The sequence below is a fragment of the Equus asinus genome, chromosome 28 (assembly GCF_041296235.1).
Source record: "Equus asinus isolate D_3611 breed Donkey chromosome 28, EquAss-T2T_v2, whole genome shotgun sequence".
Taxonomy (NCBI): domain Eukaryota; kingdom Metazoa; phylum Chordata; class Mammalia; order Perissodactyla; family Equidae; genus Equus; species Equus asinus.
Genome location: NC_091817.1, coordinates 24,719,205 through 24,857,623, shown reverse-complemented (window position 1 = coordinate 24,857,623; position 138,419 = coordinate 24,719,205). Strand labels below are relative to the sequence as shown.

Here is a 138,419-nt window from a genome sequence, read left to right as displayed (position 1 = left end):
CTGGCTGGCCCAGGAGTTCTGCAAAATCTGCAGAATGGGCTTGAACTCTGCACCAGCCGTGTTCAGAACCACAGGCAGTGGGCCCCGGGAACTCCACCGCATTACAAGGTCCCCAGGTGGCTGGGATACAGCTGGTCTGTGGGACGATGTTTAGAGCCTTCTGCGAGGGCACTGGGACCTGGGTCTCTGACATCTAACCGTCCTATGGGCTGGGCCAACGGAGATGTTTTCCTGAAGAGTCTGAGGGGTTCGTTGATGGTGAAGCCTCCAGCCCTGGGCTCTGGGACCCCCATCTCGCTCCCAACCGCAGCTCCTGGCACGGCCGCGGGAGACACTCGGCTTTTCTTCCAGTCTTTTTTCCTATCCATAATTTTTTGGAGTTTATGTTTAACAGAGTTGTGGAAAGTTCCGAAAAGTTAAAGAAGCAGGAAAAAAATCTGAAGCTCACCCCTAGTCCATGGTCCATTGTAGCACATGGTGGAGTCACATCTTACATAGTAGGGGAGGGCTAGGGTTAGGGGTTCATATCAGAAAATAAGGCAGAAATCAGGTATAATAACAAAATTCACCCTTGAAAACTCTTAAGGAGGTCCACGTGGAGAGGTACGTATTAGCTAGGGAGGCTGAGCCGCTGTAACAAATAGACCCCAAAGATTCAGTGGCTTGGGAACAGAAGATGTCTCATACGTCATGATCATGTCACTAGTTGCATGTTTTAGGTCAGTAGAAGGCTCTGCTCCATTCAATCATTTAGCGACCCAGCTGACAGCGCCTCTGCTACCTTCATGTGGCTTCCAAAATCCCACTGGTCACCAGTGGAAAGGGAAAATGCCAGGCCAGTCTTCAATAAAGAGGCTCAGGGTTACCTGTGTCATGTCCACTCACAGTCCACTGGTGAGAGCTCGCATGGCCACACCTGGGGAATGTTGTCCCAGAGACCACTCCCCACAGGAGAGAACCGATGTGGGTGAGCAGCTCGTGTCTCCACCACACCCGGGAGCCATCTCTCATTAGGACCCCCACACTGGTGGTCTCCAGCCCAGCTTCCTCGACTGAGCACAGGAGGAGTAGCTGGCTGGAGTTTGAGGGCCTTGATGTAAGAAAAAAAAATAGATCCATAAATGCTAGTATTGCACTCAGCTCAGCGAGATGATCACAGTGAGGCCACTTGGGGGAGAGCCGTTCACACAGTGGGTCTCAACTCCACAAGGGCCCTAGCCCCACGCTGAGTGGGGTGTCAGGCAGACTCTCACCCATTCTCTCTATCTGTCTGCCTGTCTCTCTTGTTGTGAGTGCATGCAGTTTAAATTCCTATGAGTTAAAAGGATATATAATGTATCCTCATGGTTTTTCCACCAGTTATTTCCTCAGCCTGAGAAAGCAGCTGCGTCCACTCTCTGATCTGTCCCACTTACCTCACGTGAACCCCAAACTGGGCCTAACGGCCTGGAACTGGGTTCCAAGAGTTTCTCCGTGAATGACAAGTGGGATCGAAGTTTTTTCGGAACTGCCCGTCTGAATCAGAGCCTCCGGGGCTCATTCTCTAAAAGCTGCGCCAGAGGCCCCGGGCGTGGTTCCCAGCCCAAACTGTCTCCTGGGAGACAGTGAGTTAGGGTTGATGTTTCTGACCTCAGGGGGAAACAGGGGGCCTTACCTCCTTCGGGCTGGGTGGGATGCAGACCCTGTTAGCTCTTGCCAGGGGCACAGAGGTCCCGTCCACGCAGTCTGCTCAGCTTTGGGCGGTGTGTCCTCAGTGACCAGGACCGCGCGGCCTCCACGGCCAGCCAGAACAGCGCCATCATCAACGACCGGCTGCAGGAGCTGGTGAAGCTTTTCAAGGAGCGGACAGAGAAGGTGAAGGAGAAGCTCATCGACCCCGACGTCACCTCCGATGAGGAGAGCCCCAAGCCCTGTGAGTCCAGAGCTGGGCATGGTCCACCCAGTGGGGGGGTGGGGCCCTAATGCCCCCTGTCACGTCATGGTGGGAGTGACCCCAAGGAAATGGTCGGGGTGCACGACGGCAGCCAGATCCCCACTGTCTGGCTTCTGGGTCCCATACGTACAGGACCCTGGGGAGGGAAGAAGGTCAAAGTTCTGACCAGTGATCCCATTGTACTTGGCTCCCCCGCCCACAGGGCAAGTCCCCTCATAGACCCTTCTGCCCCTTTCCCATGGGCTGGCAGGTGGTCACTATGGGACGGGACGTGTCTCATGGTCGTACACTCAGATGGTGTCCATAGTCCACTCTGGGAATAGACAGTCTTATTTTTCAGAGGCCCCAGTTGCAACATTCTTATGGGGCTACCTGTAAGGTTTCTGCTTTCAAGGTCCCAGGAGGAAATAAGAACCGTGGTCTTACCAGGGAGGTTTTCTAGGTCTTTCCAAAGGAGGCCTATGCCTTCGAACTCTTGGTGCTGACAATGGACCTAGCAGAGCCTGACTTCACAAGCCTAAAGCTAGAAACTAGCATATTGAACCTATGGGAGCCAGTCCCTAGGTCACGAGCAACATCGCCATAGGCGTACAGGAAGGCCGTGTCCCCATTCCACGTCTTGTTTTAGAGATAAAGGAGCTGAGATTTCTGCTCTGAAAATGTAGAGCAATGTTTTCCTGATTCCTGGCCCTGGGTGATGGAAGTCCTGGGTGTGAAATGCTCCCATCCCGGCAGAGGGAACCAAAGGGGTCCAAACAGACACACAAGCAGATGCTCAAGTTGGAAACATCCAACTGGCCCAGAAACTCCTCGTTTGGGGCAGCTCCTGAGAAGCAGTTCTAGACCGGTAGCTGGTAATAGTTTCTGGGCAGGCACCCAGGTCGCTGTTCACGACGGAGCTGTGGGGTTTGTTCCGGGAGAGCACCGGGGTTTCCGCACACAGGGCTCCCAGCAGGTTGCGGGACGGCGCCAAGGTCCCCCTCAGTTCGGGTTCCAGCGTCTGCCGTTTGCAGCCTTCTCTCTGCCTCCTCCACCTGAGCCTCAGGGCTGGGTCAGATGCTCACCACCTTCATCCCACAGCCCCAGCCAAGAAAGCCCCAGAGCCGGCCCCAGAAGCGAAGCCGGCAGAGGCGGGGCCGGTGGAGGAGGAGCATTATTGTGACATGCTCTGCTGCAAGTTCAAACGCCGCCCCTGGAAGAAGTACCAGTTTCCCCAGAGCATCGACCCGCTGACCAGTGAGTGCCGGGTGGGCAGAGGGCATCGCCACCGTGTCCTATGAGAGGGCAGGAGAGGGAGACGGGGGGAGGGAGTGCAAGAGGTAGGCTGGGAGGCCACGGATGTCCAAGGTTTGTGACCCAAAAGTAACAAACAATTCCCTGGAATAGGAACATAAGATCACACCCATCTCACAGACAGGGAAACTAAGGCACAGAGAAGTTAGCTGGCCTAAAGACACAACGAGTGATGGCAGACCCAGGCCTCCTGACTCCTGGCCCAGTCTGTTTTCTGCTCTGCTCTTACGGGCCCCTTCCTGGAGCTGCTGCTCTGAGCAGAAAAGGGAAGAAGTTCCTCCAACCTCCAAAGTGAACTCCTCTGGCTTCCCTTTTAGCCCATGTTATATTCCTCGGGAATAACAACCTTCCACATGTGCACGGCGCTTGACAGTTTACGAAACACCTCCCTGCCCTTCTTATCTGACCTCTCCTTGTGACTTCTCTGAGGGGGGCACGGCAGGTGCCGCGGGGACTCTCCCAAGGTCACACGAGAAGTCATTTGGGGGGCAGGACTCCAGCCCTTGTGTCCGCTGGTCCTCTAAAATGACAAGTCACCTATGGTATCCATCCATCCATCCACCTGTCCATGTATCCATCTGTCTGTCCTCTATGCATTGTTTACTATTGTGTATTTACTAAGGCAGAAAAGACGTTTTTGGAAAAATTCAACAAGAAAGAGAGCAAAAGTGTTTCCTAGTTAGTTGTCTATTATCTAATAACACCGCCATATCCCCTCCTCAGAATACTCTGATTTATTAGAGCCTAGGGGTGACTTATTTTTAAATCAAAGATAGTTTTACGGTCCCCCATGCCCCAGCCCCAAGTTACAGAAGGGCCACATACAGCGTTCGTAGGAAAGTGCAGGCAGACAGGTGGAAAGAAGGAAGCCCCACTCTGACCCCACGGTGAGGAGCCCGCTCCGCTGATGTTCCAGCACATTCCCGCCCCTCCCTCCCTTCCCACAGACCTGATATACATCCTGTGGCTGTTCCTCGTGGTGCTGGCCTGGAACTGGAACTGCTGGCTGATTCCCGTGCGCTGGGCCTTCCCCTACCAGACGCCAGACAACATCCACCTCTGGCTGCTGATGGATTACCTGTGCGACCTCATCTACTTCCTGGACATCACCATGTTCCAGATGCGCCTGCAGTTTGTCAGAGGAGGGGACATCATTGTGAGTCACAGGCAGGAGGAGGGGTGGCCGGGGGGCAGATCCTACAGCCCAAGCCTTCAGGGGACCGACCCCTGATGCTGTGATAGACAGCAAGATAAATGAGCAAGGAAATCTCCGGAACGTCTGCCTGTGCTTGTTCAATAACACGGTACCCTTGATGTATTCAAATTATCCACACAAAGTATTGCTCAGGAGCGAAATGGCTCCGGGGTCACCTGATGGAATTAGAGACGGAGAAGCGGTCCGGAGAAGGGCCTTTAGTGAGGGTGCACCTGGTTCAACCCGTGGTCGACCACAACTAGCTGTATCGCCTCTCTGAGCCTCAGTTTCCTCATCTGTACAATGGGGATAGTAATTCTTCCCATCTCGGAGTCTTGCCGTGAGGATGGATTGAGGTGATGTCTGCAGGGTGCTCAGCACAGGTAACTGCTGGCAACTGACATATCCTGGGGGTCCTGCAAAGAGCCCACTACACTTACCAGAGAGGAAGCTGAAGCCCTGACTGTGACTTGGCTGAAGCAGGAGACGCAGTCTTCGTCTCCTTGTGCAGGTCACTTACCACCCCGCCCCCCGCCGCCCCTCCGCTCCGCCGCCCCTGCCCCTGCCCGGCAGAGCCTGCTCTCCTGTGTACCGACAAGCGGAGGTTGTGCCTCTGAAACAATTTAGAGCAAAAAGCATTCCCTGGGCCACCTCTTTCCTGGCCCGCTCAGAGCAGTAACCAGCTCCTCAGTAAATGAGGTTGCAAATAAGCTCAACATCCTGCTTTCCGTCCAAGAAATCAGACTCTAGCTGCAAGACCTTGGACCACGCCCTCCCCGCTGGGGGCTGGACCTCCCCACCTGTAGCCCCGCCCCCAGGCTTCACCGAAGCCCGGCTGGTCCACTCGGGGCGTCCGTGGGGCTGTTACTCTGATAGGAAGGCGGAAGTTCTGCGAGATTTTCCATCGCTGCTCCCACGGGCTCAGGCACTCAGCTCTCGGGCCATTTCACGGTCATGACTTTATTTTCCTCCAGACGGACAAAAAGGAGATGCGCGACAACTACCTGAAATCCCGCCGCTTTAAGGTGGGTGCAGCGGGGACAGCCTTCCGCGGGGGCTCGGGAGGTGGGGGCTCTGGGGCGGGGTGATGCGGCCCCGCCAGGACCGCGCAGGCCGGGTGGCCAATCAGAGGCTTGCTGGCTGGAGGCCTTCCGCCCCCAGTTCTAGGCGCTCCTGGGGCGTTCTATTGAAGGGGGAGACCCCCCGCCCCGTCGCTGCGCCATCCCAGCCCCGCGATGACTAAGTTTTCCTCTCTCCGCTGTCCCGCCGGATTCCAGATGGACGTGCTCTGCCTCCTGCCCTTGGACTTTCTCTACTTGAAATTCGGGGTGAATCCCCTCCTGCGCTTGCCCCGCTGCTTGAAGGTGAGACAGTGGGCTCCTCCTACGCCGCCTTCGGTTCCTCCCTGCTCTGCACCAGCACTGGCCCCCTAATGGCTGCCCCGAGCAGCCCTGGGGAGTGGGAGGTGTCGGGGAGTGGTGGCCCGGGGCGACATAGGAAGTTGCTTACGCTGGCTAGGGGTCCTGTGGTGCTGTGTGTTAGATATTGTTCCGGAGGCTTTACAAGTGCTTACTCCTCAATCCCATGCAGTGAGCGTTGTTAGTACCAGCATTTTACAAATGAGAAGTCTGAGGCAAAGAGGTTAAGTAACTTGCCCAAGGTCACACAGGTAGGAAGGAGTGGAGTCCAGATTTGAACCCAGGCAGTCTGTCTCCACTGTCTGAGCTTTCAGTAACTATAGAGACTTTCGAGAGAGGGACTTCTGCTTTATGATGGTCTGCATCCAAAAGATGGGGAAACCGAGACTTGGAAAGCTTGGGTGACTTGCCCAAGGTCACAGGAGCCAGGAAGTGCCCGGGAGGGATTTGAATGTGCAGCCCCGACACCTGTTTTATCGTTGGTTGTTGCTCACTGTCATTACAGCCCTTCCTCCTGCCACTAGGGCAGAGCTGGTGTCCCAGCAAGGGTGACCCAGTGTGGAGTGGAGACGTGGTCACTGTTTGTTAATGTGACCGGCGTGGACAACCAGTCGGAGCACTTGGGATACCCCAAATCAATTTTTCTGGCCGACCCATTAAATTCCTCTCTCTCCTTCCATGATGGCTGATGCCTCTCCCCTAAAACGGTAATGAGGGAATTTACAAAAGAGGCCAACGCAGTAAGCTTAATAACCCGGAGACACGGGGAGGAGAAAGACAGGAAGAGCGCAAGTACCCCAGGAAAGAAAGCACAGCTTGCTGGAATTGAGCACGGAAGCTGCTTCTGAGCTTCCTGGCTGCCAAGGGGAAGGGGGAAACTGGAAGTGGCACCAGTCTTGGCTGATGCGGGCCAGCCTCCTGGGGCTGCAGAGGTTGCTTTAGAGCCCAGCGTCGGAGTGAGTAAGGTTGGATCCACAGGCCGAGTCTCACTCCCAGTGCAGAGGTGGGATCCACATCTCGGTTCACGTGGTGGTAATGAGCGTGCGTCACGCAGGCGCCTAATGGTTAGCACGAAATTCTTTGAGCTCAAAGTGAGGGATCCGAGCCCACGGTCCTTCTGTGTCCTGTGCCAACTCTGGACGGAAATTAGAATGAACACCGGGGCGATCGCTGGCGTGTCTCTTAGGAAATCTTCATCCATTCATTTTCGAATATCGAACAACACGTGTGAAGAGATTTAAAGGTGGAGTAGCATAATGAAAAGAGCTTGTGGTTCTCAGTCCAGTCTGGTTTGAATCTCTGTCACTTACCAGCTGTGTGCTTTGGGCAGATTACTCAACTTCTCTGAGTGGCAGTTTCCTCTCTGTAGAAGGAGAACAATAATACGGGCCTCATGTGTGGATGGGGGTAAGGCAACGTGTGCAAATTGCGGGCATCAGAGGTGCTTGGTAAAGAGGAGTTATTGTTATACTTTTATGATTATAAATAAGCCTTTGGGGGATACAAGTTAGGGCTGTGAGGGATGCTGTTTCTTTATAAAACTGTTTATTTTATAAGTAAACGTTGAAAACAGGGTCTTTTAACCTGGGACCCACATAGCCCTAACGTTTCATGATAGGATTCAGAAGGTCCAGGAGGCCCTGAAATGACGCAAACATGAGAAGATGATTATACTATGGAATTCCTATGGAAGAGGGGCCCTGGTTTTCAAATGAGATCCATAAATGGAGTTTCTGCCTCCCCCCCACGAGGGCTAGGGCCCTCTGATTGTAAATGCTCCTCCTCCAGCTGCTCGCACAGGGGGGCTCAGAAAACCGGGGCCGCAGAAAGAGCCCTGGGTCCTGGCGCCCGTGGGGAGGGGCCGGGCAGGCGAGGGCGGCGGCCACCCCCAGACAGCAGGCCGCCCTGACACGTGCTCTTCCTCCCAGTACATGGCCTTCTTCGAGTTTAACAACCGCCTGGAAGCTATCCTCAGCAAAGCCTACGTTTACAGGTGAGACCGCCTCTCTCTCTCACACACACACGCACACACACGCACACGCACGAGGCAGGACGTTTGCGGCCAGGCATGCTCTACCCACATCGCTTCTCCTTTCCAGCTACCCTGGCCCCGCTGGCCCCCTCGCCACCGGAAGCCTGACCTCTTCCTGGCCCTTCTCCGAAGGGATGTTTGCTTTTTAGAGAACCAGGAATGTCCCATTTCCCCCAATTGTGAGGAGGGCACGAGTAGGTTGACACGCACGGCTCCCCCGCATTTCCAGGGAGGCTGGCCTCATTTTGGCCTCAGCTCAGGGAACTGACCCCCTCAGCTGCTCAGACATAGGGGGAATGGATGTATGGACCATCAAACGGACATCCGAGGATGGGGTGCAAGACCAACCAGGCCACTTGTGGGGACAGGCTCCTCTCCACATCTTTCACGGAGTGGCCCTTCTCTGCATGCGTCTGTCCCTTCTCTGCCCCTCTCGGCTCCTCCACTCCCTCGGAACTGTCCCTGCAGGTAGCTTTGTGCCACTGCCAGCCCCTAGTCTTGGCAACTTTCCATTCAACGCCACCATTCCTGACTGGCACAGTCTCAAAGAGCATCCGGTGGGCCCTGTCCAGCCACTGGCTGGTTCCCATCAGCGAGGTGTCCCTCCAGCCGGGCAGAGCCATGTGGCTCCAACAGGGGGACCTCTGAAGTCGGCATCCAGGGAGTGAGATCTGGCCCGCTGCCTGCAGTCCTGACCCCTGGGGGAGATGTCACAGCTGCCCGTTCTGCTGCTGTGCTCACGGCTTCCTTCTCCTGCAGGGTTATCAGGACCACGGCCTACCTGCTCTACAGTCTGCACTTGAACTCGTGTCTGTATTACTGGGCATCCGCCTATCAGGGCATCGGCTCCACGCACTGGGTTTACGATGGCGTGGGAAACAGGTGAGCTACAGTCCTCCTCCTGGGGCCGCAATTCACGGGACAAAGGCTCCAAGAAAGGAGGCCACCTCGCTCCCCAGGAGCCACTGGCGTGGTAAAGTTCCAGGACCAAGTCTCCAGGTCCTGTCTAAGCTGACACTTCCTGAGCACCTGCCACACGCCAGACAGAGGGGGCGCAGACATGAACAGGACCTCCTAGAAAGACCCTTTCAGCATCCTGAAGTCTAGGAGAGTTGGCCAGTTCACCTCACATGTGCGTCCACTGCTCTACCCCACGGGCACAGCCGAGTGGGAGGGAGGCTGGAGGATACTTCTCCACACAGCTCCCCGGGCATCACCAGCCCGCGAGGGAGGAGCTGGCGCACAGGTGAAACCTACTTGCTGATCCAGGGAGCTGCCCTTCTTTGTGGGGCATGCTCAAGTGATGATGATGATGGCAGTGATGATAATAATAATAATAGCAGTGAGCATTGGAGGACACTTATTATGGACCAGTCCTGTTCTGAGCACCTAACATAGTAACTCGCTTAACCCTCCCAACAGTGACACGAGATGGGTGCTGTCATCACCCCCATTTTACAGATGAGGCAACAGATGGGAAGTGACTCCCAAGGTCACAGGGTTCATAAGTTAGAAAGCTGGCATTTGAACCCAGGCAGCGTCGCTACAGGTTAACGCTCTGCATGGTGCTGTAGAGGGGTGGCGGAGGTGGCAGGAGATGGCCACTTCTGAAAAGTTAAGTTTGATCTTGACCTTGGTAGGTGGAGAGAAGGGGCAGAGGATCCGGGGGGCAGGGAACGGCGTGAATAAAGGGGCGGAGTTGCAAGATAGTGGAGTCCAGGAGCTGTGAGCAGCCCTATGACCGGAGGGGGCAGGTGTGTGGAAGGATCCGGAAAGGCAGGCGGGGCCGGGTCCCCGAGCAGCCTCCCCATCTGAGAAGCTGGAAGCTCGCCTTCTAGAGCTGCGCTGTCTGATGCCGTGGCCACCAGCCAGGCGGGCTGCCGAGGACTCGCCATGCGAGTGCCACCGAGACATGCAGGAGGTGCGAGACACATGTGGGACTCGGAAGATGTGACAAAACGTGCAAACCATCTTACTATTGACTTTAAAAATACTGGTTACACGTTGAAATGACATGAATTTTGATATTTTGGGTTAACTAAAATACATCATTGAAATTAATTTCACCTGTTCCTTTTCACTTTTCAAAAATGTATCTGCTACGAAACTTGAAGGTACACACGTGGGTCCATCGTGCCATTACTGGACAGCGCTGCTCTAGATGCCGAGGACCAGCCAGGGTTTCTCGTCTGCTGCTCCTTGTCTGATTATGAGAGAAAGATCAGGAACATACTCCCCTCTCCTATGTTACTTTGATTCTAAGATGCAGTCAATTATATGACACATTATTGAGTCAACACAGCTTTTTAGAAAAAAAAGAAATGTTGCCCTAAATGTACATATGGATTGTAAGATAATCTCAATTTTAGAAATGTGGAAAAATATGTCACCAACAAGGAAATAGAATAATATAATATTGTGCATATTTTCCCATCATTAAATTTTGAAAACCACAATGTTGATACCCACCATACAGATACTCCACCGTTTATCTAGCCATTTTCTTATCATTGGCCACTTAAGATGCTTCCAGGTTTTCGCTGTGACACATGATGCTGTAGTGAACATCTGCATATATGAACCTTGTCCTCTCTCCCCATAAGAAATTCCTAAAGGGGCATGGCAAGGCCAAGGGTATGAACATTTTTTTTTTAAACTTCTTTTTTGGTGAGGAAGATTGGCCCTGAGCTCACACCGGTTGCCAATCTTCCTCTTCCCCCCCCCCGCCCCCAAAGCCCCAGCATATAGTCGTATATCCTTGTTGCAAGTCATTCTGGCTCTGCTATATGTGACACTGCCACAGTGTGGCTTGATGAGTGGTGTATAGGTCTGTGCCCAGGATCCAAACCGGCAAACCCTGGGCCGCCGAAGTGGAGCACACAAACTTAACCACTTGGCCACGGGCCCAGCCCCTGAACATTTTTAAAGTTTTAAAAAATTAGCATTATTTTCATGAATGGAGTATTTTCTTGGAGCAGTTTTAGGTTCACAGAGCAGTCCACTGGGCAGTGCAGAGAGGTCCTGGAAGCCGCCTCCCCTGTGAGCTCGCTGCGTCTCGGGAGCTGCCCCATTCACCCTCTCACCCCCTGCCTGTCAAAGCCGTTTAGGCCAGAGGATGACAGGGTGCAGGGGGGTCTCAAAAGGTGACTCTCATGATGATGGCTGATGGGAGGATGGACTGGGGAGGACAGGCAGGAAGCAGGCGAAGCGGTCGGAGGGATGCCGGTCTGTCTGTTAGAACAACAGAGAGGCCAAGACAAAAGGTTTTTGGGATCAGGGGGCGGGAGGGCTGCGCGGGAAGAAGACAGGAAGCACATGGGGTCAAGATCAGGGTTGAGCCTGGAGATTCAGGGCGCAGGCTTTAGCGACAGGAGGCCAGGGTGTGAGTCCTGGAGCTGCCACCTGCTTGCCGTGGACAGGTGACTTCTGTCCTCTGGGCATGTGTCCTGATCTGCAGATGGTTCTGATGATGGGCCCCCCGCAGCGTGAAGAGGGAAGCCATGAGGATTAGGTCTGAGTCACTGGTCCAGTGCCAGGCCATAGCAGGTGACGTGGGGGAAGAGTCCAGGGGGTCAGTTAGTCACCTCAGGGGGGCCCTGCCTCGCCCTGGGAGGTGCCCAGCAGTGACGCAAAGTGTTCTCGGTCTAGCTGTCAACACCTCCACCTCCTCTGAGCAGTTGCTTCCAGGCTGCCCTGGAACGGGCGGTCGCTCGTGTCCAAGGTGGCCTTTTTGTAGTGTGGTTGTTCATCCACAATGTGCCCTTCTCAGTATGATGCCCCATCCTCGGCCACAGCGGCCATGACTGTCGCCTTCTGCAATGGGCCTGTGGCCTGAGGGTGGCCACCCCTGTATAGAGATGTCCAGAGGACAGGCAGCCTGGGTGGGCAGGAGGTGAACCCTGACATCCATCGTGGGGTGCAGCGTGTCGGGCCGGGGTCCGGCACCTGCCTCACCACTGGCGCTGCTCCCTGTTCCCCTCGGCTGAGCCCGTGTGCAGCCCTGCTCCTGAGCCCATGGCTAGATCATTCCTTCCTTCCTTCCTTCATCCCCTCCCGAGGGGGCAGAGAGGACTCAAAGCCCCTTCTAAGCAAAGGGACAAACAGAAGCTAGTCTTGCTCTGTGACCTCGGGTAAGGCCTTTACCCTTGCTGAGACTCGATTTCCCCATCTGCACCATGGGGGTGGTGTCACATTTGGATTTCTTGTGATAAAAAATACACACGTGTGTAACACATCCAGCCCGTGCCTGGACTGGAGTCAGTGACCCACTTCCTAGCTAAGGCCATTCTTATGGGGAAGCCGCCATACCAGAAAAGGGGCTCCTAAGCGGGGTCCAGAGATTGAAGGGAGGCAGAAGCCCCCCCCCTAGAAATTGGAGCTAACTTTTGAGAACATGTTGGTTTTCCTAAGGACAAGGTTCCTAGCTTTCCTCAAAGGGGTTTGTACCCCAAGAAGCTAAGAAGCCACATCCCGGGGCCGGGCCTGGCGCCCCCATCGTGGGCGGGCCTGGGAAGGAATGGAGAGCCGGGAAGGGAGAGGACCCTCAGAGCCCTCGCCTCTCAGCGGGGGAGGGGCACACTTTCTTGGCAGCACATTTTTTTTCCAAATGAAGTCTATGGAGAACCCCAATATATGGAAAAGTCACGAGGAGCGAAGCAGGTTTCCTCTAGAAGTCCAGCATCGCGGATAATAGCTTTCTAAGTAGTGGCCGTTTGTGGAGTGCCTGCCATGGGCCAGCGCTTGAGAACCCCAGTTCCTACACATCTGGGTCCCTCATCCTGCTCTGCTTCTGCCCAGCCTGGCCATGCAGGGGTCCCCTAGAGCCAGTGGCACGGAAGACACAAAGACTTAGGGAGGCGCCAAGATGCGCCATGCCAATGGAAGAGTCCTCCAACCAGGAAGGGCTGGGGGAAAGCCGGAGGTGTGGGGACCTTGCTCAGGTCTTCCATCTGTTGGTAGCCCAGCAGCCCCCACACCCAGCTCCCAGGCTGCACCCAGCTCAGTCCCACTAAAGGCTGCTTCGAGCGCCCTCTCGTGGCCAGGACCAGTATGGCGGGGGTCTGACCCAGCAGGCCTGCGCCGTGCTGAGAGTTCTGTGCACCAGGTGGTATGAGCTGCAGGCCGGCCAGAGCCCTGCCCAAGGCCTTGCAGCGGGTCAGAGGCAGAGCCCCCCAACAACCTCTATGCCCCCACCCACCGCTCATTGTATGTTCACCTGTCTGTCCCCACTAGACAGTGAGCTTCTTGAGGACAAAGGCGAGTCTGTTGCACTGCAGGCACGTGGCAGGCGCCAGTGACATTCACCGAGAGCCCACCATGTGCCAGGTGCTCTTCTAGCACCTCATGTCCTCCTCGTGCCCACTCTGTGAAGGACGTTCCGCTGCCATGCCCATCTTAGGCGAGGGAGGCTGAGGTCACGCAGCTAGAAAGTGGCAGAGCTGCGTGTGAGCCTAGGCGGTCCCCCAGCTCCACAGCCCAGGCTCTAACTGTGATGCTGCATAACTGGCAGGTGCACGGAGCCCGGGGAGGACCAGGTTAGGGTCATCCTCAGACCGGATGATTGCCAACAGGGTGATGTTCTCAATTTCAGAGCTGAGCAGGGACCCTGGAAGCGTGGGTGTATCAGGACACTGATGTGGTTTCTGTGTCCACAAACCCCTGGCAGGAGGACAGGAAGGCCAAGGACAGCTGGCTGGGATTGCCCCGTCTCGCACCCCTGCCGACCTCGCCCTTCACTGACCCTGGGAGGGCACAGCCTGAGGGTGTGGACAGGCTATGAGGGACTCTACCTGCTTTGTGACAATGAGACTAGCTCAGGGCATTTCCTATGCCTTTTACCACACAGCAGGACTGCATCCCCCATCCATCCCTTCCTGTGTCCAGGGGTTACCGAGGGCGGTGACAGCTTAGAGAAGCTGATGATGCCCTAGGTTCTAGTCTCGGCTCTGGAACTTGCCAGCTGGTGGCCATGGGTGTTCCTTTTCCCTTTGGGGGCCTCAGTGTTACTATCTGGAAAATGGGTGGGTGTGGGGGAGGGTCAGAAAAGGTAGTCTTCAAGATATCTTCCAACTTGATGTTGCTCTTGCTTTCCATGAACCAGCATGGCAGGAGAGCAAAGGAAAGCGTGTGGAAATGGGAAGAATGTTGAGGGAAATGGAGGAAACCCAGGCATCAGGAGTCAGAAAGTCGGATTTCGAGCAGTCTCCTGAAGCCTCAGTCTCCACATCTGTAAATGGGGACGATGACATGTCCTTCCAGGGCTGGGGCAGAGCCGTGACCAGGCCAGATAGACCTGCGAACGTGCTCTGCGGCCTGCAGAGTGCTCTGCGGCAGTGGGAGGCTGTTTTTGTTGCACTTAGGGACTGTAAATGGTTTTCGTTTTTGCACAATGCACATCTGTCAGAGCCGGGCCACCCAGGGACGGCAGGGTGGGGCCTGTGAGGACTTGGGTCCCCTTTCTCTTCCCTCCCTAGTTACATTCGCTGTTACTACTGGGCTGTGAAGACTCTCATCACCATCGGCGGGCTCCCCGACCCCAAGACGCTCTTTGAAATCGTCTTCCAGCTGCTGAACTATTTCACGGGCGTCTTCGCTTTCTCCGTGATGATCGGACAGGTGGCTGGGTCTTTAGTCTGGTTACCCCTCAACCTGCCTGCAGGGCCCACTGTCTCCCACTGCTGCCAGGAGGGTCCCCATCTGTGCCCATTCCTTTCGGACTAAGCCCAGGAAAGAGCACTGGACCTCAAGTCAGGAGCCTGGAGCTCTGGGACCCGCTGGGTGAAGGCGGTGGTGGAGGTCCCTCTCTTAGGTCATTTGCCATTTGAACTGTCAGTCCCCTTGGGATGTTTGGGAGAGCTGGGCTGAATGGCTTTCTGCAAAGGCTGAGGGTGTGGGCTACTCCCATGGAGAGAAACCCCTGGGGGTTGCTAATGTGCTGGGGGCGCAGCTCACATTACAGTCAGTGCAGGAGGTGACCATCAGTGGTCCTAGGTGTTACATTTGAGGGGCCCTACCCCGAGGAGCAGCACACTGGGTTCACATATCCTCCAGCGTGAGGTCAAAGTGGCCTCTGGCACCGAGGGGCCACCTTGTGCCAGAATCAGCCCGGCTCCTGTGTGGCCCCAGGGACCTGAGGCCACCAAGAGGCCAGCAGCCTCACTCCTCCCATCTGACGTCCTCGCTGGAGGCAGGACGTCCCCTATCAGCAAAACCCCTGCGTGTGGACATGGATCTCTCCGCTAATCTCCCCCACCCCCGGGAGCGCGCCCCCCTGGTCTGTGTAGAGCAGATGTAAAGCCCATTGCATGGCCCTACTCTGACCCAGCGGCTTCCTTGCCCTTGTCCCAGATGAGAGACGTGGTGGGGGCCGCCACCGCGGGGCAGACCTACTACCGCAGCTGCATGGACAGCACGGTGAAGTACATGAACTTCTACAAGATCCCCAGGTCCGTGCAGAACCGGGTCAAGACCTGGTACGAGTACACCTGGCACTCCCAAGGCATGCTGGGTAAGACCCGCCCCCTGCCACCAGCTCCCCCTCGACTGCTGTCGGCCCGCGCCCTGCCTTCCTGCCCTCGGCCTGTGTCCCTGAGGCCCTCAGCTCCGGGGCCTCTCTTGGCTGCGGTCCCAACCTCTAAGTGAGAGGGGCCTGGGGAGGCTTGTGAGGTGCCCCAAGCTGGCCCATTGGAGACCCCTGAAGACTCGAGGGGCTTGTCTTCTAGACGCTCCGCCCACCTCACGATGCATCCCCATCAGAGATGGAGGTACTGTTGAAATCGACAGAGAAGGAGACACACTCTTTCTGTCTCTGTCTCTCTCTCTTTCCATGTATATACATATATCTATATTTTTTGGTAAATTTTTGATGTTATGCTTTGCTTCTGAAATTACTCAGCTCTAACCACGTGTTTAATTCACCGTTGTTTCTGCCTCCTCGTCAGTGGCGGTGTGCTCAGTGATTCTCGCAATGTGGGAGAATCTACCCATAAATTGTTTCCACATGTAGTGAGGTTTTCATGGATTCTAAATGGAACCCTTAATGAAATTAGAATGTGCTAATTGCATGTTAATTAATTTTAATTTTTTTCCAGCTTCTTTTTTACCTTTGGGAGCTGGTCATTTTGTTTTCAGAGCTTACATGTCGTTTTGGGGGTCTCTGAAAACCCTGTAGGCCCCTGGCACTGTGGCTAGAGCCCCCGACCTCCTTCAGCCAAACAAAAGGGCCCCACGGGGTCCCCTGTGGTCTCGAGGAAGGCACGCTTCAGCCCCGAGGTCTCCTGGGCTGGGGTGTTGGCAAGTCTGTGGACGATGAGTGTAGAATTTTCGTTATTATCTGTTGCTAGTGCACAGGGCTCTACAGTTTACAAGGCAGGGTCACATCCATGATCTCATTCCATTCTGGTGACAGCTTTGTGACATCTGTGTCGCTGCCCCCTTTCACGGGGGCACACACTGAGGACCAGAGAGGGCCCTGACCTACCCAGACGCACCCAGAGCTCGAGCCCATAAGTGACTGTGGTGCGGTGGGAGGGGCAGGGGGCTGGTCAGGCGGTGCTTTCCTGTGTCCAGTCCCTGCGCTCACTCCGTGCCAGGCTCTCTGCTGGGCACCACAGACCCCATGGTGGCAAAACAACCTTGTCCCCTGCTCTCCTGGGACATGTTCTGGAGCCCAACTGCTTGGCTGGAGTCCTGATTCTGTCCCCCTGGGCTGTGTGGCCGTGGGCAAGTCACTGCCCTCTGGAGCCTCCCTTTGCTTGTTTGTAAAGTGGGGATTACAGTGGTGGGCACCTCCCGGGCTGCTGGGGGCACTTAATAAAATCATCTTCACCAAACACTCTGTGAAAATAGTGTTCAGATACTTTAGTTCTTGCTAATGTTCATATAGTCTGAGTAGGGGAGACAGATGGCTAACAAACAATTGCAATAAAGGGTGTGAGAAGTGTGACAGCACGGGGACTGCTAACATAATAACTGGGTGGGGGGATCTCAAGGGAAGGCTTCCTGGAGGAGGTGGCTTTAGTTCCAGGTTCTGAAGGATGAATAAGAGTTAGCCAGGGAAGCACATGAGGGTGTTCTTGGCAGAGGGAAAGGCACCCACAAAGGCGGGAGAGGGCATTCTCCCCATCCAGAGGTGTTCTGGTGGTGGGGCGGTGGTGTGCCCGGGCCAGCCAGTGCAGTGTAGACTTGGCCCTGTGTGGGTCGGGGAGGGACCTGGCTGTGCCCCTGACCCGTGCCAGGGTCTCGTTTGTAGACGAGTCAGAGCTGATGGTGCAGCTTCCAGACAAGATGCGGCTGGACCTCGCCATTGACGTGAACTACGACATCGTCAGCAAGGTGGCGCTCTTCCAGGTAAGGCCCGCCCAGCGCCCTGGCCCTCAGGCTCTGGGACACCCCAAGCCCGCGCCTTACTCTCAACCGGGCTCCTCTCCCCGCCCTTCCGGGACAGGGCTGTGACCGACAGATGATCTTTGACATGCTGAAGAGGCTTCGATCTGTCGTCTACCTGCCGAACGACTACGTGTGCAAGAAGGTGAGTGCCCAGGCAGCGGCAGCGCCCTCTGAGACCCACAGCCCCCGCCGTCAGAGTGGGCCGGGAGGGGGACGTGCGGGCCCAGGGAGAGCGAGCTGCCCTGGAGGAGAGGAGCGGCCGCAGCTCTGTGCTCTGGCCAGCTGACCCCAGGCGCCCGGGGTGCTGGGCACGAGGGGGCTTTGTCCAGCTCCAGGCCCTGAGCTCAGAGCGGCCTCAGGCCTCAGCGTGGGACCACAGCGGGCCAGGACGAGCACCCCACTTTACAGAGGAGGGAAGAGAGGAGCCTGAAGAGAGGCAGGCCTTGACTGTGTCGCTGGGACTGCTTCCAGGGCCTTGGGCTTCCGACCAGGAGAGCGGGGTGGTGGCGGGGATGGGTCAGAGGTTGCAAACTGATGGCCCTTGTGTAGGAGCCAGCCCACAGATGTTTTGTAGAGGTTGTTTTTGAGGGTTTTTTTTTTTTTTTTGCCTAATCTAAAAAAATAGAAAAAAGGTGAATTAGTCCCCAACCTTCAAAAATTAGAAAGTTTCACATAGAAATCCAGATTTCTGCCTGAAAACAGAAAGTCTTCTAACACTGAGCCCCACTTTCCCAAATAGTGAGACTCAGCTGGAGTGGAGAGGGGGCTGCCCCTGAAGGGGGACGTCGTGCTCTCTCTGCATGCCACAGGCCCCGCCACTCCCCACTGCCCCATACCAGGCTCCCTTCACTCCTGTGCGTCACCCCCATGGTCCTGGAAAACACTTGGGTTTGAATGGCAGGGCTGGTCAGTGTCTAGGGCCCTCTCTGCTCTCACTCTTTGGGATTCAAGGGGAGACCAAGGGTGCTTGGTGAGTGAGTAGCGGGGTAGGGAAACAGGAAGCAGATTTCAGTCCTCTCGTTATAGAGCTGTTAGTAAGGCTAGATATGTAAGAGGGTCAAAATATTGCCCAAGCAAACCCCATAAGATTCAGGAACCCCCAGCCCAAGAGGCTCCTGTCTCCAAGTTCTTTGCTTCAGCGAAGTTTCTAGAAGCAGTGAGCTGCAGGGAGAAGGGGAAAGTGTGTTGCAGATGGCTGAGAGTTTAAAGCAGCAGCCTGAGAGGCCAAGAGAGGTTTGGGAGCAATAGAGTGATTTATCTGACATTGGAGCCACTTCCTGGCTATGCAGCCTTGGGCAAGTGGCTTGTCCTGAGTCTGGCTCTTCTCATGGGTAAAGTAAGGATAGCAATAGTGCCTCCCTCGCAGGGTGGTTGTGAGAATTGAATAAGATGTGCATACGGAGTTTGGCACTGTGCCTAGCACAGAGCAGGTGCCATTGATGCTGCTGCCATCCTTGTGGGTGCCGTACAGCTTGCTTCAGAAGAGGAAACGAGGATCAGGTGGTGGGGAGTTTGCAGTTGGAAGCTGAAGGGAGCCCTTGGTGAGCGTGTGTGCATGGCGCCCTCTGCCCTCTGGCTTTGCTCTGCAACACTTTTGCTGAGAGCCACCTCCTCCCCCCCCTCCCCCCCCCCACCCGCTGCTCCCAGGCTGGTTAGTGAGGGAGGGTGAGCTCTGGGTGAGGTCCCAGTCAAACTGGATGCAGAAACAGGGAAACGGAGCTTTCCTCCCTCTTGTTAAGAAGGTCATGCAGGTGTAAGACGGCCAGGAGATGTTTGTCAATGGATCAGAAGTGTCCTTGGTCTCTCTCCCTTTAAACCTGCCTGGTGCGACCGACAGGCAGCGAGCAGGCAGGGGCCTGGAGGGCGTGAGCCGGGGAGGTGCCTGGCACCCTGGATATTTTGATTGCAAGCCATTCGTTCACTCACTCACTCACTCACTGGGTTTAATTTGGGATCAGGACCACTGTATCAGTTTGCTGCCACACACGGGGCTGCGGAAACAGCAGGAACGGATTGTCTGACAGCTCTGGAGCTGGAAGTCCAAGGTCTGGGTCCCAGCGGGGTGGGTTCCTTCTGAGGCTGCGAGGGAAGGGTCTGCCCCAGCCTCTCTCCTTGGCCTGGAGATGGCCATCTTCTCCCCGAGCCTCTTCGCATCGCCTTCCCTCTATGCCCGTCTCTGTGTCCAAATGTCCCTTTTATAAGGATACCAGTCAGATTCAGGGCCCGCCAACTCCAGGGTGACCTCATCTTAACTCATTACATCTGCAATGACCCTATTTCCAAATGAGGTCACCTTCTGAGGAACGGGGTGCGGGGGGTAGGATGTCACAGATGGATTTGGGGGGCACAGTTCAACCTGTAGCAACCGTGAACTCTGGAGCCAGCCTGTCAGGGTTCAGACCTGGCTCTGCCTCGCCTGGATTCACGACCTTGGGCGAAGGGATCTCCTCCGAGGGCTGCTGGGGATTAAGCAGGCTTAGCCCCGCAAAGCCCTTGCCACGGCGCCTGGCGCAAAGAGATGTTACGTAAGCGCTAGCCGTTATTGTTGTTCCTACTTCAGTCAGCACGTGCTTTCTGAGCTCCTGATGTGACATGTGCTCTGCCTGGATATCGGTTTGTTGAATGAACCACTGTTAGACTCTCCAGGCCTCTGGGCCCTCCATCGTGTGGATAGCGGGAGAATTTGCGGAATACCGTGACTCCTGTGCCTCCTAGCTTAGGTAGCTCTTTCCTTCCCATCACATCTCTAACTCCCCACCTGTCAGTGAGGCGGGCTCCCCACAGATGACGAGACTGAGGCCCGACCAGGGATGTGACTGCCTGCAAACCACACACCAAGTCGGTGGCAGGTCTGGACCCCAGCCCAGGTTCCTCCGAGCTGCCCCACCAGCCTCGAGGCCCAGCCCTGCTGCTTCTCTAGTCCCCTTTGGCGATGGCCGAGGGACTCACCCCTTCTCTGTTTCAGGGCGAGATAGGCCGCGAGATGTACATCATCCAGGCGGGGCAGGTGCAGGTCTTGGGGGGCCCGGACGGGAAGTCTGTGCTGGTGACACTGAGAGCTGGATCTGTGTTTGGAGAAATAAGGTGAGAGGGGAGCTGGGCTGAACCAGGGGACCTGGGCAGAGGCTGGGGAGGCAGGGGGGATGGGCAGTGGCGGTACCACGTCCTCAAGGGCCCTTTGGTGGGTCGGAGGACTCCACTGTGGATGCAGCCCCAGCACCTGCTGACAACGCAGGGTGGTCCCCGGCTCTTGCCTGCGTGAGGCCATCGCTGTGCTGCGTGCGGCGGGGGGGGAATGAAGATTTTAGTGTGGTCAAGACTGCAGCCTCTGAAGGGTCTCACGTCGCTCCCTTCTCCGCCCAAGCTTGCTGGCTGTCGGGGGCGGGAATCGGCGCACAGCCAACGTGGTGGCCCACGGGTTCACCAACCTCTTCATTCTGGACAAGAAGGACCTGAATGAGATCTTGGTGCATTACCCCGAGTCTCAGAAGTTGCTCCGGAAGAAAGCCAGGTACATGTTTTTTAATTAAAAATATCTGAGTGTACTTCAGTGTGCATTTCCTGAGGAGTGGGGCTTTCTCTTACGTAAACGTAGTACCTTTATCAAAATCAGGAAATTCGATATTCAAGCAAGACTGTTATCTCATCCTTAATCCATATTCAGCTTTTGCTAATGGTCCCCAAAGTGTCTTTTATAGCTTTGCTTTTCTTCTTTTCCATTCCTGGATCCAGTCTAGGAGCACCCATTGCTCTATGTTGCCACGTATCTTTTGTCTCCTTGCATCTGGGATCAACGTTCCACAGCCTTTTTCTATCTTTAAGAACTTTGACTTCTTTAAAGAGGACAGGCCAGTTACTTTGAAGAATGTCCCTCAATTTAGGTTTATCTGATGTTTTCTTGTGACAACATTCAGGTTCTGCATTTGGGGCAGGAATTACTCAGAAGTGACATTGTGCCCTTCTCAGTGCAGCATATCGAGAGGCAACGCGATGCTGGTTTCTCCCAATATTGGTGATTTTTCCTTTGATCCCTTGGTTAAAGTTTCTGTACTCTGAAGTTACTATTTCTCTCTTTGTAATTAATAAGTAATTAGTGGGGAGTCACTCTGAGACTGTATAGACCTCCTGTGATCCTCCTCAAACTTTCGCTCGGTACTTTTAGCATCCACTGAAGGTTCCTCACGATGATTGACAGCACGGTTGCACGATGGTAATCTTCTAACTCCATCACGCCTTCTGCATTTATTAGCCAACATTCTACTGCAAGGAAGAGCTTTCTCTTCTCTCCCATTTAACTGTCTAATCATTTGTCTCTTTATAACTGTATGGATTTACTTTATTCCATGAATATCCTGTGACAATCATTATTTTGATGCTCAAATTCTTCCAGATCTGGCCAGGGGCACCTCTGCAGCCTGGCTCTAGTCACCCTTTGTGAGGCCCCCCTCCTTCTTTAGCACGTCGTTGTTCACAGGCAGAGTGAGATGCCCTGAGCTCGTCTTGGCCCTTCCCTGCTGCATCCCTGGAAATGGCCATTTCTCCAAGGAGCCTTGATTCTTGTTAGAGGGGAATGGTTTTTAGAAATCAGGATCTGAGTACCAAGTGTACTCATTGCTTCTGGAGTGCTGCTAGAGCTGGGAAATACACCCACATCCACACCTGTATGGAGAAATGCAAATATATACACACACACACACCATCAATGTCTGTTTTTCTGTCTGTGTCTATCTATATCTGCATCTATATCTATATCTATCTATCTAATTTCAACCCAGTACCACAGAGTGCATTCTGATCTTCTCCTTTTCCACATTTATAAATTCCTTGTCCAACACAGGGAAGTGTGGCTCCCTTTATCCTCATTGCATTTGTGGATGGTTTGGTCCTCCTCCAGAGAGATGGCAGCATCCGGATCAGCACCCCGTGCTCCCGGAGACAAGGCAGCCTCCTGTGCAGGGCCTTTCTCGCTTTCTGTGGCCTGAGCGCACACGGCGACAGCATCATGTTCAGTTACCTGGATGAGCTCTTTCTCCTCCCTTTCTGGTGGGCGTTTGGTTCGTTTGCGATACTGCTGGGTTCATGTGTTTCAGTCTGCGTTGTTCCATTTTCACGTCCCCCCACCCGATCCTCGCTGATTGCTGTTGTTCTGAATATCTAGAACATTAACAAGGCACCAAAAGTCGAAATGCTATGAGACAGTGGACTCAGAGAACGCCCCAGCTCCCCCCACCTGTCGCCACCCACCCCTATCCGGACCCATGCTTGCTAGTTTCTGCTTTTCTCTTCTTGTGTTTCCTTTTGCAAAAATAGGCAGATCCGTGAATATTTTCTTATTTCCCTTTCTGTCTTACACAAAAGCGAGCATGCTGTTCATTCTCTTTTTCACTTTGCTTTTTTCACATGACACATCCTGAGAAACGTTCCCCATCGGTCATAGGCAGCTTCCTCCTTTGGGCAGCTGCAGAGCGGTTCTGTGAATGGGTGTTTGGGCCAGTTCCAATATTTTGCAATTGCAAACAGTGCTGCAGTGAATAACCTTGTGCATCTGTATTTTGTATCACTGGGGAGTAGGTAATTTTTTAGAAAAGCAGTTGCTTTTAAACCCTTAAGATCAGGTTTTAAATTAGGCGATGGAGGCAGCGTGGTGTCGTAGAAAAACCGCAATAGGCTTGGGAGGCTGGTAAGGCTCAAACCCCATCCATGTGCGGTACTGGCTGTGTGACCTTGGAAAAGTTACTTAACTTTTCTGGTCTCAGTTTTCTCCGCTCTACAATAAGGGTAGTCAGCCCCTACTTTGATGTTAAGAAGATTATATAAAATAGCATTTGTGAATGTCTCCAGCAGGGTGCCAGGGGTATGGGAGAACTCAATAAATGCTGATAATAATTGCTCCTCTTTAGCCATTAAATTCTCTCTATAATTTTTCCGTTGGATAAAGCCTTTTGAATCCACATATCTGATTTTTCTCCCTTGCCTTTTATCACACATTCTTATTTTCCACTTCATTCTATGAAATGACACCATAAATAAGCTGCACAGAGAGTGGTCCTGATAAAGGAACAAACCCACTAGCAGCATTCACACAGCACGATTATTTATTGAGTACGTAGTTCTAGGCCCTGGGGACGCAGCAGGGACCAAACAAAGCCTACATTCTAGTCGGGGAGACTGATGACGGAGACACGAGTGATTGTGTGATGTGTCAGCCGGGGATAAGGGCCGTGAGGCAGCACAGAGCCGCAGGAGGAGGCAGAGGTGATGGAGGGAGCTGTCTGAGATAAGTTGGTTGGGAAGAGCCATTCTGAGGAGGTGGCGTTTCAACTGAGACCGGCACAGAGTGAAGGAACGAGCTGGGGGACTGCCCACAGGGAAAAGCATTCCAGGCAGAGGAAACAGCATGTGCAAAGGCCCAGAGGAAGCACAGGCTCAGTGTGTGTGCAGACCAGCAAGAAAATGAGTGCAGCTTGAGATGGGACAGGAGAAGTCAGGAGGATGAAATTGGGTGGGGCCTTGGAGGTGAAGCCTCACAAGGGCTTTGGCTTTTAGTCCGAGGGAGACAGGAGCTATGCAGGGTTTTACACAGAGGGGTGACTTGAGGTGACTTAGGTTTTTACAGGTTCCCTTTGGCAGCTCCCAGGTGAGTGGATATAGTGTTTACATCAGAGCGTCATACACACAAGGCCCTGGGGTCCCCTGGGGAAGGAAGCTGCCTGTAACTCATCTTACCCAGCTGCTCCCAGAGAAGCTACCGGGCCCTTCCAAGGGTCTAAAGTTTTCCCACAAAATCTGCCTACTTCCCCCTGCTTCCCTAAGGGCCCAGAGACTACAGTCAATCCTCATTATTCACGGATTCTTTATTGGCAGTTCGCCTGCTCCCTGAAATTTATCCCAAACCGCCAAATCGATATTCAGGGGCTTTCACAGTCGTTCGCAGACGTGCTCAGAGAAGCAAAGCTTGGAGTCACCGGGGTGGCCGCCCAGCTGCAGCTGAGCGGGCGACGCTCCGCCTTCTTGTTTCAGCGCACACCGCCGACAAGCGTCTTGCTGCGGTCTGTGATGCTCCACGTGTCTGTGAGTTTTCTCGGTGACTTTGCTATTTAACACGGCCCCCAGGGTTGTGCTGACGTGCCGTCCTGTGTTTGGAAGGCAAGAAGGCTGGGATGCGCCTCGTCGGGGTGTGAGTTATGGAGCTGTTGGCCCCGAGTTCATTGCTAATGAACCCACATGTATTAAACAAGACGTCTTTCAACAGAAACCCCGAGACAAGGTCCTGTGCTGATCAGTGGGTGAGAATGGTGTGCAGACAGGCTCGCCGAAACCTCAGCCTGTGTCTCTTCCAGAAGCGATGGTTCAGTAGTCGCTGATTCAGGGTTCGCAGGGACTTTATAAAACTTAACTATCGCGAAGAATGAGAATGGACTGTTTACGTCTGAGGACTGGCCCCGGGTCCCCTCGCCCTCCCTTCCTCCCCCTGCCAGAGGAGCGCTGCCCGGGTAGGCCGTGCTCTGGCTGTCACCCCGTTCCTCTGGCTGGGTTAGGTGAGAGCTGGGCACATCAGCCAGGACCCTGCAGGGGCCTTGCTCCTGTCTGTGCCGTGTGAGGTCGTTGAGGAGGGAGGAGGGGCTGACGGCCTGGGACTGGGGGTCCCGGCACGATTCATTCAGAGGGGCTGGCTTTCTGGAGAGGCAAGCTGGAGGAGAAGGGCAGAGGATTGTGGGTGAGCCCTGCCCAGCAATGGAGAGATGGGGTCTGAGAACCACAGCGTCTGGGGACGTCTGAGTGTGGGAGCCACGTGTGGGACTCTGTTGAAGCTCCCGCTTTACAGAGGGGAGACCTGAGGCCCCCAAGAAGTGAAGGACCCGGCTCTTTGGCTTAGCCACGCCAAGAAACGGGGCATGCCGCTTTCTCCAGGAGTGAATGCTTCAGCCTAATTATAGCGAGACACACGTCATCTGAAAATGAGGATAAATTCCCTTAATCTGGAAATGTCCCAGAAGCCAGCTCAGTGTTCCAGAGCAGAGACGGCCGTTAGCAATCAGCCACGGTCTTAGAGACAGTCTTTGTGCGTCATTTTAGTACCATGCTGAGCCTTCTTGCAGACTGTCGTGCCGTGAATTATGGACTCAAATGACACCGGTGACAGTGCCGGGCGTGTAAGAGGCCTGTGATGAATTATCGTGTTTGTGTTCTCCTGGGGGAGCCTCACCTAGAAAATGCAGGTCTTGGGCAATTAATATCAATATGCACAATTTAAACCCATTGCCTCCAATTAGATAAGCAGCCTGTAATGGCCTCATTTTTAAACAAACAAGTTTTGCTGGAACTCTGATGAATGAATTTGCCAATGAGTAGTCTAGACCCGCTAGATTGCGGGCGAAATTCATTTGTTCTTGAGCCAAACCACTCATCACGTACTTGTAGCATGAAAAATTCCTTATAAAGGGCTGGGGCGCTGTTTGATGGAAAATTTTCTCCTTATTTAGAGAAGCAGGGTGGTAGGTGGCGTTTAGACCTGAGTTGTAATTCTGCCTCTGCTACTTTCTAGCAACCTTGGGCGTGTCGCTCCCTCCATTCTGAGCCTCAGTTTCCCCAACTCTCATAGGCAAAATAATCACAGCCCTTTCTGAGTCACAGGAGCACTGTCAGCATCCAAGAAGATAAGGACTATGATGTTGCTTTGTAATCATTAAGTTCTGGGGCACTGGGGTCAGAGGCATGGGTTTGAATTCCGGCTCTGCCACTTCCTTGCTGTGTGGCCTTGGAAAAGTTACTCACCCCCTCTGGACTTCCATATCATCACTTGAAATGAAGGAGAATAATAGGACCTACCTGTGAGGATGACTGTGAGACTTAAATGAAAGAGGATGAGTTCTCTATGGCTGTATAACAACAGGACCGCAAATTCAGTAGCATAAAACCGCACACATCTATTATCTCAGAGTTTATGTGGGACAGAGGTCTGGGGACGGCTCGGGTGGGTCCGCTGCAAGGCTGTAATCATGGTGTGGGCCCGAGCTCGGTCTCATCTGAGGTCTTCACTGGGGGGATGTGCTTCCAAGGCCGCGTGGTTGTTGGCCGAAGCCAGTTCCTTGTGTTGTAGGACTGGGGCCTCGGTTCCCAGCTAGCTGTTGGCCGGTGGCTGCCCTCACATTCTTCCCACCTGGGCCTCCCCCAGCACGGCTGCGTGCTTCATCAAAGCCAGCAAGGGACAGATCCCCTTCCGAGACAGAGATCACAATCCTATGTGACACAGTCACCAAAGTGCTACTCCTTTGCTGTCTTCTCTTGGTTGAAAGCAAATCACGTCCCACTCACCCTCAAGGGGGGGGTCACACAGAGGCATGAACACGGGATCTGGGGATCACAGAGGTCGCCACAGAATGCCTGCCTGTAAAAGACAGCACAGGGCGGGACACATGTAGACCCTCAGTAAGTGGTGACAATGGCGATGGTGATGATGGTGAAATGGCAGTGAAGCTCAAGGAGAAGGAGAAGCAAAAAGCTTTGGGTACTTTCTCATCTGGGATCCTATTTCTGACTCCTTATGTTAAAGCATCCTTCCTTATTTCCTGTGTGACCTCAGAAAAGATACTCACCCCCTCTGAGCCTCCCTTTCCTCATCTGTAAGGTGCAGACAGGAAGACCCACATCATTACGGTTGTTCTGATCATTCAGTGAGATGCTATGCATGAAGCGCTTGGTCTGTGCGTGGCTCAGAAAAGGCACTTGAAAACACTTAGCGTAAACAGACACCAGGGCCCAAGTTCAGCTGAAAGGCCCCTACACACACGAGTCGTTCTCTCCCAGAGCGTGCTTGTGACGTGGGCGGCCACTGCTTTCTTTCAGGCGCATGCTGAGGAATAACAACAAGCCCAAGGAGCAGAAGAGCGTGCTCATCCTCCCTCCCCGGGCGGGCACCCCCAAGCTGTTCACTGCCGCCCTGGCTGCAGCGGGGAAGCTGGGCGCCAAGGGGGCTAAAGGCGGCAAGCTGGCCCACCTCCGGGCTCGACTCAAAGAGCTGGCTGCGCTGGAGGCTGCTGCGAGACAGCAGCAGCTTCTGGAGCAGGTAACACGGCTGGGAGCCCAGCCCCGTCCATGTCAACCGTGTGCCAAGGAGAAGGCCTGTGTACCTAGGGGCCTCAGAGAATGGACCCTGTGTTTAATTTTAGGGAAGTTTTCCCCCTTCTTTGTATCAATCAGGATTCATTTCGTTGCATGCGACAGAACTGCAAGCGACGGTGCAGGCTCAAATTAGCTTGAGAAATCAGGGAATTTCTTGGGTCAAGTAACTAAAAAGTTCAGGCAAGTCTGGATCCAAAAGCTGAGATGATGCCAACGGGATGAGTTTTGTCATCCTGTCATCTCTGCGTTCCTCGGGGATGGCTCCATTCCCAGGCTGGCCCCCGAGAGCTCTGGGATCACGTCTTCCCGCTTAGCAACCCCAACAGAAGGAAAGTACCTGTTTCCCGGTAATTACAGCAAAAGTCCCAGGGTCACTGTCATTGGACGGAATTGGGTCACATGTCCACTCCTGACCCATTCACTGTGGCTCACACACCCATCCCTGGACTGAGAGTGGCCGGGGGGTCCCCACAGGGAAGTCCTGGTGCCACTGCAGAGGTAGGAGCAGTGGGTGTGGGCAGGGGATGTCCCAGACAGCAGTCATGTTCTCATATTTAATACTGTGTCCGTGACAATTCAGAAGATCTGAAAGAAAAAACCCTGCCGACAGGCACAGTGCTGACTGCCTCCACCCCCATAAATCTAGAGGGAATTTTAAAATTAGTTCTGGGACTTTTTTCTGTGACTAATGCCAAGAATGCCAATTAGAATGATTGCACTAATTATGGCTGTTCACGACTATCCTTTAGGGAGGCTCCGGGGGGGGGGGGGGCGTGGGGGGGGGTGGCACAGGAGCTCAGAGGAGGGAGGGGACAGCAGTCTCCGTGACCGAATTCCAAGGAGTCCAGTGAACTCAGTCTCAATCCAGGCTGGTGTCAGAGTCCAGGGGATCTGTCCAGAGGTAGTTTGACAACAGGACTCTGGGGAGTGACATCAAAGCCACCTAGAGTTTCAGGACATTCTCCAGAGACAGCCAGCCATGGCCCCAGATTGAGAATAGACGTGACTGCCCGGCTCACAAACTGGCAGGAGCAGGGTGGAGCTGCAAGTTGGGGCCTTGAGCAGCGGCTGTGTGGGGCTGAGTGGACGCGAGCTCCAGGAGTGTCCTCAGGACAGGGCAAGGCTGCCTCTGAACAGGGGCGTGTTGCTCCTGAGTGTTAGCTCTTCCCTCAGGCAGCCTGGAGATGTGAATTAAATTCGCAGGAGTGTTCTAATAAAGGGCATTTCCCCTGCAATTCAGCACAAGCAGGACAGAACGGCAGAGTGAAAGGAGCTCTTCAATAGCAGTCCAGACCCTGGGTCCAGACCCCGGGTCTAAATCCCGGCTCTGTCATCACCCGCTCTGTGACCTGGGAGGCTCCTCCAGCTTTCTGAGACCCAGATTACTCATGGTCGCCACACGGGGTTGTCCACCATGGGAACCTTTTATAAAAGCATTTGGGACATGGAGAAGCACTTGACCACCCTCCCCATGGTTCTTCTAGTCCTGTCTACAGCTGGGTGCTTCAGGAAGTCCCACAATGGGCCCCGTCTGGGCATCCTGTCCTGAGACTGTGCATGCTTTGACCCACCTATTGCGCCCTCCCGTCCACCCTATACTCTGACACGTGCTTCCAGGACAGGATGCCCAGATGGGGCCCATTGTGGGACTTTCTGAAGCCCCATGGTGTCAGGGGGTATCTGTTCCTCAGAAGCACGCCAGCTGCTCTCACTTAAACTCACCACCCCCAGCTCAAGTGGGTCCTGGATAGCTGAGGACCACCCAGATCTCCTCCTCGGGGGGCTGCTCCCTCCCCAGTTTCCTTCTGTGCAGGGATGGGGTCAGACAGGGCACGAGTATCCACAAAGGCTCACGTTTTCCCCCAATTCCCTACTGACACACAGACTGTGAGTGAGTCTGAAGTGGGTCCTGCAGCAAGCCAGCCTCTGACACTGGGTGTAGGGGAAGAAAGTAGGAATTTTATTGCAAAGCGCTGAGCAAGGAGAACAGCAGCTAAGGAACTCCGGAAAAGCTACAAGCAAGGGTTTTTATCTGGGGTTTTAGGTGGGGGAGGGCGAGCATGTGGCCTTGGGAGCTGACGTTCTAAGAGTCCTGTGCGCAGGCGCGACTGTCTTTCATGTTTGCTCATGGGTCGCGTGTGCAAATTCAAGGGAGTTCTATGTGTTGCATGCGGTGGATTTTTAGTGTATGACAACTAAAGTTTACCATTGGTCATTTTAGCGTCACTGCTCCTGGGTGAGGCTTAGTTGGGGGGGGGGGGTGGCTGTCAGCAAGCTCCTCTCTTATCAGCGGTCCTCCAGCTGTCCTGCAAGGGGAGCTCAGAAACTTCGGTTACTTTGTTTCCCGCGTTAACCTTGTGGCTACAAGGCACGGTTTCACCCTAATCCGGGGAAATTTTAACTCCTTCGTCCTGGGTTTCAAGATCACGACCAGCGTCCCCGGGGAACCTGCAGGCTGGAGGCTGGAGTCACCCACCAAGTCCCCAAACACAGGGGCTCTCTCGGCCTAACGCCGGTGGTACCCAGCCATTCTTCCCCGGGGTCTCAATCTTTGAGCCCTTCCAGAAAGGAGGCCAGGCCACAGCTGCTCCTGCCCTCATCAGTCTTAACCTTGTCCGCATAGAGTTTTTCTCCTTCCCCCAGGAGCACTGAGCCCCGAACCCCGGTCCCCGGGGCAGCCGCGCAGCCTCGCAGGGGTGGTGGTGGCGGCCCTGCGGGTCACGGCCTCTCCTCCCTCAACAGCTCAGGGGCGGGGCCCTGCCCTGGAACTGGCCGCTTCCCTCTCGCTTCCAGCCCTGCAAATCCACGGACATAAAACATCCCCAAGACCTTTCCCCTAAATCCAGCCGGGCCTTTTAATCCTTAAACGTGCCCATAATACTTTGTTTCTACCGAACAACCCTGATGCGGCTCCGCCCCGACCCTGTAGGTTTCCCACCCTGCGCGCCCCACCGTCCTCCTCCTTGCGGGTGGAGAAGGCGTGACGGGGACCCGCCCAAGCCCCTCCAGGACCCTCTGGACGCTCTCTCCCTCACGAGTCACTCTTTCCGGATTCCAGGCCAAGAGCTCTGGAGACGCCGCGGGAGAGGCGGGCTGGGCCGCCCAGGTGCAGCCCGCGGCCCCGGCGGAGGCCGCCCCGGACCAGCCCTCCGCCCGGGAGCCCGCGGCCCCCGACCAGCCCGCCGCCCCGGAGCCCGCGGCCCCCGACCAGCCCGCCGCCCCGGAGCCCGCGGCCCCGCGCTCTCCGCCGCCCGCCTCCCCTGCGAGGCCCGAGGGGGGCGAAGAGGGGGCGGCCGGGCCCGAGGAGCCCTCGGTGCGGATCCGCATGAGCCCGGGCCCGGACCCCGGCGAGCAGAGCCTGTCGGTGGAGATGCCCGAGAAGAAGGAGGCGGAATGAGGCGGCGGCTCCCGCAGGTGCTCCCCCCGCCCCCGCCCCGCGCGCCCCACTCCCCGGGCCGGAACCCCGGTCCGCCATAGGGACCTCAGTTGCCCTCAGTTAACGTCCCGGCCCACATTCCCTCCCGGACATCAGCTTCTTGCAGGGCTGATCTTGAAACCAACAAATTTCAGAGTGTGTGTGTCCCCAAGCTCCCACTGTCACTTGAGAACCCTGCCTCTCCCCGACTGTTATTATTTTTAAGAACAAAACTATTCTCTATTTTGAAAGTTCATCGGCAGGGGATAGAATGGGGCCCCACCACCTGGAAAGCCTCCCTGTGGGGCGTAAAGTGTCATTGAATGTTTGGGTTTTTCCCTTAGGGATTTGGCTCCCACATTTGAAGGATAGAAAACATTTCGGCGGAAAGGAGGGCAGATGTGCTGTTCGTGTGACTGCCTGGAGATGACGGCGCACCGGACCCATGTGTGATGCTGTTTTTTCTTTGCGGGGCGGTCACATAGGCGACGTGATGCTGCTCAGATAGTTAGTGCTTATCTTCCCCAGACTATTCAGCTGGGAGTGATGCCATTGTCTCAGAACAGATAAATGGAAGTGGGCTCCGTGGCCAGGAGCCGGGAGCGTTTCTGAGCATCTCCTCAGCCGGTCACCCAGTTCTGCTCAGCAGGAATTCATCTGTTACTCCCTTTTGACACTCTTGCTATAGAGATGATGTAGCAACTTCGATTAATCCTAGAATCACAGCTGACACCACTGAAGTTCCCGAGATTTCTGCAGATCTTCATGTTACTTTTATGATTAAAAAAAGAAAAAAGGAAAAAGAGTCATTCAGTCCATGAATATTTATGGAGAGGATTTTATTTGCCCGCTGAATGGCTCTTGGGGGAGCTGGCGCTGAAAAACAAAAACTAGTATTGGGCCATTTGTTTCCGCCAGCAACCGTGAGCACAAAAAGCCTGGAATTCCAATAGGTACTGTCCATTTTATATAAAATTACAGGAACCTGGTCAACCTCTGACGGGCCCTTGCGGGCTTGCAAATGAGTGTTTTTATCCATGGAACTAAAAGCAGAACCTTCATTTCCCCTGTGAAAAAATAAAACAATCTGGGAGTTCCCAGGCGGGTCTAAGCATTTCCAAACCCCAGAGTAACAAAGGGATTCATCTGGTCGATGACATATCACGTGACCTGAGTAATCATCACACTGGATATGATGATGAGCGACATCATTATTTTAGCCTTGTAAAAAACTTTTATTGATTTTCATGGGTAATAACACATTTACGTGTGTACAGAAGGATGCCCAGTAAAAATTCTGCCTCCTGCCCCTGGTCCCCAACATGCCTGGTGCCCTTCCTGGAAGCAATCACCATTATCAGTTTCTTGTGTATCCTTCAGAGATATTTTTTTTAAAGATTTTTTAATTTTATTTTATTCCTTTTTCTCCCCAAAGCCCCCCGGTACATAGTTGTATATTCCTCATAGTGGGTCCTCCTAGTTGTGGCATGTGGGACGCTGCCTCAGCATGGTTTGATGAGCAGCGCCATGTCCGCGCCCAGGATTCGAACCAAGGAAACACAGGGCCGCCTGCAGCGGAGTGCGCGAACTTAACCACTCGGCCACGGGGCCAGCCCACTTCAGAGATATTTTTAAGCTCACACAAGTAAATAGGTAAACTCATTCTTGTTTCCTTCCTTTTTTTTACACAACTGGGAATGTACTAGAGCTGCTGTTACTTTTCACTTGCTTTATTCTGGGGATTGCTCTTTATTAGCACATTAAGGGCCTGCTTATTTTTGCATGACTGCAATCTAGTCCGTGGTATGAATGTACCATAACATTTAACCATTCTCCCATTAGTGGGCATGTGCATTGTTTCCAATCTTATGCGGTTGAAAATAATGCTGTAGGGGCAGGCTCCGTGGCCGAGTGAGTGGTTAAGTTCGTGTGCTCCCATTTGGCGGCCCAGGGTTTTGCTGGTTCGGATCCTGGGTGTGGACATGGCACCGCTCATCAGGCCATGCTGAGGCGGTGTCCCACATGCCACAACTAAAAAATATACAACTATGTACTGGGGGGCTTTGGGGAGAAAAAGGAAAAATAAAATCTTAAAAAAAAAGATAATGCTATAATAAAAAGTCTTGTACAGGCATAATTTCACTGGTAAACACTGATTTTAAGTAGGGAAGTTCTGGGGGTTTGGCTGATTTTTTTCTTTACCATCCCTGTTTATCATTCCCGTATTTCCACTACAAATTCCAAGATCTGAGCATAGAGAATGCTTCCATCTTTAGCAGGTATTTCAGATATATCGGTGAAGTAAATGAATTGCCCTTCAGTAGATGGCAAAATGGTTCAAGGACAGTTTCACTGTGAGACCCTATTTTATAAGGTATCTTTTTTATATGAATGTACTGATTCTTTAAATATCAATCCTGGACTGGACACTGCTTATTATATAAAGTGACAGATTCTTGGGGTTCCCAAGAATGGTCCTGGAAAGAAAATTGATTTTGAAATGAAATGAGATTGGCAGTGTCTTAATTTCACTGAGAAATCTCAGAAAACTTGACACTTCCACAAAATTTGGATATTAGAGTAATTGAATTTGAGGCTGGCATGATTCTCCAAATAGAATTGGACTGGTTGATCGCCAAGGTGTAGATTTTACCGCTCAGGAATACGGTCAGTCTGCATCGGAAAGAGGATCTTTAATTTATGGGTGTTGAATCTCTACTAACTTAAAATGTCTCACCTTTTCCTGCATTTTGGTAGAAAATGAATAGCAAGTTATTTTTTTAATTACATAAATATTTTAAGGAAAATGAAAACCAAGAAGCTATTTCAAACTTCATTATCAAAATGTATTCAGCTACCTGGAATGTTTTCATGTGTTTTCTTAATAAACACGAACGCTGCATTTACAGTCTGGCATACATCCTATTACAATGCACTTTAATTAAAGTATTTAGACAAATGTTCCTGGCTTGTGGATTCATTTCAGAAACTGACCAAGTATGACAAACACTTTTGTGAGAAAAACTAAGTTTATTTCCTGGCTTCTGCTCGCTAGCTGGGCTCCTATTGACATCCTTGGGGCTATGACTGATCCTGCACTCCTGTTGCTGGAGTGATATCCCTGTGGCATACCTTCTCAAACCTCCGTGGCCCCTAGGATTCTAAGCCCCTCAAAAACAGCCCCTTTCAGGGGCCGGCCCCATGGCCGAGTGGTTAAGTGCGTGCGCTCCACTTCGGCGGCCCAGGGTTTTGCTGGTTTGGATCCTGGGCGTGGATATGGCACTGCTCATCAGGCCATGCTGAGGCAGCGTCTCACATGCCACAACTAGAAGGACCTAAACTAGAATATACAACTATGTACTGGGGGGCTTTGGGGAGGAGGAGAAAAAAAAAAGAGGAAGATTGGCAACAGGTGTTAGATGCCAATCTTTAAAAAAAGAAAAAAAAGGAAAAAAACCCTAGCCCCTTTATGTCTGGTCCCACAAGCCAAGTGCTTCCAGTATCCCCAACCCCAGTAGACTTGTTCAATGATGCAGAGTGCTGACATACACGGGCTCTGGATTCAGACTGCCTAGCTTCCAATCTCAGCTTGACCACATACCACATGACCATGTAGCATGGATGCCCTCGGTCCTCTCTGAGTCCCGACGACCTCATCTGTAAGATGGAGATAATACATTGCACTGCACAGGGCCACTGTGATGGTCAAATAGTACTGGCATTGCCAAGTTTGAACAGGCAGGAGGAGTAAAGCCAACTCGTTATCCCCCGACTCTTCTACAGGCGGAGTAGAGTGGAAGCCCCCTGAGAACTCGGTCTTCTCTGAGTTCTGCCTCCGCCCAGAGCTATATGCACAGGAGTGGTGTGATCACCTCTGTCCTTGCTCTAAAACTGAGACTTTGTCCAAAGGCCTGGACACATGTTAGTTACAACCATATAAATCACAGCTTTCCTACCATCCGTGAACATAGTTAATCCACTTTCATACAAAAACAGACCCTAAAACACCCAACCCAGGCTTCCTCTCCTGGGAGGGTCGCTCCATCTGGGCTGGGCCCAGGTCAGCTTCATGGGTGTGACCCCTGTGCCGTCACCCATGGCCCTGTGCTTGATTATGCGCTGTCACCACCTTCAAATTCTTAATAATTTTTGGACAAGGGCTCTCGCACTTTCGTTTGCACTGGGCCCCACGGTTTACGTAGCGTATCCTGGCTGGGTTGCAATACCACCTGATACCCGAAGAGGCCAGTGGGAGAGGGAGGGGGAGATGCGTCTTTTTGCTCTCAGCTTCCATCTCCCTTCTTGCAGCCACAGCATCCTGCTCCCTTTTGGAAGAGTACCTTTCAACCATGCAGCGTGACTCAAACATGGTGACCAAGTCAGGCCCATTGGCCCTCTGTCCTGCGAATCTGGATCTTGAGAGCTATTACCCCTCTTCCTTGCTAACAGCACCCTGTTTTGTTACATGCCCAGCTCCAGGGGATGAAGCCCTGGCGTGAGCCATCCCCCCTCTTCTGATCCCTTATGTCAGACACTCACTGTCCCAGCCTTCCTTGTGGCCTGGGGTGGCCATCGACCCAGTTCTAACCAATGAATTAGAAAGGGAAGGAGGACAGGCGGCCCCCTTAGTAAGAGGAAACCCCCCTTTGGCCGCTGTCCCTCTTTCTTCCTGCTTGCCACACTGGTGGGAGAATATATCTGGAGCTGCCACAGCCATCTTGCAACCGAAGAGCCAAAGAATCAGAGCTGCAGACTGTGACGTGCCTGAGATGCTAAACCAACCCCGAAACCACTACTCTCCAGAGTACTTGTTACACGAGATAGTGAAATACCTTCCTTAGCTGGGCCATCTCAGCCCCGATCTCTGTGACCTGCAGCTGGAAACATCCTGAGAGATGATCAACGAGATGGAGAGGGAGGGAAAGAAAGTGGGAACAGATGCAGCACCTCCCACGCGTTCCCAGCGCTCAGCTTCTTATTCCTACAGGGGTTCCTGTCCCTCCTGGCCTGGCCTTCAGCTTTTCCCTGATTACACGGGCTACCTGTGTGTTTTGAATAAATTCACCTTTAGCTTAAGTTGGTCAGCGTTGGTTTCTGTCACTCACAGTGAGAGAAACCTCACCGATGCCGACAAAAGTGCTTCTGGGAGTTTCCTGCTTATTTAAAATTCAAGATCTAGGCCACCCGTTCGGGGCGTCTAGAACAGGCACTGGTGGTTTCTAAACACAAACATCAGGAAGAGACACTCCGAGACGGGAGTAGAGGAGAGAGGAGGCTGTTCCGGCCAAGATCAAGTTCAGATACTTCTCTGTGGAGGGAAAGCGATGGAGAGAGTGCTGTGGCCCATAAGGAGAACGTGGGCTCATTTCCCACGGGCTCTTCCCAGCTCCCTCCCCGTCCTGAAGAGGGACGCAGCAGCAAGGACCCCGGGACAGACCCCTCCTCATTCACATTCCTGTAGACTGAGCTCTCGCTCACCTCTGTCTTTTGCGATGAAGCGCTGAGAACACAGCGGGTTGTGCTTTGTGGCCGTCAGAGAGCTGTCCCTGCTCAAGCAGTCTCTGCAGTCTCGTCCGCCACGCTGCTGAGAGGTGATCAAGAAGGGAATTATCAGACCAAATGAGAGACGAGGACATGGGAACATCAGGTAAACGGATTTATCCTCAGGGGATCAGCACCCTGGCTGGAGACAGAGACAGCCAAGAGAGAGAAAGCCCTGAGGCGCCCTCCCGCCCCAGCCGCGGGCCTGTGGGCAACCTTGGCTGTGGAACTTCCATTCATTCGATACTTTTTAAAAAAATGCTTTCTGTGTGCCAAGCCCTGTTCTGGTTGCTTTCCAGGCCTCAGGAGTCCCATTGCTAAGCTGGGAGGAATAAAGCAATCCTCCAGGGCTGTCGTGAGAAGATTCCGTGGGTAACCCTATTGTCTTAGCCTGCTAGGACATCCATAACGAAATCCCACAGACGAGTCGGCTGCTACAGCAGAAGTTCATTTTCTCGCTGTTCTGGAGGCGGAAGTCCAAGATCAAGGGTTCCATCTCCGGCGAGGCCTCTCTTGCTGGTTTGCAGATGGCTACCTTCTCCCTATGTCCTTACAAGGCCTTTCTTCTGTGTCTGCGGAGGGAGAGCGAGCACTCTCTTAGAAGGTGACTGAGCGTATTGGATCAGGGCCATGCTTATGCCCTCGTTTGACCTTAATTATTTTCTCAGAGGCCTTATCTCCCAGTGCGGCCCCTCTGGAGGCTTGGGCTTCACTATGTGCGTCTGGCGGGACACAGTCAGCCCACAGCACGTAAGCTATGGATGTCAGCATTTCCTGGATTCAGGATCTGGGCACAAGCTCCTCCAAGACTCCTTCAGACATGAAGAGAAAGAAGGCCTAAGTGCCCTTTTATTTTATTATTTCACTGAGCATGAGGTGTTGGGGTCTATGAGGGGTCTTCACCGGTCACCATGGGAGAGTGTCAGCTCTAGCAACAGGGTACCTGGTTAAATTTGAATTTTAGATAAACAGTGAAGGGAGGAAGATTTTTTAGCACAAATAGAGCCCTTGTAATATCTGGGACATGCTTAGGCTGAAACATTATTTGTTATTTATCCAAAATTCAGATTTAGCTGGATGTCCTGAATTTTATCTAGTGACTCCCCTGGGCAAGGACCAACATGGCCGGCACTGTTCAACAGGACTTCAGCCTCCATTGCTGCCCTTGGCCCTGAAAAGGCCCTGGAAAGGCAGGACTAGGCTTTTAGCTGGATGCCTGGCTTCCCCTCTTCTCCAGAGCTCATCATGATTGGTGGAGGAGGAGGGAAAGGACCTGCCCCAGTCTGGTAACCTTTTGTTAGGGATTTTTTTTGTGTGTGTGTGTGAGGAAGATTGGCCCTGAGTTAGCATCTGTTGCCTATCTTCCTTTTTTTGCCTGAGGAAGACTGTCACTGAGTTAACGTCTGGGCCCAACTTCCTCTATTTTATATGTGGGACATGGCCTCAGCATGGCTTGGTGAGCAGTATGTAGGTCCTTGCCCAGGATCTAAACCCACAAACTCTGGGCTGCCAAAGCAGAGCGCACGAACTTAACCATTAGGCCACTGGGCTGGCCCCAGTGTTTGGTTTTTAATATTCATCATTATTAATTTTATCCTGAATGCACACGTGTGATGTTCTGGATCAGAGACAGATTTCTTACTGATTATATTAAAGTAAATAATAAGTCCATGGCCTCTGCCTCCAGGTCCCCCAGGCCTGACCCCTGGCCAGGGACTGAATGTCCTACGTAAGCAGCTGGACACGTCACAGGCGAAGAGCTAGGAAAAATTATGTTTCTTTGCTTATGAAGAGGAAAGAGGTAACTATTGCCCTCCCTTCCTGCAAGAATCTTCCTGGAAACTCAATGGGCCGGAAACCTAACTCCAACCCTTCGTTATGTCAATCTCTCGCCAGCAGATGCATAGCCCCCAGTCTCTCTGCTTTTATGTCTGGTAGAGTCTCCAAGTTCTGGGACTTCATCCCATTTGTTCGTTTGTTTGATGTAAATACCTGGGGAGACAGCCCTGGAGTCTTCCAGCACCTTGGAGTTTGACCTAGGGACCGGAGCCCAGCTGGAGCCATTTGGCCTTCTCCCCAGATAAGAGGAACTTTATCATCCTTTCAGAGGAGAGCAATTAACCAGACAAATGGCTGCAGATCTAATTATCACCATGTGCGCAGGGTCTCAGGAGGCCGGGGCTTCCCCCGGAGCCCTGGGAAATTCAGGGAAGTTTTATTTCCTACAGTCAGTCTCTATAAAAACATGCATATAGACTGTGGTGATCAACCCCGCCTCTCACATTTCCAGATTTCTGAAACCAAAAGCGTTTTGCTCCTTAAAGAAAGGGAAAAAAGAGCTTGAAGTGTTTCCAGAAAGATCTGAATGAATAATTCCGATAATACTGAAAACTTCTGTATGTAAGCCTAAAGTAAGTAAATGATTTTAAAATCAGATTGACCTGAATTCCACAGAGAGTCACATATTCGATGACTCTTGGCAAATTTGTAATGAACAGCACCCACCAGGAAAGACAATGAGCCACAAAAGTTTGTACCAAAAAATAAGGCTTTGGCTTCTATTGAAACCTGAATTTACTAGAAAGGATAGGCCTGAGGATGTCGGTAGGTCCTCGTTTTAATTGCCCCTTAGGAACATTACATGATGACCGTGGAGAAATTTTTGAAGACTAGAAAAGGAGATTAGAAATTTGGCATGATTCAGATTTGAATTATTCATTGCAGGCTGGGGTAATTCTTCCAGAGATGAGTAATGCCCCCCGAAGACAACAGACTGAAACAAAGAGTAACGCTTGTTGAATCAGAGTTTCTCAGATTCGCTTAGAAGGAAATCAAAGGGCACCCACCCACTTTTGGCAGCAGGGCCCTAACAAGATCTGCATGAGATGGCTAACATGAAGGAAAATAAGACTGTGTCTCTTAATTTGTCAGCAAATGACATGACGTTGAATGGCCCAACTAACAGACAGCACTCAAAGCTATGTATGCTTGGTGATTTGGAGCTGTTCTATGAGCAATTTCTTTTTTGATGTTTGTAGAATGTCTAGCAGAAGAGACAGCTGCAGTCGAGGGTCGCTTAACGACGGGCACCCGTTCTGAGAAATGCATCGTTAGGAGATTTTGATGTTGTGCAAACATCATAGCGTGCACTTACACAAACCTAGACGGCATAGCCTACTCCACACCTAGGCCACATGGTACTAATCTTATGGGACCATGCAGTCTGTAGCTGACAGAAACGTCGTTGTGCAACTTTTGACTACTCTTTAAAACATAACAAAATAAGAAAGTGGTCAACTATAGAGACTTTACACATTTCTTCAATGTTTTCTTTCATCATGAACTTTGGTTTCTGCTGAAACCTTGCTTAAGTCCCTTTAGATCCCATGTATTAGTAAGCTGCCTATTTGCGGTATCTTCAATGAGCTTTCTTACGTCGTATTCAATTGAGTGATTACTCACGCTTAGCAGAGAACTGCTGTCCTCCTCACCAGTGGAACATTTGTGAATGACGTCCCCACCGCCCCCACCGTGTCATCGGTTCTTTCTTGGGTTTTTGATCTTTAATCTTGATGTTGCTTGGATTTGGTATTTATGTGACCTAGACGTCCCCTCTTCATCTTGGCGTTTCTGTCCTCGTTTGGCGTGGCCTGGCTGATCCAGCCTCTACCAGGCCTGGACACGCCACCCTGCGCTTCCTTGCCACTGGGCACTGCATCTAGCTCTCTTGGCTCTAGGCTTCCATTCCCTTTCCTATTATGTTATGACAGTTTAGATCTTTGTGTTTATGGAAATTGTGTACGCACGTGTTGGCACTCCAGTTCTTGCTTCCTTGGAGGCCCACATTTTATATATACCCCACCAGGCATTGAAAGAAGAGTTTTTTGGTTTTCTTCTTTGTTTGGGCCCCAGCATGGTGTTTGGGACTTTCTTTTATTCATGTCGTGGAATATATTTTTTGAGGTAGGCCACTGTTTTTTAGCTTTGGGACCACTCGTCTTCATACTCCCCTTGAAATTTATTCTACCCAAATGGTTACGTAAGTTTCCAAGAATATTGTCTATCCAGAAGCTTGGACTAGCCCCTAACTCTGCTCACTTACAATCTGAGAGTTCTGATTCTTCAGTGAAATGGAATCTGACAACATACAAGCACACGCAAGATCAAGCATCGAGGCATACAGCCTTAACTTTCGACTGCTTCTGTGTCTTTGACTAAAGCAAAATATTTTCATTTAAGGGCTTTATGTTTTTCCCTGTCCAACACTCTACTCTTGCAAGGCTTTATCCCCAGGTTGAATCTAGACAAACAATTAATGTTGTTTATATTGATCCATACATTGATTTAAATGGTTCGGTAGCTGTTCAGCTCACAGGAGTGAAAAAATAGAAAAAAAACCTTCCATCGTATGAAGCACATTATTTGAACAAAATAAATTCTTTTGATTCAATTAAATAATTCAATTATCTACTTTAATGTAACTTTCCTTGTTATTAACAAAACCCAAAATGAAATACGAGGTCCGTCTGGAGGGTGCACAAAGCTCGTACGACCAGAGCGCTTGGACAGCCAGGATAAGAAGTGACATTTTTCAGCGGAGTCTTTGTTGTAAGATATCAGCTCATCGAGTTGACAGGTCCATTAATCAAGGGACACTTACATCCAGCAAGCTGAAAAGACAGGCTTGAATCGCTGAGTATTCATTACAGGAAAAATAAGTCTTATGAAAACCTCTAAGCAAGGCACACTTACCAACAAAAAAGAGGTGATGACGCTGACATCCGTGGATATGGATACAGAATCTCCAAATGCAATTTCGGGACACACACACAAAAAATGGGGCAGTTTGGAGAATGAGAACACATTTACATTTCAACGGGTGCCGATTCGGAGGGTAATTTTTCACAATAACCTCATATATTTTAAATCACCATGAAATTAATTGCTGGTGTTTTCCTTGTTCAGATTTTATTGCGAAGCTGATGACTTTGCACTGGGCTAATGGACCTTCTCCCGAAATGCTTTGGTTACTGATTTAGACATGATTAGAATTTAAAATTTTTGTCTGTTTAAAGTCTGTTTTCCAACTCTGCACGTTTGAAACTCTTTTTGAATTTTTCAGACAAAATTGAGCTGATCCAAGTAGAACATATCATCCTTTATGTAACTGTACGAGTCATAAAAGAGATACATCTGGGGAGCTCACAGGTCGAGGCACATACTTAAGGGCAGCTGAAATATAAAAACCAGGCGCAGACCTGCCCCATGAGCCCGTCACCTATAACCGGCTACCTTCTTTTATGCTGTTAATGCCTGAAACGCCTGTGCCCAGCGAGTCATCTGCTTCCTCCACGGCTGGCTCAAACCCACCCCTCAGATTCTGAACCCCGTCGTAAAAAGGCCAACATGTTTCCTCCTGCAGTTTCTGCCTTTTTCAACCATTCTTAGATTATAAATTTCCCAAGAAAGAAATAATCTGGAGATGACATTGGCCGTCCCAGTCTCCCCTTTGTCTCTCTGTGCATGTTCATTCTCATCAATACAAGTGGCCTTCTTTCTGGTTTGGCGAATATGGTCACTGCAGTGGGAAGGTCCAGGTTCAGTGTCATTCTCTGTGTGTTTCCGGGATCATGCAATAATAATGGCTGTACACGTAATGTATTGGCCAATAAATAGTGACCCAGATTCTATCAGATCCCAATGAGGTATGATGTACAAGAACAGGTTTATAAAGCCATGTGCTCTGCAGACAGGTTATTATTATTTGCAAATATAATTATGCAGATAATGGGATCTCTCTTTAGAGATGGTTGAAATGTAGGACTGATTCATCTTACTCCCCACTCAAAGGCCCTTATTTACTTGAGTAATATAAAGTGCCTATAAAGGACCTGCCCTTTTAAATAAGTTTGCTTTTCCCAGGAAGTGGTCTCGGGGGCAAGGCCCTGGGGACAGATTACAGCAAAGCCTCAGAGTCATTTTCTTTCAGTGATTCAATTAAAAAAATTTTTTTTTGTCTATTTGTTCTGTTGGTTGGTTGATTCTTGTTTTTGGCAACTATAAAGTAATTTAGGAAACAAACATCAGGTTGGTCAAGTGTTCAGGTCAGTAAGTTTTAATGGAACTTACATGCACATTAATTAGACACCACTGTTTTGTTCTTGCTTTGCAGCTTCTCTTAGAATTGTCCCCAATATTTTCTATAATGTGAACCAGCCATGTTTGGGTTTTTAACATTTCTTGTCACACTCTGCTGAAGGTAAAAAAAAAAAAAAAAAAAGTTTGAAAAATACTCTTAATTAAATACTCAATTTGTGTTTTTATTGGCTCATTAGAATTCTACGCCATAGGTTCTTCAAAAGTACATTTCCTCCCAAGGAAAAGATTTAACAAATAGAAGAAGCAGTAAATTGATAAAAGAACGAGAGGACCATATAATACACAAGAATCGTTTTGCTGCCCTTTCCACGTTTCCGGCACCCTAATTGGCTGCTCCGTACACCTTTTGAGGTTCCTTAGTTGCTCCATCACCAGGATACAGGACTCGGAGTTCCCGAGATTAGGAAGCTGGCGTTTGACCCCATTGCTTGCTGCCCCGTAGCATCGTTAAGCTTGGGGTTTCCTTCCCGCGTCCCCTCTGCCCCCGCCCGCCTGTCCCCTGCCGCCGCGCCCGTTACCACTAGATGGCGCTGACGCTCAGGTCCCAGCGGCCGGAGGCTCAGAAAACGCGTGTTCGGAGCCAAGCGGCTGTAATTCCAGGACTGGGAGATCCCGTCCAAGCGCATCCGGGCAGCTCTTCTGTTTTACAGATGTGGAAACAGAAACTCGGTGAAAATGAGTAATGTGTCAGAGTCCCATGGACCTCTCCCTTCTGCTACTGCTGCTTCTTTTTTTAAGCTTTTATTAATAGCTCCCGGCGTGACCTCATCCCCCGAGAAGCAGCCCGGGAAGGAAGAGCTCTGAGGGCTGCGGTCAGAGTCGCTTTGCGAAAGAGCGCTCGCGGCTGCAGAAGACCATTCATTCATTCATTCATTCGTCCCCAAAGCAGCTACTGAATACTTTTTGCTTTGCACAGTGCTGGGCACTGGGAATTAACTAAACAAGCAAGGCTAGGGTTCTGGGAACTCACATTCTCTTAGGAAATACAGAAACGAAAAAAAATCTCACCCTAAGTCAAAGAGGCTATAATAGAGGTGATTACAGGACACTCTGGTCACTTAGAGGAATTTGCAATCAGCTGCATGAGGGATTTAAAGGGAAGATTTCCGTGAGCGAACATAAGAGGCTGAAGGACACGTGGGGCCTTGAGAAATGCGAGGAAGGGCCTTCTATGGGGGGGGGGGGGGCATGATGGAGAGCAGCTGTGGGCCTCTGAGGCCCTAAGGTCCCCGGGGCCGGGGCCGTTGGCCATCCTGGAAGGATGGAGAGGCCTGTGAAGGCCTCCTCTGCGGTGCTGCGCTCAGGAGTCTGCCCTTTATCCTAAGGCCCTGGGACAGCTCAGGAAGAAGACGGCTCAGAGAATGGTGTGGACAGCCTCGCCTTTCAGCAAACGCTCCCTGCCCGCTGCCTGGAGGCCCAGAGTCAAAGACCTCAGAGCTGGAGGCTGGTGTCGGGGAGCAGTGCGAGGTCGGGGTGGGGGGGGACACCGCAGACCGATGGAAGGCGCGAGAGGGCCAGACTTCAGGAGCGGAACCGCGTATTTCTCTTTGAAAAACAGTGGTTGGGATTGTACCCGATATCCTTAGGGTTGTTACAAGCCTGGTGTTTGAGTGATTGATAAAGCATTGAGGAGATGGTTTGAATTAAATGCACATATTACTTGGACATATTTAAAATTATTTTTAAAGTGCAATTTAGTGGCACTCCAAGTTGAGGGACAGAAAATCCTCCTGTAGAACAACCCCACCTGACTTAAAGGGTCATGACCCCCCGGCCCCCACGCCCCCAGCACTGACTGATCAGGATGAGGAGGAAACAGACCTCTCCTTGCCACCTCCCCCATCCTCCTCCTCTTCTGGATCATGTCAGTCACGTTGTCCTTTTAATTGTGCGCATTCTGTGTCCACCAGAACCCTTTTCTTCTGGCTGCCACTGTTGATGATGGCTGACGACACGTTTTCTCCCTCCTGGACCCATGGTCACCCAGACCAGCCTGCGGTGGCCTGCTTGGTGCCGAGCTGTGCCTTCCCTTGCAGCTGGATGGGCGCACCTTTTCCGGCTGTTGAGGGGCTGCTCTGAGTAAGCCCCAAGCTGCCACCTTGTCCTGGAGGGACTCGTCTTTTTAAGAATTTCCCAGTCCAGAACCATCCTGTTTTCCTTTTGTTCCCATTCCAGCACTGATATATTAATTATTACTAGTAATGTCACTTGGCACCCAAAATTAAAAGTTATGTGGACCAAATCGTATTTCAAATGGGGGGTGGGGATGAATGGAAGGAGACACAGCAAAGTCCTGGGGACCCTTAAAATGTTTTAAGCACACAATAATTTCTTTGGTTTGCATAGATTTCCAAGTTTGGGGTTTTCTTTAAGAGGTAATAAAAGCTCCCATTTACTGGGAGGTTACCACGTACTAGCATTTTAGTGTTTCGTCTCTAATCCTCCAGGATCCTCGCCTGCACATCCTCCCCGGTGCCAGCAGGCCATGGGGGCTCAAGGCAGGTCTGCAGAGAGTGCTGGCTCTCCCCATCCCAAATGAGGACCTGCAGCTCAGTTCTGTGTGTTACTGACGAGCTTGGTTTAGATAGGTAAGCTCAGGGAGGCCTCGCTGAGAAGACGACCCTGGAGCTGGAGGATGGGAGGGAGACCCCACGCAAGCAACAGCAGGGCTCCCAGGCACGGGCAGCCCAGCGTGAGCCCACCCTGCCAGGATTTGCGCCCAGAAGCTCTCTGAGGGTCTAAACACATCCCTGACCAGTCTCCTACTCCCGGAGCCGGAGAACATTCTACCTGCAGGGAAAGGTTATTCTGATCGCACAGCGCCCTCTGCCCTCCGGCCCCTCAGGACCCCGGTGAACACTGTGTCACGAGCATCTGCTGGGAAAGTGCCAGCTGCACTGTCCACAGTCCTTCCTGCCGCCTGCAGTGTTTCCTTGAGAACTTCCAGGCCGGTCGTCTGCCCTGGTCAACCTCATTCGATTTATGAGATCAACAAAGCATGATCGAGGTGCGATGCGATAGAATTAGAGGGGAGGATGCTGAGTTAGAAGATTGAGAACGGTGATGAATGAAAACACGTCAGTTAATTTCATTCGAATGTCCAGTTTGATTCCTAGATTGTACTCTGTCCTTTTGTAATTTCCTTGGTATGGGAAGAGACCTTCACCTGCCACCCTTGTTTTTATTTTTTCACTTTTGTAGGTCAAGCGTTTTGAAATGAAACCGAGAGTTCAGAGTTTTTGGTTTATCTACACGTGCTCTCCCAATGTGACTGTCCTCTTACTTCAGGGTGTGGGAGGAGAACTGTGTGAGGGAAATCTCTAAGGCCAACGTAGACAACATAATCTCAGGGTCTACGGCAGCTCAGTAGGAGTGGGTGAGCCCCCCCGCCTTGGGGTTTCTGAAGGCCTGGTGAAAACAGCTATAATTAGTATCTCTTTAAGTAACACCCTTTTTCCTCCTAACTGAAGTCGCCGTTTTAACTGCTCTAACCAAATTTTGGGGAAGGAAGGGTGAGGAGCACAGCCTTGGGGTCTGTGGCAGCTCAGTGGGAATGGAGGAGCCCCCTGCGGGGTTTCAGAATATTGGCAGCCAGGGTGATGCCCAGCCTTGGCCGGAGATGGGACGCCTCGCTTCTGGGGAAATTGACTAGCTCAAGAGAAAGGCATTAAAACAGGCAGGGGAGGCACTCCTGTGAGAGGTCCTGGTTCCTACTCCGTCACCCTGAGGGAGCCCTCCGCTCACGAGCTCTGCCCACACACACGGTTTCCAATTGACCTTGTGGTGCCCCATCCTCAAATATGAACGGAGAGTCAAGAATAATCTAACAGGCAGTCTCTAACTGAAAGAAAGACCAAAACAAAACAAACAGGAAAAGAGAAGGAAAGCACAGACCATCCGAGCAGCAGAAGAGAGAGAAAAAAACAAACCCCACAATTAACAGTCCCTGGGAGAGGAGATGCAATTGCATTCTTGAAATGTAGTTAATCAGCGAATATTCAAAAATAAGAAAAATCTCTGGGGAATTAAAAATATGACGGGGAAAATCGGTAGGTGTGTTGGGAGACAAAGCTGAGGAAATTTCTCAGGAGCTGGAACAAAAAGAGAGAGATGAAAAATAGAAAAGACAGGAAGAATCTAATCAGGAATCCCAAACATGGACCCAAAGGAATTCCAGAAAGAACCAGGAAAATGGAGGGAAGGAAACTATCAAAGAAATGGCACAGGAAATTTCCCACCACTGAAGCACGTGAATTTCAGACTGAAAGTGAGCTGCTGAGAGCCGGGCGCTGGGGAGCACTTGCTCTTTAAGTAGCGCCTGTGTCAGCTATGGCCAGGCATTTCCACAGTGTGTTTTACTCAGAGATTTCCGCCACTAAGTGAAGGAGGAAAAGAAGTTTCTCTCTCCTTTAATAAAGTTTCCCCTTTTAAAAAATTTCCCGTTATGAACACGAGCGAACCGCTGGAAATCCTTTGCATCTGAGCGTCGTGCCGTGAAGAACATGGAGCCCCTCCACTCGACATCTTCTGTTCTAGAAGCCTCGAGCTTGTATCCTTCCCTTCATGAAACAAAGGGCACTAACTGAAGTCTAAAGACTGTCCTGCCTTTCAGATTCTTGGAGAAGCACCGCCATGTACCCACGGAGCACTTTGAAAAGTGCTTTCGAATAATTTCCTCAGTAACGACAAAGTAAATGCCTTCACGGATACGCACACACGGCAGTTTATCTCAATTGATGTGGTGTGTGTAAGTTTGCATTGTCATTATCTAAAAGGTAATTTATCTCAATTAAACTGGTTTGTAAGGAATGAATTGATGTGTGGAAACTGGGTTTCATTGCTGTGTCTATTTGCAACTTACCCTTTCTCCTGATCACTAATTATCAATGAACCGTTATGGCAGTTGCCTTGCATTAGTTAACGGGGTTTTTGTCTCCAACAATAAGACCCAATTTCAGGCTAATGGAGCTACAGGTATAAACCTCCAAAGCTTGTTGCTAACCTCTCTGCTAATCCCTTATACCATCTGCTCACTCAGTACCATTGTCCACTGCTTGTTACAAAGCACAGAAGAAGTGGGTTACTTATCATGACATCCAAGGGGAGCCCACTTTTAGGATACTAGGATTAATGTTTCATGGAGGGGAAAAAAAGAGAGACGAAATTAAACCATCGTAGAAATTCTCTCACAAAGCTTCATTTTATGTGACTATTTCTGCCTTGAAAACAAGACAAAATTTAAGGTCGCTGCCTCAGGGCATCTAAATTCTTTAGATTTATTTCTCTGATAGAATTTGTGCAACCTTGAAAAAAATCCGCTAAACCGCCGCAATTTTTCTTTAAGTGCCTGAAGATCCACAAGCATGAAGTTTTAAGACACAATCAATTTCTTTGCTAAAAACACTATGGAGTCGTTCTTAGGGTTTCTGTTGAGTGAGAGGGGTGCATCAGTGGTCTGTATGCGAAAATGAAAATGAGGTTCATAAGGCATCTTAACCCTGGGGCTGAATTCCAGCTCTCTGTGTGGTCCTCATTCAGGCAGCAAAATCACTCCTTGCTCACTTCCAGCTTCAAGCTAAAGAGAACAATGACTCAATACCAGTGTTTGTGGGTATCCTCCCCAAGGGCATCATAATAACAAGTGAACACCCGTGGGGACTAAACGAGCTTATAGCTGTAGTAAATGCCCCCCAAATGTATGGCAGTTTCAAGGCAGTAGATATAAAATAATGACAAGAACAAAACTTTGGCTTCCAATATATTTTTAAATTAACAAAGATGCTACAACAATAATTTTTTAGAGTATTTTAAAATTGTTGTGCAAAGAACTCTTCTAGCATCTGGTTAATCTAGAAGTATATACTCTTGAATGATAAGATGAAGGCAAAGACTCAATCTTCTCTTATACACCCGCATCACTCATCTCCTCTGCTCATAACAGAAAATTATACAGCCCTGTGTGTCTGACACACACAGAGTCTATTTGGAATCACAGAGGAAAGCAAACTTCCTTTTATTGGTCATTTCTTTGTTTTACTCACAAAAGAGTTACCTCAGGTCATAGTCAAGCTCATGAAATTCATACAAGTAGAAGGTTTCACAGAACCCAATACCCGAGTGTTGCTTGGGAAGGAAATTGGACCTGGCAGAATGGAACGAATGTGGACCACTGGCGCAGCTTTGAACCAGCCATGGGAGTGACATGTCTAATCTGCTTTTCTCGTTAACACGCAGATGGAGAGGGAGCAAGGGGAGGGAGGATGGGCTGCCTGGGACCAGATGCATTAAAGAGTCGGGGCCCGGATGGCTTTGACAAGAATCTGCACCTGGTTGGGCTGACGGGTGCCATCCTCTCTTGGCCTGAGCGGCTAGGTTTCCCAGGAGGTCATTGCGTTCCAGATCTGCAGCGAGCCCACTTCGAGCAGGATTGCTCTCTACTGTTCGCTTTCTTCAGCAATCAGTATTTTCATTTAGAAAGCTGAGTGCCTGGACGGCCCCTGGAGGCGGCTGGGAGGTAGGGAGAGGTGCGTCCGACAGCTCTGTTTCTCCCAGCCTGATTTTGGGTCTGGAGCCAGGAGCCCCACAGTGCTCTCGGGGCAGCTGAGGACCCAGTGGGTGGGGGTCCTCCACCACCCAGCCCCACCCAGGAACAGGGGTGGGACCCTCCCTCTACCCGGCCACCGGCCCCTAGAGGTCAAGGACCTCCCGTCTCTGTTGGGGTAGGGGTGGGCATAAGCTTGTAAGTGGCTATGGGGGAGTGGGGGGCACCTATATGGTCTCCAGCCTCTCCCCCATCTCATATCCCTGGAGGGCAGGAAGGTCCAGGACATTTCTTCTGTTCTCTTTCTCATCTTTGTTGCACAGAAATTCTGTGCCTCCCAGGGCCTCCCCTTCCCTTTGCGAGTCTTTCCTGAAGCCGTTCCCCGAGCCAGGCTCTGCACAGCTGCCTGAGATCCACTCGCCAACAAAGCAGACGTAGATCTCCACCTCTAGGGCTTCCTCCCCTCACGGAGGAGAATCAATAATGAACTATAGGCACAACAAACAAATGCATCATTTAGCACATCAGAGGTGCTAAGTGCTATGAAGGAAAAACAGAAACCAGGGCAGGGTGAGGGGCACCAGCAGAGATGGGGGTGGGGGCGGAAGATGAGGGGCAAGGAATGAGTCATTTTCAGTAAGGCAGCAGGGGAGCCTCCTTGAGGAAAAGACATCTGAGCAGGAGTGAAGGCAGGGAGGGAGGGAGCCATGGGGATATCTGAGGAAGAGCATCCGGATAGAGGAAGCAGCCAGTGCAACGACCCTGAGGTGCCTGGTGGATTTCAGGAGCAGGGGGGAGGAGTAGGAGGAGTGGGCGGTGCAGAGCAGAGAGGCCTCCAGGCCGCTGCAGGACCTGAGCTTTTACTCAAAGCCATGATGGAAGCCAGCGACTGCATTCAGCAGGCAAGTGACATGATCCAACTTTGATTTTTTCTCTTGAGCTACAATTGATATATAACATACTAGTTTCAGGTGTACAATGTATTGATTCAATATTTATATTTATTGCAAAATGATCACTACAATAAATCTAGTTAACATCCATCACCACCCTTAGTTACCAATGTTTTTCTTGTGATGAGAACTGTTAAGATCTATTCTCTTAGGAACTTCAAATATGCAATACAGTATTGTTATCTGTGGTCACCATGCTGTCCATCACATCCCCCAGGACTCACTTATTTTATAACCGGAAGTTCGTGCCCATTTGACTCTGATTTTAAGAGGATCGCTCTGGCTGCTGAGTTGAGAAATGATGGTAGTGGGTCAAGGGCTGGAGCTGGGAGGCCAGCTGACCCTATTGCAGGCGTCCAGGCAGAGTCGGTGGGAGCCGCGGAGGCGGGCAGATTCTGGACAATATCTGAAGGTCGAGTGGACAGGAGTTGTAACTGATAGGATGTGGGTGTGAGAGAGAGGAAGAGACCAAGATGCCCGCAGTTTCCACTGGAGTCAGGAAGGACGCAGCTGTTATTAGCTGCGATGGAAAGGCTGAGAGGGGAAGGAGGATTTTCGGGGGGATGAAAATCAAGGTTCAATTTGGGACCTTGAATGCCAGGAGCCTAATTTACTTTATTTTCCCTCCCCTGCTATAACAATTCTAATTCTTCTCAAGACTGTGTGGACCACAGAGGAGACACGCCAGCTAGAAAGCTCAGAGGACATTTCAAGACCCTTGCTTGTGACCTGAGTCATCCCCTGGAAGCTGAAGGACAGCCTTTAATTGCTGGACTAACAACTGAATGCCTGCCTTGTTCAAAACCAAAGCCACTGCTGGTCTGGCTAGGAATTGGTGAACCAAGCAGAAAATTCCAGGGCACAGGCGATCGCAGGCTCCAGTTGGAAGATTTTGCTCCCACAGTCTGACAGCACGAGCTGGGCCACGGCTGTCATGTTTGTGGTCCCAGCCCTGATGCGGCTGAGCTGGAGCAGCTGGGCCCTGTGGAGGGGACGGAGGGGAGAGTGGGAGAGAGATCCCAGCACAGGCCAGGAGGAGGCCCCTGGCTGTCACGGCTGGCACTGGCCTGGCCCTGGCACCTCCAACGGAGCTGTTCTTGCCAAACTCCAAGCTCCCTCCCCAGGAAGCATCCTGGTCTCAGAGACAACGGACCGTGACTTACAGGTAAGGAGCAGAGGCACCACTACCAGACCTTGCCGAGGGGTTTAAATTGCCTTTAGATAGAGCAAAGAACCTTCTCCAGGATGGAGCGTGGGTGTTTTCCTTGATTGTGTGAACGTGTCTGAAGGTTGCCATATTTCGGCATTTCCAATATCTTCCATCCTCTCAGGAGCTCCTGCTAACTGATCTAAACCAGACAGTACCAGCTTTTTCCAGTGATGAAGATCTCCGTAGCCAGGGCTGAGTTCGGCTTCCAGCTCCATCGCTTCCTGGCCATGGGAGCTGGAGCAAGTCATTTGATCGCTCCATGCCTCAGTTTCCTCACTTGTAAAGGGGGAGGTGATAACACACAGTAATGAGGTCATGCCTATAAAGTAGCCCGGGGCCTTGTTGGCAGTAGCGCTCAGTGAATGGTGGTTTACGTTGACATTCTGACTCTGCTGTGGTTGGAGCTCTGTCCAGTAGTCCAGAACCAACCAGAAATCTTTTTATCTGAAACTTCCCAATTTGTCTGTGAGATAATCTGTCTTTGAAATCCTTTCCTACGCAGTTCCTCGCACACACTAGGCGCTCCCTGATATTGATTTAGAGGAATCTGAATACAATCGTGTGGCCTGTGCTAGGATCCTGCCTCTGCCCCACACTGGCTGTGTGATTTTGGGCAAATCACAAAACATGGCCTACAGCTCAGCTTTTGGACCTATTAAAATGAGAATAACGGACCATCTCTCACTGGGTCATGAGGATGAAAAGAGATAGCAAATGCCCGGGAATTGAGTAAATGCCCACGTTGTTAGTATTGTTGAACTGTTTCATTGAATTGAGTGATGAAATGGAATTATTGAATTATTATTGGATTGTTCTTCTTGCTATCGTTGTTGTTCTTATTGTTGATAAAATGGCAGAGCCTGAGAGGGGCGTTGATTGGTTTCTGAGTGATTCCAGACTTGCAGCCCTGGACCGCATTAATTATTTACAAGTTCCTTATCTGGCTCGATTTGACTGATTGATTTCTTCACTCAATAAATATGTATTGAATGTGTGCCCTGTACCAGGCCCCATTCCAGGCTGTGAACAGGCCAACACCTTCTTTCTCTGGAACTTGCATTCCCGGTAGGGGAGGCAGACAGAAAACAAGATAATTTCACACGGCGGTAAGAGCCGTGATGAGAACACAGAAAAAAGGCGGGTGATGGGAGGCTGGGGGCGGTCAGGGAAAGCCTCTCTGAGAATAGGCAGGAGCCAGTCTTGAGAAAAGGAGAATGGGGAATGGGGGGCAGGGGGGTCAACCTAAACAAAGAAGTAAACAGGCAAGCTCGAATTACCAGAAGTTGAGTTTCTTTGGGAATAGCAGAGGAATTGCCCTTTGGGAAATGCTTGCTGTAGGCAGCCACAGGTGAGTCTGTCGAGGGTTTGGGGTGGGCCGTATTTATGGGCAAGGAGCACAAAGAGGGAGAAGTCCAGCCAGAGTCCAAGCAGTAAGTCCATCGGCTTCGGGATGGGGAGAGATCCTTGGTGGATGTTCATTGGTTAGGTACGAGTCTGGGCGTTTTGGAAGTCAGGCATTTGTATGAAATCAGTCACAATTCTCAGGTTCTGGTCTTCTGAGGGCGCATGCGTGGGATTCTCCATTTTATATCCTCCAGTTCCTTTTTCGATTGAAATCCTTTCGTAGAGGTGTGTGTCTGCGGAGGGGTGAATGGGATGGCCCAGACAGGGGAACACCCAGAGCAAAGACCCTGAGATGGGAAAGAGCCTGGCGTGGTGACAGACCCCCAGAGAGGCCCGTGTGGCTGGAGACCAGAGGGCAAAGTGCCTTAGAGGGGCTGACGGGACAGATCCTGTGGGACCTGACGGGACGGTAGGGAATCTGGGTTTCATTTTCATGTGATGGGCAGTCACTGGAGGGTTGTGACTCTTCTCCCAGGTATTGTATGACTCATACTCCACGTCCTACAGGTCTCAAATGCCCCTTTCAGTGGGGTCTTCCCTGGCCACCCTACCTACAATTGCAGGCCCCTATTTAAAGGGATGACATGAATTCGGTCCCTCTCACCGCCCTCCATGTCCTCCTTCCCTGAGTTATCTTCCCCCCCAGCTCTTCTTATCTTCTAACACAGTCTACATTTCACTCTTTAATTTTGTTGATTGTCCTTTCCCAGGGGAGAATGCAAGGTCCTGCAAGGTCTAGAAAGTGCTGGCCCAGAGTAAGTGGGCAAATATTTGTTGAATGCAAAACTGAATAAAGTGACATGTTGTAGGTCACGCTTTCACAAGGACTTTCTGGCTGCCCGTGGGGGAGGGACTGTGGGACATAGGGAGCCTGGTGAGGTGGCCTCCGAGGCTCTCTGGTGTTACCAGAGCAGGCTGGTTTTGCCTGCCGCACAGTATGCCAATCACTGAGACCGTGAGTTTGCAGCAGAGAAAGGCAGCCAAGCGAGGAGACAGGAAAACAAGCCTCAATCTGCCTCCCTGAAAATGGGGACTAGGGATATTTATGGAATAGGGGGGCCGGGTGGTCTGAAGTGGGAATAGATGATTGGAGGTGAGGAGAAGTGAGGTAGCAGATGATCTGCGCAAGCATAGTCAAGCTTCACGGCTCTTCCTAGCACGCATGTTCACAAAATGGCGGCCTTAGCATGACGTGAGGGTGGAGTTTTCAGCCCCTTGATGTCAAAGGGTCACCTATCAGGCGTTCACGCAGGCCCACTTGATGAGTCAGTGGTCTTAACTGGCCTGAACTGGAGAAGGAGTCAGCCACAACAGGAGGTGCTCACGTATCGTGGGATTTGAGATTCAGGAAAAAAAATCCAAACCTAGATCTGAGTCCACTCTCAATTCCTGAAAAACAACTTAAGCGCCCGTTGCCATGGTGAGCCAAGCGTCAGAGCTGTTATCTGTAAGGTGGGTTTCAGTGATGTGTTATCTAACTAATTTTGCAGACAACTCACTGAGCATAGTTAAAGTGAGTCGCCTCCGGTTCACAGGACAAGAGGGGTGGGAGGCGGTCCAGTTTGACATCGTCTCACACGTAGGGCCCGCTGGCCTTGCTGACGGCTGGAGTGTGGGTTTGAGGAGTGAGAGGACTCGCTCTGTGTTTTGGACATGAGCAACTGCGATCATTTGCTGAGACTGGGGGGGATGAGGTCGGGAGGGGCCGGGCCAGCTGGAGGAGTCAACTTGAGGGGTCTAGGCGACAGCTAAGAATGGCGGCGTTGTCAACAGAAAAAGATGGTGATGAAAAGGAAAGTGCTTAAAATAGTGGAGAAACTGTCAGTTTGACAAATAGGAGTTGCTCACGTATCATGGAATTTGAAATTCAGAAAAAAAAAAATCCAAAACCTGAATCTGAGTAAATTGGGATAAATGTGCGACACTTTGATTACATTCAAGTACAAAGCATCAAATAATAATGTTAGCCAAAATGCCTGCACTTTGAAGTCACAGGAAGTGCTTTAAAATAAATTTCAATGGAATTTTAAATAAAATGAAGAGAATGACAATGGAGGAGGTCTCCAATTTATAGGATTATTTTTTTCCTTTCAGTTAAAGAGATAATTACAAATAATCTTTAATATTTTGGGAGAGGGATACCACCCCAAATAAGGGGTATTTCCCAGAATGCCATTCTCGGTTTTTAGAAAGAGGACCTCTGAGTTTTGCCTCCGAAGGGCACTATGCAGGCCTCCCCCACATTTCCCAGAGGCCATTTCAACCCAGTTGCCTTCCACCAAGACCTTCAGGCATCTGCACATGGCAGTGCGTTTTGTTTGGTTTTCACACCCACAGACGTGACAGATCTTTCTATGATGAGATTTGTGGTAACTCTAAGACACAGGAGTGGTTCTGGAAGCAAAGATGACAATGCAAAACCTGGGAAGATGTGGATTAAGCAAAGCTACGCTACAGTCTATCCTTGACGGGCTTCTTGAAAGCATTTGGTTTTTGGAGAATGGAAGCTGCCGCACCATAGGAATTTCAGCCCGTCCTTTCCTCACGGGAAAGTCACAAAAGCGATATTTTCCGCCTAAAGATTTTCCTGCCCCCACGAAAATGGTTTGCTGACAGCTCATATTTTCCCACGCGGAGCTGTGCGTTCTGAATGCAGTCCGCTACACTTGGTAACAGATGCGCAGGAAGCCTCGCCTTTGAGAGAAATCGCTGTGACGAGCCGGGCAGGGTTGTAACCAGGTGGCTGTGTCGGGAACTCCCGGGTTGTGTTTGTTATTCCATGTGCGTCGAGGCTGTGAGCACCCAGCCAGGGCTGCCCGGAGGACTGCTGTGCAGCTCACAGGGCGCATGAATTGTGAATCTCAGAGTCTGCTTGCAAGGAGGTTTGTAGCTAAAACATCAGCTGCTCTTGCAGGTAAATCCGAGTTTAATTCCATCTCCCATTGCTGAGCTTGGGGATGCTGCCCCCCCCCCCCATTTCTCTGTTCTTTGTTCTCTGGCGGCAGATTTGCTGGCAATGCGCGGTTTGGTGCAGAAATGACTGCTCCTTGAAAAGGTAAAAGATGGCCCTGCTCTGTGGATGGACTGAAGCTGTGCTGTCCTGCCTCCTCATCTCATTTTTTCCCCCAACCTCTGCTGCTTGACTCTGGTTCAGCAAGCCGGCGTGGAAGAGCCACCAGGGGTTAGGGGACCTGGGTCTGAGCTGGGCTCACCATGGCCACTCTGCGTGACCCTCGCCTGAGCCTCAGCTTCCCAACCATGCAATGAGGAAGTTCAGGAATATCATCGCCTCCATCTCCTGACACGGCAGCAATGCTCTCCCTGGTGTGGATGCTCGGAGACACAGGGCTCTCTGTGCGCTGTCAAAGATCCCAGTTTCAAGGGCCTTATCTGGGGGCCACACCAGCCCCTCAATTATGAACACTGATGGCAGAAAATGGGCGCACCCTCATCCTCGCACATCCCCGGGGACGCATGTCTGCCCACACCTGCCCTGAACAAATGCCGGGGAAATGAAAATGTCAATTACATGGTTGCCATGGCAACCCGATCTCCTGTTTGCCGCTACAGCTTCAGTGTTGCCATCATTATTTTCCTACTGAGTTGATTGAATTCGTCAGTTATTGCCTCCTTCCCCAACTCTGTCACCCTTTCAAAACACACACGCACACACACACGCTGGTTTGTAAAGACTAACGGAGCCAATGATGCGTCTTTAGTGGGCTGAGGTGAAAGCCAGGAGAATGCTTTTGGAGCAAGAGGGTGCACTTTTGTGTTCTTTCTGTGCCTTTTGCAGGTAGTTCAATGAGATACAGGGAATTTTCAGCTTGAGATTAGAAAGACTCTGCCAGTAATTCCCTTCTTGACCTTGCATGAGCTCTCCAACTTCTTGAGCCAGAGGTTTAAGCTCTTTATCAAGAGAAGATAATGCTCTTAGCCCCACCAGGGGAGTCGGATAAAGACCGACAAGAAAATGCCCACAATCTTTGCATTCCCTGAGGAGGAGTGACCTGCGCACGGTCGTGGCTGGGTTTCCTTCTGGAGTCTGGTGTGGCTTGGGTGAGGAGCAAGAGCATGGAGACAGGAGCCTGGGTTGCAATGGAGTTTTATTAGCTACGAAACTTTGAGTTGTTCCCAAACCAGGTTCATTTTGCCTGCAGCGCAATTATGCCAATCCCAGAGATGACGAATTTGCAGCAGAGAGAGGGTTTGTTCACAAGGCAGTCAAGCGAGGAGACGGGAGAACCAGTCTCACATCCACCTCCCTGAGAAATAGGATTAGGGCTATTTATGGGATAAAGGGGCAGGGTGGTCTGAGTGTGGGAATAGGTGACTGGAAGTGAGACGAAGTGAGGTGACGGATGATCTTCGCAAGCGTAGTCAAGCTTCATGGCTTTTCATAGGATGCAGGTTCACAAAATGGTAGCATTGGCACAATCTAAGGGTGGAGTTCTTAGCTCCTGACGTCAGGAGGTCACTTATCGGTCATCCTCGTGGGCCCAGTTGATGAGTTAGTGGTCTCAGCTGGCCTGAACTGAACAAGGGGTCCACTCTCAGTCCTGAAAAGCTTGAGCACCTGTTACCTTGGTGACCCAAGCGTCAGAGCTCTTATCTCTAGGGTGGGCTTCAGTAACGCATTGTCTAACTGCTTTTGCAAACAGGCAACTAACTGATTATAGTTAAAGCAAGTTAGCCCCCGTGTCAGAGTTAGTCCCTTAATCCCTCTGTTAGTCTATGAAACGGGGCTGACAGAGCAGTGCGACCTCGTCAGGCTGTTCTGATCATTTAATGAAGCACCATAGAAAATGCTGGCCTGTAGTAAGGACCCAATAGGTGATAGTTCTTATTATATCATGTTGGTCACTTCGAGAGAGCCACAAAGGAAAATTGGACTGTCCGATTGTCACAGCTGGAAGGTACCTGCTTTAACTTTCCGTACACATCTTTGCCGCTTTTTGGAGTGTGTTCTAGCTTCATCTTTCAGAGCAGGCTAGGATGCCATAAACATTCATTTTTCTTCCCTGTTGATAAATGAACTGATTTGATTTTGATTTTATTAATTTTTTTTTTTGAGGAAGATTAGCTCTGAGCTAACATCTGCTGCCAACCCTCCTCTTTTTGCTGAGGAAGAGTGGCCCTGAGCTAACATCCGTGCCCATCTTCCTCTATTTCATACGTGGGACGCCTGCCACAGCACGGCTTGACAAGTGTGCCTAGGTCTGCGCCCAGGATCCAAACCAGCGAACCCCGGGGGGCCGAAGCAGAACATGCGAACTTAACTGCTCACCACAGGGTTAGCCCCTGTTTTGTTTTTAAAAGAAGTCTTTTTTCTGTTGCCAAAACCATCCGATGATGAAATCACCTATGACTGAGGTTGAAGGGCCTCGGGGGAAGAGGCAGCATTTCTCCCGTGACTTTGTGCCTGGAACACAAGAGGGACTCCTCCTCTGTTCCTACTCCCAGGGCGGAGGGGCCCTGCAGGGGTCCGCTCAGTCTGGGCAAAGAGGACAGCTAAAGAAGGAGGCTTTTTTTTGCTTGCTTTTTTTAACCTCCTGAGCTTTGCCATCAGAGTTAGGTCTCTCCCTGTTTCCTCCGTCTGCTTCCCGGGGGAAGAACCCTGGGCGGCAGTGACGGCAAAGGCCTGAGCCCTGCTAATAAGTCACTATTTCTGCAGAGCGGGGCACGGTGGAGAGACGCCAGAGTGTAGCCCCCGTTCTAGAGGGCGTCTAAAGGTGTTTCTATTTCACAGAGATTTCAGAATGTTAGCACTTTAAAAAAAAAAATCAAAACAATTTTACTGAATAACAAAGGAATTGTATAATGTGTATAACCTTTGCAATATATACATTTTTTAGTGTTTAAAAAATGTCAGGGAGCACAGTTTGCTCAGGGATACACTGATGTTTCCTGGGCCCAGAAAAGTTGAGACAGGAGGGCTCCACTAAAAAACAGCACCGAGATGATTTTAACAGACGGAAAACTTCAGCAATTTTTTATCAATTTATTTGATAATGTGTTCCCAACCTACTATACATGAATTACTGTAAAAGTAAAATGGAGGGGGCTGGCCCGGTGGCGAAGCACTGCTCATCAAGCCATGCTGTGGCAGGCGTCCCACATATAAAGTAGAGGAAGATGGGCACGGATGTTAGCTCAGGGCCTGTCTTCCTCAAATAAATGAACAAGTAAATAACATAAATAAAAGTAAAATGGGAAAAACACTTTCCTAAACGTCGAATATCATTAAACTAAGTATATGCAGTGGGGATGACACCACTTTAACAATTGCTACTAATGCTCTCTAGTTCTGTCCCCAAGCTTCCTTGGAGAGGAGTGGCCATCAATTCTTCTTCAATAATTTGGGGGCCCCTGCTCCTCCCAGATACCACCAGAATGGGGAACTCACCCAGAGGCTGAGGTAGAGGCTCTGTACTTCGATGTCCTGGTCTCTGATGGTGAAACCATGGGGGTTCCGGCCTCTGGGTCCTGGGGGGGTCCACGGGGGCTGCTTTCAGCAGAGTGTGCCTGGGGTGAGGGGCCTGGGCTCCTCTTTGAGGTCCAGCTCTGCCTGGCGGTGCACAGCCCTGCTGGCCTGTGTTGGGCTTGTCCCCATTGGAGGGAATTCCCTAGGGTGCTCGAACCTGCCTCCCCAGAGAGCTATGGCTAAACCGTCTATGTTGAGGAATTCGGGGAGGTGGTCCTGATGGAGTTGATGCAGAGGCCGAGGGCCCCCAAGCTTCCTTTCGACGCCGTCAGTATTCCTGCTGCCGCCACCTCTTGCATAAGACAGGAAGGACGAACCGCCGTCCACTCCCTCATCCCGGGCCCCTGGGCTTATCTTTTTATAACAGAAAAGAAGAGCCACTCCAAGATGATCCAGCAAAAATCCGTCTTATAAATACTTTCCCATAAGCAGAAGCAGGTGAATCGTAAGACGGGGAGTCAGGGGAAAGGGTGACAGGAGAGGACCGGCTTTATCCAGAGACTTCTGTTTTTAAAAGGAAAGCCGACTACCGCAATTAGCTGTAATTTTAAAATCTTCATGGCAAGACAGCACCAAAGGGTCTTGCCACCTGCCTGAAAAGGATGTGTGTGTGAGGAGGGGGACTGGGTATGCTGGGGGAAAAGATGAACCTTTCGGTAAATGATCCTGCCACAAATGTTTACATTTAATTCGTTTTGTACCCCATCTCACCCTTCCCCCCCAAAAAATGAAATCATGAGGATCTAGTTTATCGTAGTGCTGGTTCCCTGAAACCCAAGCTCTGGAGCGCAAACTGCTCAGGGCGCCTGGTCTACCTGGTGAAGGGCAGCCCCGGCGTCAGTGGGACCAGAGGAAACCCTAGGTCCTCGTTCTCGCCAACAGCGTCGGCACCACCCACGAGTTTGTCAGAGATGCAGAATCGCAAGCCCCAATGAGTCTTAAGCTGCATTTTAACAACATGCCAGGTGATTCGTGTGCACCGTGCAGTCTGAGAAGCCCTGAGCCAGGGGTGCACGAAGTAGGGAAGGGGGGCTGGGGGTGCCCGCTGCCAAGCGCTCTGGGAATACGAGGAACTCTTTGTTGGGTTAGCGGGGTCCGGCCTCCGTGGTGTGAGCAGATGTGGCTCTAACTACAGCACTGAGCCTCAGTGTCAGACAGGCTCACCTGCTGGGCGAGAGCGCTGCGCACCTGGAAGGAGCCCTGCTCATTACTCAGGCCTCTGTTCCAATTTCACGATTTCTGCCTGAGGTTGTGTAATCCCGGGTTTGCAAGGCTCAAGTCTGGCGTAAGTCACAGCTCGTGAATTTCTGACTCCAGCGACGCCTTAATTGGAGGCGACGCTCCCTTTCCTTAGTAAAGTCACGACCTCCTGTCTAAATTGTCCCCTCAAAGCCTTGGAGGGAAAAGGAGGCTGACCTCACAGTGCAGCCTCAGTTATGGTGGCTTTAGTGGCTTCTCCAAATGAATATTCTAAGTTTTACTAGTTGCAACTGCTTTCCAATTCAGAAAACATTTTATTTCCACCCATTCTCATTACAACCATATTGGGGCAGAGAGAGGGTTGCCATTATTCCCACTTTCCAGAAGGGAAAACAGAGTCAGAGAGGTAAAGTAACTTTCTCAAGGTCACACAGCAAACTAAGTGGCAGACTGGGGACCAGAGCCCAGGTCTGAATGACTCTAAAGCCAGGGCTGCCTGTCCACCGGGGCTACACCTGGACTTTCGAAGACAGAATTTGCATGGTGGGTTGAGGCCATCCATTGTTTCTTTCAGGTGGGGAAGAAAAGCCGGACAGTCCTTTCGGATGATCTTTGTCATTCCTCTCCTGCTTCCTCCAGCGCAGGGCAGGCCTTGGTCCTCACCCTCTCCCTCTGAAAGACTCGGCCCCTGAAACGTGGCTCCTCTGCTCCAGCGGCTTCTTGGAAGGCTAGGAGTTGAGCCCGGGCAGCCTGCCCACCAGGGACTGTGGCCAGCGGGGCAAGTGTCCACGGCCCAGTGGCTGCTCTGTTTGTCACTCTCCCAGGGACAGGTGCACAGCCAGCTCCCGCCATTGCCCCGGTGCTCCTTTGACTGCCCTGCACTTCCGAGGGGAACAGCTCTGGGTTCAGGTCCTGCTTGCTCAGGGTGGCATGATGACTTTCATGAGCCCTACACGCTTTTGCCTTTGTGGGCCCTTTTCTCCATTAAAAAGAAAGATCCAAAGCCATGTTTTACTGCTGCATTGGTGTGGAGATGAATATATTCATGTTATATATTAAACATTTTCTTCTCCCTGAAAATGTATTATTTTCCTTCTGATTTTAAGTGAAATGAAAACATTTTCACTTCACTTTGTGTCCCTCAAAGTCCTGTAGATCCTGGACACGGCGCCCCTACTAGATAAGTTGGCCTTGTGCTTACTGAGTTTGTGGCGACCTTGAGCAAGTTGTTTCACTTTCCCGAGCCTCGGTTTTCTCATCTGTCAAATGGGCGCAGCGACAGCGTCTGCTTTAATCCACAGCAAGGGGCTCGCGTAGAGGCAGGCCATGGCGCCTGGCATCGCTCGTGCTCAGTGGAGGCGCTGCTGTCACAGCCCTTTGCTGGGGAGCGAGTGGCCTGCTGTAGGGGTCCAGTGCCTGCCCTGGGGTATCGACAGGCCCCTGAGGGTGCGGGTTTACGCTGTCGGCCTGCGGCCCGCTCCTGCATCACAAGCATCAGCGCTGGGCGAGTCCGGGGAGCCTGCCCTCCGCCCGGCCCGTGAAGAGACTGGATCCATCGGGGAAGAGCCGGGATGAGAACCCAGGCTCAGACCCCAGCCCAGAGCCCCGGGCCCACCCCAGCTGTCTCTTCAGGGGTGCCCCTCGGGGAGACAATTACAAGCAGATCTCCTTGGTGAGGACATGGCAAGTCTTTGCTACAAAACTCCCTCCTGCTGCCACATTGCCTCCTTGGCCTTTCCGCTGCCAGTTCCACGTCCTCGTGGCCACGTCTGCACTGGGCTGTCGTGGGCAGTGCCCGGCGAGGGCCTGGCCTTTCAAGGTGGCACAGCCTGGGCTGGGTCCCCGCTCTACCCCCGAGTTGCTGGGCAGCTGGCTCCCGTCGGCTTTCTCACCGGGGGGAAAGGACCTAAGCACACCTCTGACGTCACGGAGCAATTGCAAAGGTGACATGATGACACGGGTGAAGCTCTTGCTCAGTGACAGGCACACGGGGGGCTCCATCACGGAGTGAAGGCAACGAGGAGCACGAGGATCAGACAGCTGCTTCCTCCTCCGTTCTCCTTCAGGAAGCTTCTCAGGAAAAGCCCTGAGGGGCCCACAGGCAAAGCTGGGCTGCCTGGGCTGCAAATCTGGATGGAATAATCCTAGAATTTACCTCAAGGGGTTGTTCGGAGGAGTAAATAGTGAACACAGCTGAAACGCTCACCTTGCTACCGGCTATCCAGCGAGTGCTCAGTAGACGTCAGGTGTTTTTTCCTCAGGACACAAGCCATAGATAGCAAAGTGGCTTTAGCTTTCAGGATGGAACCTTCTAGAACTTATATGGGGCTCCGGAAGTGGGAGTTCTCAGTTCCTTCCTCTCCACCTGCTGCAAGGCTGCAGCTCAGGGAGCCCAGGGAACTTTCTGTCTGTCCGTGACCTTGGGGTTGCTAAGACCCAAGCGGATGACTTCTCCTGAGCCTTAGAAAACGGCCGTGTTACCAGGGAGGCTGTGGGCCTGAACCTCCCCATGAGGCGTCCTACAGGCAGCATGAGGCTCTGGAGAGAGTTTGGGCTCCAGGATCAGAGGGAAAGGGGGAAGGAAGCGAAGGGAGAGCAGGTGTCCAGAGTCTCCGCTGTGCCAGGCATGGGGCCCTGACTCTGCTCCAGGTTTGTGCAAACAGCCCTGCCGGGAGCTCGGGCCGCCAGGCCCCTTTGCCCTCTGGCTTCAGCTCCTGCCATGCCTTCTCTGTGGGCAGTGCCCTTGGACTTCGAGCCAGCTGGACACCAAGATGGGGCCTGTGACCACAGCCCAGGGGAAGCTCCTGCCTCCACGGGCACTGAAGTCAGACCCAGAGCCGCTGACCCCAGGCTCCCACCAGCCACAGGCTGCCGGCAGCTCGGATTCCTTCTGGCTTTCCTCCTGTGGGACCCTTTAGTCTGATGGGGACCCCGAAGGAGAGACGATGGAGGCTGTGCTCCCTGTATCCTGCTTCCCCGAAGACTTCTGTTACCCCGAGTCCTTATTGGCTGCGGCATAAAATATTAACACTGACTGAGTGTCAGCGCTGGGGCCTTCCTGGCGGGGTCTGGTTTCACGGCCCCAGGAGGCGGCAGCTGCAGGCCCCAGGGCCCTGGCGCCTCGGCGGGCACACCACGGCGAGCAGCAGCCTGGCCCACACTCCTGCTCAGCAGCCACGATCTGGGGATCTGAGGTCAAGGAACATGACGCCTGTGGGAGGTAGGTACCCGGATGCACAGAGCTGATAAAGAGTCTGACTTCTGGAATCTGAACTGGACTCTGCTGGCCGTCTCTGTGACCGTCAGCAGAACAGCTGGTTGCTTCCTGTGTAATGACTGAATCAAAACACACACACAGATACACACGCGCACACACACACGCACGCACATGGGAGGGACGGCTGGCTACGATCTGCTTACACACGTTCTTTCCTCCCGTACCGACTTCTGAATGTGGGCTCTGTGAGCCTGCCTCCAGAACTGAATGCCAAACAATCGCACAGGTTTTTTCTGGAGACGGGGTTCTAATTTTTCATTAGACTCTCAAAGGGGTCATGGATTCCTACTCCAAATTTAAGCACGATAATGCTAACAATTTCCCTCTAGGAAAACCTACGCCTACCCGTCAGCGAGAGCAAAGATCTAGGTACAAGGCCACTCCCGGAAGCATTGTTTGTGGTTGCAAAAGACTCGAAATAACTCAATCATTCATCAACAGAGACTGGTGAAATCGGTGGGTCCCCTCACCCTTCGGAAGGCACAGGACCGCGGGGGGCGGGGCTGGGCGTGTGGCGTGGAGGGCACGCAGTCAGAACAGTATGTGCATCCAGCCAGCGACGTTGGGGGACGGGACGTTCTCCACCGTGAGCTTGTGTCTGGGGGTTATCTCCAGGAGGATTCGCCAGCCACTGGGGGAAACGGCTGTCTCAGAGGAGGTGGGTGGGAGGACGGAGGTCAGGGGGAGGGGAGACGTGATTGGCACCAGAGTTTGTATGGTTTGAACTTGTGTGGTGTAAAAACAGTCAAACAAGAAAACAGCCCCACGGGCAACATGCGGCCTTGGCTTTCAAAAGAACCTAAGCAGAGAGAGGCCTGGGGCCGGCCAGCTGAGGCCGACCGAGGGGCGGCTAATTCGGGTGGGCAGCTGCCACTCCTGTAAATCAAGAAGGTGGCTGAGGTCAAGCCTGACTCAGAGGGAATGAAGTGGAGTGGCGTCCTCACGCGCGGTGTTTAACAGCCGGCCGCGTGCAAGCTCTTATCCTCGCCACGATCACGACGTCTGGGCTTTCATGGATGGAGCTCAAAGCTCGCGGGCAAACCCCGTTTACCCTCCTCACAGCCCTTCAGGCTGGGGGCTGTAACACAGACGTTTGGCATCCGTCGGGGAGGGACAGAAGGGAGGAACTGAACAGTGACGCAGGAGGACTGACAGTGCCCCGCCTCACTCAGGAGGGAAGTCCCCAGGAGGTCATCCGGGTGGCAGTGCAGTCTGGGATTTCCCACAGGCCAGCCCTGGCAGCCGTCGACCCACCAGACAGGCTGGGCTGGGGTGAGCTGGGCTGCGGGCCACATTCCTTGGCCATGAAGCGCCCTGTTGACTGGCCAGAGCCCCAGCTGCTGACATCCATCCATCTTCACCCGCTGGGCTATGGTCTCGGTGAGAGCTGAGTCGGCTGCAGATGCAGGTTAACTATTTGCCTGAGGCCGGTGAGGGCCTGGTCAGAAGTGCCAAGGGGTGGGGCTGGCACGCCCTCTGCTTCATTCCTCTCGCGGGGCCGCAGGAGTGGTCCAGACAAAGGGTCACCTGCCCGCTTTGAGATCTTGTTCTCGGAAGTGGACACTTTATTTTGCCCGTGAGTCTCTGGCCTGGCTCCTGTTGTGGGGGATGAGATGTCAGCTTGCGTTCTGCCCGCTCACAGGAACCCTGCCCTTGGCCGCAGACGCAGCCTCAGGGTCCCTGCTGGGGGAGGGACCTGGGTCCTCACGGGACACCCAGAGGTGCACCACGCTCCCACAGCACCATCCACAAGGGGCGCTTGTGGGCAGGGTGACCACCACCCCATGCCCAGCACTGAGGACTCTCCCAGGACATGAGACTCTCAGGGCTAAAACTGGGACACTCTGGGGCAAACCTGCACAGCTGGTCACCCTCCCTGGAAGCCTGCCACCAGGGGGACATGCTATCCCCGGGCAGAGGGACATGCCAGGACTCTAAATCCCTTCAAGGGCAAGGACTCCGCATTTCTTTTTTTTTTGTTCCTTTCACAATTACAGACTTTACAGAAAAGTTGCAAGAATAATACAAAGAATCCCCAGATACCCTCCCCCTAGGTCCCCCAAGAGTGCCAGGTCTCGTTAGTCCCCATCTGCAACAGTTCCTGAGCTTTTCTTTGGATTTCATGTCATTGACATTGTTGAACAGGACAGGCTGCTTATTTTGTAGAATGAAGGACCCTCCAGTAGTGCCTGGCATACCACTGGCCCTAATAAGTGCTACCATGTATTGAGCACCGACTGTGTACCAGGCTCTCCCCGTACGTTATCTCGTTCGTCTCTTCGACACCCTCTGACGGACAGGTGATATGATTACCCCATTTTGCACACGAGGCAGCAGGCTCAGCGAGGTCAAGGGGCTGGCCTGAGGTTGTTCAGCCAGGAAGAAGTAGGCTCGGAATTCAACCCCTGAGCCCACACTCCTAACCACTGGGCCGTGTGTCCCGGGGGAGTTTTCTCGTGTTTTATTTGCAGGTGTTGTTTCTTTTAACTTCTGGAACTCTGAGGTCAGCAAATTGTTGTCAAGGTCCCCAGCCATCCCCACAGCCTATAGAGATAAGAAGGCTACCTTTGTACTTTCCCCAGGCCCGCAAACGAGGGCGCAATTATCCTCAGAGGCTTGGAGAGACGGTGAGCGGCGAGCAAACGGCTGTAGAAGATTGTGGGGAAAGTTCACCTTTGAGTCTAAAAACCGCTACCTCCCACTTGGAGTCCCTGTTGTGGGTTGGAGCAGGATGTGGACTTAGGAATCCTCCCTGGTTTGGTCTCTGTGGCTGTGGCTGTCACTGAAGCCACAAAGGGTCACCCGGCTCTCCTGCCTGCCTCTGCCCCTGCCCAGAGCCACAGAGTGAGGCAGAGCATCCTCTCAGAGGGTCTGGTCACCCTCCTCCAGGAAGTCCTCCTGGCTCGAGGCTTTGAAGCCCCGGCAGCCCCCACCTCCTTTACCCTGTCCCCATGCCTGCCTCTGCCCTCTCCGGAACAGCTCCCTCACTCATTGCACATAGTAGGTGTTCGATACCCATGAATGAAGGAAAGAAAGGGCACAGGATGCCTTGGGCCTACCTTTCGCTGTCACCCTGACAAGTAACCTTTAAGCTCTTACTTGCGTCTCCATAGTCTCTTCCACCTGCTGGTGGGCCACGAGGTCTCGTCTGACTGCTCTTGAGAAAGCAGCCTCCTTTCTGCCCGTTTCTGCCCTCGTCTGTGGCCAGGTGGCCCCTCGTGCCGCCCGCGCCCCTCTCCTCTCCCAGGACACCCCAGCAGCCTCCACTCGGCCGTGCCCTCTCACCACATCATGACTGCTGGCCCAGCCTGCTCCGCGTCTTTCTCTGGGTGACCCACGTGTGACTCCATATTTCTATTGAATTCGTTCATTTAGTCATTCAACAGATACCGTCCGAGTACCTACTGCGTGCGAGGTACCGTGCTAGGGGCTGGGGTCTGCAGGGAACAAGTCAAAGTCCTGCCTTCGTGGGAGAAAGATGATTAAGGAGCAAACAATAAATAAATGGGGCCATGGCAGGTTGCTGCAAGTGCCAGGAAGGAAAGAAACAGGGGGACTGCCCATAGAAGAAGTGGGGGGCACCGAGGCTGGACTGGTGGCCAGGGAAGGCCACTCCAAGGAGGCGACAGCTGAGCTGCGATCTAAGGATGAGGAGCCAGAAGGCACAGAGTTTGGGGAATGGCGTTCCAGGCAGAGGGAACAGCAAGTACAAAGGCCCAGTGGCATGTTTGGGAACAAGAAGGAAGCCTGTGTGGCTGGAGCTGGGCTGAGATGGGGCAGGTCATCGGGGCCAGCCCTGCAAGGCCGTGCTGACCGTGGGAACAGTCGGATTGTGTCGTAAGCTCCCTGGGAAGCCACTGGGCTTCTGGAGTCGGAAGGTGGTGTTGTCTCCTTTACATTTTGGGAGCCCTCCGGCTGCGGTGGAGGGTCAGACTGGAGGCCCCCCGGCTCCCGCCCTCCTGCCTGTGCCAAGTCGTGTTCTCCCCTTGGCTCACATGGCTCCCGAGGGCACGGGCTTGCCCCAGTCTCCTGGTCCTCAGGTCTGTCCTCCTTCTCTCAAATCCCCCGGTGACCCTCTCATGGTCCATGGTGTTCCCGCCACAGCAGCCACTCTCGCGGCCTCCGCCCTCCCTGCAGAGACCAAGACTGGGGCCCTGGACTCAGGCAGACCTGGGACCAAGCCCTGGCTTGGACACTCGCCAGCAGAGTGACCGTCCTCTGAGCCCCAGTTTCTTCCTCTGGAAAAGTCAGGGCACCAATAGCACCTGCATCGTGGGGCGCCTGTGTGGATTAAGAGAAAATGCTGGACCGTGCCCGGCACAGGCCACACTGGGCTGAGTCTGCAGCTCGCCCCTTCTTGGCCAGGAGCCGCTGGGGGAACGGGCCCACCGCATCGCTGGCTGCCGCCCGGGCCCCGTAGCTCAGCTGAGCTGTGAGGGCTCCGTGGATTCTGGCCCTTGTTTTCTCTGCTTCGCAGCTGCTCAAACAGCTGGCCTTGCTGCCGGCCGAGAACAGTCGGGGACGAGGGGCTGAAACCTGAGGAGGAGAATTTAAGCCACAGATTTACCATACCTTTTATGAGCTTGGCAGTGTGGCTGAAGTGGGTGTTATCAGTAAACACGGCAAGGCCATTGAGCGTGCTGGGCGTGTTGCCTCCACTGACTTGGCAAAGCCTGAGAATGTTCCCCTTAGACCCCCGTTTGGAGTCTACATAGTAGAGTGTGCTGGACCTGGGGTCAAAAGCCCTGCCACTCAGCTGTGTGACCTTCACAGTGCCTGTTTCCTGTGTAAACCGCAAGCTGGGCCCCTTGAGGTTGTGGTGGCCAGAAGAAAATGTGATGATGGCCAAGAGAAGCTTTGCAAATGTTGAACCGCTGGGCCCCTGTGAGGAGATGGCAATGAGGATGATGTCTAGGACAACGTAGTGTGGGTTCCAGAATCAGAGAGAATGGGTTCCGGTCCAAGCTGTGTGACCTCAGGCAAGTTGTTAACCTCTCCAAGCCTCAGTTTTGTTATCTGTAAGATGAGGCTAAGAGTAGTATCAGGGTTTCGGGGGGATTACATGTGATACACTGGGTTGGCTAGTGTCTCCCACAAAATCATGTTCATTTGGAACCTGTGAATGTAATCTTACTTGGAAATAGGGTCTTTGTACGTGTAATCAAGGTCAGATGTGGTCGTACAGGACTGGAGTGTTCCCTAATCCCATATGACCAATGTCCTTATAAGAAGAGGGAAATCTGGACAGAGACACAGACACAGAGAGAACCCCACGGGGAGACAGAGACAGAGATTGGGGTAATCCATCTACAAGCCAAGAAGTGCCAAGGATTGCTAGGGACCACCAAGGGCTGGGAGAGGCGAGGACGGATTCCCCCCTCAGGCCTTCGGAGGGCGCGTGGCTCTGCCGACACCTGGGCGCTGGACCTCTAGTCTCCAGAACCCTGAGAGGAGACGTTTCTGTTGTGTACACCGCCCAGGCTGTGGCAATCGGTTACAGCGGCCACAGGAGACTAACGCGTGGGATAATCCAGAGAGGGCACCCGGTGTGGTCCTGGGTGTGGAGCAAGCAGTGTATCATTGTTGTCATTCTCATCGCTGTCTTCAGCCCCGGGTCAAGGGCGGCTGTGACGGCTGCAGACGTGGTTGGGGGAGACCAGCAGCCCTGGCCTCAGGCCTTGCTGGCAGTGAGGGTGGGGTGGCTTCCCTGGGCCATGGTCTCCGGGAGCCCCTGCCTGGGTGGGGTGGCTGACTTCCCTGAAGCTCCGGGGGGTTATGTCGAGGCTTGGGGGCGCATCTTTACGAGCCTTTGTCGTGGGGAAGGGTGCTGGCGGCCTCCCGGGAGCCGCCTGGTCAGCCCAGCCGCCTCTGAACCTGTCTGACAACAACATTCCTCTGACGCTCGGGCCGCCAGGTCGTTGCACAGCGCTGTGGTTCTGTGACTCGCGGCCTACATCAGCTGCCACTGCCACGGGCAGTTCCAAGGCTCCCCTGTGGCAGGCAGAACCCCTGCCTCCCACCCAGCCTGTCAGCCACCCAGGCGGGTCCTCGGAGGCCTCTGCAGAAGCAAGGTGGGGAGGGACAGGCCTCTGGGACCCTTCAGACTCTCCAGGACAGAGCCGACTCCCTTTCCCATCTTCCTCCGGGGCCTGTCAGGGCTTCTGGGTTTGGGGCAAAGAGTGTGATGGTTTGGGTTTCAGGGAAGAGCGGGCAGTGGAGAGAAGTGGCCTCAGGACGTCTGGTTCTGGCACTTTCTTGGACTGCCCACTTCATCCTTCAGGGCCTCAGTTTTCTCAGCTGTAAGGGGGCCATCTGGAGGACCTGAGGAGCTATGGGAGGTGGAGGGCCCTCCCTGGCCTCTGCCCACCACGCGGGGCACCTTTGCTGGGCGACTAGGAGTGGCAGGTCACATGGCTGGGGGGTGACCACACCCTTCCCAGTTCGTGTCCACTGATCCACCTCAGGACGGAGCAGGCCTTGGGGGGTAGGGGGGAAAGGAACAGACTCCTGACCACGGCGGCTGACGTTCAAGACATAGACGCCGGGGTGGCCGGCCGAGCCCATCGTGCGGACAGACAGACAGGCCGGGCCGAGCTCACGGCGCACGCAGGCGCGATCCAGGCGCACGAGCACCGCCCGCGGGCCGCGGGGAGCCGGGATAGGCGCGGGGCCGGGGCGTTCGCAGGACCCCGGGATCCCGGGACCCCGGGACCCTGGGACCCTGGGCAGCCTCGCCGCGGGCGGCCCCGGTGGCCGTGCAGACAGCCCTTCCTCCCGCAGGAGCGTGCTCACTGCTGCTTTCCTAGCCTCTGTTTCCAACGTCACTCATTTCGGGGGCCCCCAGCCTCTCTGGTGAGGGGGGCTCTGTGATCGCCACTGGTCTTGAAGGACGTCCTGGTCGGACAGGCAGGCCGGTTGCTGATGTGGTCCTGGCTCAGCCAGTGGGGGTGGTAGGTGCAGCACCTTGCAAGCAGCCCTGAGGCTTCTGGGAAATGTTTGAAGTCGGGGGGCTGGGGGGTCTAAGAAAACACCGGTCGGTTGAGTTTGGAGCACGGAGACATGTGGCATCTGGACCTGTGGCCTGAATTGGCAAAACCCGCCCTGAAGCTGTTCTGGCCACAGATGTGTGCAAATTCTGCCCCGGGTCAGCCACCCGGGAACCCTGGAGGCTGGGCACCTTCCAACCCGGAGGCCTGTCTGCGTGGGCTCTGGGCATTCAGGGCTGGTTTGGGCAGACGGTGCTGTGTGTAAAGGTAGGGCTGACTGGAGAAGCGGAAGCAGGCCACCCAGGCCCCAGCCTCCTGTCTGCCAGCGTCAGGCTCCAAAGATGGTACCGTCCCAGTCAGGCTGGGGCTGGGCCTGGGCATTCCGGAGCAGGTGCAGGGCTGTTTCTGGAACTGTTTTCCTACCCAGGTCCCCTCCCGTTTTCATCCACACTTGAATTGAACAAACAGGATTTGAGCATCTGCTGCAAGCTAGGCTTTGTGGCAGAAGAAAGAATCACAGTAATCATAACGGTGACAGTTCTAACAATAGTGACAGTTTCTTCATCTGTAACATGGGGTAATAATAAAGTCCACCTCCTAGCGTGCTGTAAGGATTAAATGGGATCTGGCACATAAAACACTTAGCACATATTGCCAGGCACATAGTAAATTCTTAATAAATAATATCCATAATAATAGTAACTATTACTATTGGGGCTCGCATTTATGAAGGCATTGAGGCTCAGAGAGGTTAAGTGCCCTACCCAAGGTCACGCAGCATGGGAGCCTGAATCAGGGAGCTCAAGTCTTACAGAGGAGACTGACAGGTCCCCCACAAGCTGCGATCCACTGTACTGAGTGAGCTAAGGGAACGGTGGTGGTCCTCGGGGCAGTTCTGGCCGGGTAGTGTCAGGAAGGCCCCACGGAGTAGGTGATATTTCCATTGGACCTCCCAAGGGGAAGGGGCTGTCATCATGGAGGCAACTGCATTGCAAAAGCAGGGAGGCGTGGACACAAGGTAAATTCAAGGAACAGAAAGCAGGGACCTTGGGGGGGTCAGTGGGAGAGAAGGCTGGGCAGCTTGTCTGCAGGCAGATGGTAAAGAGCCTTGAGTGCACACCGAGACTGACACAGGGTGACGAGGACCCCACCGACTGTACCCTCGAGAGGCAGGATGGCACAGTGGCTCGAGACCTGAACTCTGGAGCCGGCCGGCCTGGGGTCGGATCTACAGAGCGGGCCAATGGCAGCACGTGCACCCCACAGTGGGAGGAAGGAGGCAGGAGCCCTCAGCCGGTGGAGGGTGGGGGGTCTATCTACCAGGCACATGGGTCTGGCCCAGGCTGGGGCTCTCAGAAGTGGTTATGGTCCCCAAGATGTGGCTTCCTTGTTCCCCTAGGGCCCAGGCATCTGCGGCTGTTTGCCCGAGGAGGCAGGCGTAAGGAGGATGGGCCGCCTGGACGGGAGGTTTGCCGGGAAGAGGTGCTTTCCGGCTGGTCTGCCTTTGGAGATTCAGACACAGAAGCTGTGCCTCCGAGACCCTCTGGGATGCTCCTCTTTCAGCAGAAGTTGCCCTCACGGCAGGAGTGGAATGAGCTCCTGCCTCTGATTGGCCAATTTTGCCCTCATTTTGGGTCCCCTGCACCTGTGCACCTGCTGGGGGTCAAGTCTGGGCTGACGTTGCCTCTGGGATGGCTGCATCCATCTGCGACCCCACTGGTGTCAAACAGAACACGGCTGTACGAGTTTGTGGGGGCCCCTCAGGAGCAGTGGCTGCTCCTAATGCACCCTTCCTGGAATGCCAAGATGTTTCCAGGCCACCGAGAGCACCCCGGCCAGTGTTTCCAGGGCCTCCGCATCTCAGCAACCCCTTGCCTTGATTCTCTGAGTCTCCTCCTTGACCTGCTTTGACCCTGCCTTGGCCTCTGTCCATCTTCCTGCCATCCCCGCCCCTCCCCCCATTCCTCCATCCCTCACCTGCTCTTTGATTCACGGTTCCTTAGGCCTCCGAGGAGGTCAGGGGCTCCCATCACTTCTGGTCGGAATCTGGAGCTGTCCCTTGCCACTTGGGTATCTTCACACATACCTGTCCCAGGCTCTGGAGTGAGGGTGCCTGGACGGGGGACCGCTGGGGAGGGGCTGGTGCTGAGGGCCCACTCCCAGGAGCCAGATCTCAGAGGGTGCTCTGGCCCAGCCTCTAGGCAGGTCTCCCTCCCTCCTGCCCTTCTTCCTTTCTCTCCTAAACAGCTTTATTGAGATATAATGAACACATCATAAAGCGATCCATTTAAAGTGTGCAATTCAATGGTTTTTGGTATATTTACAGAATTGTGCAACCATCCCATAATCTAATTTTAGAACATTTCGTCACTCCAAGGAGAAACCCCATTAGCGGTCCCTCCCCCCACTCCAGGGTAACACTTCCCACCAGGGCACCACCCCCCCCAATCTCCTTTCTTCTGCTGGCATTCATTCGTGAAGCGTGAAGCGGCTGTAAGTGAAGCCAGAGCGCCAGGTACAAAGACGGAATTACTCCTCCCCTGAACCAGGCCCAGAGCAAGCGAATCTCAGGATTACAGTCATTCCTTCCATCTTGCTCACTCCCTCCCTCTTGGCTTTAGCGCTGGAAAGGTCGCCAGCCCACACTCCTCACTTACCCAGGGAGGGACATGAGACCCAGAGAGGGGAAGAAATTTGCCCAAGGTCACACAGTGCTGGGGACACAGGCCCTGGCCTGGAGCACCCCCTTTTCCAGTGCTCCAAGCCGCCTTCCCACAGCGGCCCCTTGTCACTCATGGGCCTCCCCCTAGCTGTTCTTATAACATAGGACCTGAGTCACTCCACCTGTGGAGTGGGAATTATAACGTCTACTGCACACGTCGTGAGGATTACATGAAATCGGAGGCAGTCCTGGACGTAAAGAGTTTGTTCCAGTGCTTAGCAATAGCCGGCCCTCGGCAGAAGCAAGTTAAATCAAATCAGACTAAATTCCCACTGCGGCATTCCCGGCCCTGTACATCCCGGTTGTTTGGGATGGGTGGAAGTTCTTCCCACTCCGCTCCCGAAGATGACAGATGGATCTACCACCGAAACTACCGAGCTCGCAGTCATTTCTTTCCCGTCACCTGGAAGCCGGTGATGTCGGCAGGGCGGGCGGAAGGTTGAGACTTGTCGGGATGACTAAGAACCCAGAGCCGTGGGAGTCTGGTTAATCAGCAGCGTCAAAACTTCCTGTGGCTGTTTGCAAACAAGGGCCACCCCCAGAAGAGGAGGACCAGCAGGTGGGGGGGAGGCCGGGGTGGGGGGTGCTGCTGCAGAGCCTGGGTGAGTGAGGCTGGCAGTGCTGGGAGGCTGGCAGGGTGGTCAGGAGCCATGGCTGCGGTTCCCTGGGGACACACGGCTTCCCTTACCGGCTGCTGCCTCTGCACACCCCCATCCCCCAAAGAATGCAAAGTTGACTGTAGACGCCAGAGCCTCTTGAGGGATTCGCTTTCCAGGAGTGGCTGAGTGACTTATTACAGGAAGCCAGAATGAAGTGCCAGGCTGGTGTCAGAGCAGAGATAAACTTAGGAATGCTAATGGCCAACTGAACAGAACCTTCCAGCGTTGTGGGCTGTTCCAGAACCCACCTGGGAAGGTGTCTGGGGGCTGAAGAGCAGGCGGAGGGGGTGGGACGCTGACTCAGTGCGCTCAGCGCCGCCCAGCCCAGCCCAGCCCAGCCCAGCAGACAGAAACACCGACGAACAAACCAGACACTCCCCATTCTTGACATCCATCACACAGATCTCTTTTTATGTGCTCCGTGCCTCCCGGGGGAATCAGCCGGGGCGAGAATTCCAGATCCAAGAGAAAAACTGTAAATTAGAGCGAGAAGTAGTTCTCGTCAGAAATGCTGCCAATGACAGTGTAAAGTGTAAATTTGGTACAACCCTTCTGATGGCAATCTGGCAACATGTTTAGAAAGTGTAAACGAAATGCTCAGACTCTATTCAGATTTGATGAAATTCATGGCCCGTCTCTCCTCCCACCCCGGGGAATGAAAAGGCTGCACGTGGAGAGATGTTGACAGTGATGCTGTTTATAAAAGTGAAAAAATGGGAGCTGCTCACATATCTGACCCCAGTGGAATGGTCAGCACAGTCAGGGTACAGCCATTTAGTGGAATACTATGCAACCATTTAAAATAATTATTCTTTTCGGTCATTTTGACTGAGCACTGGGTGTGCCCCAGATACTGCGACCCCAATGCTAAATGGGATCTGGCTTCATCCACAGTATGGGATGCAGTTTACAAAAGAGCAGACCTTAGTAGGAAAAAGTAACTTGGAAAATGCTTATTATGTGATTTAAGAAAAGGCAGAGTAGAAAATTATATCCACTCTCTGCCTCCTGCTGTAACCGCGGCCAATTTTTGCGGAACGCCGACCGATGCTGGGCTACGGGTGTGACGCGCTCGCTCTTATTTACTTATCACAACAACTCAATACTTAGGGACTAGTGCTTCCGTCATTGTCACAGGAGGAAACTGAGGCATGGAGAAGTGACTGAACTAGGGTTCAAACCCAGGACCGCCTGACCCCAACCCCAGTTTTAACCATTGCTCCATACTGTCTCCCCTTAATACAGTAATAGTGTCTGTTCAAGCTCAAGTGCCAACAAGAAAATCTGAGCCCATGACAATAAGGTAAGAGTGGTGGGATTTGGGGACTTTTTCCTCTCTTTGTTTCTGCTATATTTGTGCAGAAAAAAAATTGCAGTTCAAAAAAAAAAAAAACCCAGCCACCTAGAATTTGCAGCAGATGGGGAAAATGAATGGGGAAGTTGAAAAGAAGTGGGAATGATGTTAATAATGCATGCCTTGGCTTAGAAGAAGGAGCTAGAATGACTTAGGAACAAGAAGGGAAGCCAGGAGCTTTTGGGGGAAGAAGCCCGGCGGCTTCCGGATGGGGGACAGTCCAAGGGAGGAGCTGACTCAGAGGGAGGAGGGGCAGCGGGCCATTCTTGCTAAGTCTTTTTATTACCTGGGCTTAAGTGCCTATCTCCTCAGTGTTTGCATTCCTCTCATTTTTTAGACTACAGGAAATGATAAAGAGGGGAAGAAACCCTCTGTTTGCTTAACACCCTGGAGTGCTCAGAGCAGGGCATCTCTGCCAAATTCTTCCTCAGGTCAGAAAGAGGTAACAGGTTCCCCTCACCTGAGAGCTGGGAAGAGCTGTTCAGTCCAGTCTCCCGCGCAAAGGCAGAAAGGAAGTCACTGTCCAGAGATTTTAAAGCAAGGTGGCTTTATTGTGGGGAGAGGGGCCTTGGTTCCCTACAGAGACCTCTAGAAATGGGAGTGCTGTTTCCCCTCTTAATGTACCTTTTCGAAAGAAAGCACCTTGGGCAGAAGGAGGAGGGCACAGAGGGAGCTGGAAGGGGAGAGAGGAGTGAAAGGTACCATTTGTTCAAATATCTGTTGAGCACTTAATGCTCGTAGGAGCCAAGTCTGTAGCAGACAAGGGCGACTGGAACTTACGGTCCAGCCAAGGGTCATCCAAGACCCCACCTGTTCATGTCCACCGAGGAGTGTGGCTTCCTGAGAGCTGGCAGGTGCGAGCCAAGAGCCAGCCCGCCTGGTGCACTCGGAAGGCTGAGTACAGCTGGCGAGGAGTCACACTTGCACTGGCAGGGCTGGCTGCAGAGCCCTGCCTGGCACCCCCCCAGCCCCTCCTCGGATGCTCCCCAGCTCCCGCTGCTTGGTCCAGGACAGACTGTTTCGGGGTATCGGACACGGTGGGTTCACATCAGTGGCTAACTGAGGCAGGGTTACTTAATATGTGGCTCCACTCCAGAATGGCGTTCTCTAACTTCAAGAAACTGTTTATTGCGCAGTCTCGTGCAAGGATGGACGCTTTTCACATCTCCTTACCGACCACGTTGAAATAATTCCTTAAGGAGTCTTCTCTTGCTTCCTTTTAATAAGAATTATCATGAAGTTACACAGGAAGACGGTCTCTTTGGCTACGCTTCATGCCCCCTGTTCTTCCTGTCTTAATTATACGCGATCTAGGTATTTATTCAATAAAAACTCACATGACGCCAGGCCTTGCAGAGCTTTCCCTGGAATCAAGTCAGGAAAGGGCCCTGCCCTCAAGGAGCTGATGGTGTCGACAGGAGAGGCCATCACAGCCCAGTGCGGGAGGGGCTGCAGGGGGATGAGCAGTCAGGGAACTGGTCCCTGGGAGGGTCAAGGAAGGTGAACTCTAAGCTTGAAGGACTTGAAGGACAAGCAGGAGTTGGCCAGTAAAGGAGGGTGGAGGCAGGTGGAAGTGGGGAGAAGGAGAGAGGCAGGGAAAACAGTATTGCAAAGACCTGGAAGGTAACTGAATCGCAAGTTAAACCGTTAAAGCTGGAAAATCGTGTAAATCTCATGTGTGCTTTCCTCTGGGTTACTATGAGAATCAGATCAAGCACAAGCTGGCTTGTTATTCCCCTGTCGTTGCTTCCCTCTGGGCTGAAAAGCTCTTGGGCCCGGCCGTGGGTATCTCACCTGGACGCCTGAGAGTTAAGGGGCTTCAGGCTCTTTGAACACAAAGATGGCGCTGCCACCCCCTGCCTGGGGGACATGGTGGATGTGCATACAGATGTGCAGTGTTCCCGTCACTGCCTTTTGTCTGGCCCTCCCTGAGACGGCTATGCCTCTGCGAGGTGGGCAGGGAGTCAAGGCCAAAGGCCAAACCCAGGAGTCCTCATGCCCGGGCTCAGGACCTTAGCGTGGGGATGGCCAGGTTTCTGGCAAATCCTCCACCTTCCTTGTGGCCAGGGGAGAGTTGGCATTCTCATCAAACCATCAGTCCAGTTCCTGGGATAGAAATGACCTTGAAGTCATCGGTATGCAGTTCCTGGTGACATTGTGCAATCTTTAATAAATTCCAACAGTCATGAAGCAATTTGTTTCACATTTCATTAGAGTTTTGCTAGAATTACGAAAATTCCTCTTCCTAATGCCTCAATTTTCTTTTTCTTTCACTGGCGCTTTGATCTTAATAAACTCTGGCACCCACATACATAGGATAGTACCAGATGTTGCGTGCATGTATGCACACACACACCTGTGGGTTCACATCTCGGCTGTATCACACACTGGGTTTGTGAATGTGCTTTCGGAGCCTCAGTTTCCTCTCCTGAAAAATTGGGGATATGATGGTGCCCTCCTCATGGGCTGTTCAGGGTTAAATGGGATCTTGTTTCTAAAGAGCTTTGTGTAGCGGCTGGCACCGTGTTAGCTTGCAATAAATGGTGGCTATTATGTGCATAGAAAAAAAAGACTACATGAAAATGTTGGCAGCATTTATCTCTAGTGGGTGGGACAATGGTTACAATGAACATCTATTACTTTTGTAATCAGAGAAAAAGAACAATAAATGTTATTATTAATTTAAAAATCTGGCTTTGGCTTTGGCAGAAGGAACCTGCCGTTAATGTCAATGTACGAGCCAGGAAGGGAGACAGGGCCCCCGGTTGCACCAGGACTGCAAAGACAGACACCACCCGCCTCCAGTCAAAGAACAGGGACTGTGATAAAGGGAGAGACTCAGTCTGGCACCTAGAGAAACTTCACCCTCATCCATCCTTGCCGCGCCCTGACCACTGCTGTCTGGAGAGGCAGGCAAGGGGACTTGGAGAAAGTAACTCACAATGTATGGCCGCCTGTCCCATGGAGGGGGTGCCCCAGGGTTCTTAGCTGGAAATCTCTAACTCCACGGAACCACCCCAGGAGAGTGACATCTATTCTCCACTGGGCCTTCACTCAGCATCTGTCTCAGCTAGAAAACAAAACACACACTAGCCCAGGTCCAGCAGGAGCACTGTGAGTGTCCTAGTCTGGCATCCAGAACAATCCGGGCCCAGAACCAGGCTCTGTGTCCGGTTGAGATTCTTGACTGCCAGCCCGTGTGCCTGGGCAGCAGCAGGAAAGAACCCTCCTGGAGCTGCACGCCCCTCCAGTCCCCTTCTTGCTCCTCCTGGGCCATCCCCTGACCGGCAAGGAGCAGCAGAGTGCCCACGCTGCTCGGATTGTCTGTGGAACCGTCCGCTGTGCTGGGCCGGCTGCTGAGCTGCTTTCTTTCTCCTCCTTCCGCACCCCGGAGCGGGGTTACTGCTGCAGCCTCCGGAGGAAAATGCCACCTCTGTTTGGGAGACAAAGAACAGAGTGGCTCCTTGGGTCAGCTGCCTCTCCTCGGCTGGCCGGCTCCTGGCCTCCCCCAGGCCTCTTCGGAGGCCTCCTAGGAGGAGGGCCTCTGGGTCCACACCAGGAGCCACCGCAGCTCCCGAGCTGCTCCGCTCTGAATGGGTTTTCGCTGGAGCTTAAAGGAATATTTTACCTTAAAAAAATCTCCGGTAGCTTGCCTCCTCTGGGAGATGTTAATTTTTCTGGTGGGGGCGGTGGGGGTGGCGGGTGGCGCAGTGGCTGGGGAGGCAGCCCGGCCTATGCATTCCTACCAGAGCTAGTGAGAGAGTGTGTGTGACCATGTATAAAAGTGCATGTGCGTGTGCCCCGGAGCATGTAAGAGCATGTGTGAAAGTGTATCCTAGGGTTTAAAAGAACGTGTCTACTAGAATGTGAGCGAATGTGTGCTAGAGCATGTGAGAGAACACAGGGGTGAGCGTGTGGAAGTACTTGTGTGAAAACATGAGCACTGTCCAATAACGCGAGTGCAGGTGTAAAGTGTGTGGGAACATGTGAAAGTGCACACACATACTATCTGGAGTGTGTAAGAGCGTGAGTGCTAGAATGTGAAGAAAACACGCGTACTAAAGTTTGTGACTGTGTCAAGGACAGCCAGGGAGCACACGTGAGAAGTGTCTGTGCGTCCTAACCAGAGCGTGTTAAAGTTTTGTTCTAGGGTCTGAGGATGTGCCTATGAGAGTGTCAGTGCAAAAGCACATATGAACGAACTAATGTAGGAAGCGTGTGAGAACTGTGAATGCGTCGTGTGTACTAAGTAGAGCCTGTGTGCAAACAGAGATGTGAGAACATATGTGCACCAGTGCGTGCGAGCCACAAGCACGCATGCCGGCGCGTGTGCCCAGCAGGTGAGCGCTCACGTGCGCACTAGCGCGCGGGGCGGGGGCGAGAGCCGGCGGGAGGGGCCGGGAGGGGCGGGGCCGCGGGAGGGGCGGTGGGGCGGGCGGCCCCCGGGGGAGGGGCGGGAGCGCGTGCCGGAGCATGTGCGGGAGTGCGCGCGCGCCCCGTCGCCCCCCGCCGCGGTCGGAGCCGGTTGCCATGGGAACGCGCCGCGGCCCGAGTTAATCATTTCCTGGGGAAAGTGTGCGGGAGGGGCCGGAGCGGGGCGGGCGGAGCAGGCGGCGGCGTGGAGCTGCCTCCCGCCGGCGGGCCGGGCCGGGCCGAGCCCCGGGCGCTGCGGCGACGCCGGGATCCTGCCTCTGCCAGGCCGGTGAGTCGGGGGCCCGGGCGGGCTGGAGGCGGGCTGGGCGCGCGGGGGCCGCCCGGGCTGTTGTTCGGGGTGCCGCGTCCGGGCCCGCCCTGCTCGCGGGACCCCCTGTCCGGTCCCGCCGTGGAGCGCGGGGAGGGCGCGGCCGGGAGACCCAGCCCTGCGCCGACCCCCGCACCGTCCAGCCGAAGCCGAGGACCTTGCCCGGAGCAGGGCATGGGGGCGGCACGTCCCCTGCGATCAGAGCAGCCTCGGGACCCCCCTTCCGATTTCTTTGGCCCGGGAGAGCCAGACCCTGCCGGGGACCCTCGTGCCTGTCGGCCCCGCGCCCTCCCCGGGCGGAAGGCCCCGCACCCGCAGGGCTCCCTGGAAGGCTGCAGTCCGGGCCCTCCCACCACGTCCGTGCCCTGGGCCGTTCGCTTTCCCCCTCGCGGGGCCGGGGGTGGGCGGGCCAGCCCGCGGTGAGGAAAGAGGGCCTGGGCCGCTGTCCTCCTGGACAGTGGGGGATGGAGCCCTTGACAGCGGCAGCCTGGGGGGTCCCAGCCGGGAGGGCGAGCCAGAAGCTACCTCCTTCAACCCCCTGTTGTGAGTTGGAGCAGAACTCTGGCGCAGTGAAGGGCCTGGTTCTGGGAGATTTTAAAGAGGAAGCTGCATTTAAATTCTCAAGTACCGTTTGCAGCCTTCCCCACCCCCCAACGCATCTGTCTCAAGGTTGGGGGTGGTGGCCACCCCTGGACTTTGACCTTCCCTGGCTATCCCTCCGCCTGAGGCTGTGTGAGCACCTATCTTTGCCCCGGTGGCGTAGTCCCCATGCCCTTGATAAAGTAGCTGTCTCCTTGGCCAGGGAGAGTCATTTGCAAGGAATGCAGTGTCAGAATGGGGCCCTGTATTTGCAGTGACTTTAGGGATGAAGGGTGGTGAGTTCTGCTGTCCTTTTGGACGCTAGGGAGCAGAGACTTTGAAATCTGGGTTGCCCGGGAAAACCCAGGATGTGTAACTGTGCGCAGGGGAGGTCCCAATCCCTGTCCAACCTCCCTGACCTTCTGCCCATCTCCGGGAGAATAAGCCCTCCCCAGCAGGGTCTCTGGGCAGTGGTCAGGTCTGTCCCCTAATCATTGCAATATCCCTGGTCTGGGGGCAGGAGGGCTGCAGCTCAAGGGCCTGGCCTCAACTGGGAGAGGCAGATGCCCCTCTCCCACACCTGGCCCCTCTGCATTCCCCCACCACTGGAGGGGGGGTCACTGAAAAATAAAATGTTTGAGTTCTTTATGCATACCATTATTGTTCTGAACACTTTCTACATGCGTTGTCTAATCTTTACCCCAACCCTATAAGGTGGGGTTCCCCCATTTTTCAGATGGAGATAATGAGGCACAGAGAGGCAAAGTAATTCTCCTAGGGTCACATATCTAGTAGGTGGCACAGCCGGCTTCTGAACCAGCTCTTGATCATAGCCACTGCACTGTTATCACCCGTCACCCCACCCCATGACCTTGGTAGGTAGAGTCTTCAGCCTTGGGCCTTGCTACTTTTCCCCTTCACACCCCTCCGGCTGCTAAATTCAGCAGCCTTTTCCTCTTCAGGATCTTGCACACACCCTTCCTCTTTCTTCCTGATGTCTTCCTGGCTGCCTCCCCGACTTCCCTTCCTGAAAGCCACAGCAACATTGTCTGCTCCCATCCCTGCCCCTCAGACTTCGATGACGTCCTTAGAAATCTTCCCCCTCAACTGTGGATCCGGCCTTCAGCGCCCTGTGCCATCTCCCCTGTGCCTTCTCACCTCCCCAGCAGCTCGGCATGCAGGTGGAGCCTGTCTCTCTCCTCACCCTTTGGGCAGCTGGTCCTCGGGGTTGATTGTGTGGCCAGCTCTGTGCCAAGCAGCCTGGAGAAGAGGGAGTCTGGCCGCTCCCCCGGGTTCTTTCCACTCCGCACTGGTCCACCTCCAGTTCCTCAGTGGAGCCGGCCCACATATTTGGATTTGCCCCCGCCCTGTCCTTTGGGTTGCAGTCCTGCCCATGTCCCAGTGAGACTAACCCCAGGAGACGCAAGGAAGGCAGAGACCGCGACTCCCGAGCCAAGAGCCTGGCATTCTTCCAGGACTGTGGTGACCAGCTCTTGGGGCCACCTGTCCCTGTACTCTTACTTCTTTTGCCTCTCGATGTTTCAGTCATTCCTGCCGCTCTGTCGACCCAGCATGCTCCAATCTCTCCTGTTCTGAATACCACATGCTCTTGATTCATCCTCTCCTTCCCATCCTAGCCAAACTCCCCCAAAGAGAAGGAAGTGGCTGCTTCCTCTAGGCCCCGTCCGCCCCGTGGGCTCTCCCAGGTCTGCCCTCTGCCCTGCTGCACTGATTTTCCCCGTTCAAGAGCCCCCAGGGGCTGGCTTCCGGTTCAACCTCTCTGTGGCGTCGTTCTCTGGGGATTGACCATCCTCTGCTTCCCGCTCACTCTCCAGTCGCCTCTGAGGGCTCTGTGCCTGCCTGCTGCTCCCACCACCTCTCTGACCTTCCTTCCCCGGCTGCCGTCCCCCCCCAGAGCCAGCTGTCCTCCCTGCTTGCCTCTCATCTTGCACGACCTTTGGTGACCACATCCTCACCTGTGGCATCAGTGACCTTTAGCCTCCCAGCTCTTGCTCCCTCTTCCAAGCTTCGGTCCGAGGTTTTGTGTGTGTTCAGTGCCATCGCTGGGTGTTTGGGGTGGCTGTAGCCGCAGCTCTGGGCTTGTGCTGCGGGGCTGCAAAGAGGAACGTGCTGTGGGCGCTGCCCTCAGGAGCCGTAGAGCGTCAGGGCAGGTGGACACCGTTCAAACACACATCTGTACTGCCCCGTGGCAAGTGGTCAGTGCAGGGAAGTTTGGGGAAAGAGGTCTACAGCCCAGGTGGTGCCATTAGGAAGCCCCTCCGGGGCCTCCCACTCCATTTTAAAACCCAAAGCACACTCAACGTTGCCTTTCTGAGCTGACTTCACTTCTTCTGTAAATGGTGTCCGTTTGTCCCAGTCTGGGACTGTAGCGTGGTCACCTTAAATGCCCTCGAGGCTGCTTTGCACACATCCGGTGCTCAATAAAGACTTGTGCAATGAACGCCTGAAGCCTGCTCTGTTCATTTGCTCAGTTCATAAGGGACCTGAGGGGCTTTCCATCCCGGATCCGTGCTCCCCACCCCCACCTCCATTCTCCCACAGCTCCTGGTGCCTCCCCTGCATCCTGTTCTGATTGTGAAGGTCTGTTGAAATGTTTATCTTGCTCCTGACCCGGAGCTCTGGGGCCACGTCTCTCCTGATCAAAGAAGACCCGTGGCAGATGCCTCGCACACAGCGGGCACTCAATAAATAATTATTAAATGAAAAATGAATGAATCTTTGTATCTCAGTACCTAGCGTGGTGCCTGCCACGTCGTAGGCACAGAGCGAAGGCTGGCTGAATACATGAATGAGCTGACTTTAGGAGAATTTGCTATGTATAAACCTAACTTGTCGTTGGCCGCAGTCTGGGCCCCTCCTGAGCCCCTCCTCAGGGAGATGTTTCTATCAGAGCATCAGCTGCCTGGCTGACAGGCCTGGGGCAGAGGAGCCTGAGCACAAGGGTTAACTTCCTTGGCTGAGTGCAGTCGGAAAATAAGACGAAGTAGAGAAAAAGGATCAGATTTACAGAGATGCTGTTGACTGGTGCCTCCTCCACGTGGGGCTGTGACGGGGCGTGTCTTCACGCTGCCAGGCTCAGAGTGGACGGGCTGCCATGTGGGGTCTCCACAGTGTGCTGCAGACACACCTGACGGGGCCCCCTGCCCACCTCTGAGCCTCCCCACTCGGGAACAAGCACGCCAAAATGGTGACAGGCCCTGTTTCTTCCCTGAGCCCTGGGGGTCCTTGGGGGACATTGGATTGGGGGCAGACCTTCCAGATGGCTGGCTCCCATCTGCATGGCCCGGGGTCTTCAATCTCGTCTCCCCCTGTTCTTTCTGCAGGCTGCCGGGGCCCCGGAGGAGACTGCTGAGCCCCGGGCCATGGTCCCTTCTCGCAGGACGTGGAACCTGGGAGCCACGCCCTCGCTGCTCGGCCTGTGGAGAGTGGGCCGGGCCGGGGAGCCCCAGCCGGCAATGGCTCGCCCCGCCCCAGCCAGCCCGGCTGCCCGCCCTTTCCCACACACCGGCCCGGGGAGGTTGAGAACTGGTGAGTCCGCATTTTTAAAATGCCTCTTTATTTCCTTTCCTTCCTCCAGATACCAGAGATGAGACTGGGCTTTCTCGCAAGTTCCTAGGCTCAGTCAGAGCTGTCAGGTAATTACAGGGTCGCGGGCAGCCCGCGAGGCGGGCGTGGATCAGGGTGTCAGGCTGGCTGGGCGCTGCTGCCCTGCGCCGTCGGTACCGAGAGAGGCCGTGGACGCCGGGTTAAACTTTAACGCGGTCCCTAGAGCAGAGGGAGAAGCCGCAGTTGACCACGCGCTCCCGGCCCTGCTGGATCTGGAGGGGGGAGCCTGCCGTCCTCCATCCTCGGCGGGGAGCTCGTGGTCTCGCCCGGTTCTGCCTGCGGCTGGTAAACAAGGTAGGTGAGGTGTCTGCCCGGCGCCCTGCGCGGCACTGACACTTGATCCAGCAGGCTGGCCCGCGGATAGCGAGAGGAGTGGACTGAGGCTGCCCCGGAGTGTGGCCTGGCTGGGTTTGGGTGTCATGCACTCAGTTTTAGGTGTCCTCCAGGGTGGTCTCTGTAGGGGCCCCGGCGGCAGGTGGGCGGTGAAGGAGTCCCCGAGTCTGGGCCCCGCTGTCCCCTGGGGGAGCTGTCAATACCAGCTCTCCTTTCTGGGTGAGGTCCCCTGGTGCCTCCAGCATCAAGACGTGAGTGGCTCCTCTGATTCTGGGTGGAGGCTGGATTGTCAGGGCTGGGGAGCTGCCCCGTGACTGTCTCCCGAGCTTGGCTTGGGCAGGTGGTCCTGGAAGTGTTGGGGGAGGGGGGTCTTCAGGCAAGATGCCTGAGGGGTTTGCTGTCTGTTGCTCCTGACCTACAGGGAAGGGAGATTAGATTACCAGCCTGTCTGAGCTAGCAGAGTCCCTCTAACCATCAGGTCCAAGTCCCCAGAGGTACAGGATGGGAAACTGAGGCCCAGAGAGGGCACACAGCAAACTCCTATTCAGTTCCCTCTCTCCTACCACATTTGTGACATCAGTGGCAGCCAGAGTGATGCTTCCCAGGGTCTTTCTGCAGGGGACAGTGTGCCTGGGCTGCCTTGGGGGCCTCTGGGAAAAGCCTGGGCTTTGGGGTCAGGTAGCCCCAGTTCTCTGGAAGGGACTGAAGATGGTTTCTGCTCAACAAGGTTGTCCTAAGGATTCTAAATGTAATATGAATGGGTATTGCTGTCCTGGTAAAAAAAAAAAAAAAAAAGAAAACAAGAAGCAAAAAACAAAAAGATGTTGGAAAACTAAAAAAACCCAAAAAACAAAAACACGGAAAAGTGTAAAAAAGAAAATAAAAATCACCTGTAAGCTTGTCACTGCCCATTTTATATAGTTCCTTCCAGTCTTGTGTGTCCAAGACTATAGCCTTTATAGGTCTATTAAATGAGTATTATGAGGACTGTATGACCGTGCAGACTTTTATCCACTTCTAAAATTCAAGACAAAGGTCAAGTGAAATCCTGGGTGTGAGATGCGAAGCACCTGCCCCTGGGTGGAGTGTCAGCCTGCTCTGTGGCCCGGGCCCCCACCCCTTGAGAGGGGTGGGCCAGCACAGGGTGGGTTAGCTGTGGGATTGCAATCCTGGCTCCCTGGGACTGTGGGCATGTCGTTAACCCTTCCAGACCTTGGTTCCTTGCCTGTCAAGTTGGCAGAAAGCTCCCCACTTCTGGGGGTTGTTGTGAGCAGCTGATGTGGTCCTCACAGCCTGCATTTGCGGCCGCTTTCTGGGTGCCTGGCACTGTGTGAGCACTTTCTGTGTGTGACCCCATTTGATCCTCACCACCGGACTGTGAGGTTGGTTCCTCACCCCTGTTTTATTGACAGGGAAACTGAGGCTCGACAAGGGCATTAAGGCCTGGAAAGCACCGGGCCGGGTGCTGGCAGGATGCATCCCAGGGTGCTGGGCTCTGCAGCTTGCCCCTGTGAGGGCGAGCCCCCTCTCCCAGCCACGTCCGACCCCTCAGGCTATGGTGGGGGTGGTGGGGGTGTCGAGGCCATAGTCAGCTCTCTCTCCATCCGGTGAGGGAGGCAGTGTGTCAGAGGCACGAGAGGATGCGCTTTAGCTGGTCCTGCATATGCTTTTGGAGGCCACAGGGACCAGGCCACCCAGCGTGGGGTTGGTCAGAATGAAGGCAGGGCAGAAATTGCCACCTAGAGGCGGCCCAGGTAATTAAGCTGCGGCCGGGGTGCACCTCCTTTGAGGATGAGCGCAGCCCGGTTGGTTGGCTTGCTTCTGCTCTCTGTACAAAGTGCTCGTGAGCAAGTGCCAGTCCCAAAAGCCACTGGAGGAGGGGAGCCCCCCGGCGGGGTCTGGGGCACCTGCCAGAAGAGAATCTTGGGGCGGCTTTGGGTAAGACAGGAGCGCAGGCCCTGCTGTGCCAGGCCCTCCCTGCGCGCAGGGCAGGCGTGTGAGGGCGTGTGGGTCCCTCCTGGCCGCGCCCGGGCCGGCCCGGAGTGCAGAGCCGAGCTCCGCCACAGCCCTGTGGACGGCAGTCTCTGGCCAGGCGTCCAGCGGTCTCACCTGTCTTCTCTGTCCTGGGACAGGGCGTGGAAAAGACACCCCGGCTGGCGGTGACGAGGACTCTGGTGCCCGCAGTGCAGGCCGCCCGGCCCTGGCTCAGTGCCGGGCCCTCAGCGTGGACTGGGCTGGCCCCGGGAGCCCCCACAGGCTCTACCTGACCGTGCAGGTAAGCCCTGGGGCCTTGAGGAACGTGCGGGGTGGGGCCGCATCTGCCCTGGCCCTCAGAGCTTCAGCGGCTGGGGCCCCGACAGCCCCTCCTGGAAAGGAAGCACCCGGGCGAGCTGGGGACCTGCCTCGGGCCCCTGTGCCAGCTCCCTGCAGCACATCCGCCTGGTGTATGGAGCAATTTGCTTTATTAGTTTATCTCAGGAACATCTCACGGCCGAGGAGGGAAGCTTTGCAGACACTCCCCGGCTGAGGGGAAAGTGGGGAACGTGGGGCTTCAACACAGAAGCTTCTGGGGAGGGGGCAGGCTTTTGGGGTAGCTGTTTGTGCCCCCTTGGGCGTGCAAGTCGCTTAAAGTGGGAATTTGAAGTTAGATGCAGGGCTTTGCCAAATCGTGGGTCCTTTTCTCAGCAACTGACTTTCAAAAGACAAACTTTACATAGGTTTGTATATTTGGTTGTAGAAATAATACATAACGATAGCACTAATAGTGGCTACTATGTATTGAACACTGACTTGACACCAGGCCCTGTGCCGTGTATTATATATCTCACATCAGTCCTCATAATCCTCATAAGAATCTCAAGTACCACAGTTACTGTTTTATCTGAGTTTTATGGATGAAGTAATGAAGGCTCAGAAAGGTTAAGTAACTTGCTACTGGTCACACAGCAAGCTGGGATCTGACCCACTAAACATGATGATTTTTATAACAAATGGTGTAAAGAATTCACACAGGGCAGAGACGCAATATCTAGAAACTGAATGCCTCCTATAATCCTGTATCTGAGAAATCCACTACTGAAAGTTTGGGGGTTATCTTTCCTATATAACTGCTTAATTATATTTATGTGACTCATTCTTTATTTTATGTACTGTTCTGTGTCTAGCTCCTTCCCTCAACAGTCACCTTGGTGATTTCTTCCTGCATGTCAATATATGGAGCACCGCTTCATTCTTTTAAACTGCTGCGTAATATTCTACTTCGGGTTTACTGTAAACCATCTCACTAACTGTCTGTGTTATTTCGATTGCAATGAGCACTTAAACAAGTACCTGCGCATTCGTGCAGCTGCAGCTTTGAGCGATTTCAGGACAGCGCAGGCTCTGTGCCTCTTAAATGAAGGCCTTTGTTAACAGATGTTTACACAGTGCTTGCTCTGTGCCGGGTCGGGTGCCCTGCTAGGTGCTGGCACACAGCACAGAGGAGAGAGGAACCTGACAGCCTGGCAGAGGTGCTCCAGTCGTCAGATGATCACCAAGGAGGGAATGCAGTCTGGGCAAGGGTGTCGACGCAGGGGCAGAGGGTGAAGGACCAGGGGTGTCTGGGAGTGTTCCCAGGGTGCCCCCAAGAAAGGTCGTGCATGAGATGGCCCACCTTGAAAGGACGTGTGCCAAAGGGGGGGCGGGTGCGGGTGTGGGAAACACTCGTGCCCTCTGAGCGGGTCCTCCTCATGCAGACGGAAGTCCCTGGCCCAGGCCGCGTGGGGCCCAGGCCCTGATCAGAACAGGGGCCAGTGCTTGATGTTGCTGCAGGCACAATATTGTGCTTCCGGGTTTTCTCGGCCCTTCTCATGCAGTTCGTCTGAAATGGAACCAAATGGTCCTCCATTGATCTGTAAGGTCTGCGAGAAAAGCAGGTCTGGTGTGGGAACAGTTAAGGAAACCGGAGAACCCGTTTTTTTCTCTGACTCGAGCCATTGGTGGTTAAATCGGGAGGTGGTCAGAAACTGGCTGCCTCGAGTTGGGCGGTGGCTCTGTTCTTGAATCTTGATTATGGGCTGTTGGGCTGTGGTTGCGGCCGAGTCCTGGGGTCAGCAGATCTGCTGAGGATCTCTGAGAAACTCCCTCCAGCGACCGTCTCCGTGACCCTGTGCTTCTGGGTCCCGGGAAGCTCCATTATATTTATGGTGCTTCGAGCTTGGGGATGTGAGACCAAAGGAGGGACACGGGCACAGTGAGGTGCCCCCCCCCCCCCCCCCCCACAGCGTCTCAAGCTGTTAAAACCGGAGATGCTCCCTCTGGAGACTCTGCAGGAATTTCCCACCCCCCGGGGCTGTCTGCCCTTCCTGTGGCCTGGCCAACAGGCCAGAAATAGTATAACCTTCGCTCTGGTCGGCAAATGGAAGCTTCCAGCTGTTGCCATTGTCGCCGTCTCTGACAAGCCTGCTCGTGATGGAGCGGCAGTTGGTCAAAGGGTGGGGACCAATAAAGTCGGCAGAATTCTCCTAAATGCGAGAGGTGTGCTTCTCAAGTAAAAGGTGGGGTCGAGAGGGAGTGGGTTGTGGACTAACCAGCCGGCTGAGGTAGCTTTTCGAGTCTTTTCAATTCCCTTTACTGGCTTTTGGATGATAAAAGTAAAAGATTTGAAGATTTCAGAAATAATGTAACGCTGTTGGCTGCCTGACGTCAGGTTCTTCCTGTGCACCAGACGCTTTGGGGCCTTGGCCTAAGTCATCGCAGTTACTCTTTGCACCAGCTCCGTGCGACGGCTGGTCGTTCTGTTTGAAGACTCCAAAAGCGGAGTTTCAGGGAGGGGTAGTCACTTGCCCACAGTCACACAGCTCACAAGAGGCAGCTTCCCACCCAGGCCTTTCCGACTCTAGACTCGAGCGTTGTTTGGCAGTCCTGGGTTAGTGCTGTCTGGCAGTGGGAGCAGCTGACATCATGGGGGGCTGCCCTGAGATCGCCGTGGTCCTGATGCCACTGGACGGGCCTGTGATAGTGGGGTTGTGGACCCGATGCTAGTGGGCCACTGCGCTGGTGACTCATCCCCCACTGAGCCCTTGGGGACGAACAGTGAGCATCACCTGGGATTTCTAAGTGCCTAAGAACCTTCTTCGCTGGTGCAGAGAGCCGGCTGCCAACCGGTCCAGGAGAATGTGCGGTCTTGCCATGGGATGTGGGCACATTTTCTTCCAGACTTCGGGCCTCCTTGTCCCCACCCACCCACACAGTGAGGGATGGACCCGCGGGGCCTGGGGTCCTCGCCAGCTCCAGGAGTGCACCATCCTCAGGCTCGAGGGGGTTCCCCTCCCCACTGCAGCCCCCTTCATGTGAGGATTCTGGTTGTGTCTTGGCAGCAGGCCCTGCAGGACAAGGGGTGCAAGAGCAAGAGTCAGGGGACGAAAGAAGAGACGCTCCTGAAGAGGCAGGCGCCGGGCCCCAGGCGGGACCGCGAGGCCCCGGAAGCTGGCGGCACCATGAATGTAGAGAAAACAGGTAAAGGAGGTCCGCCCACCGACCTGGATCAGCCCTGGCTGAAGCCGGAGGGGAGGCTCTTGTGGCATCTGAGCTGTCCCCACACACTGTCCTCCTCATCTGGAGATGGTCCTGCCAAACCCTGGCTGGTCAACATGGAACTCAGGGACCCCAGCCTGCCTTTCCCTGCTCCAGGGACACCCTCCTCCTAATGCCACCAGAGACCCTACTGGTGATAAGAGGCTTTGGCCAGCATGGGCTGGCGTTGGATTTCCCTGCTTTTTGTCTTTTCCCCAATGCCTGTCAAAAGCAGGGCTAGGAGGCAGCCTCAAAGACGCCAGTGCCTGCAGATAGAGGCCTGGCCCCTTGCATCCCTGGGTCCACTGGGGACCCAGAGGCCCTAGGACTGGGCTCACTCTGCTGACTCAAGGCCGGGAAAGGGGAGCTGGTGGCTCCACTCTTTTCTGACAAGGCTGACTGATTCTAGAAGATTCTACGGGTCCTTTTTGTGGGGTTTCCCAGTAGGAGTCCTGAGCCCCGTGGTCATTGGGAAAGGACATCCTCAAGGGAAGGGCAAGAATGTGTGGAGAAGAAGGAGTCGGTCATTCTCGTTTTCCTCCTCCTGTCACCAGAGCTTGCTGTGCGGCAGGAGGAACTGCTCCTTCCCTGAGGTAGGGCCAGAGCCACGTGGGGGTCTGGCCCACGTGTGGGTGGATGGGCCTTGGGAACGGGGCATCGTCCAGCCAGCCAGTCAGGCTCTCCTGATTTGCCAGAGGAGAAAGGCCAGCTCCAGTCAGGAGTGAGGACTGGCCCTTGTCCCTGGGCCGGGCCTCCGTCTCCCTGAGCTGAGAGCTTGCGAGGGGCGGCCCCGGCAGGGTCTCCGGGGCACTCTCTCTTGAAAACTTGCCCTGAAAACTGACCTCCCGAGAGGGTGCAGCCTCCTTGGTGCAAGGGCCCTTGAGTCCCTGGCCCCCAGCTGCCTCTTTGACCTCCCCTCCCACCCCTCCCTCCTCCTCTGCCCTCCCTTAGTGTTTTCAAGGCCCTTTCTCCCCCAGCAAGCTCTCTCCAGCCCCCTGTCAGCGGCCCTGGCATGTGGACACTGTGCTGACACCAGGGTGAACCCACTGAGCCTGGGCTCTGTGGTGCCTCAGAAACTTCTGTGATCTGAGCAGGGTCCTAGACAAGAAGGGCTCGTCTGCATCCTGTGGGTAACTCGCGCATACCTGTGCATCCCTCACGGGTTCCAGGCTCCTTTCCCAAGACTGCTTCTTGGGGCAGGGACTGTTGTCCCCATTTCACAAAGGAAGACCCTGAGGCCCCTCCCACACGTCTCTCACGTGGAGAACCAGCTCTTGGACCTGGAGTCCAGGGTGCTCCCTGCCGCCCCACAGCAGTCCGCAGAGGGCTGAGGGCCGTGCTGGTCACATGCTGCTCGTGGCAGCCCCGTGTGCAGGTCTGGAAGCATCCGTCTGACCTCACTCTCTAGAAGAGAGCAGAAGCTTACCCAGCTGTGTGTGACATGCACTCTGTGTCACGCGCGGGCCCTGCGGCCAGGGCCACTAGCCAACCAGTGAGTGCTGCGGTCCAGCTCTCTAGAGGGACGTGAGTGGGAGCCGTCCCGCAGGGTTGGAAGGAGGGAGAAGCCAGCCTGTGGGTGCTCTGCCTGCTGTCTTTAGAGTGGGAGCAGGGCCTTCTCACTGGCCGCCTGTCCCGGGCACCGTGCTGAAACGGCCGCCAGCCGGGAACCTGCTCCCCCGCATGCCCGGCTCCAGCCAGTCCCAAAGCCAGGCGCCTCTTGGCCTCTCTGCAGTCTCGGGAGCTCACTGCTGCCTCCCTGTGGTCAAAGCTGCCAGCGGCTGTGTGACTTCAGGCGCAGGTGGCTTCCTTCACAGAATCTGGGAACCCCCTAGTCCTGGCCGCATGGGGACCTAGTGTGGGGGAGCCCAGAAGCTCTGGTGTTCCAAGGGAGACAGGAGGCTCACCGCCAACAGATGCTGCTCTCTGTGCTTTGCTTTGGGACACTGTATTCAGCCTCTGAGCGGTCAGGCCAGGACCCCATTTGGGCTGGCCGCCCTTCCACCCTCCCCCCTGCCCCGCTCTCCTTCCTCCTGAGCTCCTCACCAGCTCCCGCTTCAGGGACCGCGGCCATCCTTGGTGCCCTGGAAGCAAGCCAAGACAAGCATCCCTGGCCCCATCAGCAGGTCCCAGGCCTTGATTCTGTGTCTCTGTCCTTCCATTTGTCTGTCTGTCTCTCTCCTGCTCCTGGTGACAGGACAGTGGAAAGCCACGGGCGGAGGAGGACTCAGGCTGAGGCCCCTCTCACCCCGGTATTTATCACTTCCTTGTGCCTGTGCGGTCCCTGTGCTCGGTCCTGCCGAGTGCAGGTGTCTGTCCCAGAGCGGGCCTGTTTGTGTTCCTGCCCACATGCTGCGTCTGCCTCTGTGTCCTGGTCTGTCTGTCCCTTGCACACGCACACCCTCCCCGGGCTCCCTCTCTGTGTGCAGGTGACCACCCTCTGCAGAGGGCAGGGGGCAGGCTGGGGAGCCCCTGCGTCTCTTCTGAACTCTGGAGAGGGTTTTGGGTTTAAGAGAAATCATGTTCCCACAAAAGTAGTCTTTTCCAGGGAGACAGCCCCGGCCTGTCTCTGCTGTTGCCAGAAGGCATGTCTCTCTCAGCTGAGTCCTTGCAGGCTGGCCCTGGAGAGGGTGTGGCCCCTCAGACCTAGAACACGTGCTCTGTGGGGTGTAGTCCTTGACAGTTGCTTTCCTTAGTCCCGATCCCAGAAACTGCCCGCTGAAGTGGCTTCCCTTTCCTGGCAGGCCCCCCGAGGCCCCTGGCTGTAATCCCTGCTGCCCCACCCAGCTGCCGCCTCCTCTCAGCCTGTGTCCCCTCCCCATCCCCGATGGCCCGCCCTCCTGCCGGGCCCCCTCTCCTCCACCAGGACCGCACCTCTGCCACCCGGCTGATCGGCCGCACTTTGCTCATAGGTGGGCGGCTCTTTGGCAGCGGGAGCTGCTCCAGCCTGTCGGGGCCGCCAGGTGCAGCCCCCGTGGTGCACAGGATGGTGGAGGCCATGTCCCAGCTGCGGGAGGAGAAAGTCCAGCTACAGGAGGAGCTGGCGGCCCTGCGGGAAAGGCTGGCCCTCCACGACAGTGACCAGCAAGCTGCATCCACCCAGCTGCAGAACCAGGTACCTGGGGAGGCTGGGACGGGCAGAGGCCACTGCCCACCGTGGAGTAGGTCAGAGGACATTGCCCGGGGCACCTGGAACCCACCAGGCCTCTGCATACTAGACACATGCGGCCTCCTCTCCTTGTTCGGGAGTGCACAAGAGCATGAGATGGCAAGCATCAGAGGCTTGGGCCTCCCTTCCTGGTCATCCTGTGCTCCACTCCTCATGGTGACCAGGGTTCAGGACCTACCTCTTCAGAAGTGACGGGCTGCGGTGTAGATGTGAGCGGAGCAGGAAGGCGCTGGGATGCTTCCTGCCCCGAGGCCCGTGCTGCTTTGTCCCTCCCATCTTCCTCAGTGCCCTGGATGGGGCAGCCCGAGGGAACAGAACTCACTGCAGAGGACACCCAGGGAAAACTGGCGGGACGGAGGGGCTAGTGTGAGTGCCCAGGGAGAAGGGAGCTCCAGACCCCTGGAAGCTGGGAGAGCCGAAGGTTTTTGCTGGCGAGCATCGTCTCCTTCGATGGCTGTCCCGAAGGACATCTGGGGACCCTCGGCCGTGAGCCACACGCCCTTGGGGCTGGCCGCTGGCCCTCCTCTGCGTGCCTGCCTCCTTTACCCTTTTCCCTTCCCCACCTCTTCCTTTCCTGGGGCTCAGCTCCCCATGCCCATGGTTGGTGTCTGTCTCTCGTACCTGTGTCTGACCCTCCCTCTCCCCCAAGGTCCCCACCTTGTCTGCATATCATGCCCACGCTGGGTCCCGTGCCCTGAGGTCTGGGCCGGGGCTCTCTGCGGGAAGCCCTGCTTCAGGCGGGGCCCAGTTCCTTCTCTGTCCCAAGAGCTATGTGCTCTCTCCTCCAAAGAGGTGACCCAGCCACGTGGACCTTCTGCTCCAGGGAACATCACTGAATACCAAGCCATCTTCTCAGTTCCAGGGGGAGCAGATGTTTTCATGCACTTTTTAAATGCAACATTTTTTCCAGCTTCCGGGTGTGTCCTCTTCTCAAGAACCGTCTGTTCTGACCACCCCTTGCTGAGTTGGGTGGATCTCCTCGGGGTGTCCCTAGTGCCCTGTGACCCCATTATTTGCCACCTCTGTGCCCGTCTGCCTGCTGACGGGGGCTCCTCCACATGGGGTGCGACACACCAGCCTTGCATCCCTGTTGCCTCCTGCGGTGCCCGCCCGCCTCCCTCCGTCAGACCTTCGCTGGGGGCCTGTCTATACTAGGCCCTGAGCTCAACCCTGGAGATGCCCAGGTGGACAGGTGCGCCATGGCCCGTGGAGGTCGCAGGCTGGGGGAGGCCGGACATTTGTCACGTGCACCCACGTAAGGCTGGGAGAGGAACAAGGGCTCGGCAGGCTGGCAAACACACAGGGCATGAGGGCTTGGACCAGGGGGCTTTGTCAGGGAGGTAAGACCTGTTGGGGAGGTCAAGGACAGCCTCCCTGAGAAAGTAGCTCTGGAGCTGAGGTCTGGCACGGAGCAGGGGAAGTGCGTTCTGAGCTGAGGGAAGAGTTGTGCAAAGGGACTGTGGCAGGAGGAGCAAGATGAGTGTAAGTGTGGAACCAAGGCTTGTGTAGCTGGAACATGGTGCCAGGCGTTGCCCTGTGGGGCCATGGGGCTGGTCTGAGACCCACCTTGCAGGGGACACACGTCTGGCCCACAGTGACAGCTCATCAGCAGCTCTTCCTTCCCTGACCTTCCCCAGTTAAGGCTGTCCACTTTTCAGAAGAGTTTTTTTTTTTTTTTAAAAGAGCTTTATTGAGATATAATTCACATAACATAAAATTCATCCCTTTAAGGTATACAATTTGATGGTCTTAAAAGTGTATTGAGATGGTGATGCAGCCATCACCGCTATCTAGTTTCAGAGCATTTTCCGAAATTCCCTAAAAAGACCTAGTCTGTTGCTCCCCATCCCCCCTCCCCCAGCGCTGGCAACCGCTAATCTGCCTTCTGTTTGTCTGGATTTGCCTTTTCTGAACATTTCATATAAATGAAGTCATAATAATATGTGGACTTTTGTGACTTTAAACAAGTTTTTAAAAAAATATCTTTTCCCTTTTATTAGCAAAATCTATTACTTTTTAGAGGGAAAGTTGACAGTGAAGCATCCCAGCCTTTCTGGGGTCTTGGAGCCGCAGCCCTCCCCTCCCCTCCCCTCCCCCTCCCAGCCCCCTCCTCCAGCCCCTCCCTCCCCTGGATGGTCTGGAGGGTTCCGGATGCTTCCTGGTCTTTGATCACATCTTAGCCTTGAGCTTGCTGACTGCCAGCTCTTTTCTGGAAATTTCTCAGGGGATGCTTCTGAAGCTCCAGGTCTCTGAGCCGCTCTCTGGAGGGTCCGACCCTGTGGAGCTGGGCCAACTGCGTGGGCCTGGAGCCTAGATCCTGACTTTGGCACTGCTCGTTAGCTGTGTGACCCTGGCCTAGTTAATCACTGCTCTGCGCCTCCATTTCCTCTTCTGTAAACTGGACTCAGTATCGACCCGACGAGATGATCTGGTGTTATTGGCGTCGCTGCCACCAGCGTCGTCGTCCCTGTGAAGGGTTTTGAATTTGGACTCACGTGAGCTGGATTCTGGCCCCGGCTGTGCCACTCGCCAGCTGTGCAGCTGCAGCAGGTCATGTCCTCTCTGAGCCTTCACTTCCCAGTCTCTGAACTGGGGCTAATAGATGTTGCTTTGTGGTTTTTGGGCGGATCAATTGTGAGACTAGGAAAATGGATGGTAAACCGTAAAGTGCCATGCCTTGTGAAGTGTCCCTCCCATGTGCTGCGGCCTCCTGGCAGCCTCGCTGTGGTTCCTAAGAAAAGCTCTGCCTCGTTCTCAGCTTTGCCCAGACTCGCCTCCTGAACGTGGCTGCTTTCCCACGGTGCTCTTCCTGAAAAGGCAGTGTTGCCTAGTGGTTAAGAGCAAGGGCTCTGTGGGGGTCACTGAGACCCCCGAGTTCCACTTGGTGGTCAGGTGACCTTGAACAAGTTGCTTAACTGAGGCTTAATCTCTCGGAACCTCAATTTTTCTTCCTGTAAAATGGGGATAATAGTGGTACCTACCTCACAGGGTTGGGGGTTCAAAGTGATGATCTTAGGAGGCCCCCCTGCCCTGCTGGCAAAGCTGATTCAGTCCGTATGTTACCACCCAAGGGGGCTCGTCTGCTCGCTGCAAGACATGCCAATGGTCAGGAGGGAAGGTGGTGGGAGAGAAAGGACTTTATTACAGCTTGCCAGCAAGAAGGAAGATGGCCCACTCATGTCCGAAAGGGCCATCTCCCAAAGCAAAGACTACAGGCCAGTTATATACATATATAACGGGGGCCAGCCTCCAGGTGGGGGAGGTGGGTGGTCTCTGGGTGGGGCAGACATCTGGTCCCAGTTCCTGAGAGTCCTTTGTTTCACTGGATGTGCCTCAGAGAATGGAGCAACTCCCTACACCCTGATCTTTCAGTTGTCATTGATGATGGTATCAGCATGGGCTTTCTGCCCAGGGGTCATCACATTCCTAAGAAACTCAAAAGAACAAAGTTATCATCTTAGAGCAGCTGGGAGGGGCCGTAAAATCTACAGAGCACGTCTGGGCTAGTCAGTCAGGGGTCATTCAAAGTTACAGTATAGTTTCCTTTCTACAATATGGCTTCTCTTATATCAAGCTTGTGTTGACTGGTATCAAGTGGGGCTGCCGACGACAGTGTTGGAAGCTGGCTTGTGAGGGCTGTGGGAGTCTCTCCAGGCCTCTCCGCGGGTAAGTGTCGGGGGAGATGTGTGTCTTCACGGGGAGCCCGCTGTGCTCCTTGTGGGGAGCACTTAGGCCAAAGGTCCTCAGTCCTTGGGTGTCTGGCTGAACAGGCCGCAGAGGCCACTGGGCTCAGGCTGGCGACTGAGGGAGGCTGTGGCTGGTCCGATGACCCTCCCCAACCTTGGCAACCACAGCCCCAGGCCATGTCCTGGTGGCCTTGAGCCCCCCTCTCCTCTTGAGGATGTCCCTGGAGTGGTGGCCTCTGTGTTCCCAAGACCCCTTCCATGTGATGCACCCCGCCTGCACCCCACCCCTTAGTGCCCCTGCACCTCCAGATAGAACGTGAGAGACTGTCGGACGCCACAGACACAGACCAGGTCTGGCCCTCAAATGTGTCTTTCTTGTTTTCTCTGCTTCCTTTTTTTTTTAACCATTTAAAAAAACTGTGGTAGGGTCCACATAACCTAAAATTGACCATCTTGACCATCTTTAAGTGTACGGGTCAGTGATGTAAGTACATTCGTGTTGTTGTGCAGCCTTCACCAGCATCTGTCTGCGGAAGTCTTTTCATCTCGCAGAGCTCCGTCCCCATTAAACACTAGCTCCCCGGTCCCCTCTCCTCAGGCCCTGGCAACCGCCATTCTACTCTGTCTCGATAGATTTAGTATTCTGGGTGCTTGTATCAGTGGAATCACAGTACTTGTCTTTCTGCGACTGGCTTATTTCACTTAGCATAACGCCCTCCAGGTTCATCCATGTAGTTGCAAATGGCAGAATTTTCTTCTTTTTTAAGGCCAAATAATATTCCATTGTATGGATATACCACATTTTGCTTATCCATTCATCCGTCAGTGAACACTTGGGTTGCTTCATGTTTTCACTATTGTGAATAGTGCTGCTGTGAACATGAGTGTGCAAGTACTCTTTGAGACCCTGCTTTCAATTCCTTTGGGTGTATACCCAGAAGTGGAATTGCTGGATCATATGGTAACTCTATTTAAAATTTTTTTTTTAAAGGTATGCTTTTTGGTGAGGAAGATTGGCCCTTAGCTAACATCTGTTGCCAATCTTCCTCCAGTTTTTTTTTTTTCTCTCCCCAAGGCCCCAGTACACAGTTGTATATCCTAATTGTAGGTCATTCTAGTTCTTCTATGTGGGATGCTGCCACAGCATGGCTTGATGAGCGGTATGTAGGTCCGCACCCAGGATCTGAACTGGCGAACCCTGGGCCGCTGAAGTGGAGCGCACAAACTTAACCACTTGGCCATGGGGCCGGCCCCTATTTAAAATTTTTTGAGGAATCTACCATACTGTTTTCCACAGCAGCTGCACCATTTTGCATTCCCACTAGCAGTGCCCAAAGCTTCCAGTTTCTCCACATCCTCACCAATATTTATTATTTTCTGAGCTTTTTATTTTTTTTAACAATAGCCATCTTAATGGGTATGAAGTGATATTTCATTGTGGTTTTGATTTGCATTTCCCTAATGATTGGTAACAGTGAGCATCTTTTCATGTGCTTATTGGCCACTTGTATGTCTTCTTTGGAGAAATATTTCTATTCAAGTCCTCTGCCAATTTGAATTGGGTTTTTGTTGTTGTGTTTTAGGAGTTCTTTATATCTGCTGGATATTAGCCCCTTATCACGTAGATGATTTGCAGGTAGTCTCTCATTCTGTGGGTTGCCTTTTCATTCTGTTGATAGTGTCTTTTGATGCACAAAAGTTTTTTTTTTTTTGGAGGAAGATTAGCCTTGAGCTAACTACTGCCAATCCTAACTACTGCCAATCCTCCTCTTTTTGCTGAGGAATAGTGGCCCTGAGCGAACTTCCGTGCCCATCTTCTTCCACTTTATATGTGGGACACCTATTTTGCCAAGTGGTGCCATGTCTGCACCTGGGATCTGAACCAGTGAACCCTGGGCTGCTGACAAGCTGAACGTGTGAACTTAACCACTGCGCCACCGGGCCAGCCCCTACAAAAGTTTTTATTTTGATTAAGTGCAGTTTATCTATTTTTACTTTTGTTGCTTTTGCTTTTGGTGTCATGTCGAAGAAATCATTGCCAAATCCAGTGTCATGAAGCTTTTCCCCTATGTTTTCTTCCAGAATGTTATCGTTTTAGCTGTTACCTTTAGGTCTTTGATCCACTTTGAGTTAATTTTTATAAGCGGTGTAAGGTAACAAATGGGTCTAACTTCATTCTTTTGCATGTGGATATCCAGTTTTCCCAGCACGTTTGTTGAAAAGACTGTCCTTTCCCCATTGAATGGTCTTGGCACTCTTGTCGAAAGTCATTTGACTGTATATGAGGGTTTATATCTGGGCTCTCTATTCTGTTCCGTTGGTCTATATGTCTCTCATTATGCCGGTACCACACTGTTTTCATTACTGTAGCTTTGTAGTAAGTTTTGAAATCAGGAAGCATGAGACCTCCAACTTTGTTCTTTTTCAAGATTGTTTTGGCTATTTGGGGTCCTTTGAGATTTCGTATGAATTTTAGGATGTTTTTTCTATTTCTGCAAAAAAATGTTGCTGGGATTTTGATAGAGGTCGCAGTGAATCTGCAGATGCTCTGTGTAGTATTGATGTCTTAAGATGATTAAGTCTCCCGTCCATGAACATAGGATGTCTTTCCGTTTATCGGTGTCTTTGATTTCTTCCAGCAACGTTTTGTAGTTTTCAGTGTACAAGTCTTTTGCCTCCTAGGTTAAGTTTATTCCTAAGTATTTTATTCTTTCTGAGGCTATTGTAAATGGAATTATTTCCTTAATTTCCTTTTTGGATCGTTCTTTGTTAGTGTATAGAAATGCAACTGATTTTTATGTGTTGATTTTGTATCCTGCAACTCAGTTGAATTGGTTTATTAGTTCTAATTGGCCTGATTTTTTAATGACTGAGTTAGTTGCCAACGTTTAAATCGTAGTTAAGTTCACATAAAAATCTGGACTTCCTTTTTGTCATAAAAGATTGGCAGATGTGGTACTTCTGGGCTGACATTCCTGTGTGGCACCCACTGCCTGGAGCCTAGCAGCAGCTCCCACCTTTGGCGGAAGCGAGCATCCTTCAGCGTGCCCCCGCCTCCTCCTCCCTCCTGCCCCACGCCTTGCCAGACAGCCTCACTCACAGGCCCTGCTTCAGCTGGCCCGCATGCATTCAGCCTTCTACGCACCGGGCACTGGAAGCACAGCGCCTACACAACAGACAGACGTCCCTGTCTTCACGGACTAGCGTCCTAACAGTAGAAGTTATTATGTGCTGGGCACTGTCCTCAGTGCTTCACATATATTACTCCCTTAATCTCACTTAATCCTCAAGACATCCTCAATGTGCGGTAGCCTCATGATACACACGAGGTAACCGAGAGGCATGGCGAAGTTGAGACCTGTCCAGGGTTATCCAATGTCTGTACCAGAAACCTACGCCGTCCGGCCTGAGAATCCATGTTCTAACTGCCCCTCAGTGCCAGAAGGACCCGAATGTGAAAACTCGGCAGTGGAGGCAGGGTGGGCGTGGACGGGGCCAGACAGGCCTGGCCGGAGGTCACGTAACCAGGAGTCAGGTCTGGCGGATGGGCAGTGTGTTGGGGACAGAGTGGGGTGCTCCCAGGAGCCGCCCCTCTGGCCTCTAGGCGGTGCTACCTCGATGCCTTGTGGATCCCAGACCCTCTCGCTACCCCAGCTCAGCAGCGCCTGGCTGCCGGGAGAGCCCGTGTTCCTGAGGAGACAGCGGTGATGGTGGGCCAGGCTTGGCGGGAGGTCGGGAGGTAATTGGCGGCTGTCTGCGTTGACAGGAGCAGACAGCTGAGAAAGCACAGACCTGTGGCCGCAGGGCAGCCCCACCCTCTGCTGAGCCCGCTTCTGCCCAGATGTAAATGTGGGTTTGTGTCAGGTTGGCAGACAGGCCCCAGCTCTTAGCTCCCCTGAGGGCCCTCTGCACCAGGCCCGTGACTCAGTTTCTCTGGCAGATGAGGAGCGTGGGCCGGGGGACAGATGCTGCCCAAACCCAGCCTGGTCCCTTCCTCAGCCCTGGGGCCAGCATCATGCTTCTTGGGGACCATCACAGCAGCCTGGCAGGAGCCTCTGCTGACCCTTTGCTGTTACTTCGAGTGTTTATTGAGCATCTCCTGTGCACTGGTCACGGTTCCTGATGAGCGATGGAGACAGCCCCTCCCCTCTGCGTACAGACGCAGGTGTTGCTGGCGCAGAGCTGTGGTGGGGGGGCCTGCAGGGGCTCCCTCTGTGGAAGGCCCTGCTCTGGTCAGGTTCACCCTCCGCTCCCCACTGTCTGCTCTCACTGCTCCCAGCTCGTCTCCCTCCATGCTTCTCTGGGTGCCTCCATCTGTCTCTGTCTTCTTGCCCATTGTTTTCCCTGACTCTGAGGGACTCGCCTGCTCTTCCTTCGAGGCCGGGAGAAAAGTGGCACCTTCCCCCGGGCCCTGCTGGAGCAGACCCCCTGGTGGAGGTCAGTGTTCCCCCCACCCCGGTCAGCGTGCATTCTTATTTCCCAGCCCCCGATGGAGCTGGCCTGCCGGGCGCACTCACGGCGCACCGTGGAGTGGCTGTGCCTGACTGACTGCCCTGCAGTGTTGGTGGGCTGTCCCCGCGCTGCCCGACACAAGCCAGGAGACAGCTAAGTGCCTCACGTCTCTGATGGAAGGGGGTCTTGTGCAGCCTCTTTCTCCACTCTGCACCCTGCCCACTTTGCAGCCCCCTCTTTCGGGGGCGCCCCCAGAGATTCCAGGCAGAGCCCGGGGGCACCCAGAGTTCCGATTGTGATGCAAGAGAGAACAGGAGCCTGGGCCGCAGGCCGGTGGCAGGCAGGCATCCTGGCCCCCAGGTCAGCACTGGAAAACCCGTCTTTCACCGCATGAGGGTCTGAGTGGCTGTGGCGTGGGGACAAGCGAAGTCAGAGCACACCCAGCCTGGTGCCGAGGAAGCAGCCTGTCTGGGGGCACCGGCTCAGTGCAAGTGGGTCTTCCTGGGGTGATTTCTGAGGGAGGGAAGGCGGGTGGGGGGACCCCAGCTGTTCAAAAGGAGGTAGACCCATCTGTTTCAGGGTGGGGGGAGTGTGAGAGGAATACATCGTCTTCAAGACTTGAAAATTACTGAAGAGCATCAAGAACTTGTCAAGTATAATCCCACAGTCCAGAGACCTCTAGTTTTTTGTATCGTATTCACAATTTTGTTTTCAGATTTTTCTTGGGCTTAATATGTTGAGGCACCTTTCCCCCTCTCACTTAAAACTCTGATAAACACAACTGCAAGGCTGACACAGCAGTCTGTGTGTGCACAGACCATAATTTACTTAACCACTCTCCTCATGCTGGGCTGTCAGCTCTTTCCAACTTCGTGACTAAGGGATGACAGGCCGCCTCATGCATACCATCCCTCACTCCCGCTAGGGCCGGGGAACTGGGCACTCCTGGTACCAGACTCTGAACAGAAGGGGGTGGTGGTGTGGGCAGACAAGTGGCACCAGCTTTGCCTCGCCCCTCATGGCCCATGGCCCGCCTCCTCCCCCGGCCTACTCAGAGAAGCAGAGGCCGGACTGTTGTGGTTCGGCCACCTTCTCCAGCCCCGGGAGGCAGGGAGCTCCCAGCCCTGCTGCCCACAGGCTGGTGATGACATCTCAGCCAAGTAAAGTAGGGAGATTTGGCACACACACCCCAAAAATCCCAATGTCTGGCCTCTCTTGAAAGGTCAGAAGTTTGGCGACACTGGGCCTGAGTCCCCTGGTTGCAGTCCGCAGGTGGTGCATGGCGGCTGCCTCCTCCAGGTGGATCTTGGGTGCCGGTCCTGCACTGCCCCTCGCCCAGCTGACCTGGCTGGCCTGTGTGGGCAGTGGCCTTTGTCACCTGTTGTTTAGTGATAAGAAGCCAGTGCTTCGTGGCCCGTCTGTGTAAACCACGCCCCCTAACCCTCCAGTGAGGGTCTGACTCTCACTGCGCCTTTTCCAAGGGCACTGTGGTCATCATGGAATCTTCTGCAAGAAAACCCCAAACATGGTCTGATGAACGCTGGTGCCAAAGTCTGTGTCTGCATTCTGGGTTGTTTCCCGATGAGAGGCTCCTGGAGGTGGGCTGACACGGAACCAGGGTCTGGGTCCTGTGGGGAGGGTGGCCAGCTGGGGGACAGCTCCAGGTAAAGGCCGCCACCCTGGGATCTCTCTCGGGGCTGGTTTCCCTGCCCCAGGTTCCCTTGGAGCCGGGTCCGGGGCCTCCTGATGGGGTGCGCACACCCTTCTCTTTCTCCCAGCCTCTGCCGGCCACACTTCTCCTGCGGGACCGACTGGGAGCTGGGGTGGACGTAGGCCCCAGAGGTGCCCTGGTCTCTGGCAGACCTGATCCAGAGACAGACTTACCAGGAACCACTCAAAGTGGAGAATTCCGGGGGCTGGGCAAGGACAGACCCAGGTTTTGTAGAGTTGGAGGTTTTTACAACTTGGGAGCCCTTTTAAGAAAAAAGAATATAAAGTTACAAATACAAAAGAAGGTACAGGCCTTGGCAGGGGCCTGTGAAAGGCAGGTGTCCCAAGGGCCAGGCTCCCGAATCTCCCAGTGAGCTGCCACTGGCATGGGCCGAGGGTGACACAGGAGTCACCTCTGTGCACGTGTTCCCAGGCTTTCCCAAGAGCCCAGGCTCACTGGGTCCTGCGGTGGGACAGGGCACTGAAGGCTGTCGGGACCAGGCCAGGTGCCTCACCTGGAGCCCCAGGTGTGGCCTGAAGCTTGCACACAGGGCGGGTTGGGCAAGAGGCTGGGTGTGGGCTGGAGGTGAGGAACACGGCTCACTGTGACCCTGGCTTTGTGTCGGCAGGTGGAAAACCTGAAGGAGAAGCTCATCAGCCAGGCCCAGGAAGTGAGCCGCCTCCGATCAGAGCTGGTGAGGCTCGACCACAGCGTCCTATGGAGGGGGGTCGGGGCTGGGCAGACCCTGCACAGACTGGCCCCCCAGATGAGGGGTGCGACCCTGTCTCTCCCGAACCCCACGTCCATCCAAGCTGGGCTGTATCCTGGCCACGCAGACCCCCGTCCTACTTGGAAACACTCCCAGAGAATACTTGCCATCACTCACTGGGCCCTCCGAGGTCGTGTGACCCCCCAGGGGAGGGGGGCTAATTCTCATTTGCTGACATAAAATGGGAGTGTGAACTCTGTGTATAAATATGACTTTTCTTGTTACTTTCACACTCCAGAAAATAGAATGGAAGGGGTGGGGTGCAGGGGGAGCACTTCCTGCTTCCCTGCCAGGCTCGCCCTTTCTCTCTGCCATCTTCATCTTTGTTTTTCTCTTGAGCACCTTCTCTCTTCTTTCCCTCACTCACCTCTCTTTCTCTTTTCTCCCTCTTGCCGTCTTTCTCCCCGCTCTCCTCCCTTCTCCCCTGCCCTCTCCCCTGCCCTCGCCCTCTCTCTGCCTCCTTGCTCCTTTCTTGCCCCTGACCTGCCCTCCCCCATGCCCCCCCTTGGCCCTGGCTCTCTGCAGGGAGGCACCGACTTGGAGAAGCACCGGGACCTGCTGATGGTGGAGAATGAGCGACTGAGGCAGGAGATGCGGCGCTGCGAGGCCGAGCTGCAGGAGCTGCGGGGGAAGCCGGGGGCCGCCTGCACAGGCTGCGAGCACAGCCAGGTGAGCGCCGGACCAGGTGGGCCTGGAGGGCTCAGTTCCTAACAGTGACCCTGCCCGCCTGCCTGCCTGTCTGTCTGTCTGTCTGCCTCACACCTGTCCCTGTGCCTCCAACCCCCGGTCTGCAGGAGAGCGCCCAGCTCCGAGACAAGCTGTCCCAGCTCCAGCTGGAGGTGGCGGAGAACAAAGGCATGCTGTCGGAGCTGAACCTGGAGGTGCAGCAGAAGACCGACCGGCTGGCCGAGGTGGAGCTGCGGCTCAAGGACTGCCTGGCCGAGAAGGCGCAGGAGGAGGAGCGGCTGAGCCGGCGCCTGCGCGACAGCCATGAGACCATCGCCAGCCTGCGGGCCCAGTCGCCGCCCATCAAGGTGAGCCACAGGCCTGGAGCGCGGGCAGTGCCCTGTGTGTGCCTGGACTGTGCCTTTGTTCTTGGCCCCTGGCGCCCAGGGCAGGACGTCAGAGGGGCTTGTCCTGGTGAACAGTCAGTGTGCACGGTTGAAGGAACCATTCCAGGTCTGCACTCAGTCCTGCCCCTTCCCCTTCTGGCCGTCCAGCACCAGGCATGTAGTGGGCATCCAGCAATCGGCACTTGAGGTGCCTGCCGTGTACCTGGCATGGACGCTGTGCCTTGCTAGATTCTGCCCTTCTTGTCTGTTCTGCGCCCTGTTCTGGGCCGCAGCCGGGCTCGGAGTGGGCTCATGAAGATGAGAAGATTCCAGGGGGCTCTTGCAGCATTCATGTGGGACCTTGAGGCTCCTCTGGCTTTTTCCGGGGACTCTTAGTGGGATGTTCCTGACGGTCCCCTCTGGGCCCCGGGGTGATGTCCAGGCACTCACGCACCTCCATGCACCGTCCCTCCCTCACCCTGCAGTATGTCATCAAGACGGTGGAGGTGGAGTCGTCCAAGACCAAGCAGGCCCTCAGCGAGTCCCAGGCCCGGAACCAGCACCTGCAGGAGCAGGTGGCCATGCAGCGGCAGGTGCTGAAGGAGATGGAGCAGCAGCTGCAGAGCTCGCACCAGCTGACCGCACAGCTCCGGGCGCAGGTGTGCAGGCCATGTGAGGGTGCACGCTGGGCTGGAAAGCTAGAGGCGGGCCTGAGGTCCAGGGCAGGGGTTGAGCACTTGGGGGTCCGACAGACCTGGGTTCCAGCCTCTCCTCCCCCTGCTGGCGGTGTGACTAAGGGCAGGTTTTGTCTGAGTCGCTGTGTCCTCCTCTGTACAATGATCTGACCATAGAACCCACCTGACAGCGGGGCTCAGGGACATAATCACGAGAGGCCCTGCACGGGACCCGGCACACGTGCTCTTGGGAAGGGGTTGTAGTCAGGGTCGTAACAAACGCCCCCTCTGCTCTCCTGGGGCCTGTGGCTCGTGCACGTCATGTGCTGGGCCCCAGGCTGATGCTGGGCTGATGCAGGGAGTAGGAGTTGCACGGAGCTCACAGGCCTTCCCAGGAGAGAGCTGGCCATCTTCTGCCTCTTCTGGGTGTGCATGTGTGTTCACTGGTGTGCACAGGGGTGAGGGGCCAGGCTTCTTCCCTCCCTCGCCCCCCGGCACTGAACCCCTGGCCCTGGCCACCAGATCGCCATGTACGAGGCGGAGCTGGAGCGGGCCCACGGGCAGATGCTGGAGGAGATGCAGTCCCTGGAGGAGGACAAGAACCGGGCCATCGAGGAGGCCTTTGCCAGAGCCCAGGTGGAGATGAAGGCCGTGCACGAGAACCTGGCAGGTGAGCCGGCTGGCTGCACCCCAGCCTACCCCAGGCTGCAGCCCCTTACCCCGTCCGCCTCACGCCCCTCGTGTCCCCACAGGCGTCCGGACCAACCTGCTGACACTGCAGCCGGCGCTGCGGACCCTCACCAACGACTACAACGGGCTCAAGCGGCAGGTGCGCGGCTTCCCCCTGCTGCTGCAGGAGGCCCTCAAGAGCGTCAAGGCCGAGGTGAGCGCAGGCCCTGGGGGTAGGGCTGGGGGGGCTCGGGGCCCTGGGGCAGCGAGGCAGCCACCCAGGCTCCCCTCCAAAGGGCAGAGAACGCCCCCGGACAACATCTCCCCCCACACCCACTGCCACCCTCAGACCCTGTTCGAAAAACAGCCTGGTCAGGGGAGGTCTTCCTATGACTCTAAACCAAACACATTATGTATATCTTTACGTCCCAAACTTATATCCTTATATCTTGAAAACGCTACCCACAGCTGTTCAGCTTAATTGAACTTTTTCAAGCCGCCCTTGTGCAAGACGAGAAGAGCAGCGGCTCATCAGCCTCCGGGCGGAGCCTCTTACGCCGTCGGCCCCTCAAATCTGGATGTCGGCTCCTGCAGGGTGGAGGGACTGACGCATTTGGGGAATAGAAAATAGCTCTCCTTTAAAAACTTACGTCAGTAATACCTGGATGTAGTGGACAGTTCCACCCCTGCAGAAGGGCGTCAGGTGGGAAGGGAAGGCCTCTCTGCCACCCCAGCCCGCTCCCCGAAGGTGGCTTGTGTCCCAGCATTCCCCGCAGGGCTTTCGGAGTGTGCTGTAGCCTGTCGATGTGTATGTACGTGGATTTGTAGTTCCCTCCAGCCCAGCAAAGGGGAACATGTGTATGTGTGGTCTGCATCTTGCTGCTTTCCCCAATGCAATGTGATTTGGAGATCTTACCTACCAGCTCCTACAGATCCACGAGCTAGATGGTGTTATCCCCATCTTGCAGATGAGAAAATGGAGGCTGAGGTCCTCCAGCTGCTCAGGGGTTGAGCTGGAATTGGAGTCCAGCCGCCTCATGTTGTAGGCGAGTGCTAGTGCTGTGGGGTGAGGACTGAGTCCTGGCTCTGTGCAGGGCAACCCTGGGCTACAGGCTTAGCCTCTCTGGGCTCAGTTTCTTCCATGGTCAGTGGGCCTGGTAGCAGCGCCTACGCAGAGGGGTTGCTGGGAACAGGTGATGTGTGCCAGCGCACGTCAAGTACTCAGTCCCAGGCAGGAGGCAGTGAGCAGCCTGTGGGGGGCACAGGCAGTCGGGCAGATGGGCCCGTGGAGCCGGCCCCTGATGGCACTGCTCGTCCCCCATCAGATCGGCCAGGCCATCGAGGAGGTCAGCAGCAACAACCAGGAGCTGCTGCGCAAGTACCGGCGGGAGCTGCAGCTGCGCAAGAAGTGTCACAACGAGCTCGTGCGGCTGAAAGGTGACCCACCATTAGGGGCTGGGGAGCGCCCAGCATGGAGTCCCCGACCTGGCTCGTAGGTGGTCCCGTCCTTCCCCACGGCCCCAGCACCACGCCTCGGAGCTGTGCTGTCATTGAGGGGTGTGATTCCTTCCTTATAGATGAGGAACTGAGGCACAGAGGAGGCAGGAGACCTGCTCAAAACTGCAGGCTTGTTAGTGTCCACCTTGGATCTGTCCCAGTGCTGAAGTCCTTGTCCCAATGCCCATGGCAGGCTACCCTCAGGCCCCAGGTGGCCACGGGGTTGGGTATTGAAGCACCGGGTGGTGGGTGGCTGGGATGCCACTCGTTCTGGCTTAGGGCCTGGTCAAGCTTGAGACTTCACCCGTCCACTGCACCAAGGTTAGGGAGCGCCTGTTCTGTGCCAGTTGCTGTTGGAGACACTGAGATATGATATGGGCCCCACAGATGCCATCCCTGCCCTCATGGTGCTCACTTCAGCAGGGGGAGCAGAGAGTCATCATTAGTCACCCAGAGAACCCAACACTGCCCCTGATACCAGACTGGGGAGAAGCTCTGAGAGCCCCTGGGTGTCTGACACAGGGGGTGTCGGGGGGCTTCCCGGAGGAGGTGGACAGGTGAAGGGGAAGGTGGCCATGCTGGCTGTGGTGGGAGTTTTCTCCTCCTCCCAGGAGCACTGGGATCCCCCTGAAGGGCTGGAGGCAAGGGGGCGTTGTGCTCAGCTCTGGCCTCCACACGCCCCTGGGGCTGCCCTGTTGCCTGTGCCCACTCTGCACTGCCAGGCGTCCACCTGCTGTCCAGTGCTGTTTGCCCGTCTCATCCCCAACCCCTGTCCTGGCATTCACTGCGCCCTTTCAGAACGACAGAACAAGCCCCTCGGCTTACTGGGACCCGAGCCCCTCACTGTGCAGATGAGGAAACTGAAGTCCAGAGATGTAAAGAGAGTGTCTATTTTGGTACTCCACCCAGACTGCGTGCAGTGTTTGAGCCCCACAGTTGGCCTTTCCTCCCCGTCCCACCCTCAACTGGTTTGCTCAGGAAGGAAATGTACCAATAAGTGAACTCATCCTGTAGTGTGAGTGACTGATAACAGCTTTGTGGGCCACCTTGCCCTGGGGGCCTTGCTTTGAAGGCAGGGGGCTCTGAACCACTAGGCTGCTTAGGATGCCAGTGGAGACCAGTGTGGAGGCGGTCTGGTTTAACCCTTCTCTCCTCCCCTACCCAATGCAGGGAACATCCGGGTGATTGCTCGTGTCCGGCCAGTCACCAAAGAGGACGGGGAAGGCCCTGAGGCGACCAATGCGGTGACCTTCGATCCCGACGATGACTCCGTCATCCACCTGCTGCACAAAGGAAAGCCTGTATCCTTCGAGCTGGACAAGGTCTTCTCCCCGAGAGCCTCACAGCAGGACGTGAGTGTGGCCCTTCAGAGGAAGGGACAGAGATCAGTGGAGAGGGGACACAGAGACTCGCAGGGAGAGGGAGAGATGGTGGGAGGATGGACGGAAAGACGTCTTAAGAGTGGGGAAGACAGGATGGAGAAGCCTGGGGCACCACGATCCCTCTCTCCTTCCCCTCTGGAGGAGAGAAGAGGGTGAGAAGCTAAAACCGAGGGCCTTAGGAGCCTCTGCCAGAAGGAGAGCTCCATGTGCAGCCCTCCCACCCTCAGCCCCGCCCACACATGTGGCCCCGCCCACTCTCACAGCCCCACCCACACATGTGGCCCCGCCCACTCTCACAGCCCCACCCACACGTGTGGCCCCGCTCACCCTCACAGCCCCACCCACACATGTGGCCCCACCCCCCTCACAGCCAGACCCACACATGTGGCCTGCCTATCCTCACAGCCCCACCCACACATGTGGCACCGCCCACTCTCACAGCCCCACCCATCCACGTGGCCACTCCCAACCAGATGACCCTGGCTCCATTGAAGCAGGGCCCTCCAGCTGTGAGCGCTCTGTTCAGGGTTGTTTCTAGCAACTCCCCGGTCCCCAGTGCAGAGCCCTCAGCCTGTGAGAGCCATGTGGTCTCAGCATCGCTCTTCTCTCATATCTGCCAGGTCCAACCTGCCAGGCCTGTTTTGCCTCTGCCTTCTTGTTGCCATACTTGGCTTCACCTTTGCCCCCATCCTCTGTCTGCTGGCAGGCAGGCAGGCCAGAGGAGGTGCAGGCACGTGCTGGCCTCTGCCTTCATTTTGCTGCGCCCTCCTTGAGAGCTGGAGAATGGGGTTGGGGGTTTGTGAGCTCCAGGGCAGGGGCGGGGGGGCCCCTTCAGGTGTTTGCCTGCAGTAAGCCCTGTTCTGTCTCCCCTTCAGCCTCTTGGCAACCAGGTTGCCGTTCATGTCCAGTGTAAGTGGGTTATTAGTTGTGAATTCTGCACAGTGAGCTGGTTGCTTACAATAGCATGTGCTGCATTATTGCTGAAGGAGAGAGCGCTCAGGGGAAGGGGGCTGGACCTGTAGCTGGTATGGGGCCCTGGTCTCAGCAGCCCTGGCAGCCCCTCACCCACCATCTGCATCCCCCCTAGGTGTTCCAGGAGGTGCAGGCCCTGATCACCTCCTGCATTGACGGCTTCAATGTCTGCATCTTCGCCTACGGCCAGACGGGCGCCGGCAAGACGTACACAATGGAGGTGGGTGCTCGCTGGATGGGGCAGGGGTTCAGAGTGAAGACCACTGCCCTGCCACTGTAGAGGGGGCTCCCTCACTGATCTTGGGGTTTGTGTGGTGTGTGTTTTGCCTCACTTGGTTTTCATAACCACTCTGGGAGCAGAGCCCGTAGCTGCCTGTGTTAGCCTCAAGGCAGCAGCAGAGGGACCACCTGGCTCAGTGCACCTGCGATAGTCCCCTGGGTGTGAGGCAGGGGCAGACCCACAACACACTCTGGCATCAGCGGAGTCTCGCTCGGCCTGGGGCCGGAGTCCGGGGCGGCACTTCAGCTCTCTCAGGACAGGATTTCACTGCACCACACATGTTTTTTGGGCCCCTGCTGTGTGGCTTCCCATGCTGGGCCTGGGGGCATCAGGGCAATGAGGGCGGGTCTCTGCCATCGAGGAGAGCCCTGGGCAGTGGGAGAGGCTGGCCAGTGGAGGCTGTCATGGGGCGCCCAGCTCTTACCTAGTGCCCCCACAGTCAGGGCAGAGCTTCATCTCTGGGCTTGTCGCCGCCCCATCTCCATGGGGTGTGGCCAGGAACAGGGCGTTGAGAGGAGGAAGAATCTCGACTGTAGACAAAAATGGAAAGCTGGCCCCTGGGGGTGTCTTTGGTTTGTCGGCATTTGCTTGGCTCTTGAGGGGTGCTGTGGGGTTCCCCGGTGGGGGAAGAGGGCAGGTGTTGAGAGGGTTGGACAGGCCCTGCTGGCCCAGGCCATCAGGCACCCTTTGGCGAGGCTACCAGGCTGGCAGTACTCAAGCCTGGCAAGGGAGCCAAGCAGCAGAAGTGGAAGGAGAGCGGGAGGTGCCATCAAGGGGGAGGCAAGGGCCCCAGTGAGGACCCCAGGTTTCCTTTCAGAAAGGCCAGCCAGCCCATCAGGCCTGGGGCACTGGCTGGCTCTGCCTGCACCTCCTCTCCAGCACCCACAGAGCCCGGTCCATGGCCTCCCTGACATCGAGCACCATTGTGGGCAGTGGCAGGGACATCATCCATTCCCCGTGCCCCCTCCCACGTGGCCCACCAGGGCTGGGTATGCATCTGGCACCCAGCAGTCCCTGTGTGTGGGCTCCTGCCAGGCATTTCACCCAGGGGCTCTGCTGTCTCAGGGCAGTCCTGGCACGGTGGTGTCTTTTTAAATGTGGGAAACTGAGGCCCAAGGAGGTGAAGTTGCTTGCAGCTGGTGGAAGGCGTTTGGGGGCAGAACAGCAGGCAGGTGGGAGCTTCGGTCAGGGAGGGTGGCCTGTGAGGGGAGGCCAGCTGGAGGGAGATGGGGGCCCCAGACACCATGTGAGCATCTGCACGGTACACCCCTCATGGTGGGGAGAGGCCCACTCACTGGGGCCTTGCTTCTGCCCCCAGGGGACCCCTGAGAACCCGGGCATCAACCAGCGGGCCCTGCAGCTGCTCTTCTCCGAGGTGCAGGAGAAGGCGTCCGACTGGGCGTACACCATCACCGTCAGCGCGGCCGAGATCTACAACGAGGCCCTCAGGTGGGCACAGGCCTCCCGGGCAGCTCGGGGTCCTCAGGGCTGTATGGAGCAATGTGGGATGGGAAGTGGGGTCTCCCTGAAGCAGGGAGTTGGAGGCTGTATGTCTTGACTCGGCCCAGCGGTCTGCTGGTCCTAGGCCCCGCCCCCATGCCCGTGGGCAGAGGAGAGAAAGGCTTTCTGAGCCCACCTGGGACCCCAGACCCGGGCGCTCCTTTTCCCGTGGAAGTGTCCTCACCCTCCCCGCAGCTGCACCAGGTGGTAGTAAGTGAGAGTGGGGGGGCTGGGGGCCGTGCCCTCAGGGGCTCAGTGCATCACAGGGCAGGAGTGGCGCCACCACAGGACTTTTGGGGAACATTGGTCTCTGCCCTTCAGGGGCCTGAGTGCTGGGAGGAGCTGGAGGAGGAGGAGGAGGAGGGGCGAGGAAGGCTTCCTGAAGGTGCAGTGTGTTAGGGGAACATTCCAGGCTGGGGGCAGGTGCGGTGCAAACAGAGGCAGACTGGGAGGAGGGAGTGACCGCCATCCGCCTGGCCCTCCAGGGACCTGCTGGGACAGGAGCCCCAGGAGAAGCTGGAGATCCGGCTGTGCCCAGACGGCAGCGGGCAGCTGTACGTGCCGGGGCTGACGGAGTTCCAGGTGCAGAGTGTGGACGACATCAACAAGGTGTGGGGCCGGGCCGGGCAGGGCAGTGCTGGGAGACCCTGCCCACAGGCAGAGCTGCCCTAGGGTAGGACACGTCCCCACCCTCTCTGAGCCTCAGTTTCCTCTGTACGGTGTAGCGGGTGACGCCCCTCACAGGGGTACTCGGGGACAGGGTGATTCCAAAGACCCCACTCCCAACCCTGTGCTTCTGCCCTCCCTGCCCACCCCCCCCACCCCCCCCCCGGCCAGGTGTTTGAGTTCGGCCACACCAACCGCACGACGGAGTTCACCAACCTTAACGAGCACAGCTCCCGCTCACATGCGCTGCTCATCGTGACGGTGCGCGGCGTGGACTGCAGCACGGGCCTCCGCACCACGGGTGAGTGAGGGCGACGGGCAGCCCGGCCCGAGCCCCGCCCAGGGACCCACCCCTGGGGTGGCCTTGACCTGCCCTGTGCCCTCCCTGCAGGGAAGCTGAACCTGGTGGACCTGGCCGGCTCGGAGCGCGTGGGCAAGTCGGGGGCCGAGGGCAGCCGCCTGCGGGAGGCACAGCACATCAACAAGTCGCTGTCAGCCCTGGGGGACGTCATTGCTGCCCTGCGCTCCCGCCAGGGCCACGTGCCCTTCCGCAACTCCAAGCTCACCTACCTGCTGCAGGACTCGCTCAGTGGGGACAGCAAGACCCTCATGGTGGTGCAGGTGAGGAGCGCAGGTTGGGGCGGCCGGCAGCACAGGGGCTCGGCCAGCACCAGGACCAGGGGCCCCTCCCAGGTACCCAGGCTGTGCACGGAAGGGCCACTTGTCCTGAGCAGCTCCAAAGCATGCTGAGCTCCAAACCGTGCACCCCCCAGCCTCCCCAGCCGAGCTGGTGACATGCACCCTGTGTACCTCACAAGTTGCTCCTCTCTGCCTCTGACCGTGCCGTCGCTGCTCCCTCAGTTCCCCTCCAGCTCCCCCCATCTTCTCCAGCAAGCCTTCTAGAGTCCCCTGGCTGTGAGCTCCCTCTGCTGAGCATGCTGCCCCCTCCAGTTGTTGGGGGGTGGCTGGTCGGGGTGGGGAGTGAGCCCTGGTCTCTCCCAGGTGTCGCCCGTGGAGAAGAACACCAGCGAGACGCTCTACTCCCTCAAGTTTGCTGAGAGGGTCCGCTCTGTGGAGCTGGGCCCTGGGTCCCGCAGGGCAGAGCTCGGGTCCTGGTCCAGCCAGGAGCATCTGGAGGTACGGGGACCACCACGGGCCTGTCTGGGTCGTGGGCAGGAGGGGAGATCTGGGAGCGGGACGGCCTGGAGCGGTGGGGAAGAGGAAGATGCCAGAGGGGGTGGAGCCCGAACTTGAACCCAAACCTAGCAGCCTCTTTAGTTCAAGTATTTCTTCTTGGTCTCTGAGGTCCCTGTGGGGTCGTCTTCTGGTTGGGTGTGCAGGCCGGCACACAGGCACTCAGTAGTAACTAGTTTATTTCTTTACGTGGATTATCTCATTTAACTCTGGCACTACCTGAAGCGAGGGTATCATCATCATGCCCATTTGGCAGATGAGAAAACAGTTTCAGGAGGCTGGGAAGGGGAGGAGGGGGAGGTGCGGTGCGGGTGGGGAGCCAGGGCAGCGTGGCACCGACCCACCTGTCCTCCCCCTCCCCTCACAGTGGGAGCCAGCTTGCCAGACGCCACAGCCCGCAGCACGAGCCCATTCGGCCCCCGGCTCTGGGTCCACTAGCCGCCCAGGCTCCATCCGGAGGAAGCTGCAGCCCTCAGGTGAGCCTGTAGGGGGTGTGTGGGTGGGTGAGCCTCCCCACAGGTCCATCACAGCCACTGGGCTGCCCTTCCCTGGGGGCGCTTTTTCTTTTTTTCCTTTTTTTAAACTTTATAGAACTTGACCAAAACTTGTGTCGCAACTTGCCCTGGCCCTAGGAAGTAGTCAGGGCGGACAGCCCTGGGCCCGTTTTACAGAGGGGAAATCGAAGGCCCCCCTTGGAGGAAGGGGTAGCGTAAGCAGGAGTGCACCCTCCAGCTCCTAGCTGGGCTGCTCACCTGAGGCCCAGGACACGATTCTCCCAGGCCGGCTGGCCGGGCTCGTGCAGTACCTGCCCGTCAGAGCAGCCTGGCGCACCCGGGGGCTGGGGTGGGGGAAGAAGGCAGGGCTCACCTGTGTCCTAGGACTGGCAGCCAGGGCTCCGGCCCCCTCGGCCCCACTCATGGAAAGGCCTGATGAGTGCTTGAGGAGGGGGAGCGGGTAGGGGCAGCAGGGTCCGGGGGGCCCTGGCCCGAGGCAAGCCCACCAGTGAGATGCCTGTCGCTTTGATTTCAGCCTGACGGCTGGGGCTGCAGTCTCTAGGTGAGTGTGGGGCCCGCGGCCCAGGGCTTCTTGTCGCCTGCCCGCTGCGCCGGCCACCTTGGGATGCAGGGCTGTGCCGGGAGCTCGGCTGCTCAGGGCTGGGGCTGTCCTTCGCCGCCTGCTGTCTGTGTGCTTCTGCCTGGCTCCCTCGTCTCCCTCCTGCTCTCCTCGACAGACTAACGAACCCCCTTCTCGTCCTGCAGGGAAGTCAAGGCCGGTGCCTGTGTGATGGATGTGTCCACCCTGCTGGCCCCGTGGCTGGACCTGAGCCCCACTGCTGCCTGCCGCAGCGCTGGGGGTGGGAGGCGAGGCTCCTCTTCTCTCCCGCCCCCTCGGAGATGAGAAACATGTTCCGAAAGAGATGGTGGCTCTCGGCTGTGGCTCTGGGTGCACGTGGCGTGGGCTGTACGGGCAGGGAGGGCCGCTCCGCCTGGGGGGCCTGGCCATCCGAGCCGGCCCACGTGGGGAGGGCAGGAGCATGTGGGGGGGGTGCCAGCCCAGCTCTTCCCAGCCTGCAGGGCCCCCTCCGTAGTGGGCGGGCAGAGGAGCCCCCAGAAGGCACAGGAACCGTGGAACTGGGCTGGTGGGCGGCCTCCCCTCCTCCAGGGGCCTGCACTGGCGTGTATATAGTGTCCTCGGTGTACATAGGAGCTCGGCCCTCCTGCGGGCCGGGCCATATTTATGGCCGGCAGGAGGCCAGCGGGCAGGATTCTGCTACCCCCACCTGCCTGGCACCAGGCTCTCTCCTTGCTCACTGGCCTCTTGATAGTTTCCTCTCTCTGAAATCCTATTTAAGAACTTTTGGAAGCGTAGCCATTTTTACTTGTTAAAATAAAAGCCTTTTTACACAAGTGTGGTCTGAGAGTTGGTCTCATGGCCCCTGGGGGATGGCTGGAAGCATGGTGTCGGCGTGTGCTGCTGGCCCCCCACTGCTGGCTGGTCACCCACGGCCCTCCCCACCCAACGTCCCCATCAGGATCACATGTCCTGATGTCCATGACTGGGAGGGGCTGTGCCCTCACCCCACCTGGTCAGCCTGTTACTGATACCCGAACAACGGTGCCATCACCTTGTCTCACAGACGGGAACCTGAGGCTCCTAGAGGCACACAAGACGGTGGCCACGGGGCGCCCTCTGCCCTGGCCGCGTCCCCTCGAGTGAACGGCCACGGCTGAGCGCCCCCTGCCCCCAGTGCCTACAGGACTCCCACCCGTCGGGGGTTGTGTTGGCCTGCACTGCTCCCAGCCCCAGTGGGGCCCTCCCTTCAACCAAGCGGGACTGAACCGACAGCTGCTGCCTCGGGAAGGAGCAGGGGCCCTCTTCTCAGGGCTGACCACTGGGTCAGGGGAACCTGTTCTGGGCAGCCAGCACTGGGGGCTCCCGCGGGGAGTGAAAGCTACGCAGAGCCCTCGTCAGATGGGGCAGCTGCCCTTCCAGTCCTGTCCCTGGAGGCAGCCTGGGGGATGGGGGAGGGTGCTGGGCTCTGGGCCAGCCCAGTGCTGCCCGTGTCTGCGAGGCTGCGCTCCAAGCACCCTGTAGGGTACAGCTGTTGGCCAGGCCCAGAGGCGTCCATGGGATGCCTCTCCCGCCTCCCCCAGAATAAGTAAACCAGCTCTTTCCCGCCCGTCTGTCCCTCGGCTGCCCTCTGCTGGCCACACCGCCTGGCGCACCACCTCTGGAGCTTGGAGGGGGAGTGGTCTCCTCTGTGAGACCAGGCAGGCAGTCCTGGGCCCAGCAGAGCCACGGGCCAGAGCACGCCCCTCCCAGCAAGGAAACCAGGGAATAGTTACAAATTTAATAAAATCTGCCTTATAAATTACAGCAGCAGCCCCCGGGCTCAGTTCGCTGCCCCCAGAAGCAAGAGTTGGGCAAAGCCGGGCAGCGTTGCTGGAGAGAAGTCCAAGAGTTCGGGGCTGTGGAGGGGGCCAGTGGGCCAGCGCCGCCGCCTCCAGGATGGCCATAGGGCAGCAGTGGGGGCCGGGCAGAGGCTCATTGGCGAGTGGGCACACGGGAAACAGGAGGAGGGGCTGAGGCCAGGTCCTGAGGGCTGCTGGGTGCCCCCCACGAGGCTCCTCAGTCCAGACTGGCCATGAGCAGGTGCAGCTCGCGGAAGGCACTGCCGTGGCGGCCACTCAGGCCTGACTTGCTCTTGACAAAGCCGCTGATGCTCTTGAGCTGCTTGTAGCACAGCCGGCACTTGTGTAGCCTGTGGACAGAGGGGCAGTGATGGAGCAGCTGGACACGACCCCAGGACCGCACCCGACCCTGGGCCTTTCCTGTCCTAACTGCTCTTGCCCCTCCCCAAAGAAGAAGGCTGAGGCCCAGAGCGCAGGACCCACCTAGGCAGTGCCAGGGCTCAGGGCAGAGCCAGGCCACGGAGGGCCCCACGCCCTGAGCCACTGCCCAGCACAGTGACCTCCTCTACAAGCTGTTTCAGCAGAGCCACCATCAAGCTGGCCCGGCCCCCAGGCCCGTGTGCCCTGGCACCCCTGCTCCCAGCATACACACCTCCCAGCATACCCACCCTGCCTGGCCCCTCACCTCTCCTCTCGGCTGATGTCCACACCCACGGAGGGCGGGGCCGCCAGGATGTCAGTGATGAGGGGCAGAAACCGCTGCAGGATCAGCTTCAGGGAGGTGCAGCCCGTCTGCACATAGCTTCAGAGGCAGATGGATGATTGGGGCCATGGACAGAAAGGTCAACAGAAAGCAAGGCACAGAGACAGAGGGGGCAGAGGCAGGATCAGAGGCAGCACGGGCTTGTTATCACTCTGGCCTCCCTGGGAACTTGGAGGGGACAGCAAGGCTACACTGCCACCTCACATAGGCACTGGGGTCTCTCCCGTGGTCCCTGCAGGAGCTCTGATGCCCCCTCCCCGCTGTGAGGCAGGCTCGGCTTCCCCACATGTACCTCTCATACTTGCTCTGCAGAAGCTTCTCGATCTGCGGCAGGACCGTGGTACACAGGTCCAGCTTCCACAAGGAGCTGGGGGAAAGGGCCAGGGACACGCGTCCTCAGTGCCCGCCCTGCCTACCCACCCACTCCACCTGCCACGGCCACTTACGCTTTCTGGTTGACGATGTTGAGGAGGTCCACCACCACCGACAGGTCATTGATGGCCACAGCCGAGTCCACTGAAGTCTGCAAACAGAGCACCTGTCAGAGGGGACTGTGTGCGACAGTGCGGCCCCGCCTGGGTGTGGCGTGATGACAGGGTTCGTGGGGTGTTAATAAGACTACACCTAAAATGATGAGTGTCAGGCAGGCCCACAAATAGCTGCTCAATGCCCAACAGCCCGTGATGACAACGAGGGAGGAAACAAAAATGAAGTCAGCCACGGGGTGGCGAGGGGGCAGCGACGGGGCCGCCTCACCCCCAGCCCTCCCTCTTGCGGCTTGCCTCCGGTTCAACCCTGAGCCCCAGGCAGGGGCGGTGCCTGCCTTGATGTCGCCTGTGGTCCACACAGCCCTCACGGTGTCCAGGTTCTTGTGGCGGCTAGTGAGCACCACGCACATGGTGTCGTGGCCTTTGCGGATCTGTGACATGGCATCCTCGTCGACCAGCTCCGCCTGCTGGGGGATCTTCACGGCCTGGTGGGACAGGCACCCAGATGCTGGCAGCAAAGTTCTGCCCTCGCCGCATGGCTTCCACCCGCCCTTGGGTGGGGCCCTACTCACGGGCAGGAAGTCAGAGGCCTTCAGCCCGATGGGCTCGTTCCGGGCAGCAGGGATGATGGTGGGCTCAGCCTTGGGTGCAGGGGTGGAAGTGACGACGGGGGGCCGGGCCAGGACCTCGAGCTGGAGGGATCTGGAGCTCAGCGGGCGGCCACCCTGAGGCCTCCCCTCCACCCACAGCATGGACAGCCCAGACCCCTGGTTCAGGACTCCAGCCCATCTGATCCCTACATCACGCCCTCTCCACCCTGATGTACATTTGGCACTGGGAACTGTGCGTCCATGGCTGGGCTGGGCTCTGCTGCTTCCTTTGCTGTGGCCACGTCTGGAGGCAAAAGGAAAAGATGGCTGGGTCAGGCCAGGAGAAGGGACTGGTGCGAAGAAAGCAGGGCTAGTGAGGATGGGGGGTGGGGCTCCGGGCATCTGTAAATGGGGGGACGGAGCAGGAGCCAGCAGTGCAGGTCCTGGGGAGGCCTGAGGGCAGGGCTGGGCCGGGCTCATCCCTCTCTATGCACCAGGGGTCTGGCAGAAAGCAGGTGTTTACCCTGTGCGTGGACGGGACCCAGGGGCTCCAGGGTGTGGTGAACCCGTCATCCTATTAGCGCGGGAGTGTGTGCGCTGGAGTGGGGGGGCGGGGGTGCTGTGGGGAGTGGGGTACACAGGACGGGGAGGCCCTTCAGGAACCCAGCCTCAAGGTGGGGCGAGAGGACGGCCCCTCAAGGAGAAAGCCAGGGGGCGGGAGGGTGCCCACCCCCGTCTCTTCTCCAGTCATAAAGCAGATCACGTTCTCTCCTTTCTTAAAGCTTCCAGCGAAACACAAACCAACGACGGCCCACAGGGCCTGGCCTCCTCTCCCAGACCCGAGCCCCCACCCTCCTCTTGGCTCCCTCCCACCCAAGGCTCTGCCCTCTTCTCTCCTCACCTGGCCCTCAGGCGTGCCTGATCCCCATCACAGGGGGCCCTAGTGACCTCTCTCACCAGCCCACCCCTTCCTCCACGGCACGTGTCCCATTTCTAGACCCGTCTGTGTGGTGGTCTGTCTGCTATTTGCCCTCCTTCCCACGGTGTGGGCTCCTAGGGGGCACCTGCCTGCCTTGTTCACACCCAATCACCAGGGCCTAGCCCAGGCTGGGCACACAGTAGGTACTCTTGAGTGAGCGGAGGGAAAAGACCCAGTGGGAGAGAGGCTGGAGGTTGTGCCATGAAGAGGAGGCTTGGGGGAGGGGCAGGGGCTCCTAAGGAGAGAGGACCAGAGTCCCTGGGGGGCCAGGCTCCGTCCTCCAACTCACCGTCCTCCGGGGGTGCTGGGAAGGGCTCGCTTCTCCGGGGTGGTGTCCGACCTGCAGAGGCGAAGGGGGCTGAGGACTCACGTTGACCAGTCAGAGATCCTGTCTGAGCCCTCAGGGCTGGGGTCTGGGGACCCAGGGCCCTGTCAGGATGTGGGGGATGGAAGGTGGCTCCCAGGCACACAGCTGCTGACCTGTGACCCTGTTCCTGGCCCCACAAACCCTCAGGCCTGCCCCTTTCCACCCACTTGCCCCTGTGGACCTTCCTTTGCTCGGGGCGGGCAGGGGCACCAAGTAGCTGCCGGGCCTCCACTGGGGCCCAGAGGACCTAGGAACAGAGCCTGGGGCTAGGTGTGCATCAGGAGTTAAACCAAAGGAGCGGAGCGGCAAAGACGCCATCCCTGAAGGACGGCGTGCCTCCATTTCAAAATGGGGACTCTGGGGCTCGGAGGGACACCGGGGCCCAGGGCTCACTGATGCTGTTCTTGGGCTGGAAGATCTCGTTGTAGTCCTCAGCGTTCTGGATCTCCGCCTGGGACTCCCGCTCGTCCCGGTCGTCCTCGCTGCTGGGGCTGCGGCGCTCGCTCTCCGAGTTCTGCTTCACCCTGGGGGCAGGGCCAAGCCGAAAGGAGGGCAGGGCCCCAGTGAGGCCAGGGCTGCGCCCCCTGAAGTCTTCCCGGCAACAGGCCTGCGTCCTGTGCCCCCCAGCACCCTGGAGGCCCAGATCACCCCACCTCTGAGGCTTGCTGCAGGCCGTGCTGGGCCGCTCGTAGATGCGCCGAAGGGGGGCGCTGGGGTGGGGTGGCTGCTGCGCCAGGGGCCGGCTGTCCTGCACGGGGTCCTGGGCCACCATGCCTGTCCTGGTGACCCGCGTCAGGTCCACCACATAAGAGGAGACGTTGCTCTGGGAGAAGGCCACGCCTATCTGCAGGAAGTGGCAGAGCTGGGGCAGGACCTTCGCAGCAGGGGCAGTGTGGGGGGGTGGGGGTGGGGCGGGCAGGATCCCAGCTCGGGGGGGAAGTGGGGACAGAGGTGGAGGCGGGCAGGCAGTGGCCCTCTCACCAGCTGGTCGTTGCAGATGGCCAGGTCAGCCACCTTGCCCCAGTTGACTAGGACCACATCAAAGCAGCGCTCGGGCTCCCAGCCATAGACGCGCAGCGAGTCCTGGCAGCCGCTGTACAGGCAGCAGCCATCGGGGTTGAAGAGGACGCTCCTGGGCCAGGCGAGAGTGGGCCATGGGTCCCAAGAAATGTGGGCAGGCTGAGGGAGCCCAGGACAGGAGGGAGCGGAAGCAGGGATGGGAAAGGCCCACCCACGTCCCTCCCACTGTCTGGGGGGAGGCCCGGGCCCTGCGCAGCCGCCTGCGTACCTCACAGGCCCCGGCTCCCCTTCGATGCAGCTCACCACCTGGAACTTCTCCAGATCCCAGAAACGGATGGTCCTGCAAAGGCAGCCAGGCTGTGCTGTGCCAGTGCCCCAACGCTGGCCTCCACCCGGGCCTGTGGCTGGGGAAGCCGGGTTCTCTCCAGACACCTGCCCCCACCCCTCCAATCAAGGCCACCAAGAGCAATGCCTGGGGCCACGGGCTGGCCCTGCACAGGCAGGGGGAGGGGACTCAGCAGGCAGGAGGCGAACATGGGCCTTGGGTCCCGACTTGCCTTTGAAGACCCAGGACACTGGGGCCAGGGGAGAGATGGGACCAGGCTCCGATCCTGGCAGAGCTGGCAGTCAATTCAATCTACATAGGATCATCAGGTGTATGACACCCTGGCACAGAGAGACTGACTGGGGACAGATGTACATACACACACGGAGGGCAGAGATGTGAGGGATGGCCATCACAGGCGATGGGCCCTCCTTCTCACCTGTCAGAGCTGCCAGAAGCCAGGAGGTACTCGTTGGGGTGAAACTCCACCACATTCACAGGCCCCGTGTGGCCAGGGAACTCAGACATCATCTTGCCAGCAGTCAGGTCCCAGAGCTGGGCAGGGCGGGGTGGAGGTCAGGACTGGGCCTGGCACCTTGGCTGCCCGCCCTCCCTCCATTCCAGCCTCAGCTCTTTATCCACAAACCACCTTCCACTCTGGATGGGCTTGGGACAGACACACGAGCCCAATGGGGAGGGAGGTGAGGACCCAACCTGAGTGTGACCGGCCCCGGGCCCGGGGCAGCCAGGAGCTACCTTCACAGTGTGGTCATCTGCAGCTGATGCCAACCACTTCCCGTCAGGGCTGAACCGGAGACAGCGCACGGCCTGGCTGTGGCCCTGAGGAGCACACTGAGCTGAGCTGAGGACCTAAGCCCAGTGGGCTTCCCTCCCCGCCACCCGACTCCATCCCTTCCCTCGGCACAGTGGGGGCAGGAAGTCTCGGGAGTCCCTGGGGAGCAGGCAGGCAGGGGACAGACAGCCACGTGTGGGAGATGTCACAGAGGGACACTTCTCCACACGCCGTCATGGACAAACCAAGATGGGGTGGTCATATAGTTTGGGAAACAACGTATCTCATGCCTCTTTTTGGAGAGTTAAATGCTCTCTCTTAATGTCAAAGGGTGTAAAAACCTCCAAATATAATTTTTTGTTAAACTCAATGCTTCCAAACGCATATGAATAGGCACCCCTTCACCTAATGACACCTGTTACCTGCCTGCAAACCCAGAGCACGGAGCAGTTTGGCAAACACGGCTCTGGGGGATGCACCGAGAGCCGGGGGTCCAGGTGGACCACCCACAGCACTCCTGCTCCACTCACATTTCTCTCGTTTGCACTCCCATTTCTCACATTCTCACCCATGCTGGACAGCACTCCCTCCAGCCCCGCCAGCGTCGGGCCCCACCTCATGCTCCATGCCTGCACAGTACTGGTGATGAGCGAGGGCGCCTTCCTTACCCTGTATCGGAAGACACAGCCTTTCCTCCTGATGTCCCAGAGCTGTGGGGAGAGGCACAGAGGGGCGGAGTCAGGATAGGTCATAAGAAGGTGCTGGGGCCGGGCAGGATCCAGGCACTGAAGCCTGGGTCAGAGGGCACGGTGCAGCCACGAGCAGAGAGGGCTCTGGGTCATTACACCCCAAAATGCCAGGGGTCTGGAACCTGCTCACCAATGCTGGGCAGACGCCACTCACTAACCCTGAGCAGAAATGCCTGGTGAACACCTCCACATGCCCCTTCCCCAGGAGGCTACAGATGCTGCTGCAGAGGGTAGACGCCCCCCCTCAGAGCCAAAAGCCAGCCCCTCAGGCAGGACACACAGCTCGTCCCCTGGCCGGCCCTGCGGGGAGGCACCAGGCTCGGAGCAGCGTCTCACCTTGATGTTTGTGTCCTGGGAGCCCGAGGCTACGAACTCGCCATACGGGTGGAAATCCAGGCTGCAGATGTTGGCTTTGTGTCCCATGAGTGTGCGCAGAACTACCAAGGGAGAAAACAGAGACACGGCGTGAGGCACACAGGCCGGCCCCGGAGGAGGGCCGCTGTGCTCCCTGTGTGTGCTGTAATGCAGCTGCACAGAACACAATGACACAGATTTCACAAATACGGGGAAACCAACCAGAGTCCTACCACCCCAACAACTAATTTTCTTATTTTTAACCCAAGAGATGACAGCCATTTCTGTCATTACCCGAGCCCCCAGAAAATGTACCCCCCGGCTTGTGACTCTGGGCTCGCCCCATGGATGTGCAGCTTATGATCTTCCAAGTATCCCACCACACTCGAGACAGAGCAAGAAGGATGCAGCAGAGGTCCAAGCTGCGGGAGAAACTGCTTGGTTGAAAAGAGAAATCCAGGAAGGCTTTTTGGAGGAGATGGTATTTGAGCAGGCTGTCAGGCAAGAGGATGAGGGAGGATGTCGAGCAGAGGGGAGTGGTGGGCAAAGGCCCCAAGGAGGGTAAGTGGAGGGTGTGCCTGGGGTGGCCCCGATGCTCACACTTGTCCTCTGTCCAAGGGATCTTGAGGGTGGCCGTGAGGACACTCAGTGGAGCTGTGGGACTGAGGGAACACAGGGAGGACATGACAGGGCCTCAGAACGCTCAGGGGCAGGAGGTTGCTCGCCTCCTGCTGCCCCAGGGAACCATGTCTGCCACCGTTCAAAGCTCTGCAGGCAGCTCTGTGGCCCAGCCTGTCTCGGCCCACAGGCAAACCTTGTGCTTCTGTCTCGACAGTTTTCTCTGGTAACAGATTTGCCTCTTCTCTCTGGCCTCATGTGTCTTGCTTTTTAAAAGATTTCTAATTCCACTGTCTGAATGACATCAATGACCCCACGAGTGCTGGTGCCAGGGGTGCGGGAGTCCAGCCATCCTTAGGTTTGAGCCACGGTGAAACAGGGTGCCTTGGGAGGCAGTGAGCTCTTTGTTGGAGGAGGAGTTCAAGCAGACTTCAAATGTAATGCTTTAGGGACAAAGAGTCGAGCTCCAAGCACTGAGTGAATTAAACAAACTCTACTGTGATTGTCTCCATCCTTCAGGGTCCGGGTCCAGGGCTCTGGAGCCAGACAGAACTGAGAGAAGTCTTGGCTCTGCCCCTCACTTGCTGTGTGACCCTGGGCAATCCCTTACACACTCTGAGCCTCATAGTGGGTCATGGCCAGAATTATGTAATAAAATGGACCTAAAGTTCTTAGCATGGGCCCGACGCATGGTAAGTGCTCAGTAAATGCCAGTTATAATTACTATTGGTGTAATTTCTTCCTGCACAAGGCCTGCCTTCATCCCCTCCTCTCTGTCCCCCAGGCTGGACCTTCTTTCCTCCTCAGGCCTCATGTCCTGGTTCTCTCTCTTGGAGCCCCAGGGATGACCACCCAGTGCCATGGCCATTTGGGCACCTGCCTTCTCCCAGGACATCTGCTGAGCACTTCCGGTGTTCCCAGAACACGCTGAGTGATTCCGAGCAGGAGTCCGCCCCCAGCAACGCCGGGCGGTGGGGATGGACCGAGGCTCAGAGGGCGCAGCAGCCTGCCCAGGCCCGTCAGCAGGGCGCAGAGCCCGGCTTTAAAGCAGGCATCTGACTGAGCAGCATGCTTCCCGTGTGGCCCTGCACCTGCCTCCCATTCGTCTAAAGCTCCCAGGACAGGACAGGCACACCTGAGAGTAGGAGGGAGGGAGCTGTTCTGGCTGTCATCTGCCTTGGGGACAGAGTCCAACCCCCCACCCGCCACCTCCCCCCATCCCCCCAGGTGCCCCTCTGCGCAGGCACCTGGGGTTGAGCTGGGACTGAGCCACCTTTACGTCCTTCCCAGACTGTGACCAGGCACCTGCCACATCTGTCGAGTGAGTGTCTATTTCAACCACACCAAAACCTGAGCAGCTGCCCCTCCTCACTCTGTAGGTGTCACGGATCACTAGGGGCTCAGCACTGGCTTGCTGGCCAGGGTGGCATCGGGCACAGGCTCCCAGTCCAGGGCCAGGAGGGTGCAGACTCATGCCAGCTCCTGCTTCAGTCCACTCGCTTTGCATCCCACAGCACGTCTTCCAAAATCCTGCCCTGCTCCGGGAGAATGCATCAGGTCCCAGCCCCGCGTGGGCCAGCATCATGAAGCGCAGCCAGCCTTGCTGTGGGATCCCGGGGCTGACCCACCCTCGCCCTCTGGCTGCACCAAGGAAAGCTGGCAGGACCACATTCTTCTGGTGTGACTTCTGCCCTTGCTCTTCTGTCCCAGAAGGGCCCCTGGAAGTCCTCCTGATGCCAGACTCAGTCACAGGATCCAGAACTGCAGAGCGGAGGGGCCTGCGGGGGCTGTGTGGCCCGTGTGGGAACCCCCAGGCCCTGCCAGCTGAGTAGCTGGTCGGCCTCCACCCGAACCCTCCAGTGATGGGCTGCCTTTCAAGGCAACTGATGTGACAGTCAAGCAGCCCTTCCAGAACCCCTTCTGCTCCTGGGGTGCTAATATGTGGGTCATTTTCACTCCCGCTGTGGGTGGGGGTGGAGGTGGGCCTGAGTCTCAGCTCTTCCTGCCTAGGCTGCTGAGAGCACGTTTCTCTTCCATCGGAGAACACCCCTAAACGTGAGGCAGCAAATGGCGGGCGGACAGCTGGGATGGGAGTCTGGACACCAGGATTCGAATCCCAGCTTCTGCCACCCCCAGCCACGGGGTCTTTACTCTCCCTGGCCCCAGTTTGCCCATCTGTCAAATAAGGGGGCCCTGCCAACCTGGCTCTGCATCAGAATCACCTGGAAGCTTACTGAAAGCCAGATTCCAGGCCCACTGCACTGCCGAGTCAGGTTCTCTGGGAGAGGGGTCTGGCCAGGTGTCTGGAATTAGCTCCTTGAGAGGACCAGCCCTAGATGGCCAGGGCCCAGGAATCCCAGAAGCCTTTTCTTCAGTTTTCCTCCTTTGCCCACCTCAAGGAATCCCTCACATTCCCTCATGAGGGACACGGTCGTGGCTGAGAAAGCATGGTGCCCTCGGCTCCCCACTGCAGAGTGAGGTGGTTGGGACCATCCACTGGGACTCAGGTCCAGGCAGGGCTCCCCAGGAAGTCAACCGCCTTCTGCTGAAGCTCTTCTGCTTTCTCGGCTGGAGCCCAGCCAGCCCGGCATGCTCCTCCTTGGCCCCTTGAGTCCAGTGACACCCGAGCACACCATGCCCTCGATCCTGCACATGGCCAGGCAGCAGGACCATGTGCTGAGACGCAGCCCCTGTTTGTTATCAGGGGTCCTGGGGCTCCGTCTTTCTTAAGCAGCCCCTCCCCAGTGGGCAAGCATCACCCATGAGGCCCAGGGGCACCATCTTTCTTGAGGACCACCTACACAAGAGGACCACTGTTCTTGAGCAGAAGGAACCTGGCCAGTGGGCATGCATGGCTGATGGCTGCGGTCCTGCAGCAGAGGCAGAGCGCACACCATAGGAAGCCCAGAAGGACCTGCAAGTCTCAGCCGGGCAGGGGCCTCTCTTCTGGAAAAGCCAGCCTCGATAAAATCCATGCTGCTGTTCCCTGCTCGGCCTTCAGGGAGCAGACAGCCTCCCGCCTGGCATGCTGGAAGGTCCAGGCCAGAGGCTTGGAAAGAGCAGAGGGCAAACACGTTTTACTTGGACCTCTCAGTGTTGGCCTGCATAGTGTTCTGAAAAATATGCTGAATTAGCTGTCAACATGCAGAAATGGGTGGATTCCACATCAATTTCCAGATTCGCAGCTTCTCTTGGAAAATCCATAGAGCTGGCAACACTGGACCCACACTGCTGTGTGGCAACACCTGCCTGAGGCTAAAAGGCAGCCCCTCTTTTGGAAAAGGCGAGACTCCCCCCTTGGCCCAGAACAGAGGGCATGAGTTTATAGCCTGAGAGAAGCCAGTGAGGATCTGGCACAGGGACGAACACTGACCCACCAGGTCCACCACTGTGAAACTTCAGCACGCAGGGACAAAGAGGCTGCAGGCCTGCAGAGAGAGGCAGATGGGGAGAGAAGCAGGGCCCACGCTCTGAGAGAGGGACTGCCGAGGAGACAACACCGCCCTCCTAACAGCGCCCCCGGAACCTAACACGCAACGGAGCTGCACCTTCAAAATTCTGGGGAAAAGTATTTCCACCCTAGAATTCTATACTCGAACTCTAAACAAATGATGGGGGTAGAATAAAGTCATTTTTAGCCATGGACAGTCAGTCTCGAAAACTGTGCCTGTCACGCACCCTTTCTCAGTGAGCTATGAAAGAACGTGCTCCATCAAAAAGAGCGAGAAAAGCGAGCAAGACGGCCACATGGGCCTGGCGCAGCAGAGATGAGAGAGCTCCCCAGAGAGGAGACAGGAGGCCCCCGGATGGCAGCTGGGCTGCAGGCCAGGAGCTCCCAGGCCACCGGGACCCGGGGGACAGAGGCTCTGAGAAGAGACGCCTCAATTATGGGATGAGTTTGAGGGTAAACTCAAGGAGGAGGCTGACTCTTCTGGCGGAGAATTTGGGGTTGAATTAGTAATAATGAGGTAAAAAACATATAGATGAAAAAAAGAACAATTATCAACTCCAGGGAAACAAAGTTATGAAAAGAAAAGAAATATAATTAGCTCTGAATAATCCTGTATGGTCCCGATAATATAAACACTGAATGTTTAAAAGGTGACACTGGGAGGATGGAGGGGAAATGTGAGTGACAGAGTCGGGGTGGCTCTAAGAGAGCTCAGTTCTCACCTTCTGTCCTAGGAAGGCAACAGCTAACGTAGCAAGTGTCTTTAAAAAGAAAAGAAAGAAACTGCCATATAGCCGTGTCGTTTGGAAAAGTGGAGGTGATGAGCAAAGTGCCAGGCAGAGGAGAGAAGCCTGTGGAGAATGAGGAGTGGGGAAAAGCTCCTTGTCTCATTGTGATGACTCGTAGAACCAGCACTATTTGACTTTCGAAACTGTGCGTAGCTTCTATAAAGATGAAAACCAAACCAAAACAAAGCCCAAGGAAACAGAAGTGCTGGCCGCCCGAGGCCCCATTCCTGCAGGCAACAGGGAGCCGGAGCTGAGCTGGGCCGCCCCCTGAGGTGGGCGCACGCTCCCCAGTTCTCCTCAGAGCCACCTCACTCGAGCCCCTGTTCTGTGTGGTCCCTGGCACACTGGATGTCCTTCTGGGTTCTGAATCCACAGACATCCCCGCCCCGCCCATCCACACAGTTGTCCGTTCAGACATCCCCTGGGCACCTCCTTGGTGCCAGCACTCAGAGATGGCAGTGCACGTAACTGCTGCCAGGCTAACGGGGGCCAGGGGTCACCACACCATCTGGTCAGGGCTCCAAGAGAGAAGCACCCAGTCTAGTCAGGACAGGCTCCCCAGAGGAAGCGGCTGGACGGCAGAGCCTGAGATGAGTACGGTGCGGGGGTACATGTGGGGCAAGCAAGCGCCAACACCTACTTTTGGCAGCTTCCAGGTCCCAGACGCGAATGGAGCCCGACTGGGAGCCGGCCACGATGAGCTCCTCGGGGGTGTTGAGGCGGACACTCTCCACCGGGGACGTGTGACCCGTCAGGCTCTGTGGAGAGAGGGCGGCAGCATCAGTGAACTGCATGGACAGACCACCAGCTGCCGCCCCAAATTCTGGGTTCCCGGGAAGGGCATCATGAGAAGCGGCTCAGGCAGGGGGCTGCCTTCACAGTCACATGCAGGCTCCCCTGCAGATGGCTGAGCAGCCGCCTCTCAGCCTCGGCTCCCAGGGCTAAAAGCGGGCCAGGCCCCAGGCAGTCATGCTCCAGCCCCCTCCGCCTGCCCACTGTGCTCCTGACATGGATGTCACCTGATGAAATGGCCCTGGGCTCCCTGGAGGGGAGCAGCCGGCCCTCCAGCCCTGAGTCCAAGCTACCACCCCCTCGGATCTGCTCCCATCTCCTCGCTCTGCCTGGCTCCAGCCCCTCAGGAGGGGAAACCATGGCAGAACCATGGCACACTCTCGCCCCTCTGGAACTTCTGGAGGACCCTGCCACGCGCCCAGGCTGGGGCTCGTGGAACCCAGAGAGGCTTCGAGTGACTCTGCTGGAAAAAACTCAGACCCCACCCGGAGCAGACAGAGCTGGGCAGGGCCGAGCCCACGTCCTGGCCTGGCCCCTCGGAGCGGTGGGAGGTGCTGACATTTCCAGCTTTCTGGAGAGGAGGCCAGAATCTGCAGTTCATGGCGTCTGTCACTCCTCACCCAGCGCTGGCCACCCCAAGGCAGTGTTTGCTAAGGCAACCTTCCCCAGGGGTGCTGGGGACAGCACAGAGAAATTGAAGGCCAGTTACAAGCAGCTTGTCCGACTCCTAAACGGTGGGGCTCCATGGAGGGCAACCGTGCAGAATCCATCCACACTGAGAAACACACATCCCTGCACACGAGCACCTCCACCTCTGGGAGCCCACGCTGCACGTGCTCCCACACGCGGGACACAGGGACCAGGTGATTCACTGCGGCAAATCTTCTTGACAAAAGACTGGAAACAACATCAATGCCCAACACAGGAAACTGGCTAGAGAAGCTGTGGCCGTCCGTGGTCGCCCAGGCAATGGACACCACTAGGCCATGAAAACCAACGAGGCCACCCTCTGAACATGACAACGACCTATCTCCAGGATACTCTAGGTGACAAAAGATGGAGGACAGCGTAACAGCAGGACAACACTTGTGCAAAAAATGGAGGGGGAGGGAAACAGGCAGACCATAAAACAATTCTGGGCAGACACGGAGAGATGGGGAGCTGGGCTGTCTCCAGGAGGGATGTCGGGTCGGGGGAGCAAGGAAGACTTTTCACTCTTGACCCCGCACCATTTGGATGTTGAACGGTATGAGTTCATACATGCACAAAAACACACAGAAATGCATCACAGGGGACTGCCTGCAGAGGGAGCCCATGCGCACAGGCTCAGGTGAGAGAGAAGGTGGCTTGTTTGACGCACTGAGGGCCGGGTCCATGGTGAGCAAGGGCAGAGGCACCGCATGAGGCCAGCTGGGCCCGCGGGCTGCACCTGTTGTCAGAAGGTAAGTCTAGAGGCCAGACCCCAACCTGTCCCCTGGGATTCTCTGGGGACGAGAGCATGGGGTCACTTTATGTCCATTTTTTGTCAGTCTTTGTCGATTCTTTTTCAATTTGTATGTTACTTTGGCATTTCAGGGGGGAAAAACACATTTGAACCCTAAAAATAAAGTGAAACAAAATAAAATTTCAATTCTGTTCTTAACCCTGCCCGTGGTTTGGGTCACATCTAGGTCCTCTGCTGGATCTCAAAAAGCGCCAGGTGATCAAGTGTTTACTAACACTGAGGTGATTATTCTACTAATGAATATCACCTCAACCCCTTTTTACCTTTATCTTCACTGGGACAAGAGTCCAAAGAACGATAATACTGTGTGCTGCCAGATGCTGGTGAGAATGTACATTGACTTCTGGAGGGCGATTGGGCAATATGTTTTGAAAGCTTTCTAAAAAGTGCACGCCCTTGGATTTAGTGCCATGACCACAGATCTGCTCAAAGATTTAGGTAGATGAGGACGGTCACCACGTGGCTCAGCCGAGCCAGAAAACAGGAAATGACCTCTGAGCCAGGAGCAGGGCGTGGCTAAGCTAATTCCAGCCCATCCCAACCACGGAATACCATGAAGCCATTAAAAATCATGTTGTAAAAGGACATTTGTTGACATAGGAAAACGATCACAATATTGTTATTTTAAAAAGCCAGGCTACAGAAGAGGAAATACGTTGTTGTCCATTTAGGTGTGCACACGCATGTGTGTACATGATATTGTACATGTGCGCGCACATGTATCGATATCAGCACGTAGGACACAGACCAAAATAGCAGCCGTATGGTCTCTGGATAATGGAACTATATGTAATTAATTTTTGGACTTTTTCCTCCTGTATGCTTTCCTGTTTTGGAGACGTTTTTGGCGCTGAATGTAGTTGCGTGGTAACCAGGGGGAAAGTGCTATTAAAGAAGCAGTTCTCTAACAGCTCCAACCAGCTGCCCTCAAACCCTGTTTGTGGAATGAGGCATGGAATGAATCAAGGCGCAGTCAACATGTTGGGGGGTGGCAAGGGAGGCTCAAACCCAGCTTGTGGGCTCATTTTAGCCTCCTCACAGGCTCCCTGGAGTTCTGTCCCATGGCCAGGTGACTCCCCCATTCCTGAGAGCTGGTCACTATCCCAACGGTCGGGGTTGTCCTGGGCCTTTTTGAGTAGAGGGCTGGGGGCGGCACTGAGGTGCTTGTCCCCCTGCCCTCGGGCTCAGCACCCAGGAGATAGGATGCCCCGTGCCGTCCCGCAGACCCTGCGAAGCTGCCTGCCCCCAGCCCCTCCTCAGGCCCCACCCCGCCCAAGTCCCCGCCCAGACCCCAGCCCCTTCCAGGCCCCCCACAGCCCCTCCCCAGGCCCCGCCCACAGCCCCCGCCCCACCCAGGCCCCGCCCCGTCCCCCCCACACCGCCGCTGCCGGGCTCACCATGATGCAGTTGGGCTTGTTGATGGACCACAGGTTGACGCGGCAGTCGTCCCCGCCGGTAGCCAGCAGGCGCCCCGAGGCTTTGCCCAGCACCAGCGAGGATACATTGCTGGCGTGGGCGACGATCTCCTCTGCACAGGAAAGGGCAGGGGAGAAGGCAGTCAGGGGGCTGGACGGGCCGCACGCAGGACAGTTGGCCTTGCCCTGCTGGGCCGCCAGCTCCTACGCCCGAAGCCCAGCAGAGGCTCTGCCCACTTCAGCCCCTTTGGTGCCAGACCCCTCGCGACAGGCCTGAGACAGAGCTACAGTCATTCCTACGCCGCTCTTAGGCCCCATGACTTTTTTCCCTTTTCTCCACATCAACCGGTAATATTATTGCCTTATTATGCTCAATTTTTGAAATTGACTTGCAATTTTTATTTACCTCTGTCTTGTAAGCAATAATATGTGTGAAATTACAAGTTTGAAATGTTCATTATGCTTTTTCTATGATACAGAAAGAAAATGAAAACAATTATTAAAATAAAAAATATTCACCTGTGTCCCACCTAAGCACCTCAGCTGCCACGCGCTGTGCACACAAACCCTGCTTTGGGGAACACACTTTAAGAACCATTCAGGTCAACTCCAGACAAGCTGTCCCCAGGTGAGCTCACTCAGGGCTTCAGCCCACAGGCTCGGAATCATGGACCGGGTTCTGGTCTGAGCTCTACTATTGTGGGCTGTGTGACCTTAGCTAAGTCACTCACCCTCTCTGAGGGCTGGGGTCCTCATCCGGCAAATGGAGAGAACAGTTCCTGGCTCACTGAGTTGCTGAGGATTCACTGAGAACATGCCTGTGAGCCGCTGCAAAGGGAGCGAGCGAGTGCTCCACGATTGTCAGGCAGCTAAGAAGGAATTGCTATAGAGAGTGGGTACTGGGGTGGGCACAGGAGGGTGGGCTGCATGAGAAAGCGGGGCAGGAGGCAGCCAACTGAGAGGTCTGGGAGGGAGGGGGTAGGAGTGAGGGCTGATCCGACAGAGCGGGAGGTCAGGTGGTTGTGGGCGGCCCTGAGGGCGCCTGGCCAGGGCAGCTGGGGCAGCAGTGGGGGAGGCAGACACAGCCTCAGAGAGCATCGTCAGTGCCCCAAAGGGAACAAAGCATGGGCAAGGACCCAGAGGTAGTGCAGGCCTCCGAACCAGGCCGAGTGAGCCCCTCCCCACAAGGAAAAGACAAGACAGGTCTCCCCACCCAGGCAGAGGGGAAACCCCAAGTGCCAATGCCCAAAGGCAACTGGGCGGCTGGCTTGAGTGACAGTGAGGAAAAGGGCCCCTCCTGTGCTCCAGCTCCTGCCTCCACCCTGCCTGGGTCTCAGTGCTGCCCGCTGCAGATCACAGGGGGGTTGGGAAACAGCCCGGGGAAGGCTGCCTGCCAGGCAACCTGGCTCAGAGGGGCTATTAAAACTGCCTGGGGGACCAGGGCCCAGGCTGGACCTCAGGATGACACCCTACCTCAGGGCCTGGCCAGGCTAGAGCTGGGCAAAGGGAGCACCCAGCCTCAGTAAGGACGAGAGTCTCCTGCAGGCCCACCCGTCAGCCGGGGCCCTGGGGACACAACCACGGGGTCCAAGGGACCTGGGCCCCTCTCTAGTCTGCATCTCAACCCAAGAGCCTTCTGTCCTACTGTAGGAACAGGTGCCTGGGGTGCTCTGGGGCTCCGCCCCGACACGTGTCTGTCCAGGAGCATCTGCTGGGCCAAAGGGACTGCCCAACCCAGCTCCGAAGGCAAACTTCTCCCTGAGCACTCTGTTCCCCAGCTCAGGCCCCTCCCCTTCTCTGAAGACACTCCCCGTGGTCACCGCTCTCCATGCGTGACCTCCCTAGAGGCCTGAGTGTCCACCCCAGCTCTCGTCCTTCCCAGGGAAAGTTCTGGCTGGGCCCCACCTCACTGGGCCTCCTCGGGCACTCTGCTACCCCTCTCTGGGCCTCAGAACTACTGCCCCTGGAGACAGACATTAATTCATAACATAAATGTTTCCCAGATGCCTGCTCCAGGCCCAGCACTGGGCAGACAGTGGGGAACGAGAGTGAAGAGGTTCCCATCTTCACGCCACAGCCTAATCAGATGCCTCCCGGGATGGGGCATCCAGCTGGAAGAACCACAGACTTAGGGCTGAGGATCTGGAGGTTGGGCCCTTCTAGAAGGGCTCAGACCACTCCCCTCTAAGCAGCCTGACCAGGGACTGACTGGAGGGACCAGGGGGACAAGGGGACATACCATGGGCACCAGGCAGAGGAGGCCTCAGCACAGGGCACTGGCCCAAGAGCTCCTCCTCTGACCTGAGGGCCAGCAGCCACCATCAGCCCAGGCTTAGGTACTGACTTTAATGCAAACAAAAAAAAACCCTCACAGCATCTTCTGGCAGGCCAAGCTGCCGCTCCACCCGTGGCACAGGCCCATGCCAGTTTCCCAAGCTCGGGTGGCACAACCCAAGCCCCACATCCCAGCCAGAGCTGGGGAATACTGCATTCTGGCCAGAGGAGCTGAGGCCTTGCATCCCAAACAGAAGATGCAAACAACTAGGCTTCAGTGAGCCCATGTTGGCCAAGCACCTTCTGATCCTCGCCAGACTCTAGAGCCACAAGGAGCCAGAGGTCATTTGGCCTTGGGCTCTTCCAACAGCTTATACCCATGGAAACTGCAGTGCACATGAAACTGTCAGCGGATGCCCAATACACCTGATGACATTTTCTCCCACTTGAACACTTTGACGGCTGGTCTTGCCTTTAAGACAAAGCCAAAGCCTCACAGGGCTGGGGTCCTATGAACATGTGTCCCTGAAGACCTCGCCAGCCCACGTGGCACCATATGGTCTCCACTGCTGTGCCATAGCCCATGGCCTCCTTTGAGGCCTTCCAAAGCACTGACCTTCCTGCCTCAGGGCCTTTGCATGTGCTATTCAGGCAGTCTACAGCACTCCTTCCCCCCCCCCCCCATCATCTAGTTAACTGATTCGAAGCACATGTCCCAGCTTAGAATGGGGCAGGGGGCAGATTATCTGACTCTGGCCTGTCGCTCTCCTCACACTCTGTACCCCACTGCACAGGGACCTTGTCTATTTTGCCCCCACTGGCTCCCCAGAGCTTGGTTCTGTGCTCAGGAAAGACCAACCATTGAAGGGACAGATACCTAACCCCAATAAATACAAAGTCATACTGCCTAAAGTGAGCGCTCCCTGGAAGCCCCTAACAGGGCTTCCCCGGAACCTAGGGCTTTGAGGGACGATCTGAAAATGGCCCAAACCTCTTAGTTTACAAATGACGACACGGAGGCCCAGCAAAGAGCTTCGCCCAGGTTCTCACGGCTAAGAAGTGGAGGAGCCTTCCCCCAGCTTCTGAAAACAGCCGGGGACAGCTCGCAGCAGAGGTGACCAGAGGTGACCAGTTTGGGCACACCCAGTCGATGCCAACCAGTTATGACAGGCGGGGAGGGCACAGAGGCACCGACGTGCAGAGCAGCAGTTCTCAAAACAGACCCGAGGAACCTCGGCATCCCCCAGAGCTTTTCAGGGGTCCAGTAGGACAAAATCGTTTCCATAATAACGTTAAGATGGCATTTTTTACCTTCTACACTCTCGTCCGCTCACAAGCACATGGTGGAGTTTTCCAGAAGATACAAGACATGTGATGACATCATCACTAATGGCACGTTTGATTGTACATTCTTGTGTTTTAAAATGTCTCACTATTAATTTCTAACATGGTAAATACTGACAGGTAGAACTCCCATAAACACAAACTTTTTGGGGTCCTTAATAATTTGTAAGAATATAAAGGGGTCCTGAGATCAAAGAGTTTAGAATTCCAGTGTGGAGTACTGGGTGGGGGTGGGCGGTGCTTGTGCTCAGTTATATTCCAGAGCCCAGTCATCATCCCTCTGCCTACCCTCTCACTCCCACCCCCGCCCCAAGATGCCCTCATCTAACGGGGGAAGCTTGACTTGTGAGATGTCCGAAAATGCCAAGAACATCTTTCAGGATTTCTCGTCCCAGCCTGCCTTCCAGCCTAACTGGAAATGCTGCACTAAGTGTCTCATTATCTTCATCAGCTCACTTGAATCTCACAGCAACTCTAGAATGTAAGTGTGATTATCTCATCGCACGGACAGGAAACCAGTCTCAGAGAGGTTAAGTCACCTGCCCAATGTGACCCAGCTGAAAAATGCCAAAGTCACGATTTGCATCTTGGTCTATCTTACTCCAAAGCCTGAGAGTCTCCCCCTGGACCTCATGCCAAGAACAGGACACAAAGCTGGGAGTTGAGGGCACTCAGCAACAAGCAGCTAACAGGGGTGAATGGGGGCAGAAAGAAAAAAGAAAACCACTCACGCAACTTCCAGGCTGTCTTGGTGACCACAGGGGTGGCCATCCTTCGGGCTGGCACCTGAAGCTCCACCCACAAAACAGGCTGTGCTTTCCTGGTGGGGTGGGGGTGGATCCCCCCCAGCCCCGCTAATCAAGTTGGCAGGGAGCTCTCACACATCCAGGCAGAGGGAACGCTTCGTCTCCCGGCCCCAGACCGCCTCGTGGTTTCAAATCAGTCACAGCAGCCACGGCAGCAGCCTGTGCGTGCCTGTCAGGATCCCGGCTCATAGAAGGTCAGGCCCGAGCCATCTCAGCTTGCCCCTGGGCTGGAACACAAACAGAGGGGGTGGCTTGTTAGGAAACACTTGGTGGGCGCTCAGGGGACCCTGGGTTCACAGAACTGCCACAGCAGCTCCCTGGATCACTAAAGCCACTTAATAAAGACAGACACCCACCAAGGCCACCAGAGCCAGTAGCCACACTGCAAATCGCATTTGAGAATCTGGAGACGGGGCACCTCAGGCAGGGTGACTTGGAACACAAGCAAAAGAAGGTCCTCCTAGAGGCCAGGATGAGGGGAGGAGGCTCTGTTCCAGGAGGCTGGCTGCCTAAAGCGCAGCAGCCGCAGTGGGGCGGGCCGACCACATGTCTGCAGCTCAGATAGATTTCTGGGAGTCACTGTTTTGTCTGACGTATGGGAACGGGGCGGAGTCAGAGGCTAAGCTTAGGGGCCCTGAGAGGCATCCCAGAGTTAGGCATTGATGTCTTCTCTGGGGGGAATCTCGAAGAGGGTCCTGAGAGTCCAACCCCCCAGTTTGTGGCAAGAGATCTACTCCTAGTCCCTGGCATTCCCAAGGACAGTGCCAGGTGGGCGTGAGTCGGGATGACTCCTCAACTCTAAAAGGCCACCTCGCGGAGCCTCCTACCCACTTCCTCCAAGCCTCTTTCCCATGAACCCTCTCCTCTCCGTCCCCTTTCTCGTGGGTCCCCCCGTTCTGTCTCTGTAGTCCTCCGTTCACCGCCCCTTCTCCTGCCGCCTGTGGCCCCCATTCGTGCACATCCTGTCTCCTCACTTGGCCCCTGCCTCGCCAGACCCCCTTTATTCCCTTTTCCCCCCTGCTATCGGTATCCCCCATTCATTCACTCTCCTGCTTCTCGAGTCTCTATTCATCACCCATCCTCCTGCAGACCCCCGGCTCCGCTTCCGGCCTCGTTGTTTTCCCCTCCGGCCTCCACGCCGGTCTCGCCCTCCCGAGGCTGGGGCTGGTCCCTCGGCCTCGCCCGATCCTCCCACTCCTCTCGGCTTGCGGAGCGCCGGCTCCAGCCTGCCCCCGCCTGGAGCCCTCTCCCCGCACCCGGCCGGCCCCGCCCCGCCAGGCCCGGCCAAGTCCAGGGCCCATCGTCCCCTCGCCGCCTCGCCCCCTAGCCCACTCCACCTGCAGCTGCGGCTCCGGAGGCCGAGGCTCCGCTCCAGGCGCGACCCCCACTTGCCTCCATCCCCTGCCCTGATTGGCCGCTGCTTGACAACCGACCCTCACAACAAAACCTCCGGCCCGGAGCCCCGCCCACCTCACCGCCGGCACCAATCAGCCGCCGCGAGCGCTCCGCCTCCTGCCAGGATTGACCAATCGAAGCAGGCCCTTCTGCCGCTTTCCCTAAGTACCCGCCCCCTTTACCTGAATTGGACTAATCGCGAGGAAGGAGCGTTCAAGAGCCGCCCCTCGCCTCCAGTGAACCAATGCGGGCCGCCGTCTCCTCGGTCCCGCCTCCGCCTCAAGCTTTCCCTTTCCTCCACCTTTCCTTCTAGCTCTCCAACCTAGTTTGCGTTTAAATAATTTGCGAGACGCCCCCAATGGCAGCTGCGCCAATCGCTTTAGCAACCGTCCCGACTCGACCAATCAGCGTCAGCGTTATTGGAAAACCAATTTCCAGCTGGCCAATGGGAAGGGGCCGTCGGGAGCGGCGTGAAGCAGTGCGCAGTCATCTTGGAGTGGGGCGAAACGGGTATCGGGCTTAGTCAGCGCTTTGCCGTCGTTCCTGCGTCTTGCTCTTGCCCGGGAGCCGTGCGGCCGTGGTCTGAGGACTTTGTCCCTCCTCTTTGGCACGAACGCTGGCCTGGATCCCTCGGGGGATGCCTGGAGGCGCTCGAGCCTGATGGGGGTCCGAGTCAGCCGTGGAGCCCAGGAGAGCTGCCCCGCGGCCGCGGCCTCGGTGATGGATGAGTGGGCTGCTCCCTTATGGGGACAGCCGACTAGGAATCCCAGAAATCCTGCTTGTCCTGTGACTCGTTGCGGGGTGAGCTTAGGAAGGGCCGTGACCGGCCAGGAGTTGGAGCCGCTTGGGAGAGACTGGTACCCACAGAAGCCGCTCCTCGGGCCAGGCCCTGGCGGCCGAGAGG

General features: G+C 55.3%; 3 protein-coding genes and 1 long non-coding RNA gene across 18 annotated transcripts in view; 2 read left to right on the top strand and 2 right to left on the bottom strand.

Moving 5' to 3' along the window:
• CNGB1 (cyclic nucleotide gated channel subunit beta 1) overlaps window positions 1-33,754 on the top strand; it is a 68,350-nt gene extending 34,596 nt beyond the window's left edge. The window contains exons 20-35 of the mRNA XM_070500426.1: window positions 1,755-1,912; window positions 3,014-3,169; window positions 4,174-4,382; window positions 5,396-5,446; window positions 5,699-5,785; window positions 7,768-7,832; window positions 8,631-8,753; window positions 14,345-14,486; window positions 15,219-15,378; window positions 17,122-17,219; window positions 17,317-17,400; window positions 20,224-20,342; window positions 20,623-20,769; window positions 27,105-27,324; window positions 30,439-30,794; window positions 31,140-33,754. Coding sequence (XP_070356527.1) covers window positions 1,755-1,912; window positions 3,014-3,169; window positions 4,174-4,382; window positions 5,396-5,446; window positions 5,699-5,785; window positions 7,768-7,832; window positions 8,631-8,753; window positions 14,345-14,486; window positions 15,219-15,378; window positions 17,122-17,219; window positions 17,317-17,400; window positions 20,224-20,342; window positions 20,623-20,769; window positions 27,105-27,324; window positions 30,439-30,777 — 2,158 coding nt within the window. The 3' untranslated portion in view covers window positions 30,778-30,794; window positions 31,140-33,754. The remainder of the gene's footprint in view (window positions 1-1,754; window positions 1,913-3,013; window positions 3,170-4,173; window positions 4,383-5,395; window positions 5,447-5,698; window positions 5,786-7,767; window positions 7,833-8,630; window positions 8,754-14,344; window positions 14,487-15,218; window positions 15,379-17,121; window positions 17,220-17,316; window positions 17,401-20,223; window positions 20,343-20,622; window positions 20,770-27,104; window positions 27,325-30,438; window positions 30,795-31,139) is intronic.
• On the bottom strand, window positions 3,083-5,197 carry LOC139042349 (uncharacterized). Its single transcript, XR_011498999.1, has 3 exons — window positions 4,862-5,197; window positions 4,176-4,352; window positions 3,083-3,207 (listed from the first exon to the last, which is right to left on the bottom strand). It is a non-coding gene; the product is annotated as an uncharacterized lncRNA (long non-coding RNA).
• Window positions 33,755-50,821: 17,067 nt separating the features above from the next.
• KIFC3 (kinesin family member C3) lies at window positions 50,822-115,695 on the top strand. Of its 14 annotated transcripts, none has more exons than XM_070500417.1 (22): window positions 50,823-51,154; window positions 83,950-84,154; window positions 86,698-86,840; window positions 89,923-90,061; window positions 93,028-93,230; window positions 103,762-103,827; window positions 104,428-104,571; window positions 104,697-104,936; window positions 105,440-105,613; window positions 106,151-106,298; window positions 106,381-106,511; window positions 107,623-107,734; window positions 108,965-109,146; window positions 110,264-110,368; window positions 111,747-111,877; window positions 112,414-112,537; window positions 112,766-112,895; window positions 112,986-113,215; window positions 113,597-113,731; window positions 114,156-114,264; window positions 114,818-114,844; window positions 115,048-115,695. In XM_070500417.1, exons 1-21 carry the CDS (start codon window positions 50,924-50,926, stop codon window positions 114,820-114,822), a joined length of 3,087 nt encoding a protein of 1,028 aa, XP_070356518.1. In that variant the 5' UTR covers window positions 50,823-50,923; the 3' UTR covers window positions 114,823-114,844; window positions 115,048-115,695. The 14 variants fall into 14 exon arrangements, with proteins under 14 accessions (XP_070356517.1, XP_070356518.1, XP_070356516.1 ...); XM_014827342.3 differs by lacking the exon at window positions 50,823-51,154 and adding an exon at window positions 79,855-79,987; XM_070500416.1 differs by lacking the exon at window positions 114,818-114,844 and having other exon boundaries at window positions 50,822-51,154; window positions 89,926-90,061.
• A 930-nt stretch (window positions 115,696-116,625) lies between these two features.
• On the bottom strand, window positions 116,626-137,587 carry KATNB1 (katanin regulatory subunit B1). 2 transcript variants are annotated; one of them, XM_014827367.3, is made up of 20 exons: window positions 137,458-137,587; window positions 136,046-136,347; window positions 131,679-131,809; window positions 128,626-128,743; window positions 123,111-123,211; window positions 122,694-122,735; window positions 121,989-122,072; window positions 121,672-121,787; window positions 121,176-121,247; window positions 120,869-121,019; window positions 120,541-120,731; window positions 120,281-120,411; window positions 119,810-119,860; window positions 118,778-118,845; window positions 118,524-118,643; window positions 118,287-118,436; window positions 117,910-117,986; window positions 117,756-117,830; window positions 117,386-117,502; window positions 116,626-117,050 (listed from the first exon to the last, which is right to left on the bottom strand). In XM_014827367.3, exons 2-20 carry the CDS (start codon window positions 136,083-136,085, stop codon window positions 116,918-116,920), a joined length of 1,968 nt encoding a protein of 655 aa, XP_014682853.1. In that variant the 5' UTR covers window positions 136,086-136,347; window positions 137,458-137,587; the 3' UTR covers window positions 116,626-116,917. The 2 variants fall into 2 exon arrangements, with proteins under 2 accessions (XP_014682853.1, XP_014682854.1); XM_014827368.3 differs by lacking the exon at window positions 137,458-137,587 and adding an exon at window positions 136,477-136,679.
• Window positions 137,588-138,419: the final 832 nt, after the last annotated feature.

Excerpts from the sequence above, each read along its gene's own strand:
- KIFC3 (XM_070500415.1), top strand. The coding sequence starts at position 50,924 with ATGTTTGTGGTCCCAGCCCTGATGCGGCTGAGCTGGAGCAGCTGGGCC. Across the intron at positions 104,572-104,696 it reads CAGGCTGCGAGCACAGCCAG|GAGAGCGCCCAGCTCCGAGA; the intron begins GTGAGCGCCGGA and ends CCCGGTCTGCAG. Across the intron at positions 106,299-106,380 it reads CGTGCACGAGAACCTGGCAG|GCGTCCGGACCAACCTGCTG; the intron begins GTGAGCCGGCTG and ends GTGTCCCCACAG.
- KATNB1 (XM_014827367.3), bottom strand. The coding sequence starts at position 136,085 with ATGGCCACCCCTGTGGTCACCAAGACAGCCTGGAAGTTGC. Across the intron at positions 121,020-121,175 it reads GGGGAGCCGGGGCCTGTGAG|GAGCGTCCTCTTCAACCCCG; the intron begins GTACGCAGGCGG and ends CGCCTGGCCCAG. Across the intron at positions 117,051-117,385 it reads GACATCAGCCGAGAGGAGAG|GCTACACAAGTGCCGGCTGT; the intron begins GTGAGGGGCCAG and ends CTCTGTCCACAG.